This window comes from Pelecanus crispus, chromosome 9 (assembly GCF_030463565.1).
Source record: "Pelecanus crispus isolate bPelCri1 chromosome 9, bPelCri1.pri, whole genome shotgun sequence".
Classification (NCBI taxonomy): Eukaryota; Metazoa; Chordata; class Aves; order Pelecaniformes; family Pelecanidae; genus Pelecanus; species Pelecanus crispus.
In genome coordinates, this window is record NC_134651.1 from 43,316,242 (window position 1) to 43,443,675 (window position 127,434).

Here is a 127,434-nt window from a genome sequence, read left to right on the forward strand (position 1 = left end):
CGTGCTCCCGACGGGCCCAAGCACTGGCACGTCCCTCGCCGAAGCCCCGGCTTTCGGTCCAGCGACTGCGGCGCAGCTGGAGCCCGCAGAGCCGCACCACCCGCCGCGGGCCGCAGCCGTGCTTTGGCTCCTTGCTGGTGCATAGCCTTGATGCTCAGCAAAGCATATCTCCTCCTCGGATTTTATCTCCATCCACTCAGCTTATCGGCGGCGGGGCAGCCCTCCTGCCTGCGCCACGTTCCCGGAGCGTGCCTGCAGCAGGTGTGGTCAGCACTACTGTTTGCCAGATCTCGCTGCCTGCGCCGCCGGCTGCCCGCAGTCCCTGACTCCGGGGCCCGTGCCGATAATGCGCGTGCGGCGAGGACTTCGGCGATAGCGTTCCCGATGACATTACCTTGTCCCCCGCATTCTTCCGATGCCATGCACGCCTTCGCTCGGGGGCGCGGGCGGGCCCGGCGCATGGCGGCGTGTGCAGATGGTGTGCAGGCAGCGCCGGGAAGCGCTGGTGGTCTCCTCCCGGGGGGACTCATTGACATATCAGTCACATAGTTCTGCATAATTGGGACTTGGATGCAGCCTCTCTTCATGTTTCCTCTTGGCAGTTGCCAACAACATGAAGCACTCCTGGGTCAAAATGACAGCCTTTTGTTTACTATTCCTGCTTATGTGCCTCATTTTCTTCAAGGATAAAAGCTCTTTATAGGAATCTTTATTGTGATGAGGTTAGCAGAGAGAAAGATTTCTCTCCAGCTTTCTCTCTCTCTTTCACAGCTGATTAGCGGGGTCAGCCCATGGGGACAGCGATGCAGAGCTCGAATCCGGCGCCCGCCTCGGGGTCCACCCGGCCACGAGCTGCGGCTGCTCCGGCGCTGTCCTGCCCCGCCGGCCCCGCTGCCGCGCAGCCCCGTGCAGGGTGCCCAGGCCGCCCCGCGGCACCACGGCACCGCTCCCCTCCGGCTCACGGGGGCTGCCGGGAGGGGATGCCACCAGTCCGAGCAAAGGTACCAAGAAACCCAACCGGCCCTGGGAGCCTGGGCAGGAGCTTACCGGGAGCACACACCTCTCGAGCGCGCTGTTTCCATCCCAGCCGTGGTGGCCCATCCTTCATCTGACCTCCGCAGCGGTGATTAACCCCGTCAGAAATGCTGAGAGCAATTCTTGCCACCTGCACTTGGCAAACCGAGACGTGAGGCTCATGATGGTCCAGTGAAAGGAGACCCACCAGTCTGCTGCACGCAATGGACTGCTTTCCAGCTTTGAACTCCAGAGGGACAGACACTGGGCAAGAGATGAGGAGAGACGTGAGAGCAATTGATGACAAGGTGGGGAGTTCAGGGAAGAGACGTGGCCAGTGATGGACATCAATGGAAATCCTTCCCCAGCCCGTGCCCAGCCCTGGAGGACACCCCACCGGAGCGACCATCCCCGCAGATCCGTCACCCATTGCTGGGCTGACCCCACCACCGCAGGCAGGGTGACCCAGCCTCACCTCGCAGCCCCGTCCCGGCCGGTGGCCGTGGGGTGACGCTCCTGGGAACAGCAACTCTTTTCAAGAGGAAAGCAGCTTATCCTTGAAACTTACTTTGCGAAGGTCAAGAGTGGGACTGTGACAGAGCAGCCTGACAAACGCATCTCCCAAAGTCCTTGGGCCTGATAATGTATGTCCCATGCAATGTTGACACTAGTGATCCACCAAAGATCAGGTTAACAAGTTTGACGTTAGTGACAGCGTGATTTGTTCAGCGCTGGCTCTGAATTCATAGAGCGGCTGGCCTTCGGTGATAAACTATTGCACTGAGCGCATGAGGCTGTGGCAGTTGTCACCAGCCGGAGCACCGAGATGAAAAGGAAGCAGAGCGCTAATCAAAATACAGTGGTCAGTAGAGGTTGAGCTGAAAATTAAAATGTGCTGGTACTTTTCCCACTCCAGCCTTGCTTTCCAGGCAGCCCTTTCTTGCCAGCGCGGGGCGAGGGGAGAGGCCGCCCTGGCGCAGCTCCGGCGGCTCCTCTCGCCTGGTTTGAAGGTGAGGACAAACCCATTGCCCCACGTGCGCAAAGCATCTCCTGCCACCTCCCAGGGAGCCCCGCCACCGCTGACCTTCAGGGCCCCCTTACGGGGAATAAATCCAGGGCGGCGCAGCGTCAAAGCTGCTCGAGCTGCACCGCGGAGGAGGAGAGCCGCTGTAAATAAGAAAAATTAACACAATAGAGAGGGCAGGAGACGTGAGAGTGCTCGGCAGCGGAGCAGGGCAGCGCGGCTCATGCCAGGACTGAAGCAAGGATGCGATAAACCCTCTGGAAGGAGCGGGGAGCGGGGAGGCAGGGTGCCGCGGAGGGGAGCGGGGACCTCAGGGGCTCGGCCAGCCTGTGGCGAGCAGCCTGGCAGAGGCAGCGCAGTCGTGAGGTCTGTGGAGGCACTGGGGGAGATGAGCAGGCCTGGGGCCGGCATCAGCAGGGAGCTTTTCTGCGGAAGCACCTAGAGACGGGCTGCTGGAGCAGTTCCCCCTCCTGAACTAGGTCTTCTCCTCCCTCTCCCCTCTGCTCACCGCCTGCTCCCGCAATGCCCTCGGGAAGAGGACGTGCAGGGACTGCAGGACAGTGCGAGGCCGTGACGGACGGCTGGAAGAAGCACCCTCCCCAAAAGTGAGCTGTCCTTCTGCAAGCTCAGGACTAGACCTCAGGTGAGGTTGAACGTGCTCAGTGCCGATTTATGGTCCGACACGTTTACTGCCTCTGCTGTGAGGGATTATGGCAAGCGCAGTGCTCCAGCTCGGGGGAACGACCCCTTCGCCTGGCTGCAGATGACTGCCAGCGGCCCGGGTCGGGGCAGAGCACTGCTCCGGCAGCTCCCTGGCTTGGCCCGAGTTTTGAGACAGCTCCTCCGACCGTCCCCTGCTCCCCAGACCAAAGCTCCTTTTTAAGCCTGAACAAGCGGATTCCTGTTGTCTCCAGAAAACAGATACTGGGGAATTTGCTAAGCACGAAAGTCTGTTGCAGGAGGAGAGCCCTGCCCTCGCAGGGACCCCTCTGCTCCGTGCAGGACCCAGGGCCAGCGAGCCTCTCCCGTCAGCGCGGCCAGGGAGGGCTGAGCCATCCATCCGCCCGCCCTGCCCGAGGAACCAGCCTTCCCCCATGGGACATGCGCCCACCAAGGGGGCTGAGGGCAGAGTCCCGGCAGCGCCGCTCCTCAGCCTCCCGAAGGGGACGGCAGAGCTGCGGGTCGCAGCCGGGGGTCGCAGTGATGGGAAGAAAACACCCCAAAACTGGCCAGCAAAGGAAAGCAGACTCTCAGCCCGCACCCCTCTGCCCTGCGGCTGGGGACAGGCTCTGCCCCAGACAAAAACTGCTTATTACAATCCAGCAGCTCCGTGTTTAAACCCAGGAGCTCCGTCAGTGACCAAATCCTTCAGCTCAGAAATACTGGGAGGGCTGCATCTCTGCGTGCCAGAAGGCAAGACACTCAACTGCTATTTCTTTGCCATAGAACCTCCCATTATTAAAACAAGTGGGGGGAAAAAAAAAAAGTCTTGAGCATAAGAGCTCCTAAACATTAAAAAGGAAGGATTTCCATTTTTCTGAGTTTAGCAAAGCAGAAAGCGCCGGCAGCCCCGCGGGAGGGAGCAGCGGAGCGCGGGGGCCGGCTGCTCACTTGGAGCCACCTTTGTGGCAGCGCCGCGTCTCCCTGAGTGGGCCTTAACGCGCGCTCTCTAATAGGCGCGGAAATGTAAATATGAAAAGTGCTTCTTAGTCTTTTAACACGCACCCACCTCAGTGACATGAGAGATCGTTAAATGATTTCTGCAGTTCCTCTCCGGAGCACGCTGGTCAAGGATTTCTGGGGTGTTTGCTTGTTTGGATTATTCTTCCTGCCTGCAACAGCCATCACCGCACAGGTCTCCTCCTGCTGCTGGTGCAAACCCTCCTCCCGCTGCACCCACGGCCGCGGCTGCCCACCCGAACCACTGCACGTTCTGGCCACCCCACAGCCAGGAACCCTCCTGGTGACAGCGGTGGCGTGGCCGTGCCACACGTAACGTGGCGGGCACCCCGGCTACAACGGTGCAATGACCACATGGAGAAAAAACCCATCCTCCTGCTTTCTCCTCTCTCGGGCTGGGCCGGGGAAGGGGACCACTGCGCGACTGTCACACGGCAGGGTCCAGACGACCGTGCAAACCTTCACCCTCGCATCGCTCCCGCTTGTGTCCCCGCCGAGGGGCAGGGGACGGGGCAGCCCCCGGCATCAATCCAGGCTGGGGGATGAAGGGATGGAGAGCAGCCCTGCAGGACTTGGGGTACCGGAGGACGAAAAGCTGGACATGAGCTGACAATGTGCGCTCGCAGCCCAGAAAACCAACTGAATCCTGAGCCGCATCCAAAGCAGCGTGGGCAGCGGGGCGAGGGAGGGGATTCTGCCCCTCTGCCCCGCTCTGGGCAGACCCCCCCTGCAGCCCTGCGCCCAGCTCGGGGCCCTCGGCACAAGGACATGGAGCTGTTGGGAGCGGGGCCAGAGGAGGCCACAGAAATGATCCGAGGGCTGGAGCTGCTCTCCTACGGGGCCAGGCTGGGGGGGCTGGGGGTGCTCAGCCTGGAGAGGAGGGGGCTGCGGGGAGGCCTGAGTGCGGCCTGGCAGTGCTGAGAGGGGGCCGATAGGAAGGGTGGGGACAATCTTTTTAGCAAGGCCTGTTGTGACAGGACAAATAATAATGGATTTAAACTAAAGAAGAACAGGTTTAGACTGGATATAAGGAAGAAATGTTTTACAGTGAGGGTGGTGAAGCACTGGAAGGGGTTGCCCAGAGAGGCGGTGGAGGCCCCATCCCTGGAAACATCCCAGGCCAGGTTGGACGGGGCTCGGAGCACCCTGGGCTGGTTAAAGCTGTCCCTGGCACTGCAGGGGCTGGGCTGGGTGGGCTCTGAAGGGCCCTTCCCACCCAAACCATTCCATGATTCTGATGCAGCTCCTGCCACGCAGGCCCCCCAGCCGACCCTGCCCTCAGCAGAGGCTGCTGCCAGTCCACGCTGCCGGCTGCCCCAGCCACACCAACGGCACCGAGCCCTTCCCCAGACCCACAAACGATTCCAGCCCCGGCTGCTCCACCGCAGGATGGCGGCAGGCAGGGCAGCACCATGGCTGCCACCCAGACCAGTGCTGGGCTCCATTGCCTGGATGACCGAGGGAGAGCCGCTGCTGAAGGGGGAAGGTGCAAGCGAACAGCAGACGCCACCGGTGCAGAACAATTCACATTTATTAGTTCATACAGCTAACACTCGCTAAACATGCGTTCAACACTTATTGGTCACATTTCCACAGGTAGTCAAGTCACAGAGCACAGCAGCGGAGCAGGGGCAGGTCGGGCTGACACGGACCCGCGCCGGTCCCGCTGCGCGAGGGGGACCGGCTGTGCCACGGCGCGCCCAAGACGTGCCGGCAGAAACATTCATTTGGTCGTAGCGTAGTGACGGAAAGGCAGCTCCCGAGAGGCGCAGCGCGGTGCCCGCTGCTCCGTGGGCGCTGCAGGGCGAGGGCGGCAGCGGCCGGACACGCTCTCCTGCCCCAGCCCCGGCTCCGAGCGTGCCAACGTTCACCGTGTGTCATGCCGAGGCAACATCCTGCTTCCCTGATTTACGCAAGGGATCGTGGGAAAAATGAAGTGTTTTACTGGGAGAAACCATCACCTGAAAGATCGGCGGAAGGACCCGAAGAGCGGGACCAACCCATCTTGGAAACGTCCCACAAACCAGCGATGGGCTGACACAAGCGCACGGCAGCAGACCGGACCCGCTCCCTCCTCGAGCTGCCCAGCACGCTTCCACCCAGAACGTATGCGCGAGGGCTCTGCGAGGGCCCAGGCTACAAAACGCAGCCTCTGCATCGCACCTGCACCAGGATGGAGCTGGAACCGGGCCCGTGGCTTGATGGGCACCAACAAAAACCAAACCAGCAAGAGCCACGTCCCGCCCTGCGGCTGCGGGCAGGGGCTGCGCTCCACCGGGAGGGGATGCCGGAGCTCGGCCCTCCCCAGCGGATCGCAGACCTCTGCCGCTCACCGTGCGGGGACGCACGGCCGCCGCTGCAGGACGCTGCCAGCACTGCGAACAGCGGCTCGGTGCAGCGGCGGCCGTGCTCGTGCACCGCCACGGCACGAGGGTGCTGGGCGAGAGCACGGCATGCGCAGCCCGACGCCCTCCCGGGGGGCCGGGGGTCCAGGTGGGATGCAAAGGCAAAACCATCACCCGCAGGTTGAAATGCTGCGGCAGCAACAGGAACCAAGCCACGACCCACGGGAAGGGAAACAAAACTCCATCATCACAGCCCCTGTTCTTCGCTGGCAACAACACTGGCAGTATTTTGTTTTTCACACAATCCCTTTGAGATGATAAACAGGATGTCACACGAGGTAGTTTTGTTATGGAAATTGAGTCAATAATGTTATCAACTATTACAAGACATTTTATAAATTGAAAGAAAACAATGAATCACAAAAGGCTTTGTTAAGGTTGATCGTCATCTGGTTTCAATTTCTGTTTCTTTTTGCCCTTGGGGGCATTTCTTCCACTGAACCATGTTGCTTCTTTCATAGACTTGTTAGAGGTCAGCTGCACAGGAGCTCTTTTTAATTTTTTTTTTTTTTTCCAAGGGGAAGATACTGCCTGGACTGGCTCCCCAGCTTTTTGCACAGCTGGTTTAAACTCAGATTTGCAGATCCTGGCCAGTCAGACTGCCGGGAAGGGGGGTTTCAGCCCTGCAAACTTGTTGCTGACTCTTGCTCAGCGCTGGCACTGCCCGCAGCTGCATCGGGCTGGACGGGGCCTTTTGGATACCTCTAGCAGCCGTAACTGAACATCGTTTACACGTCAGTACCTTTCGCAAGCAGTCTGAATGAATCTACAACCTTATTCCCATTTTTCCCTTTTCCACGGGCGCTCAAACACATTTAATACCGAAGGCAGAAGGATGAGGCATTTGCAAACCAGTTTGAATGTGGACATACAAACTTCTCCCAGCCCTAGGAGCTGATGCGCCTTCAGCAAAAGCATAAAGTTACCAAAACCGATGGTATTCTACACTTCACCACTTCCCGGTCCAACAGTGCCGGTGAGGAGGGCTGGGTGCCACAGGGCAGAGGGGCTGCATCCCCAGGGCAGCTCTGGGGCTGGCGGGTCCTCCCCGCAGCCCTGACCAGACCCTCCCGCCTCTTCCAAAGCCCCTCGGCCGCCCGGGGCTCGGTCCCGCTCTCCCCACGAGCCCTTCAGGCAGAGCAGACCCCCAGCTGCCAGCTCCTGCGAGGGCAAAGCGAGCCGCAGCTCCCCTCCCCGCCGCCCTGCAAGGGCCCAAACGGCAACCTGCGTCTTCGGGATGCTTTTCCCATTAGACCGCGTCTAAGCCTTCAGTAGGCAAACTTCCCACAAGCCAAACCAAAAGGTTTTCCCCTGAAATCTCCATATGGGGGTTTTACTCAGCTTTCCATGGGTCCTCCAAACAAGTCATGAAAGAAGCAACTGTTGCAACATCAAAACTAGGGTTTCTCTGGGTCACATTTTAAATACTTATCCCTGAGCTTCTGTGTGTTGCAAACAACACACCGTGAACCCAGAGAAACGCCACAGCTTGATACTGACGTCCTATGTATTACCCTCCATTTACGCAGCATCTACAACTTAAAAATTAGCTTCATACTTAAACTAGTTCCCCAAGTTTCCCCCTTTCTCCTGCCCTTTATGTGGCAGGGATGATTGCCGCTTATTATCCTGAGAAATACAGAAATAACATTTTCACAGACACCAAGCTTCATAGCTTCAAATCAAAACCAAGAAAGAAGAAAGAATGAACGGTAAATAGCACATTCACAGGAGAATTTTTTTTTTCGTTTTTAAAAATGTAGTAAAGATAAAAGAAATTCAAGTTTTTTTTTTTTTTTTAAGAAAAGGTTGGTTTGAAGGACAAGACATAAAATCCTTAACCTGAGGTGGCTGCAGTTCTGTGCAGAAGCCTGAAGAGCAAAGGGCAGGCGGATCCTGCCGTGCGTGGCAGAGGGAGGGATGGGCAGCAAGTGGCACTCGACGTGAGCTCGAGCGACTGCATGGGCAACTGCGGGGCAGGGGCACGGCCACCCAGGCCTGCCCCCGCGAGCAAGAGCAGCCCTGCTGAAACGCCGGAGCGCCCGGAGCCCTGCTCGCTCTGCCGGCACTGCTCGCTCTCACAGGCTCGCTCGAAGCAACACCACAGCACTAAGAAAATGGGTGTTACTGGGGCAGCAGCTCAGCGGCACAGGTCGCCCGGCAGCTGGCAATCCGACTGCCCACTTTGCACCGATTACCCTGAAAACACCGTCTTCCCCCTTTGGTCTTTGCGTTACAGGACATGGTAAAAGCTCAGGATTGAAGAATTACAGAAAAATCCAGAGCTGCACCCCGATGACCCAAGGCAAGCAGTGCCCCTGCACAGCACTGCGGGCTGGCAGGCGCGAGATGAGAAAGACGAACGCCCCTGGCGTTATTAACAATCAGAAGGTAGCTAAAGCGCATGCAAAACGCCGGAGCGTTAGCTCCTGCTGCATCAGTTTTGCCATGCCCAGAGCCCATCGGTTTAGACTGGCACCTGGCATCTCTGAGCATCCTGGTCATCCCTCCGCCCCGCAGCCCTCTCGAGGGGCCGGGCATGTCCAGGACAAGGACTCGCTGCTTCGCTGCTAACACACACTGCGGGGTCAAGGCTCAGCTCACGGGACAGAAGCTTGACCCAAAGGCAGGCAGTGGAAGAAAACCCAGTTGCTTTCAAAAAGCTTTTGTTCAGGTCCTGGGGTCTTGCCACTCAAGCTGGGACTCGGCCCCATCAGCTGGCAGCAGCAATTTTGCTCGGTTCTCTGCACCGGGTGACGAGCTGCAAGCTGTAGAACAGCAAGGAGGGTACCTCGGCAGAGTCTCTCCGACTATGTGAGCCTAAGCACTTCAAATTTATGTCCCAAATCTCTGTTCGGATTAAAAGTAACTCTTCAGCTTTCCATCTGCACAAATGCTATGAAGGAGAGGAGGGGGTCAGTCAGCCAATTTATCTTTCAAATAGGGGATAAAAATTGACTTGTCATGGCAGAAAATTCTACCAAAGACTATTATTGTTGATTGATTTCTCTATGACAGAAGGTCAGATAAGCAAGAGCAGATAGATACCAAAGATAATGAACTTCCCCCTACTAGCATTAAGCACAAATAAAATATGAGTCCCTGTAAACTGAATGTTACGTGAAGAATGGAACAAGAATTCCAACCTTTCCAGGGTGTCCTTCAAACCAAATTCACAAATACATCTAGTGACTGACCTAACGTCTCTACATCCCTAGCTACATTCCTACCTTCTCATAATACCTGAGTTTGCAATGCAACACATTCACTTTACCCTGTATAAAAAATACAAGTCATTAGAGGACTTGGTGCAGAAGATATTAAGAACGACTGTCCAGTGAGCTAGATTCTGGTTCGGTACATTAGCGTCTTCCTTACTTGTCAGTTTAGTAAGGCTTTTCTACTCCCTACAAAAAATGGGTTATTTGTTAATGGATACTGCCGCCAATCGACCTTTGTAACATTTGCTTTGTACAACAGAAAGCAGAACATTCTTGTCCATTCATCATCATAAATGAATTTAGGTTTTTGCTGTTGTTGGTACAGCATTAGTCTCGGGAGTCTATTTTGGATAAACACAGAATACCTAATAGATTATTTTTGTTGGGTATTTGGCAATCAGATGACCACTTTTATGTACACTAATTAAAACAAACTCTTATTCATCAACAGATTATAATAATTCAGTAACCGTAGAATAAAATTACTCTTATGCAATTTTAAGAATTCCTTGAGTGTATAAAACAGCAAGCCAGAAGATAACCCGTAATAAAAAGATCATATCAAGCTATTTGGAAATTAAACTTAAAAGCTGAGAAATACTTTCTAACAGATATACTAAAATCTTGCCATTTACACTTGAGGTATAGGCTGTATGCAGAAGGCTTTCCTGAGAAATACGCGCTTGTCTCATTTTACAGTCAGAAAGTAAATGAGATTTACGGAACCACCTTTGGATTGTGAAGCTCTATCAAGCTGAACTGCTGCTGGGCCCAGCAGCTGTTACCCGTAACATCCTATTTAAATAATGAAAAATGAGCAGCTAGTGGACTTTTAGGAAAGGGAAACCACCAAGCTGGAAGATGCCCAAGCGGGACTGCAAAGGCGGCGATGCCGCCGTGGGTCCGCGGTCAGCCAGCGGCGCGTCTCCGAGGAGAGGCTGGACCGCAGCGGTCTGCACGCGGGCCACGGCACGGCTGCCGACCGACCGGGGATGTGCCAAGCCAGCGGGTCGCGGCGTCTCTTGGGCTGCAACTGAGGGAGCACCCGCTGGGTGAAGGGGAAGGAAAGACGACTTCGGTGAATGAGATTTTTCTCCCGTTCACCATCACCTTCATCTCACAGCAGCTTCAGTACCTCTGAGCAGTACTCACGTTGTGCCACACAGCTCTCATCAGGACAAGACAGAAAGGTAGCAACGGGTCCCTCCTACCCTGACAGAAGAGAAGTTGTTTCCCAAAATATTTTTAAAACAGCATTCAAACATTTGTTGATGAACCCTCTTGCTACACAAACATCCGATTCATATCTAAGGACACAGGGAAGGAAATCCAGCCAGGGTGATACGGCTGCCTAGGAGAGCGACTGAGTCTTCAAACGTTAATTCTTAATGAAGGAGATGAGAACAAGAGCATCTCATCCAACCTCCCCACCACCACCACGAGCAGGAAGCCATGAGGTTACCTGTGAGAATACCCAAGTTTAGATAAACACCAGCACTTAGCAAATACACAAACAGCTAACCGGTTGTCATTAAACCAGTTCTCCACGCAGTGGAGTGGTGTGGAGGTTGCGAGATGGACAATCCAAGCCTTGCAACACCTAGGACAGAACAGTTTACCAAGTACTGCATTAATACCATTTTTCCTGGTGAGAAGGGATCCCACAAGCAGCAGAACAGTCCTGGCAGAATATGACTATGGATCGTGCATTCCCCGAGTCCAGCAGAGAAAGCCATGCCAGGGGACACTGGAGTCCCTCACCCCGTTACACAGGCCACATTTAATCACAGGGTACGTTAACTGTTCCCAAAACGGGCTGCTTGGGATCGCTGCGATGCAGAAGCCTCCTCAGTAGTCAGATACCACCTTGGAGGAATACACTAAAAGGGGCAATCCTGCCTCTTCTCTAAGTAGGTTTTTCCTGCTTTTGTGAGCCTAAAATGGATGTTAAGGAAGCGATGAGAAATTACTCGCAGTTCTCTAGCAACAAGAGTACCTTTGTGTAAGGCCAGGAGCCTGCTACGAGCTGTAGCAACCCCAACGCCAGTCGAACGGAAAGGTGTGCGGCAATAGCGAGAGGCCAGCTGGCCGGGCTGGGGCTGGGGGCAGAGCCCACTCCTGCAGCTCCCAGGAGGGGACAGGGGCTGCGAGCCCCTTGCAGCTCGGGAGCACTACGATCCCGCTGGGGCAGGATTCAAGGAAACCGCAGGAGCTACCACCTGCATCTGAAAACTGCCAGGAGAAAAGAAACCAACTGGCTAGGCAGACTCTTCCTTCTTCTCCACTCCCTGCCTTCTTAAAATTATTATTGGATTTAAAGAAAAAAAGCTTGGCACTTCTCTAACGCCCACTTCTCCAAAATCGTCCATTTGGGATACTAACAGCTCTGTCGACGTGGTGAGGCCGTTTGCTCTCTACAACAAACGCTTTTGGGTACGAATCATGGAAAGAGCAGTGCGCGAACAGCATCTTCTCCTTGAGGTAGTCTTAGTCATCTCGGTCCCCAGCCCCCAAAATACAAAAGAACTAACCCTAACAAACACTGTAACATTAAACATCTTCACATTCTGTAAACCGCTGGAGAATGCATCTGCTGCATTCATACAGAACCATGTGCATCGTGTTGAAGATCATACATTCAACTCTGTCGTGAAATAAATATATAGGAAAAAGAGTAAAAAAACAAAAACAAACAAAAAAGATTCTTGCTACAATGGCAGGGACGCTCACCGCCCCGTCTCCTGCCTGGATGGCGTTTGCCCCTCTCCCAAGGTGAGCCAGCTCCCTGCCTGAGGCACAGCGTAAGGCACCGGCCGGGGCGAGCTGGGCTCACTCTTTGCTCACGCTCGTCTTGCAGGAATGTAGAACGGCCTTAAAAAGGAGAGGCAGCTGCTCCAGGGGGACATTCACCATTTTTCCTGGTAAGAAAAGAAACCAGAATTAGCAGCCACTCCTGAATCAGATTTCAGAGACACCTAAGCCAGCAACGCTGGAGATGGTTTTACCTTGAACCTCTCAGAGAAACAGTTAATCATCCTAGTGCTACATTAGACATTTGATATTCATTTGGACACAACAGGATTTATTATTTACTGCATCGAAAGCTAAATAAATGGGCAAAGTCAGATCAAAATGATTTCTCCACAATGGAGCAGTATTTATAGAAACTGGGAAAGACTAAATCCCGTCTCTCCTCAAACTCCCTTGTTGATCTCAGTGAGTAAATTACGAGAGCTACTCTGTGATTATTATCTAGTTCGTTACAGCAGAGTAGGATGAAGCATACGGAGCCTTGACATGGGGAGGCAAGTATCTCCCTTTGCCATAACATTCAGGAGCAAACAATGTTTTAGTAACACCAGACCTTGCAGACCTAATTAGTGACACAACTGCATTTGAAAGTTCACCTGCGGATTTCAGAGGTCCAGACGAGCTGAAAACATGGGGGTTACACTGCAGGTCTGCCCGCTGCCCTGCTTATCATCTGCTCCTTAATTAAGCGGCATTTCACAGATCTATTTCTTATGAGATAACTACTCAAACCAGGATTACACCCCTCTGAGACAAAATGCCTCTGAGATGGGATTTAAAGGAAGAAAATAAAACGAGAACCTGACCGAAGTACTTAAAGGGCGGCAGGTCAGAGCAAGGCACGTCTTCTTGGGAGCAGGGGACTCGGGAGAGGGACATAACGCCACGTCCACCAGCGTCACAGGGACAACTTGCAAAGAGCTAGTCTGGCTGGGTGAGCTAGGGGTGACGGGAGATCAGCTTAAAGGTGGGGGAGAAGCTTCCATAGAAAAAGGTCCCACACAAACATCTTCCACCGAAGTCGACAAGAATTTCGCCGTTATAAGTCAATTTTCTCTTAAAAGCAAATTTCGTAACTTGCACACGACCCCAGTGGGAGAAGAGCTCAAAAAGTTACCTGCAATATATCGTATCTCTGGCAAACACATCATTAAATCCGGAAAACGGTTTGGCTGGTGTGGGTATTTGTACTCTGTGAAGTCCTGGCAAACATACCAATACCGCTTATTCAGCTGCTCCAGTTGGGACGCGTTAGTCAGACCCCTGATGTCTGAAAGCGAATACGATTAGAGTAATGAAAACATGACGAAAACATCCTAGAACAGCAGCAGCCTCCCACTTATTGCCATTTCTTCAGCAAAGACAGACTGATTGATAAAATGCTTAAGCTGGGTCCCTGCTTCGGAGACTGGCTTCGAGCGCCCAGTTCGACAAATACTAAAATGCCCGTCTCCCCTCCTGGCCTGCCTGCATCGCAGATGCGTCTTTACACGCGTGTCTGGGTACAGGATTTCCTTCCACGGAAGACCAGCATGAGAACAGCTAATGTCCTAAGCTGCTCATCTACAGAGCTCAGCGAACGCTCTTGGAGATAACAGCTCCAGCAACCTTAAATCCCCACCTGCCTGGTGTAAAGCAGCTGTATGTCAAGGTTTAGTCCTCACAGCGGGTTCAGCATAATACTTCCTCAGACAGAAACATGTTGATTTTAGCTATATCATCTTGGCTGAGGAAAGCGCTCAACTCTATAATTCAAGGTATCATCATATTTCTCCCCATCTGCTTATGAATTATGTCATAGGAGCTTTATAAACTTGTCAACTTCTTATTTTTAAATTTAGCTTTGCCAACGTCAGGCAACGTACACAAAGGAAAAATGGACATTTCCAAGCTATCAAAGTGGCAGGAAGTCCCACCGCCACCGTTCAGCATGATCAACGGCATCAGCACGCTGCTGGGGGTCCTGGGAAGGATCCAGCGCGGTGGAGCAGGGAAGCTGCAGACCCTCGGTGCAGGCTCAGTATTGTAAGACCATCTGATGGAAGAAGCATTTATCTACTGCCCAAAAGCTGACTTTTAAAAATAATTCTCAGGTATTTCACATAAAAAATTGCAAACTTCAACTAAAAATAAAAGAAGACAGGAAGTTAATGAAAATACATTTTGGAAAACAATGGAGACAGCTCGAGAAGTGCATTATCCAGTGTCAGGAAACTGCCCAGGGAAGCAAACCGGAACCTCGGCCCGGCACAGATTGAAGCGTCAGCACTATCTCCCGCTGGAAATGAGTGGGGGAGGAGAGAGCCTGCAGCACAATTTTACAGACTGCAACTATCTTTCACAGTACAGAAGACTTCGGGGACATTTATTTCCAAAATTACAGCTGAACACCATCCATTAAGCATTTGCCTCTCAACAGTTGTCTTCATTTACAACGTGAAGAAATGTCCTGCAAGGCCCCAGAGACGCAGTGCCACAACAAATGACGGGGAAAGGGGATCCACAGCAGTGGCTTGAGGCAACGTGCAAGACTGGAGACGGGGACAAACACTGCTGAGGAACAAAACCGATCTATCCCAAACTATTCCAGCCCACTACAGTTGTTAGGAAACGACCAGGATCATCTCGTGTTGAAGAATTACTCGGCATGGATTTTGAAATGTCTAAGGTCTTGCAACAGACTGGACTGCCACCTTCACTGGGCTGGTTAATCAACTGGAAGATTTAGTCCCTTCTCAGGCAGAATTCATTGCCTGCGTATAAATACTTCATTCATGATTACTTTTCACGTTAAAGAGCTAGCATTAGGTATAGAATCTAAATAGTAGGAAGCTAACTAGGTGACCTAAGTATATATCCTGAAGGTAAATATTTTGAAGAGTCAGAAAAACTGTAAAAAAAGGGAGGATTGGTTTTACAAATTCACCCTTTAAAGCAGAAAAAGGAACAAATACCTTTTCTAGTTGGGAATCTTTGAAAGGTTGTTTTGCAAATAGTCAACACTTACTTCAGAAAACAAGAGTCATGCAAATTAACTGGTTTTAAAGTATCATTTAGTTAATTGCCTAAACAGTTATCTAAAGCAATATTACTTAGATGACACATCTTTACCTGATGAAAAGTTTGTTAGCAGATGGTAAGTCATCACTCACCCAAACCTTATCCAGAAAGGTTTCACTGGCCTCTCTGCTCTGTTCTAATTCTGGTATCAGTACCATTGGTACACATGTAAAATGACACGCTTACTGTCCTTGGTGTCTGTATTTAAAGGCAATAAAAATTGGCTAAGCAAATGAATTCGTTCTCTTCCAGGACATCTTCATGTGGGTACACAAGTCTCCCACTCTGCATGGTGTCTGGTCTGCACGATGGCAAACACGTACAGAGAGGTTTCAGAGCTTGAGTCTCTTTGTGGGTCTCGGACCCTGTCCTCCCATTTCTCAGAAGGGACACAAAGACTGCTCAGACCATTTCAGAGAATTTCTCCAGTGGGACCGATACCTTCTCTTCATCGACTCACCTTGATTTAGGAAGTTAATGGCTTTCATACACGCGTACTCCTCGTTGCTGACCTTCAACTGGTTAAATTTGCGAAAGAGGTAGATCAACCGCTCCATCACCTCCATCCCCTCTTCACTGAATCTGGAGGATAGAGATCACACATCAACATATACAGGACACAGTCCGTACAATAAAGGCAAGAAGCTTATTAAAATAACTTCAGAGATTTTAACATCTTGCAAGAGAATTAAAAAAAAAAAAATTGCCATCAAAACTGCTTGAAGTCTGCTGGAACCACTAAATTAAAGTAGAAGTAAGTAGGAAAATGACTCAGTTACAAACTTGACTTTAGCAAAAAAAAAAAATCTCTTGGTGATTCAGTTCATTGCCAGCCTGCTCTGACAGAGGAAAAGGTTTGATGGAGCCAGAAATACGCAAAAACTTCTTGCATGCTTGTAGGCTCACTGCTTTGCCTCTCTACACTTGTATTTCCCCAGATTTCAAGGAGGATTGTGCCTTCACACTTCACTGGGCTAATGGGAGGTTTAACTAAGCAGTTTGAGGAATGAGATAAGATTTCATAGACATGTGGAGTGATACTTGTCTTGCAGGACATGAAAACACCCTGCAGAACACCCACTGTCAAGATGCAAGGGTCAGCAGGTATTCCCCGTCTGCCTGGTGTTGCCCTGCATGTATCCACGATAGGAAGGAGCTCACAGCCACGTTATACAGCACTGCACCTTACTCCTGATGGATACTTTTGCAGGATAAAAGCACCTCTAGCAATCCTTGGAGTGCTTCCCCCTGTTTGGAAGACAAGCCACCCCCAGCAGCGTTTCACGTGTTCTCGCCCCTCACTGCCTCACACCCTTCTTCAATTTGTGCTTTCCAAAGCACAAATCCTGCACTGGCCACCAGCAGAAACGCCGACGCATCCTTGGGGGCCTGGAGGTGTCCCCAGCAGCTGCACAGCACCCTGCACCCTGCCCTGGGAGATCTGGCAGCGGTGCTGCCTTGCAGCACGCAACAGAGGAACACCGTCTCTCCGCAACAAACTCACCCCACCTGACATCCAAGCTGCCGGGTTTTGTAAACAAACCCCTCCATTCTACAAAGCTAATAAATTAATTTTATCTGTCACCTATAGAATCAGCGCAATCCCCAGGCTTTGGCTCTGCGCAGCACGTTTCAAGGTATCGGCCGAACAGAGCAGCAGCCAAGCAGGGCTGCACCGGTGGTACAGGACTGCAGGAACACGGACCCCAGACCCTGCTGCACAGAAACTCCCAGAAAAGGTCCGTTTCCAACAGCAGAAGTGCCTACAATTTCTCGTATCTGTAGAGTGCCATTGGAAATAGTCTTGTTTTAAACGCTGAGGAACTACACCAACCCACGTACAACAGTGGCACACACTTCATTTATCTGACAGACAGGTGAGGAAGCTCACCTCCCAAAAATTCCCAGGAGTGACTCACAGAGATCCTGCACTTCCACACAGCCGTATTTATTGCCTGTTTGTTATGGTTTGTTAATTTTCCTCGGCTGAGAGCTTCCGGGGTGAGACACACTGCAGGGCGGCTGGGATCCCTCTCACAAATACAAATACGCCTAAACCCACAAATAACCAACGTTAAAGGGAGTGAGACTGCAGGCTATGGTCTAAGGTTGAATCGTGCAGTTTAAGGGATGCATGCCGTTTCCTTCTAAACTTTCCACCTCAAATACGATGTGCAGGATTCCTTGCACTTAATAAATGCATATCGAGATCCAACCAGGAAAGCACTGCTGCTAGTGTGGACTGGCAGGGATCCTCCACTGGGATCTGGATCCACCACCTACACCCGCCCCGGAGTATCTCACCAGGTACAGCCACGCTCTCTTCTGGATTTGAACCATTTGCTGAAAACAAGCTGCGCATTTCTCCTGAGCGTCCACGCTTGCCAAGGGAAGCCAGTGACACAGACGGGCAGGAGAGGGCACGCTGATGCACAGGGAATGTACATCTCCCCCAAAATCTCCTGGGAAATTGCCTGATGGAGATTTTGCAGGTGCAGAACGAGGTCCTCCTGCGGGAGGGGGTGCCGGGCTTCTTCAGGAGCGACGCCTCGCGTGCGCACCACGGAAAAGCCGTGGCATTAAGCAACAGGCAGAAGCAGAGCCGGAGGGTGCGGAGGGCTGCCGGTGCCTGCAGACACGCTCCAGGACCATCCCACGCGTGCCAACAGCCAGAACGGCCTCTCGGGAACACATCTCACAGCAATAGCCCTGGTTTCAAAGAAACCACATATTGCAAAAATGCTCAGAAGTGGGACAGAAGTGTTTAGGAAAGCTTCAGCTGCGCTCTGGCATTGTACAGCACAAAGAATAAGAGCACAGCCAGAAAGCCATCTTTGAATAGAACAAAAATAGAACCTTTTTCACTGAATAATACCTTATTTTGGCATGTGTGTTTGTTTACTTCAAAGTTATTTGTAAAATGCATGGTAGAGTTTGACCTCAGAGAAGTGAAAACAAGCTATCTGAACTCCAGGTCACTTCTTCAAAAAAGTAATATTGTAAGCGATGAAAGCCTTGTCGGCTAATCTAAAGTTGTACAAGTTTTCTTGCTCTCAAGTTGACATTAAAAATCTTGCAGGTGCAAGATTGCAAAGCTCAAGAAGTTAATGAGCACAAAGACCACTCAGTCGTCTGTTGGGTTTAATTGTTTTTAGAGCATGCACATTTTTACGAGCCACTCATCACTTCATAAATCCAGGAGAGCTCTTCTCTCATTCCTGCAGTTGAACTGTCTTACTTTTCTGTGCATACTTTCCTCCCCCTTTCAAACAAAGCTGTTCTGTTTTTCACAGCCCTATTTCTTCTCGAGGACTGACTCCTCCACACACTTTTCCTCGCAGTTTACACCAGGCAAGTTTCTGGCTGGGAGTTATCGGGATCAGCTGGGGAGGAGGGGGAAGGGAAGCACTATCAGGAGTGCTGGGGGAGGTCAGGAATCTATCCATTTCATATTCATCTCCAGAAAAACAGCACAATAAAAGAAAACATTTGATCTAGCAGGCAGACAGAACATTTAGCCAGTTGTTAGAAGTGATTAAAACACAGGGGCTGGGGAGCTCATCCTATGCCTTGATTCGTCACCTACCTAAGCATTAGCATTGCTCCCATCATTTTGCTAAATAAGAACAGAAATTAACCCCAGAGCGCCAGACTATCACAGCTCAGCGAAATGTCTTCAACTGGCTTTGAGATCTAATGAACTTCGGTTTGCAATCGTTACTGATCAACACCAGAGGAAACAGGGGCTCTTCGAGGAAACCCACAAGTCGGACACCTCTCTGTAAGAGCCCCTCGCAAATCCAAAGGGACCAGCTTTTCCACGAGGGCATTGGACAGGGAGACACCAGGGGACACCACCCCACTGCTGCCTGCAGACAGCCAAGCTATGGCTGAGCTACCGTAAAGACAACTGGGAGGGAGCCATGCCGCTTGAGACCCCTCATCTGTGCAACTTCCTGCTAAATGGCTTTTTTGGGGTGCATTTTCACATGTTACTAATGACAATTAACGATACTTGAAAAGCTAAATCAGAAGAAGAGACTACAGAAACATTCTGCTCACAAGAACACCTATTTTCATCCATGTGCACAGATCTTCTCTGAAGGACTTTCGAGGCGACCAGCTCTGAATTGCCGGTTTCTGAAGGGCGAGGATTCCTCCTTTGTCTTGTTTTCTTACTTCTCGCTCGTATTTATCGCGAACCCAAAATGAAACAAACACTTCTCTTTTGAGGCTCTGACCAGGACAGCCGGAACAAAAGGATGGCTGAATGCAGGAACAAGTGTTATTGTGGTTTTCTATGACCCTTACTGTTCCTCGCAGGAGCAGCACCAGATGCACGATGAATGGCCGGGCAGAACAGCGCCGTGGAGGAACCTGCCCCAGGAAATGAGACACCTGGGTCCAGCTCTTGGCTCCTCCACTCCTCCGCTGCCAGCCAGCCCCTCCGGCTGTCAAAACAGACGCACAAAGGAACCTCAAAGAACCATTAGATACTGCGATGGCTGAGGACCACAGCAGTATTTTAAATCTCTGCTCATCAGACACTTAGGTCCCCTGATGACTCCTGCAAAATCGCCAAGCCGAGCAAGGGCAGAGCGCAAACGGGACAGATGTTAAAAGGGAGGGTGGGCAGCACTTTCCGTAAATCCTTCCTAGTCCGCCATAATATTGTGAGATTGTGAGTCTGCTACTAAAAGGAGGATCTGTCTGGCACCAAGACTACAAAACAAAACACCCAAACCAAAAAACAACACCCTGACCAAAATGATAAATGAAAGGCAGGTTCCTCAGAGCATCAGATAGCACGTACTATGGAAAAAACAAGAGCTAAGTTGCAACATCTTTAAATTTATGTAATCAAAACAATGAAATAGCAATTAATAATGAACCATTTGATAATACAGACAACCAGCTTTGTGAACAACCTTTCCGCTGGCCCAAAGGGTTTTTAAATAAGACCTTCCGTTCTGTATCTCAGGGTTACCCAAAGAGTTGGTTAGTTTTGCTCTCCCCATAAAAAAGGCAGTTAGTAGGGCTGTGCTGGAGGACGACAGCATTGCTATGGGAACTTCAAAAAGCACCATACAGCACTATGCACCTTCCCCTGCAGAAGGAATTTTTGATTCAACTCTGACTAAGCACGGCCTTCTTTCTAAGCCTGGAACAACCGTTCCCTAAAAAACAGAAATGGAAAAGAGCAGCAGGTGAGGTGACCTGTGGTTAGCCGGTCACAGGGTGCCTGACTGCCGTCCTCTCAATGGCTCCTCCGTCCCCAGATCTCGCTCCCTTACCCACGGGCTCAGCCCGACGTCTCACCTGTGCAGCTCGTCATCGGAGGGAGAGTACTTGGAGGTGACATCCGCAAGGTCACCAAAGATCTGCTTGCTGTAAACAGTCAGCGAGGAGAGCAGGATCAGCTCCTGCCACGTGGAGCTGAGCAGGCAGGTATAGTCCTTGATGGAGAGTTCGCAGAAGAACGGCAGCTTCTTGATCCAAGCAATCTGCCTGAAAAGCAATTCATCCGCCAGACGACACAACAACGCAAACAGCTCTGCCTGAGTCACTTTATACCTGCAGGCACAGTTAATAGGAAGGCATAAAAACAATTAACAACATTGAACGACATCACCCGACAAGGCACTTGAAAAGCAAGGCAAATGCCACAGGAATTCGTGTTCAAGTGCCCAACCTGCCGGTGCCCAGAGGGTCACCTGGCAGCAGGTGCCGTGATGGCCAGCACCCAGCCTGCCCGGGCGGGGGCTGCGAGGGGAGCCCCCCGACCCGCTGGGGTCACCCACCCGGCCAGCACCCAGCCTGCCCGTCCAGGGGCTGCGAGGGGAGCCCCCCGACCCGCTGGGGTCACCCACCCAGCCAGCACCCAGCCTGCCCGTCCAGGGGCTGCGAGGGGAGCCCCCCGACCCGCTGGGGTCACCCACCCGGCCAGCACCCAGCCTGCCCGTCCAGGGGCTGCGAGGGGAGCCCCCCGACCCGCTGGGGTCACCCACCCAGCCAGCACCCAGCCTGCTGGCCACGGGGCGGCTCAGCCTCAGAGACAGCCCTGCAGCTCCCACCAATGGACAGACTACCCAGCTTTTTCCACCCATATATATTTTTCCAGCTACTGTGCTTATTAACTTTTGTACAGTTAATGCAACCTCAGGGCTGAAAGCCATCGCTCCCGTGCAGGCTCAGCCTGGCCACGTAGCCTGAAACCCCACGCAAGGTCTGTGCACGCCAGCTCCAGCCGCAGGCAAGGGCACAGGCCACCCACGGGACACGGTCTGGTTTGCTGCCTGCACTACGGCTACATCTTCTCCCCGGGGATGCACCCTCCGTGCCGATCGGGCCGTGAATGCAGGCACCCAGCCGCCCCCGTTGCCGTCAGCAGCCTCTGCCGCGCAAGCTGCAGCCGCGTGCGCAGGCAGGGACAGCCGGACCCAAACAACAGCCAGGAACACGCGGCTCTGCGCGGCCTCTTGCACCGCGCCACGCACTCTCACCCGTCCTCAATGAGCATCGGTGTGCCGAGCGGCTCCAGGTCCTCCGCTGACACTAACTGATTGATAAGACTGTGCGACTGGGGGTCCAGGCTGCGCGTTTGGGGGGGCATCAGAGCCGAGTGAGCAGAATAGCTAAAAAGGTGCGGGAGGTACTGATAGTGCGTGGACACCGGCGTCCCGATATACTGATCCCTGAGTGCAGCGAATCCGTTCAGCTCCACGGACCTACTGGAAAAGGAAAAGCTTTTTAATATACCCCCAAAATTCCACCTGATTCATTGAAACATTGCATCCAGCTCCATCAGAAATGTTAATAAAAATAGGGAGGAAAAAACCAGAATGGAAAATGCCTACGTATTTAAACCCTACACTGGAAATAATGAGAGTTTGCAGACCAGACGTCTTACACTTGCCTCATGTTGAGCCTGGCTCGACACAAGTTCTGCTTAATGGAGATCTGGGAACTGCTGCTGAGCAGCCATTCGGATAGTAAAACAGAAACCCAGATGTACAAAGCATTTCCACTCCTTAAAGGGCCAGAATTTAGGATTTTAAATTAAGAATTTGCACAGCCAGCGAACACAAGTGTCTCCTAGCTTAAGATGCAACTGAAAGCCAGTGGAATGCAAGTCTGAGATTCTTGCCGTGCTTACAATCAAACGCTGCGCTAACGGTAACTGATGTTAATATAACACCATCAATTAGTAACCTGAATGGAGTAATTTATTTTCAAAATCTGAGCACAGTGAGGAAAAAAGAGCTTATACAGAATGAACAGTGAAAAGTAATCAAGTTCCCACGATCTGCAGAAAAAACTGTCAAAACAAATTGAGAGACCTATTTTAAATATAATTTTAACTCAGCGTTGCCGTCTTTTTCATTTGCTCGTGAGTGTTTCACCTCCCAGCTCAATTCTTTTCAATCCAGTGCTGTCTTTCTCAAAATTTAGAGATGCAAGAATCTGCAGCACGCTCAGTCTACGCGAAGATGCGCTCACGGTGTATTTTTCCTACGTTGACCCAAAGTGTCACCCAGGGAAAGACAGCCAAGATTACGGTAATATGAAATTCTTCCAGGGGTCATTCCCACCTTGAAGATGGAGTAGAAACGGGTGAAGGCTGGTTGCTCTCAGAAACTCCATTTCCAGGGGAACTATGGTCACTGTCTCCGTTGTTGCTCCATGACATGTTTGCCTCTCCCTCAAATTCTTGCCCAGACATAATTCTCTCAATCTCTTCCTCTGATATCTGTCAAATACAGGACCATTATGCTTACTTCAGCCGAGAACAGAAATAAGGCAGAGCCTCCGTACATGAACACTTTGACCATATGGCCACATCCGACAGAGCTGAAACCACCCTGCACCAGCAGAAACGCTTCGCCACGCCTGCAGATATCACATCTTTCCTTTACATTTAACAACGTACATGAAAAATTCTATTTACAGCTAATCGTGGTGACCTCCGGTGCCTGCAGTACAATTCAAGTGACGATTACACAGTAGACAGGAATGGACACATGAAAAGATGATGTCAAATACACACAGCAACGAGCCGTAAATCAGCTGCTGTCACACAGTGACAAACCTGGGAGTAATTGAAGCCAGTACATTGGGAACATCACTCAGTACCCGGCAGAGGTAAAGGCAAATGGAAGGTGGGGTAGGCTGCGGTTTGATAAAGCAAGTGCGAGAGGCAAGGTGACATGTATAAAATTAGTCAGGAAAACGTTTACAGGGAATCATCGTTCACCATTTTTCCCCAGGTAAGAACCAGTTGGCACCTAAAGAAGTAATCAAGCATCTAATGCTTAAAACAAGTATTAGAGAGTAATATATGTGAAGCTAAAATGAACTAAAAAAAATTAAAAATGGAGCTCAGTGAAGTATAAAGTTTCAAGAAAGAGCTGGGTATGTTCCTGCAGAAATGTTGCATCAGTAGTGGGGAAAATGCCACATGAAAGTTTCTGGGCTGGTTTTTTGTTTTTTTTTTTTTTTAAATTCTGCACATGCCCCTCAGCGAGGGTGGCACAAAATACGGAAAGCCCTCAAGTTAACACGCTGCAAGAAAGTGCAGTGAGCTCTGAACGCCATTTTCAAGAGCCAAATATTGCTTAGACAGTTTATTCCAGTCTTGCAAAACTGTCAGGAAAAAAATTGTCAGGCGTACCCAGGTACAGAATCTGACGAGTGCAATAGCTAAACAGTCTCACCCTGGAAAACGGAGTTGATGGCGCAACCTCTGGTCCAACACTGACCATGCAAGTCTCAGATGAGCAAGGGCCCGCTCTGGCTAGCAGAGGCTGATGTTTTACTACAGCTACATTGCTCAGAGAGGCAGTAAAAATTGTTACCTGGCCAGAAATTAAATGTTTGTTCTTCCTTGGTAGACCCACACAGGCTTTAAGAATCAGTAACTAATGCTGTTATAAATACGATGTTTGCAAATAGCAGAAAATGTTCTATCATTATTAAGAGAGATTTTTTAATTATTTGAGCTACACTCTCCCTGATGCTGACCACAGGCATGGCTGCACTGTCTAATTCTTGCCTTTTTCTCAGTTCGCTATGGAGCGCCTTACTGAGCAAGCAGGGCACCTGGCTGCTTGGCTTCTCATGGTTTGGTTTTGGACTGGGGCGAGCAGTCTCTTCGTAGGTACGGAGAGTCGCAGAAAATGCTTTCAGTGTTATTTCTGTTTTATTAAAATAAATAGTAAACTTTTAAAAGACCGCTTTTCTAGAAGCGAGCTGGAAATGGCCATCATTTCTCACGCGTGCAGTACAAGCTGTTGTGCTGAATTACCTCGCGCTTTACAAGACATCTCCAGGCAAGCTGCGCCATCAATCAGCGAGACATTTACTGGGTGCCCTGCTTGCAACAACGGAAGGAATTGCAGCAGGCAGCCCGTGAGATTTACTGGGAGCTGCGGAGGGACGGACGTCCTTGTGCGGCTCACAAAGGACAGAGCGGTGTGATGGCCGGAGACTGCCCGTGAATTCACACAGGCACCCTGGGACTGCGCCATGTCCCCTCCAGGGACAAGCAAGCACCGAGCTTTATTTACAAATCTCCTGTTCATGACAGGTATTTCTAACACTTGTGGAGAGTCAAAGCCCTGCTACGCCGGCAGAAGGGATGGGCAGGGCGGAGAAAGGCTTGATCACATCAACCCCGGCCCCGTCCCATGCCGAGCTGCTGCCGTGGTCCGAGGCAGCACACACACTGCGAGGTGTGTGCCAAGGCCAGGCGAGCAAAAAGCTCACAGGAACCATGGCGAAAGGGCCAGACATGCTCACCTGGACAGGTCCGATGCTTTTGTTTCTGCCTCCTGGCATGCCATCCTCTCTGATTGCTGAAAGAAAACAACCAAACCTTGGTGAGGAAGACTACTGTTTGGTATTCCACAAACACATAAGAAGGTATCTGCTGGTTTGAAAAAAAAATCTTTGCATCTTAAAAGATTCCTTTTGCTCGTCAAAGCAGTTTACACAGAAACCTCCAGTGCTTTCCAGGGCACTGGAGAGCTCGAGCAGTACACCCCATGATCCTCACCCCAAAGGGCATACGCACATCCATGGGGCTACAAGCATTACTCAGGGACTTTAGTTTCTTTATGTGATCCTTGAGTGACAGATAATGAAGGAATAGCAAGTCTTTTATCACAGTTAATTCCAGAATATTTTGAGAAGTAGCACACAGAAAGCAACCCTACTTCACCCCTGGATGTAACCCAATGAACGCCCGCAACTGCTAGAAAATGAAATGTGAACACTGGCACTTCCAGCTCTGCTGCCCACAGCCCCGTGAACCACCGCGGGCCAGACTCTGCCTGGAGAGACACCAACCAGCGCTGCCGACAACGCAGAGAGAAAGCACTTCAGCGGCAACGCCTCACACCGCTGTCACTTCAGAGGGTCACATCTCCTACAACCATCATGGAAAATGGAGGGGAGATGTTTTACCCAGCCACTTGCATGCAAAGCTGTTGTTTAAAATTCGAGTTACTAGACCCAGCTATGCAGTTTTATTTCGGAAGGGCAGCCTAGCTTCCCAATACAGCAGCTGCATTTTTAAGGCTCTTTAAACAACTTCCAGGGAGCTTCACCGAAGTCCAATTAAGGAGATTATCCTGAAGCTGTTTCTCTACCTTCCTCTTCCCCCTGCTTTTATTGGCAGAGCAGCTCTGCAGAAGCCAACAGCATTCAAAGACCAACTCTGCTCCTCGTGCGCCTCCTCTCCTGGGCTGGGTCCCCCCTGTTTATCAGGTCCCAATCTCTTTCCCACTGCGACCTGGCCAGACTTGGCAGGAGGCTCTCCCCAGCTGCGCGGTGACCTTGCTGCTGCCGGCTGGCCTCACCCTGCTCAGCACACGGGGCTGCAGGAGGCCCTCCCGAAGGAGAAAATGGCACAAAATTTAAGGAAAAATTTCTGTACCAGAAAAGCCACACTGCTGCTTGATTTTAGACATCCTCAGCTCAAATCACCCCCATCTGCCTCGATGCTGGACTTGCAATTCAGGGATCACACACGCGGGCTCAGCCAAGGCAACCGTAGCAAGGCAGAGCTATGCACGCGCTTGGACGTAAACTGCATTTTCCTGAATCGTACCCACCTAGTGAAGCAATGCAAATCACTACGCAGTGATGTCCTGATGATTGACAACTCCGCCAGCCCATGACCAGCAGCGCAGCGATCCCTGCGGCACCTTGCAACACGTTACGAGATCAGCAATACAGTTTTAATCCTTCTAACACAACCTCTATCACCTCCCTAGAACAGCAAGTAGTTTTATTTGAAATGCCAGACGGCATTCACTTACGCGCACTCGAGAAGCCACAAACACGGGACATAAAACAATTATGGTTATCTTTTACATCACACATCTTTTAAGCCATAGCAAGACAACAAGCTCATTTTAACAAACAAGGCTGTTGATTTTCTATGAAAGCTCTTTCAAAAAACCATTGGTTTCCCATTAAAAAAACGTGGCTGACGTAAAACTATGCCCTCATGGTTAGCTCTCAGTTACTCCCTTTAGTTATTTTTAACTTAATGGAACTACAGTAACCGTTTTCCAATTCTGGGGGAATTTCATTAGTTTTCCAAGATACTTTATTGCTAATTGTGATTCCGAAAGCTTCTCAGCTAATTCCATTAAGAGCCACGGACATAAATTGTCTTGGTCTTCTGAATTCAAAGTGTAATTGTAGCAGACATTAGCTTACACCTTCTTTTTTTCTAAGCCCACATCATCCTACAGAACACCTTGGAAAATCATGGTTTACATGATTTACAAAAAAATGGTTTACAGTTCTTAACCATGGAGACAAGGCTGGTCGTCACCAGGCTGCTCTTTGTCCTACCGTGGCCTTCTGCCTTGCGGCGAGCAGGGCTGCAGCTCCGTCCTCCAGCCCTAGCAGAGCTGCCCTCCCTGCTGAACTGGTTTGATGAGCTGCCTTTCAAATTGGCAAAGATAGCCAGCCGCTGCTGAGGGCGACGCTTTGCCCCAACTCCTGCACTCTGAACTCAAACGCACCCGGTAAAACCTTTAACCTCCGTGTGCTAAGATGAGTTTGCAGTTTGGCTGCGCGGGTCCTTGTAGCGGCAGGTGCTATTGAAACCAGAGCTCTGTCCAAGGCATTACCCAAGCTCATGCATATTCTCTTTAAGACTGGTGAGATTTTTCAACAACCGGAGGTTAAATGAATCCCATTACTCTTGAAACCACTACCGGCGCCCCAGCAGTTCTCTGCTGGTCAGCCGTTCGATGATCTCCAGACTGCCTCGCCGGACCCTGCAGGCACAGCATCCCCGCAGGCACGGCATCCGGCAGCAAGATTTACAGGACGCAAACTGACTTTGTTCATTTTTGTAAACTCTTAACAACTGTTCCTAGCCTACAGGGAAGGAAAACCCCACACCTGGGAGGTGCTCGGCAATACTTCACATCTGCTGCGATGCTTGACTTGCGTGTCAGCAAAGACAAACGCACGTTCTGCTGCAAAGCTCAGACTTTGTGGACCAGCGCTATTCCCTGTTGCTTACAGCTCGGATTCGGAACTCCCCTGTCTCCCAGTACATTCAAGACGCTTCACTTAAATGGGATTTTTGGAAGTCTTGCTAGCTGCGTAACCCAGCCAAGATCTGCAACAAAATGTAGTCGTGCTTTTGCTGGTGGTCCATCAAAAAAGGCTTCAAGAGACCCGGGTGGTTCTGACACGCACACGCTCTCCAGAAGAGCCGTCCTGGCACACGGCTGCACGGCAGTCAAAGTCTCCTCAAAGATTTTCCTTCACATGTTACGCTCCGTGCCTTAACAGAATTAAAAAATAACTGTATTTGGACCTAGTTACGAAGTAACTTTGCAACTCAGTTATGCAATAATTTGGGCACCACGGCTTGAAAATACTGAAGGAAACGCTCCTTAACCTAGTACCTGTCAGGGAAAAGAAGAAAAAGAAACGAAAAAGAACAAAGCAGTACCAAGCAGGCCCCGGCCGCGTCTAGGCAGCGGGCTGGCAAGGCGGGCACGCCTGCGCCGCTCAGAGAAGGGAAGGCAACGGAGCCGCGGGAGGGCTTGCGGTAGGAGCCCGCTTGCACACGACGGGCGAGGCCCTCCGGAGCCCCCTCCTCCCCCCACACAAGCTGTACTTTGCGTGGCGGGGGTCCCTTAGGCCTCCACACGCAGCTGACCCTCCCGACACCCGCCCCAGCCGCTGCCGAAGGCGCTGCCGGAGCCGCCGCAGGCAGCAGCGGGCACCGGACCCGCCGGGCGCTGCCCGCGGGCCTCCGCAGGGGCCGGGAGGGAAATTCGGGAGGGTGCTCGGCGGGGAAAGGAGAAAGAAGGGCGGGCAGCGCGCGCTCCGGTGGCGGGCAGCGGGCCGGCAGGGGGCGCTCCGCCCCCGCGGGTGACCCGCGCGCGCTGCCGGCACCGGCAACGGCAGCAGGGAGGGCCCGACGGCAGCGGGCAGGGGCAGGGCCCGACGGCAGCGGGCAGGCAGGGAGGGCCCGACGGCAGCGGGCAGGCAGGCAGGCAGGGCCCGACGGCAGCGGGCAGGCAGGGAGGGCCCGACGGCAGCGGGCAGGGGCAGGGCCCGACGGCAGCGGGCAGGCAGGGAGGGCCCGACGGCAGCGGGCAGGGGCAGGGCCCGACGGCAGCGGGCAGGGGCAGGGGCAGGGCCCGACGGCAGCGGGCAGGCAGGCAGGCAGGGCCCGACGGCAGCGGGCAGGCAGGGAGGGCCCGACGGCAGCGGGCAGGGGCAGGGGCAGGGCCCGACGGCAGCGGGCAGGGGCAGGGGCAGGGCCCGACGGCAGCGGGCAGGGGCAGGGCCCGACGGCAGCGGGCAGGGGCAGGGCCCGACGGCAGCGGGCAGGCAGGGAGGCAGGGCCCGACGGCAGCGGGCAGGGGCAGGGCCCGACGGCAGCGGGCAGGCAGGGCCCGACGGCAGCGGGCAGGGAGGGCCCGACGGCAGCGGGCAGGCAGGCAGGCAGGGCCCGACGGCAGCGGGCAGGCAGGGAGGGCCCGACGGCAGCGGGCAGGGGCAGGGGCAGGGCCCGACGGCAGCGGGCAGGGGCAGGGCCCGACGGCAGCGGGCAGGCAGGGAGGGCCCGACGGCAGCGGGCAGGGGCAGGGCCCGACGGCAGCGGGCAGGCAGGGAGGCAGGGCCCGACGGCAGCGGGCAGGGGCAGGGCCCGACGGCAGCGGGCAGGCAGGGCCCGACGGCAGCGGGCAGGGAGGGCCCGACGGCAGCGGGCAGGCAGGCAGGCAGGGCCCGACGGCAGCGGGCAGGCAGGGAGGGCCCGACGGCAGCGGGCAGGGGCAGGGGCAGGGCCCGACGGCAGCGGGCAGGGGCAGGGCCCGACGGCAGCGGGCAGGCAGGGAGGGCCCGACGGCAGCGGGCAGGGGCAGGGCCCGATGGCAGGCAGGTGGACAGGCAGGGCCCGACGGCGGCAGGCGGGCGGACAGGCGTCAAGAGATGCGTCAAGAGAAGCAGGCGGGCAGCCCGGCACCGGACAGGCAGCAGGTCGGAAGAGGGTCGGACACCTCCAAGGGCCTGGCTGCTACGCCGGGCTCGGACGAGCGCACAGAGCCAGATGAGAGAGTTTACAAAAATGTAAATCCCTTACCCTGATGTATAAAATCCTGGTGGCCAGCGCTGAGCGGTTCCCACTACAGACACTTAAAATAAACGAACCCAGCCGGCACTTCTGCTCACCCAGAACTACACTCTTCAGTTAAAAGATTACCGGGAACCAGCCTGCCTTCCCCATCAAATAAAATTCCCAAAGATAATTTGTAATCAAAGCAGTCAGGAGATAAGCTTTCCATCTCAGCCCCGAGATACATCTTCTAAGGAAGATCCTGGTGGATTTGCAGTAAATTTATGGAAGTTTTAGTACTTTTGACAGGCGGCTTTCATGTGAACGATGACACTAAAGGAATCAATAGCTACATTTAAAAAACATGAGACGACACTTCTGTTTGGTAGCTGGGAAGGGGTCCCTCCCACCGTCTCACCCGCACGGCCAGGAGGGAGCCCAAGCAGCCCCTGTGCCACAACAGCACCGCTTCTGCTCAGACCCCTGTCTGTTGACGTTAAACCAAGAAATCTCTGCTCATAATGGGCAACAACATTTCCAGAGATTAAAAAGTTAAAAGACTGAAGAGTAGAGATGTGACACCGAAATAAACCCCAGTCTATTTTTTATTACTAATTTCTGAGCTACTTAGGATTTTCCATCCTGCAGACAATACCCTAGCATTTCACTGCCTCTGCACGCGTGGGGACTAAGGGATGGCTGATCCCAGATCTCACTTGTCTCCTCAGTGACCTCGTACCTGGCAAAACCACCTTCGGCATTCCCCAGCTCCGCATGCCGCTGCTGGGAGCCGTGTGATGTCAGTCAGAGACGGGTGGTAAGTGAAGACCCTCACACCTTATCCCCAGGCAGCAACCGCAGGTCTAAGCTCCCACGACAACAAACAGGTAAAGTCTGACTCAGATCTCCTGGGATTTTAAAAGCCTATTTAAATTTTTGCCACATTTTAGTATACTGAAGCATAGAAATAATGACCGCTTTGCTCAGGGTGAATGCAAGGACAGATCCGTCAGGAAGGACAGTAACAAACTGTTACCTTCCCTGAAAAAAGGGATCACAACCATCAGTTCTCCAAATACTTATACATGCGTTCAATTCACACAGATTTTTCCTCCAATACAGTAACAAAATAGTTCAGGAAGAACTTTTTATCCATGCTTAATTTTGCTTTGTTTCACTTTTTCTTGTCAAGAATATGAGAGGCAGAGTTGCAATACAAAATGGCAGCTGAGGAAGGGTAGCATGCACTGCTAACAGTGGCCCCAGTCTGTACCTCCACCAGTAAAAAGCCCCGTTTTCTTTACCTTTTCGGTTCATCCCCATCTGGAGGCATTTGAGGAGCCGGCAGTACTGGCATCTGTTGCGCTGTTTGCGTGACATGACACAGTTCTTGTCTCGACTGCATCTGTAAACCCGCTTGTTGCAGATGCTCCTTTTGAAGAACCCCTTGCAGCCCTCGCAGGAGATGATCCCATAGTGCAGCCCCGTAGCTCTGTCCCCGCAGATCAGGCAGGTTCGCTGATCCACCCGCTCATCTGGAAGAGAAGACGAAAGGCTTTGTGGTCAACAAAACGGCTTCACCGAGAGATCAGAAACTCTCTTGAGGGGACTGGAAAAGTCTCAGCACCCCACGGCCTGTCTGGACAGACGTCTGCAAAGCAGAGCGCAGCACAGGCGCTCAGCCGGGAACGCTGGTCTCGACAGCCCGGCGCAGCCTGGCCGGAGGTGCCGCCGGCACGAGGCTCCTCACCACCTTTACTCTGTCAGCACAGCAAGGTGTGCAGAGGGGGTTGCCTCCAGCCCTGGAGCTTCGCAGGCCTCCCACAAATCCAGTTCCTCAACCGCCAATAAAGCAATTTCAACTCAACATATTCATAGGATATTAAGTCCAGAAATTCTCAACAGCGGCAAGAAGAATGAAGAAAAGTAAAACCCAAGTTTGTTTAAAAAACAGCCTCTCAGAAACGCCCTTAGTCACACAATTTATCAGAAATTAAAGTAGTTCGGGAAATGAAGCGCCATTTAGATCGCAAGGAGCACACGGTACAGCCGTAAGAGGCCACGTCGCTGCGTACCTACCTCTGCCACGAAACGGGGCCTCCTCCCTCCACGGGCAGGAGGTCAAACCCATCACCCGGGGCCCAAACGAGTCCCCGAGTGGCTCCCCTGGCACTACCGTATGTATTCCCTTAACGAAGAACAAAGATGAGAGCACAGAAATGGATGACGTTTTCTTATCAGCATGGCACAAGCATGCTGCACCGCCTCAGAAGTTTATTGTATTCCCAATTTTCAGGTTTTTCTCTGCATGCACCTCTCGGTGCCCAGCGGTGCCAGCACCTGCTGCAGGCACGCTGTAGGAAAACCCTTGAGTTTCTCTAAGGTCAGTCTGATGAAGAGGCAGCCGGCGCTGAGGCTCGTGCGGATCCATCGTACAGCGCTGGAGAACACCAGCGCATGGCTGCAAGGAAAGGCTCCATCTTTCACTTTCCCGGCACCGGGACAGGACCCTTGGAGAGGGGGCGAGAGCACGGCTCTCCCCAGCAGCCCCCATTGAACTTTGTGCTGTTGTTAGCAGAGAGGAACAGAAACCCTGAGGGGAAAGAGGGTCTAAAGTGCCCTGCATCAGCTGCACGGACCAGGGCGTGCAAATACAGAAATCGTGCTGGGCGGACACCAGTGAAGGTGAAATACTGTTGGACCTTGCGTGTTTCCAGGGGCAAGCAGAGGGACCCGGCCACCTCCTCGCTTCCTCCCGCAGCTCCAGCAGCACCAGCAAAAGCCTCACGGCACAAGTGGCTGCCCAGAACCCAAGTGAATTACATTGTTCGTTATTACAGAAATGATGGTACAGTTAAGCCACAATGATGTGATTTTACTGTTCCTTTTCCAAGGCCTTTGGATGGCTAAAAATGTAAATTTTCAGGAGCTGTCACATTAAATTCAGTATCTTAAGACTCTAACATTGCCTCAGAGACAGAGCAGGGGCGATGCACAGCTCAGCGAGAGCCTGTGAGCAGGCAGCGATCTCCGTAGACACCGATGTCAAAGGGAAAGGAAAAAGTAAATGGTGGCTGAAGAGCCCCAGGTAGTCAACCCAGGGGATCCTCACTACCTTGCATCTGCACAGGGAGGCCTAAACCTTGCTTCACGTTAACAGTCAGCTACACTTAAAATAATGCCAGCAAGTTGCACCAGAAGCTTCTCCTGTAGCAGATGTTTAGTGCAGCCAAACAGCTTAACCCCTCGCACGCCAGGCCAATCTGCCTTCCCCTGCCCCAGTGTTTTAACCCATTAATACCCTGATAGTTCCAAACAGAGCTGCACAAATCTGCAGTATACCTCATGGGGTTGCTTTCCCATATGTCAAATAATCATCACCCAGATGACTAGATCACCCTGCCCGAGCAAGGCAGAGGCACCGAGGAACAGAAAGGATGTCGCTTTGGTTTGGAGCAACGGGGACTCGAGGAACCACACTTGTGTCTTTCCCTCAGTCGTGCATTTCCTGCAGATGCTGGTTAAACCAGATTCTGGTATTTCTTGGCTTGAATGCACGACCGTGCAATCTCCAACGGGCAGAAACACCCACAGCTAGAGCAGGACCTGGGAGATGGCCATGGTTCTCCGTAGCTCCCTGGGGACAGATGCTGCACGTGGTTCTCCACGCGAGCCTAGGGCACCCAGAGTTTAACTTCAGTGTCTCGGTCCTTTCCCTCTGGAGTTTGTGCGATACATATATTTAATCACATTTAGTTAAAGGCAAGCTGCTTAGGAGACACAAGAAGTGCACACGCTTTCCCAGACCCGCCTTGCAGATGCAGGCTGTGCTGCGTAGGAAGTTATTCCTCTATGGCCCAACCGTTCAAAATGCAGGGAGAAACTTCCCTGCTGCAGGAACTCATGTGATAGTGGCAATCAAATTAATGGGGAAACCAGGAGTACGTGGCAGTGCTTGAGGGAGACACCACCAAGCAGTCAAGGTTGTCCCTTGGAAAGGGGAAGGTGGGACAGCCCAGAGCACGTGGCATTTTGGACCTCGCCGGCAGAGCCGCAGAGGAGAGCAGCCAGAGCTGCTTTTCTTTTCCTCCGAGACGGCCGCGAGCTGCAGAGCAAAGGCGCTCGAGGGCCAGTGCTCCTTTAGGTACGTCCAGGTGACGGGAGCAGAAGAAAGTGGCCCACATGGCACCCTTACCCCGCAGCAGGGACAAAGGCTCCTTCCAGACAGCACCCGATCGGCCGCAATGGCAACTTGTCCGGGCGACGAGGGAATTACAGCAACACTCTGGCATGGGCAGCAGAGGGTCATAACGTGTTGAAGATGACGGGTCTCGATGGGTAAAGGAAAGTGGTTGAGAAGATGAATAACAGGAGGTGGGGAGAGGGCAGTAAGAGAAGGGAGATAGACAGACCAGGTCAGAAAAACAAGGAGAAAGTATAAGGGACAGAAAGAATAAAAAAAAAAAACCTTGAAGAGCAAGAAGAAGTAAAAGAAGAGCACAAATTCAAAACAGAGAAACCATCTGACACAATTACTCTCAAAAAGATAGCAGAGCCAGAGCAGGAAGGGAGGAAGGAGCCGGGCACAGTGCTGGGAGCAGGCAGGGCTTTAGGCAGGAGATGGAGCGGGGCACGGCAGCTGCCTGCGCCCGCCGTCCCGTGCAGGGAGCTAACGAGAAAGCTCAGAGCAGGCAGACAAACAACTACACAAATCCGCACTGTGCCCGGTGTGCTACCTGCACCCCGTTGTTCCCAGTTTGTATCACTCAGCGAAACGATACAGACCTTGAAAAGCCCCAACCTTAGGACGGCACCGGCTTGTGAAGACGGGCTGGTTCAAACTCACTTCAGCACAACACCACCGAGCCTGGTTTTCCTCACTTAGATTTGACTGGGGAGTTTTCCGAGACAAAGGTGTTTTTATCTACAGGATTTTTGGAGCGGCAGGAGGTAGAAGTCACAGTGAGGTCCTCTCCAATCTCGATAAAGTCTAAGCAACCTGACAAACCAGTGTGTAGCTTCTTACTGCTGGAGAACACGTGAACGTGATAGAAATAAATGAGGCAAATGTATCAGGATCAGAAATGAAACCAGTTTTCAGTTACACAAGCCACGCGAAAATCTAAACCAGCTGCTCTTATTCACAGCAGCTTTCTCCACAGTTGAAACCCAGTAAAAACCACCACCAATCTGTATTAATCTTTAAAAGGTTTGCTAACGCACAGCATGCAAAAATTTGCGCTTTCCCACAAATCTCACTGCAATTGTTATAAAACCTTAAAACAGAGGGACGAATGAAGGAAACGCAATAACTACAGAAACGTTCACGGAGTTATCACCGCACTAAAACATTCCCAGTTTTACAGGACAGGCAACCTCAGGTATGTGCTTAATGAAGATGGCAGAGGAATGCTGGTAGGGACAGGGGCTATCTGAGCATCTCGCTGAAGGGAGGCAGCTAAACATGACTTTGTAGTCACCAATTGCATAATCTCTACCTTCAGCTATCTGATAAACGCTGGGAGGGGGCCGGGGGATTAGCCCGGGACAGAAGAGTCCTCTATCTGCAGGGCTTAGCTCAGCCTCAGCTTAACTCCTGGCCCTCCCCCTGCTCCCACCAGCAGTGCCATAAATCGCGGGCGCTGGGCGATCCCGGGGTCAGCGGCAACGGCCGCGCTCGCCGCCGGGCACGCCGTGCCACGGCTGGGCAGGCTGGGGCGGAATTAGGGAGCCATGAAACTACCGGCTGACACACATGGGGCAAGAGGCAGGCGAGGACGCTGCGGGTTGCTGCTGCAGCGTCCCGGGGCACATCCCTGGGCTCCCTCCTCACCGGAGCACGAGCACGGAGCACGCCGATGGCCGAGGACGTAAATGAGGGCTCATTTCCAGGCGCAGCTTTTTTTGTTGTGGGAAGAATAGGGCCATCGCCTGGCGAACATGGGGAGCCTGGATGATTAAAGCGAGGAGGAGTCAGAATCCTTCCCTCGCCGTCTCCATCTCCCCACTAGCAGGGTGACGGCGAGGTGGTGTGAATGGCCCCAGCGCCACAATAACCGCACATGCCTCCCTGCAGAAACTGTTAATTGGGCGCGTTTCCAGATTAAAATTCACTGTAGAACAGCGGCACACACCATGAACAAAGACAAAGACCTCCCCGGACAAGAGAGGTGCCCGTACACCCTGTAAACTGCCGCTCAAACAAAACTGGTAGATAAAAAATAATTGCCTACAGAAAGCCTTACAGTTTCAGAGGTTTTAAAAAAAAAATCCCGTAGGAACCGTGACCAGGCCCAAGACGCTCCCCCTGCGGCCCACGGGTTTGCCGGCTCCTGACCTTTGCTATTTTTCACCCTACTTAATGCAAGCGCCTTGTATAGGCGAACGGTGGGACAGCCGGGGCAGAATCGCAGCGGACTTCACAGAAGTAGTAAAGCATAGGCAAATTTAAAGCAGTTTTGCGCTGGGGGTGCTCTGAACTCCCTTAACCTTGAAATTTCACTACAATATCAAAACACATAGTAAGTATAATAATTTTAAAGCAAGTAGCCCTCCCTCCTCCCCGGCTCTGATACCTCTCATCTGACCGATTCCTCTGGTTTCCAAAGCCATACAAGACAACGCAGGTTAAGAAACAAAGCAATTGATAAGAAGTTTTTGCAAATACCTTGCACGTCTTATTTCAGAGAGACAGGGCTGAGGAAGCTTCCCCTCCTCCCCAGTTTTCCTTATGGGTCTTACATTTAACGAACTCATACACGGGATATTCTGGCTTTGTTCTCACAACCCATTGTAGCGGGGGCCACTAAATCAAACAGTTGCTGCTACGACAAAAGCACTCACAAAAATCTCAACCTCATCTTGAACCCTGAAGATTTTTATGGCTACTCCCTCGCTAACCCCTCCCCAAAGCCACATTAAAGGATGTATTGTTTTCAAAGGTCATGGTAGGTTTCATACCACATCTTAATACAATGTAAATTCTCCGAGAATATTATGATGTTACACAAGAGTCACAGAAGACGGTGTGAGAAGGAGAAAAAATCTCTACTTGTTTATGTTTTATAAGGCAAATGGTGGAAGCAATACACTTTTTTTTTAAGACTTGCTTTTCCCCTCAGCAAAATGAGTAGTCTTGATAATTTTTTAAATTCCTATGAATTTCCGAAAGGAAATACCTTTGAATCCTGCCGAAGCACATGGCAAAGACACGCACAGGAAACGCTAAAGCGCATGAATGAGCATATAAAATACACAGCAAATAAAGTATCGGGACACCGGTCCAGCCTTCACTAAGCCTCCATCAGCGCTCCCACCTGTATGACTCCTGGGGACAGCCAGCCCGAGCAGGTGACGGGGAAGCGCCTTCCGTGCTCCGAGAGCGGGCGGGCAGCCCGGCGGCATTCCTGGAGGGGACCAGATGCTGGCTTCACCTCGGCAGTTCCCCATGGCTGCGAGGAGGATCGCACCCACCCCGGCGGATGCAGTCTAAAACCATACAGCACCTACGGCTCCCTGGGAGAGATCTACCGTGGAAATAAGACCGAGTCTCCACGCAGCCAGCTTGTGTGACTTGTAACATCGGTGCTTTACAAGGAAGCAGAAACAAAGGCCTTATTTCCTAGAGCGGGGCCAAAAGTGAAGGCACAAACCCTCACCCAAACCCCCAGAGCAGACGGGGCTGGGATTTGGTCCTGCTGAAAAGAGGGAGGACGCAGAAAGCTGCAGTTTGCAAAACTTCCCATTTAAACAACAGACTGTCATTTACAGCTAAGAAAATCTTCTACGGCTGAAAAAAGATTACAGATGACACTCAGCACCGCAATTCATTAATATATTTAACATCTTTTCAACTGTGTATCATTTAGTTGCTTCGTGATTAACTCACCCTATCACACACACCCCGCAGCACCCTTTAGCTGGGTTTAAAGCTCAAGCTGCTAAATACCAGCTGTTTGGGGAGGGGGAGATCTCACACATGTGTTACTTAAATCCGAACAAAATCTCACTCGCCTCTGATGATGCCTCAAACACAAACAAACATCCTAAAGGTTTCTTTTTCCCCTTACCTTTCCTAAGGATTTTTTTCATAGTCAGTTTTTAGTGTCAAGAAAAACATCTTGTTAAATTCAGCACAGAGAACCGGGGTGATTGCCCCCTCGCTGCGGAGCGCTCCATTGTCCACGCAAGCCCACCCCCAAAACCAGGCGCGTTTGCTTCAGGGGCTTTTCTTTAACTTATAATCGATGAACACAGGGATTAAATTTTCTGTTCGGTGGCCCCTCCCCGGGACAGCAGCGACCTCGGCGGCCGAGCCCATGGCCGGGCGCACAATGGGCCGGGGCGTCCCCCCGCTCCCCCGTCGACCCCGCAGATGGGGGTCCCAGCCCCACGCTGGACACGGGCGAAGGCTCCAGCGTCCTTGCCTGGCCAGGCCGGGCTCAAAAAGCAGATTGTGCTGCCTTGGATCAGGCCGGCCATGGTGAGAGCCTGAATAGAATTAACCCTCTGTGAACTAAAACAAAAACATTTGTGTGCCCAGCTGGGATAAAGGTTAATTTAAATGGACAAGCCTCCTCAAGTCCTTTAAAAAAAAAAAAAAAAAAGGGGGGGGGGGGGTTGGAAGAAAGAGGCTGCCTGCAACCTTATTCTCTGTACTGTAAAAAGATATTCTACTTACGGAGACACAGAGAGCGTGGTCGCATTTTAAAAAGCACCGACTGAGTATTGAGAAGAAAAGAGGAGAAACGCTGCAACAGAGAAATGGCCAGCGCATCGCAGCTTTGCTCTCCCTTTCCAGTAATTAAATCCAAAACCCAAGTCTTATTCCACACCGATTTTGTTTCTGCCAAAGAAGAGGTCAGTCAAAAGAAAAGCCACATAAAAAAAACCCAGAAATCGTCGGTTGCTCTTTTTCACGTAGGTATAAATCAAGAGCGCGCAGCTGACGAAACCCATCACCCTTCCCTTCCGCGGGCTGGGACCGATCACCATTTGCATATCAAAAACTCATCTGCGAAATGCAACTTCTCCCGGAGAGGCTGGGAGCCCCTCTCCCCCCCCCGGCCCTGCCTCCCCTCCTCACCCCAACACCCAGCCCCGCGCCCCAGAGCACCCACGTCCCGTGGGACCCAGGAGCCCGGCCAAGGGACGAGGGATGCCGCGAGATGGTCGCCCCGCTCCATTGTGCGGCACGGGGAGGACGGGCGAGGGGGCCTGATCCTTCACTCCAGCCAGTTGTTGCACAAAGAGTTTGGAACAAAAGCCCACCGCACCAAAACGCGTCCCCGCCAGCGACGGGGCGGTCTGCGGCCGCTCTCGCAGGCGCAAGGTCTCCATCGCGCTGCCCACGTTCACGCAGTTGGCAGAGCGACTCCGAGTTTAACCGGTGCTTTCCCAAGTCATCAACTTTCTCTAATCCAACCTGAGAAAAACACAGCTTTTTGCATGGTCCCCTGCCCTTGCTCCAGCACGGCCGTACGCTCCCAATTAAAATCTGCTTTAGACTCTATTTTTTAAAATTGCTACCTTACGAAGCAGTAAGATGAAAAACTGACTGGCCTGCCTAAAAATAATTCTCTTGGACCACTTTAGGTTGTCTAGATGTGCAACGACCGAGAATGATGCAGAATGAAGAAAATCCGAGATTAAAACAACAACAAAACGCAGCAGCCCCTGCCTACGAGGAGGCAGGGCCTAGGCACAACCAAAAATAATGACTTCTCAAAATGCGTGTTACCCAAACATGCAATGTGCTTTCCTTAAATATTTAGTCCTTATGCTGAGGAAGAGCTTTGCCACTGTCTTCAATCATAGCGGGGGAAGAAAAAAAAAAAAGCTGTAAAATATCTGTGAACTAGTATTAGTCCCAGGAGAGACGGAGCTACGTTATCAAGTGCCTGTGTGACCCCGATACTATCAATAATTAACAATACTAAAAAAAAAGAGCTCTTCCAGCTGGTCAAAGGGATTAAGAAGTTTAAAATATAAACAAATTAAGCCACAAACCAAACAACAATCTTTTTAAATTGCATGCTGCGGCTCGGAGCTGAAGGCTGCGATGCACGGCCAGTGCAGCGCAGCTCGGAACCGCCTTAAAATAAAATAAAAAAGGGGAAAAAAAGGGAAAACCCGTCACGGCTGTTCCACTACGGCAGCTCCCGGGCCCGGGATGGCATGGGGAGGCCCCGGGATGGGATGGGATGGGATGGGGGGGCCCCGGCCCCGGGATGGGATGGGATGGGGGGGCCCCGGGATGGGATGGGATGGAATGGGATGGGATGGGGAGCCCCGGCCCCGGCCCCGGCATGGGATGGGATGGTATGGGGGGGGCCCCGGCCCCGGGATGGGATGGGATGGGGGGGCTCCGGGATGGGATGGGGGGGCCCCGGCCCCGGCCCCGGGATGGGATGGGGGGGCTCCGGGATGGGATGGGGGGGGGGGGGGCCCGGCCCCGGGATGGGATGGGGCGGCCCCGGGGGGGCGGAGGCGGCGTCCCCGGCTCCTCGCAGCCCCCCGGGGCCGCGGCCCGGAGGAAGGCCCCGCGGCCCGGCTCACCTTCCATGCAGGTCGAGTCCCGCTTCATCCCCCCGGCGCCGCGCTCCTAGGGCCGCCTCATGGCGGCGGCGCGGCGGGGAGCGGGGCCAGCGGCGCGGGCGGGCGGGCAGCCCGGCTCGGCCATCGCCGCCGACCGCGGGCCGGCCCTATGCTAACGAGCCGTGATGTCAGCGCCGGGCCGCCCCGCACCGCCCCGGGCCCCGCCGGGGAAGGGGCCGCCCGCCCCGGGGTCCCCGCCGCACGCCCGGCCCGGGGCCTGCAGCGCGGCCGCGGCTTCGCGCCGCTGCTCGCCCGCTCCCGGCGCGGCCCAGGGCCGGCTGCCGCCCCGCTGGGCCAGGACAGGGCCGCGTGTGCAGCACGGGGGTGTCGGCTCCGACGGGTACCGGCTGCTGGCCCAAGCCCCGGCTGCTGGCCCAAGCCCCGGCTGCTGGCCCAAGCCCCGGCTGCTGGCCAAAACCCCGGCTGCTGGCCCAAGCCCCGGCTGCTGGCCCAAGCCCCGGCTGCTGGCCAAAACCCCGGCTGCTGGCCCAAGCCCCGGCTGCTGGCCAAAACCCCGGCTGCTAGCCCAAGCCCCGGCTGCAGGCGCCGCCAAACGACGGGGTGTAAGGAAGAGATGTTTCACACTGAGGGTGGTGAGGCACTGGAAGGGGTTGCCCAGAGAGGTGGGAGATGCCCCATCCCTGGGAACATCCCAGGCCAGGCTGGACGGGGCTCGGAGCACCCTGGGCTGGTTAAAGCTGTCCCTGGCACTGCAGGGGCTGGGCTGGGTGGGCTCTGAAGGGCCCTGCCCACCCAAAGCATCCCATGATAAGCTGGGGAAGGGTCTGGAGCATTGGTCTTAAGAGGAGCAGCTGGGGGTGTTCAGCCTGGAGAAGAGGAGGCTGAGGGGGCACCTTATTGCTGTCTACAACTCCCTGAAAGGAGGGGGCAGGGAGGGGGGTGTTGGGCTCTTCTCCCATGTAGTTAGCGATAGGACACGAGGAAATGGGCTCAAGCTGCGCCAGGGGAGGTTTAGGCTGGATATTAGGGAAAAATGCCTTCACAGAAAGGGTGGTCAAGCATTGGAACAGGCTGCCCAGAGAGGTGGGGGAGTCCCCATCCCTGGAGGGGTTCAAAAAACGGGCAGAGGTGGCACTTCTGGACATGGTTAAGTGGGCATGGGGGTGTTGGGTTGATGTTGGACCCATGATCTTAGAGGGCCTTTCCAACCTTAATGATTCCTAGTTTTATTTTCATTAAAAACAATCCAGCCACCAAGCCAGGAAACACAGAACCATAGAATCATACAATCATTTAGGTTGGAAAAGACCTTTAAGATCATCGAGTCCAACCATTAACCTATCAAGTCCACCACTAAAACAATTAAGGGTAGAGTAGCAATTTCATGTTTCCTGGCTTGGTGGCTGGATTATTTTCTAATGAAAGTAAAAACTAGGAATGAAATTAACATGAAATTAATTATTACTCTACCCTTAAATGGTTTAGTGGTGGACTTGGTAGTGTTATTTTAACGGTTGGACTCGATGATCTTAGGGGTCTTTTCCAACCTAAACGATTCTATGATTCTACAGACAAGTCCCGCTTTACGCCTCAGTGAAGGCAGGCAGCACCATGCGACGGGCACAGCTGCCTGCACCGCGCACACCAGCGAAGGCACTGTGCTGCCGGCCAGCTTGCCCATGCTCGCGTGCGGCCCGGCGCTCCCGCGGCACAGCCGACAGCCGCAGCCCGCTGCGAACGTGGACCCGCGGGACTGGGAGCTCACGCACTGCTGTGGTGGTTGCTAGGGAGCAGGGGACCAAGAGTCCCCCTCGCCGGGGTCTGCACGAGCCAGCCTACGGGGACGGGACGCTGGTGACGGGATGCTCGCTTCACCAGCTTCCTCACCAGAGGAACTCACGCGCTTTCTCTGTGACGATACAGAGATTTCCAAAGGGTGAACAGTCAACGTGGCACAAGCTCACACGCTATTTCAGTCTTACAGAAACGCGGTAGTTGCCAGACAAGCAGAGCGCAACCTGTTCCAGCATCCCCCTCGGCCATGCCCAACACCAGCACGCTGGAGGAAAGCTGAAGAAGCTGCTGCATAATACATTTTCTATCCTCTGACGGTGCTCAGCACAGGCTTGCTTTAGAAAAGTGATTTCAGCATCAGTTTGTGTTTTTGTCATCAGCCTCACAAAAACTGACCTGAAGATTAGTACCCAGACTACCATGGAAAACAAACCTGGTTCCGGAAAAAAATATACCTGCTGAGCCACACTGGGAAATCAGGGTTACTGCCTTCTGCCTGCAGGTACATTCTGCAATCAGCTTTGGAAGTGCCACGGGAGCATTTTAAAATGGGGATGGAGCGGGGAAAAAAACAAACCACTGCCTGAAAAACAGCAACAGATCAGGAAATGAAAGTAGGTGTGCCGTCAGCAGGGACAAGGGCTCTCCGATTCCCCGGGGGAGCACGTCCCACGGGAGGAGTGGCGTGGTCGATGCTGAAGGGGCTGAGCGAGCTGTGCAGCCCGGTTCTGGTCGCCTGAACCAAGCGACGGCCTGAGGGCAGCGGCGTGTGCGGGGAGACAAGGGACAGGGTAGGGCTGGCGCACACGCAGCTGGCGATGGACAAGCGCAGAGGTCAGTCACACCATCAGAACTGAACGGCATGATCTACACCGGCTTGTCAGTGAGCTGGCATTTGCTTTCCTAATGGAAATTGTTTCAGCAGCACTATTGCTAGGATGGATTTAAAATCACACTGGCCATAGCTCCAACAAGAAAACCTGCGCTCTAATGAAAAACGCTACGTGATACATTAGGTGTTTCGTCTTTTCCCAATTTCTCTCTCACACAAGAAGAAAGTCCACACTGCTCATCCTCCTTGAGGCAGATCATCTCTGCCTCTAAACTCGGTGGCAGCGCAAACTTTCGTAACAATAAATCCGTAACTGATTTAGCTGCCTGCCTCAAAACAGGTACCACCGTGGCAGCCCTTGTAACGGTGAGCTCTCCAACACATACAGCCACGCGTTTCTCTGCAGCAGTGAATGTTTGCATGAAGCTCTTCTGCTCCTTCATCCTCCTCCTGGGATGAACTCGGGACTGGATGTTGCGCAGTTCACGCGTCCTTAGTGCTGCACACATGGGATGCCCGATAACCTGTCCCAGTCGTCAGCTGGGTTTGACCAAGCCCAAACCAACGCTCACCACACTGAGGCATTTAAGGGAATGGCCAGAGACGTTTCTGCCAATGCCCAATTCAACCTGTCCTCCAGATGTCTACGCTGACTCCGTTCAAAAGCCATACTCTGCTGCTGTTCCTCATCCTGAGGACCGCAGGGCTCAACCACGCTCTGAGAAATGGCTGACTTAAAATAAACAAGCCGCAGAGGCAACAAAAGAGGTCATATTTCACTTGATCCCAAGCCTGAAATTTTATTGCTTTCTGGTGACATCCAGCAATGCAAATAACCCCATGTGCACGCAAGAGCAGAGCTCAGCAGCGTCCTCCCGGCAGTCTGGGCACCCTGCTCCAGCTGACCCCGACCAGACCGCCTCAGAGGTCCCTGCCAAGCCCAACCCTTCTGTGCTTCTGTCTGTTCATAATCCTGCTTTTAACCCAGCGTTTCTGCAGGAGCAGGTGCATAACGCAGGAGCAAGCTGTCGCAAACCAGTCCTGCGCTGGGCCAGCTCTCCAGTTTGCTTATGCTGTAAGTCTGTAAAGTTGCTGCGTCGGTCCTTGACATGCTCTTCGGATTGACCTCTCTTTTTTTTTTTTTGACTTTGGAGGTTACCAAAGCAGGGCTGTGTGAGGAGCTGTTCCCCTGCCCTCGCAGCGCATGGCCAAGGTAAGCCATCCCCTGGCTCTGCTGTTTACACAGCTGTTTGCAATTGTGCCTGCTCCCAAATCTCCGCATTCTTCATCCCATGCGAGCGCTCCGCTCGCCCCCGGCACCCCTTGGAGAAGTGTGACCAGAATGCAGAGCGCTTATTTTGTAACACCGCGGTGTGATGTGGACACAGCGATCTGAAATAAAGCAACTTAATCTCAGGATGACGCGCCGACACGAAGTTGCTCACACAACTGCTGTTGGGACTCAAAACAGAGATGCACCAAAAAAAAGCACCTCCCTGCTAATTCAGAAACAACTGCAAGTATAGACAAAACCTGGCTGGGAAAAGGAAATTGGCCAAACAAGGCAAATCTTCCAAATCACTCAAAACTCACATTAAAGACATGTCACAGTTTGTCCATAATAAATCCTTAAGGGCAGAAAATAATTGCAGAGGTCTGGAATGGTTCTGTAAAATGAGAGGCCAAACTAGGAATGGACGGAGGGCGGGAAAAGAGACAAGAAAGATTAATTCCGTTGTCTGAACCAAACAGCCTTAAAGCAAGGCTGGTAAAAGGAAAAATAAAGTGCGTGGTTCTTATTTTAGCCTGAATCAGCCAATTCCCAGCCCAAACAGAAAAAGCTGGTGCCATTCTAACTGAGAACTAAAATTTTAGAATAACACCAGTTCATAACAGTAAAAGCCAAAACTGATGCCAAAAACTGGACCAAGTGACACCGCTGCCTGCAACAGATTATTGTCCTGGCGTTATGGGCATGGGCATGGGAAGCAGGAGGAGGACACAGGAAGATCTCCAGGGTGTGCTGAGCATTGGCTCATCCCGCTACCAATGTGGTCGCTTGTCTGCAAGCGAGGACGAGGAAAAACACTGAGTTTTGCTGCAAATTGTCCACAGTGGACTGTGGTGCCAGGCAAACCAGCCAGGAGACAGTGTGGAGAAGATGACAGGTTATAACTGCGGCACAAGAAAAGGAAAATACACATAAGCATTGTGCAACGCTTTAAAAGGCATCCTGTACAAACGCAGGAGTGCCTTGAGAGCTTTTTCTTAAGAGCACTTTCCCTATTTGCTTTTGGGAGCGTGGGTGTTTGGCCCCGGCTGCTCGCAGGAAGCGACTCTGCAGGCAGGAGCCGGGCGCTGCCCCTCTCCCCGGGCGCTTCCCAGGCACGCACCATGAGACTGTGATTCCAGAGAGAAGGAATTCCCAAAAGACGTGACTTTTTCAGAAATGTAGAGCCTAACTGGAGTCATGAGGCAGCACTGAAATGGTTCAGACGCTGCTAGAGCAGGACAGCGACGGTCTACCGGCACGCCGTCTGCAGACGCTGTCACTTGCCACAGCCGATCCCTAAAAACTTGCATGAAAAAACGAAATTTGGGCACAGCGGGGCTGGCAGAACCGCGTGGCCCCAGGGCCGGGGCAGCCCTTCCTCACGCTCTCGCCCTCCCACCCACAGCCACCGTTTCATAATTCTCCGGGCTCCACAAGGCTTTGCCCATTTTCATGACAATCGGGGCTCTGTTGTGTCCACGCAGTTTGAGACATCGGCCCCTTTGTGGCACGAACAAAGTCCGGGCTGCGGACGACAAAACCGAGCACATCTTGGCGCTGAAGGCAACTAAACCAAGAGCTGCCTCCACGTAACCGAGCTTGCCGCGGACCAAACTCAAATACTAAAGGGGAGCTGGTTTCAAGCAACAAATAGCGCGTAAGGAAATACCAGACTCCTGGCTTTGTTTTATTTTACCAACAGACAATGCCATCGGCAGCATCTCCGTTTTGCAGCGCCGACGCTCCTGAGCCCGCCCGGTTCGGCAGGGGCAGGAATGGCCCTGCGTGCGTGGGAGCCTCAGCCGGGGAGCAACACCCAGGGCCCACGCGCCAGAACCGCGCTAATTTGCAAATGGAGCTGAATACGTTTTGTAAACTCAGATTAACGCATCTTGGCAGCCTCAGCACTGCAGACGTTACCGTTTTCAGCCACTTGCAACGAGAGAACTGGTTCCAGGTAAACACAGCGCACCCTTGCCCCCAAAACTCCATTCCCCTCGCTCTATGTATACAGAAATTTCAGACACAATAAAAAAATTTCAAATAAATTTACCGAAGCTATGGAAGGAACTGCAAGAAATGCTAATAAACATCTGCCTGACTTCTGAGAAGTCTTGTGATAGCAGCTTAATAACAGATGTGGGTAATTCCTCTGCTCCCTACTGCTAAATGCACCAGGAACATGGAGTTGGTAATTCTGGTGAAGGCGCTCACCCGGTGTACATAAAATTAAGCAATTGCTTCCTTCTTACTAGTCTGGTACGTTGTTGTACAAAATGAATCCTTCTATCAAATTTCCAGGTTTATCTGTTATTTATACTTTTATCTGCTCGGCCACTGAGTTTGCCATCCCAGTCTATTGAAGGGCTTGCAAGGAGCGTTTCATTGCATCCTGCTTGATGGGTGACAAACAGTGGAGACCGGCTCTGTATGAGAGAGGAAAAAGCAGGGGGGAGGTTAAGGGCTCCTTAGAGAGGTCGCCTTCAGAGGAAAAAAAGGAAAACAAATGGGATTGTAGGCATGAGAAGTATATGGTTTTACTGCCTTAGTGGGCAAGTACAAGAAAGGAGAATTGCAAAGGGAGAAGCTTTACATTTCTATGAGCAGGCAATCGAGCTCCATTCTAAACCCTTCGCAGAAAGCGCTTCCTTTCCTACGGGATGACTCCATCCCATTCTGGGAGCGCATCTCCCGTAAATCCCAGGGTCACGCGGCATCAGATCATTCCGGAAAACGAGGGGAAGCCCTTGAGCTGGGTCCCCGTTACTAGCAATAGCCCCGCAGCGCCCTGAGCACCGGCTGCTGGCCGCAGCGCCTGCACGGCCAGGGCGACAGCGAGCCCGGGACCGGATCCGACCCTCGCACCCTCCTCCTGGTGTCCCTCTGCAGTCAGTTGTTTCTCCCACGGGGCCGATATTCCGGCACAGAATCCCCGGAGCGAACACCGGGTGCAGCGGTGGGGCTTCGTCCTGGCATATCCCACCTACAGAAGTCGTGCACCCCATCGACACCAGCGCGCGCACAAATGAACCGAAATCTCTTTGTCCGAGCCTGAAACGGGTCTGTGCCTGGGCTGAAAATGCAAATGTTTAGCAGGATGTAGGACCAGAGGAGAGGCGCGCGGGTCAGAAGGAAAAGATTTGTGCATTTAAGTGGTAAACTGAAAAGCCGAAAGATTATTTTAGGCCTGACTTACTAAATTGCAATTGTACCAACTACACCATCTGCTGCAGTTGCTGGTAGTTTTAATAGTAAGAACAACAACAGACCAACAGTTTGTTATTATAACTGTTGTTGTTATCGTTCTGAGCATTATTTCCAAACAGGCGGCAACAATTGCTGGTATCCCCAGGGAAAAAAAACCAAACAGTGAGAGTACATTTCCTCAAATTTCAGGTCAGATAGCAAAACAAAGAGGAAAAAAACTTCAGAACTAAAGCTGCAGATTCCGCACCTGCATGGGACACAGTGTTATGACTGCAATCGCTAATTAGCTGGTTTAGGTCATTAGGAGTACGGGACAAATCCTGTTTGTGAACGGATGGCTCTGCGCCTCTCGCGCCTCGGTGGGGCTGGGCGGGGGTCGGGGAGGCGGCACAGCGCAGACACCAGCGCAGGGAGGAGAATCGGGAGGCGCGCGCGACGGGAAAGCAACGCTGAGCAGAAAGGCACGAGCATCGCTCCTGAGCAGGGCAACCTCCAAGCGCAGGTAAACGCCACGTGTTCTACGGAAAGAGAGGAAACGCCGGCAGCTTCTAATCCTTGGGATGTCCAGCAAGTTTAACAAACGTGTGACCCCGAAGCGTTGCCGCGCGCTCGAGCAAGATGGGATCCCAACCCCGGCAGCCCCCCGGGGCACACGCACACCACGCTCCCCGCTGCCCGCCAGCCTTCGGCGTGCTATTTTACAGCACCCCATCATTTAAGGGCCAAGGTTTCCTGCCACTAACTCGCAGCAGATCCGTGGCCGGAGCCGGGCACGGGTTTCCAGGCTGATGGCTGGACAGGAGAGGGCAGCATCCGACAGACGGACGGGCCCCGCCGCGGTGCCGCCGTACCCCACCGAGCGCAGCGGGACCAGTTTCATGATACAGTGATAGAGCAGATGCATAATCTGCGCTGGGCTGTCTTCGTCGCACTTTAAAGCTGAGTACTGTATAGACAGAAACCAAGATTTTAAAATCAGCTTTTACTGTCCTCGGGAGCAGAAAGCTGTTAGCTTTGCTCTAAACTTTGGAGGCGAGAGCCCTCCTGGCCACCTGCGCTGCCACCGAACAGCGGCTCTGCAATGCTCCCACCTCCCCTGGATGCTCTGTAGGTGACCGAGACATAACTGAGTCCCGCTAGTGGGCTTTGGTTTTATTTTTACTGCAATTAGCTTTTCTGTCATTAGGAGTAGCTATTTAAAATGTCTGTTTTTTTGCTGATCTTCTTTGAATATTACATTTAACTTGTTGAAGTTTGTAATACCGTTTTCTTGTTTTACAAGAAAAGGAAAAGCTGAACAGAAATGTCCTTCCAGAATTTACAAGAATGGGAATACAAGTAGGGAGCCTGGTATACCCTGACAATACCCACAGGCTTCCCTTTTGTTCCCAGGTAACTGGCCGAGAATACATCCTTTCAGAAAACACCATATTCCACTGAAAAAAACAACATCACCAGAACTCCCAGCTTCTGTTCTTAGCTCTGCCAACACCTCCTCAGCTTGAAGACCAAATGATTTACCACCTTTAATGTATCTCACCTTATCCATCTATAAACCACAATTACTCCTTGAGATGAGCAGTCGGGTTAGCTCAGTTGGTTAGAGCATGGTGCTAACAATGCCAAGTTCACAGGTTCAATCCCTGCTCACTGCAGGGGGGTTGGGCTCGATGATCTCTCAAGGTCCCTTCCAACCCAAAGCATTCTATGATATCTATGATGTCAAGTTTAAATGAAATCGGCAAGTGTCAAAATTCATGGAAAATGTATTTATGAGAAATGCAAGGACAGTTAAGGAAGGAGGAGGTGACGCTGGACAACGGGGCAGGAAGAATTCCCATACTCAAAAGAACCCCTTGTGTAAATGCGCCTTGCTTTCTAGAGGGACTCCACGCAGCCCGGAGAGGCGAGCGGCACGGCAGAGGTGGCAGAGGCACGGCCGGCACTGCTTCGCAGCGTGCGGGGTCCGCGCCAAGCCCCGCTGCCTACCAGCACGACTTTTCGGGGGCTCTGAATCCCCTTTCCTTGCCTAGCCATAATGCGTTCAGCATCCAGCTCAAAGCTTCATCGGTGGCTCCTTAAGAGAGACGCGTTCATCGTTTTAAGTTTCTGCTATTGCAGATGTTAGGAAAATGCTCCCATAAACTGCACGGGTCGTTCTGCCTGCGCAGTCGAACCCTTAGGTGTACAGCAGGCAGCGTCATTTCACCACGACACCACAGAGGAGGACAGTGCTCGGGAAATGAAATCCTTTTATTCTGTCCAGTCCTTTGGAGCAGTCTGGAAATCCAGGGCACTTCTGCATCGCTACCCGCCTCCTACTAACGCTGCTCTCACTTTTGAGTAGGGCAAGACCTGGGTCCTGAAAAAATAACCGTTACCACCCCGTCCCCCGTCTGATCCCAGTCCTTTCCTCCTGATAAATTAGATGCTCAATTTTCATGTAATCTAAACCAGCGGCTCCTAGGCCCCAAATACCACCCACCCCAGATAGCACGAGGTCCCAAATTAAGATGTACGTGACTGCAAATAACAGCCAATTTTACTAGGCTAACACTAGGGAAAAAAACCTTCCCCCCTCCTCTCCGTTTGTGAAGCTACACGGGGCAAACTATTCATATGCTTATTACTGACAGATAGCCAGGCTGCCGCAGCGCCACAGCTTCTTGGGGTGTAAAGGCTGAATCGAACGTGCGGTATTTAAGACCATTAGATTTTCAAAGAAACTACACTAAACATTTCTTTCATGTGTAATCAAATTATGTTAAAGCAAACCTCATAATTTAAACCCTTCCATTGGTCAGCTCCTATTTGTTTTCCCTGCACCCTCATTTTTGCTCCAGATCTGTCACATTACATTAACACCTTTCCTACTCACTGCCTACAGAAATAACAGCCTTCGACATGCCTGCACAATCCATTTGTCCTGCTCTAATTACTTTTTGACATAGCCTCTTTTGCTGTTATCTTGCCTTTTCTGACCTCTGTCTGTATTAAAGCCATTTAAAACAATCTTTAAACTCGGTATGTATTGTGATGTGTCTTACATGATACTACTGGAGTATCAGGCAGTGACATTTGGTAAATCAAATATTTAAATCTGTGGTAATAAGATAATGTCCTCAAGGAGGAAAGCTGCTCCATACCGGTAACAGCTACAACTGGCTGTTCATAACATGAGTCCCCAGGACCACAACGCATTTTCAGGATGAAACTCCTGTAGTCATAAAACTGGTCTACATAACTTGGTAGCTCAAAGATAAAGGGGGTCTTCTGTGCACTAAGGAATTTCCCTTAATTTCACAAATGGGGAGGGAAGCAGGAGAAACTGGGAAGAGTGGTCCTCTTGCACAAAACCCACCCCAACGACCACCAAACAAATTGAGTAGACAGGAGGAGGACCAAGCAGGGTGCACCAACAATGGCAGTGCAGAAGGAACCATGGCGAATCACACTCTTCTCCAAAGCCAGAGAAGAAACCACGAATCTCTAATCCCAATATCCCTCTGTTTTCATCAAGCCCGGTCAAAAAAATGTGCCCTCATTTTCTTTTGTGGCTGATTCGCAGAAGATGAGCCTCTAATTACCAGCTACTTCCCTGGCTGAAGCAGCAGAGGATCTGCTCCGTGCCAAGCATCTGCTTTGGAGTCAGGAACTTATTCCACGTGGTGGAACTAATTTTTTGGATACCAAGCTGATCCCTGCGTACATATGTCTCACAATACAGTCTAACTACATCTTCACATGTGATTTTCCACGAGATCCAGCCTCATGCTAACTTAATTGGTAGCTAGTCAATATTTTACTCACATTAGGAGAGACTTCACAAACCTACATTTGCTCTGGTTCATTTACAGCGTAATTATCCAGTTCACACAAAGTCTGGTCTTCTAGATACAACCAGTACAGAGCCAAGCACAGCTCTGCTGGGAAGGCTTAGCTCTATACTTTGTCTTCCAGATGAGAGCACTATAAAACCAATGGGGGACAAACCCAGAGTCAATTAAAATACATTAAATGTAATGTAACAATGCTATAATTTGTCATAGCCAGCCAAGAGGTTTTATTTCTTTGAATTCCTCTAACTTTGTCCTCAGGACATTAAGAGCCCATGCATGCTGTGGAATGCTCTTCCCACAATACTTCCCTACACACATTTTTATTTTCCCCTTTTTCTTTCCTGTCAGCAGCCCTGACCACAAAAGCCTGCCTCATTAAGGACTGAAACATAGAAGGGACCCATGGATCCAGGACCAGACCAGCCTGCTCCTGGTCTGCTCCTGCTCCGCTCATAACATCCCTTTTTGTAGAGCTCTTGAATCCTTCCGTGCGGCTGCATGTCGCCGTCGGTGGAGGCGGCAGGACGGAGCGGGGACGGGCAGAACCCAACAGCCCTGCCTTCGCTGCTCGCGGGGAGGGAGGGCAGGGGGTGGGCGCACACCAGGCACCCCAGGCCTTATTTCTGCAAGACGCAGAAATGCACTTCTTGCTGGAATCATTTGTTGCTTTGTAAAGTGATTATTTTCTTCCTTCCTCATTTTTTCACATCTATTTCTCAACTTTTTTTTTTTTTTTTAATGCAGCTGTTTGAGCAGACCTGGGATGTCAATGACCCAAGCAATAATAACTACCAGTTATCGTGACCTCGCTCACATTTGTATTAATAGCGTATCCAAAATCGATGTGCTGTTCCCGTGGTGTTTCCATAAAGAAGGTAACATAAACACGAGCAGGGCTGTGCCGGGTCAGACTGCGCCAGCTCCCTGCACGCCCCGACCTGCTCTCAGACAGCGGCCAGAGCAGATGCAGAGGAAATAACAAATTGCAAATACTAAAATTAATACTTTTTTCTCTTTTTAACTTTTTTTTCCCATAAGTAAAACTTACATTTATTTTAGAGAAAGACATTTAAACATAATTCTCCATGTCCAAATCCTTTCGGACCACCGCCAGCGCTCTCCCAAGTCCCCTCTGAAACGCAGCGCTGGCAGTAGAGCCAGCCAAATGGCTCCTCTTTACGCAGTTTGTCACCACGAGGAAGGGTTCTTGGCCTTTACGTTTCTTCTCAAAACAACCACAGATGTTTTGGCGGCATTTGTGAATTCAGGGGGCGTAAAAGTGGTTTATATTTTTGATTTGCCCTTTTTAACTGGGCATCCTACACAGCACCCTGAATTCCCCAACAGGTTCTACTACCGACAGCATTCTTCCATTATCGTTCGCTTTTTGATTCTGTTTTTATATGTCTGTGATTCACTCCTGAAGATGGCTGTAACATCGTTACTGCACCGCAATAATTCAGTATTATGGCCTGGAAGCACCAGCCAGCTCCACCACGGTAGAAGCTGCACGAACAGAAGAACGTAGCGGCGGCTACAGCTTGAAGGCAACAAGTAGCAGAAAATGTGCTTGAACAAATTCACATACTTGCAATTTGTAAATACAAGTTAGCCAGCGAAGTGTGTCTAGAGCATCCATGGTCAACTGGCTGATTGCTGGCAGCCTAGGCAGAGGTTTATCTTGAGAGCTCAGTGCATTTTAAGCCTACCCAGGCACCAATTTATACACCCCTGGATCCTGGAAACTGATGGACGGATTGCCGGGGCAAGAGATTCCAGAGGTAAGGAACGAAACCATCCTAAATGAAGTACCCTCGAAGAGGTGGAGTGCTCACAGAGAGCTGTTTGCCATTGACTTCAAACAGAAAGAAACCAGCCCGAGACCGGCATTCACCGGCAGGTTCTGTAGGATTCGGGACAAGGTCCATAAAGGCTCAGCCGACTTTTCAAAGTCTTACATTTCCTTCCGCCAGAGCCCAAAATGATGTGGCAGCCATCCTGAACTGGCAAAGCAGGAGTCTGGGATGATGCTGTGCTGGAGCACAGCTGATGGAACGGCTTTTTCGTAATATTGAGCTTGCATGACATTTAACGGCAGGAGCAGGTTAATGCCCAAGTTAATTACTGAAACGGAGCGTACGTACGGGACCAAAAGCAACAGACCACCAGACCTGGGACCGAGACTGTAGAGATTTCCAACCTTTAACGCCTCGCAGGCGAAGAGGCTCCAAGTTCCTCCATACGGCTGGCAAAGAACAGCGTTGCTTCCAGCAGCCGGCTCAAAGGCAGCTGCCCGCGGAAGTCAGGGACCTTAATTCCTGGTGCAGCAACCTCGTACTCAGAGGACGCCCGAGTTAGGACAGCGATTGCTGCTTAACACATGCCTCTAAATGACCGACCAAAGGAATCCACCCTTCTCTGTGGCTGCCCGGGGACCCGGCCCCTGAATTAGGGGGGTTGATTTCCCCTCATTAAGCGTGTCCTGAGCTGCACTCCGCTGGAACGACTGTCCTCGTTTCGGCTACCGCTGCAAACTCAAGGGAAACACTAAAACTCCACGGAACCCACCGCCACTGCCCTGGCTTTACTAGCTTTGCTGTGCTGGGAACGAGAAAACGGCAAATTACCGAAAGCAAACAAACTCTCCCCGCTCCCCTCGTGGGGCCGAGGAGCGGGCGCACCCGAGGCACAGCTGCGGCAGCGCGTCCGCGTGCGCTGCGGCAGGACAGACAGACAGACAGAACTGCCCTTCCGCGGCTGCCTTCCGCTTCGCCCGCTGCAATCCAGCCGGCCTCGCCGGCTGCCGATGATTTCCATAAATACTCCCACAATGCAGCGCACCTGGGTCTAACCGGAGGGATCCTCTCCAACGCGAGGTGCTGTAAGAAATGTGAGATGATTTTGCAGGAAACATGTAAGATTTGGATTTGAAATTAATACGATCTGCCCCAGCAACAGTTCCTGGATTTCAGCGTTAAATTTCTGAAACTCCAATCGTTTTCTATTTTCACGTTGCTTATTTAAAGTAAGCCATTTCGGTTTTTAGAAGTTAAAAATGAAAATCTGCGTTACTGTTTTTATCATATATCTTGAAAACGAGGTAGATAAAAAACGCCCAGTGCTCACCACCGGGCATCTTATCAGCAGAGGAGAGGGGGCTATTTGTGTGGCATGGCGATGACTTTGCAGCACACGTACTACAGAGAACAGCCTTTGCTACGCACGCCAGACACTCTCTAAATGCTCAGATTCACGTATCTGAGCACAGCGAGGGTGGCGTGCCATGTGTTAGAATGGGCTAAATCACATCTAGCAAGTTCCTACCCCAAATTTAGCAAACCATGCTTGCGCTACATTTACATGAGCAAATGTTAAGATGTTAGATAAAGGCCGCACCGGAATTAAAACACGGTCGATATTTGGTTAAATCAAGAGTTAGGCTTATATAGAGTTCTATAGATACGAATGCCACTTAACAAAACAGAATATAAATATCCACAGGGCAGCGACCCTCTTATTTAAAGCAAAAGAGACATCCATCTTTTCCTGTGCGAATTGTCATCCCGGATATAAGTCTTGCCGAAACCTAATTACATTATTGCTTATTATTTGTAACAACATATAAACATTTGCCTTATGCCTTCAGACAGCAATCGCAGAGGAATCCCTACACCCACACCTTAACATATACTATCGCGTAGAATATAAAGCGCTCCGATCTAGTCTCATCCACCCACTAAATTGCTCCAAACTTTTCCTTGCACACATTATCTGACAGTCTAGGGAGAAGCTGCTTTATGCAATGGCAATACAGCGAGCGCAGGGTGACAGTCTAACATGGTGTCCTGCTGAGATCCAAGAATAGCAATGCCTTAAAAGGCAGCGATGTTGAGATCACAAGGAAAAGAGAATTAGGGCACAGCTGTGGAGTTCTGTAGGCTAAAACATAGACTCAATATGTCAGAGAAAATTAAATCACAGAGCTACATGTAATTTCTAGTCTCATTTATAACTTAGCTGTAGCTGTGCAGAATTTGTACTTAGGTCATGCATGTGAGTCGCTGTGTTTCTGCACACGGAAATAAAAAAATGAAATTAATTTAAAAAGAAAAAACAAAGGAGTTACACGCAAACAACAGTACGAACACCTATGTTTCGAACGATGTTTACGTGCCATTGCATCAGTTTTACAGGCAGTCTTCCGCCCAGCTCTTGAGGACAAACCGAAAAGGCACAGCACTGCTGTGAGACCAGCAGAGCTCGCAGCTTTACCTGCGGTACAAAACAAAGAAAAAAACTAACCCAACATGTCAGCAAGCTACACATATCTGAAAAATGCCTATGTTTTCCCATGGTTGTCAGGTAAGGGAAAGAGACCCTTCCTCAAAAATGAAGGTACCAAAACTGAAAACAAACTGTTGCATAGGCTTCCTCCCCCTTGAAGAAGTGATGTTCTTATATTTTTCGGAACAGTATCTACATATAAATATCCTAGCATTTCTTTATGCTCCAAGTCCAGTACTAGCTTCTCCTCTAAAAGCATTCAACACCCACAGAACGCAGCCCGTTATCCTCTGCCAATATCTACCGTTGCAATCTGTGTCCAACTAATTAATTTTGCGGGATGCCAGGGTCTGCAGCCGTCCGCGTGAGCGCCGTGCTTTGAGCCGGGAGGTCGCATGCCTTCTCCAGCGTCTTCTCCCCAGCTCCAGACAAGCCTCCGGAAGGCACCACCGCAGAGGTAACAGCTACACGGCGTTGTTACGGGGCGAGAACCGCGGGTTCGGTGGGACCATGGATGAACGGATGGCCTTGGGCAGGGCAGGACAGCCTCTCCCGGCTGAACCCCAGCCAGCCAGGGAGCAGCCGAGCAGTGCCTCACCCAGCGCAAGCGGCCAGGCTTTACCTGAGGAGGACACTTACATTCCTTCTTTAAAAGGCTCTGAAGGCCAGGGACAGATAAGAGAGAAGATGGAGAAGAAAAAGCAGCTGGCAACAAGGGAGCAAGAGCCTGACTGGGATGAGGCATATACGGCGAGCTTTCCTAAATAACTGGTACTCGAGCACTAACGTGATACAGAACAGCAAGAAAACAGAGGTAGGAAGCTGCACGTAATTATGACTTTGTTTAGCTAAGTGTATTTCCTGTGGAGCCTACGAAGGACGGCCGCATGCAAAGCATGCAGATTTGTTGATACCAGCTATCCTTTGTCCCTAAAGAGGTAAATTATACGTCTGATGTGTATATAAAGTTGAATAACTGTTAAAGGTTATGCTTGATCTGCAGAGCTGTGGACCAACAACCTACAGCAGCCAATTCCTGTGAAGGGATAATTCACGGAGAGATTTTACAAAGGGTAGGGAGCTCAGCAGCCCACAGACAGGGAGAAGCTAAACCAACCCAGCGAGGGACCGGCACGGGCAGCCCAGCCAGCGTCCGGCCAGGGGACGGTGCTCAGCGGGATGCGACCCGTCGACCCATCTCCTGCCGCTGGACTTTCATAGAGTCATAGAATCATAGAATCACGGAATCGTTTAGGTTGGAAAAGACCTTTACGATCATCCAGTCCAACCATTAACCTACACTACCAAGTCCACTCTAAACCAATCAAGGGTAGACTAGACTAAACCATGTCCCCAAGTGCCACATCTACCCGTTTTTTGAACGCTTCCAGGAATGGTGACTCCACCACCTCTCTGGGCAGCCTGTTCCAATGCTTGACCACCCTTTCCATGAAGAAATTTTTCCTAATTTCCAACCTAAACCTCCCATGGCGCAGCTTAAGCCCATTTCCTTTCGGAGCAGCGCGCATGTGGCGTTGCTTGGGAAAAGGAGGAACGTGCCGTTACAGCCATCACGCGGGGAAGGAGATAACCGAGAGCGTAGGGGATGAGCAGGAGTGGTGTGCGTGAATTCAGTTTGCGGCGATGACGGCGAGAAGGCTGTTCTGGAAACTGCTAATATCGGCAAGGGTTGATAAGGCAGTCCTTGAGCACCGGTACCGCACGCAGGGGTACACGCGCCCACCGCAATTTAATTAATAAACGCCAAGTGTTTGAGACAAATTGTTTTTCCTAAGCAGAACTATTACCTACTTTACAGCACAGCTTAGTTCATACATATGCAATGTTCTTCACAAATACCGCACGTGGTGCAGAAAACAATCCCGCAAATGAGGATGCAAAACGAGGTCGCTAATTCCCTCGGAATATCTTTTGAACGACGGCTCGCCGCAGCCACATGCCTGATCACCGTCCACGCGCGGGTGCCGACGGCCATCCGCTGCCCTCCGCGCGCGGTGGGAGCCATCGGCCCTCTGCGGTGGGTTTGCGGCGCGCGGCCGCTCCCGGCGCTGCTGGCCCTGACCCACTTTCCTGCAGTATTTCTGCATAGCGACAGAGGTCCTAGCAGGACAAGCGTCACCTCCCAGCCCACGGGATTCTCCATTTCCTACTGCTTCGACGGGAAGAATGTGCTCGGCATTTACATGCAGGCACACACGAGCATGGCGTTACATGTAAACGTATGTAAAACGCGTAAATCCCAGGAACAGAAGGAATTAGGGCAGCAAGAAAAAAAATCCTGTTCTCATTTGCAGAATATTCCACTGAAGTGGATACAGGGCTGCGAGAGCCGATGGATCCTCTGAACTGCTCCGAAGAAGCCTGGCTGTTCCCTCCTGGCTAAAGCTCTTTTAAAGGGACTTTGCTCATTTCTCTCCAGCTGGTCTTAGCATCCCTACTACCCTGAATCATCCCTGCCCTTCGCCTTTGACCAAAAGAAACACTAACACACTGAGCCAACCAGAAAATTATTATTCCTTCATTACACTTAGCCAGAGATCTGACGCTGTGCGGAAATGCGTTTTCCCACCCCAAGCCCTGCACACCTCACTTACTGTCCCATTTCCTATTCACTCAGTCCCTATGGAATTACAGTGTATTGACTGCAGATGCACTTGTAGTTCTGATGTCATCTCAAGGCTTTTGCCTCTTTTTTTTTTTCTTTTTTAGGTGAAGCATCTATATTTCCTCTGTTCTGAAATTTTGTGCTGAAACTATAGCAAGCCAAAAAATCTCTTCAATGGGAAATTTCACAAACAGAGGATTATGACTTCAGCTACAGAATAAGCAGCAGGAGCAGATGGAACTCTTCAGAAACAATGATTCCATTTTCATGCAAATTTCCTTAGTAGTTAAAAAAAGACGAAGAAGAAAAAAAACCACCAAGATATCAGAATGGTTTCTAAATGGAAGGGTTTTGAATGATGCTAAAAGCAAAGGGCTGGTAGCTCTCCACAGTCCCAAGCATTTTAGCAGCAGCCAGGAGAAAGAAAAAAAAAAGCATGACAAACTAAAACCAGACTCCGTACCTCCTCAGAGCCGTGATAAGAGAAACGGAAAACGGAGTGAAAGTATATTTTAGGTTTTATGATTTTCAACACCATCGTCGGCTTTGTGATAATGCATACTTCAGAGCTAATTCTTATGCTCTTTAAGAGCACAGACTTCATTCACGAAGCAGCATGACAAAAATTCTTTATCCACTTGATGACTACAGAAGGTGACAGCCACCGAGAAAAAGACAGCCACGGGGACACTGCCAGAGTGCTAACCTGCAGCGTGCCTCTCTTTGAGTACAAGTGCTCCCCTGATTACAAGAATACAGACATGCATTTTTCATAGCTGAAATGTGGAAACCGAGCCAATTCTTTTGTTATTAATACTGGCAGCACACCCTAAAAAACAAATACACGCACAGAGTTAGCAGACCCCATTTCTGGCTCTTCCGCTGACTTGCTACTTAGTTTTGGTCTTACGCCTTCATTTTTCCCTCTTGTTTACTCCGTGAGTGAGAGAACTCAAGCTACTCCCCAATTCTCGCTGCTGGGAGGAGAGCTGACTTCGCTCAACACGTAGCGTAACTGTCCCTGTGCCATGCTGTAGGATAAAACACGACGCTGCTTTGTATACAGAACACGTTTTAACGGTAATAAATGGGAATACTTTGGCAGGCCCACGTAATTCCACTTCTACAGGCTACTTCTTTTAACACGGGTTTTAAAGCAGAGGGGAAACTACACGCGCAGAAAAGCAAGGGTGAAATGCACTGCTGGTTGTCGCCACTTCCCCCCCACCCCGCGCGACGAACCGGGGGAAACGCTGCAGCCGAGCCCCTTCCCATCGTGCCGGCGATGAGGCCCCGGCGCCCGAGGAGCGGCCAGCTGCGGGCGAGGCCAGCGGGGACGACTCCTTCGGACGAGCCACTCCAAATGCAAGCGTCCTCCCTGACACCGCCTTCCCCCGACGCTGCTCCTGCAGCTTCATCGCGAGTCTTCATAAATTTCGACCTATTCTGTCAAACAATTTCCATCTCTCTCGGTTTCACGTCAATTTTTTTGAAGTGAATTTTCTCCTTCCTTTTTCATGCAAAAGAGATACGAAGTTAGCTTTAAATAAGACTGTAAAGAGTGTTGAAGTAGAGGCCTCTGAACCATGTGTTCAATACCAAGAATGCTTCTGTTTAATCCCATTCTGCCTACACTTATCCCTTTCATCATGTCACTGGCCGAATCTTTTCACTTTGAATTTGCTCTCAGACTGAATCTCCTTCCTTCCTCTTCGAGTTAGATGGATTTAAGTAATGAAAGCTACCGAAAGAACAGAGCACATACAAAATAACTCAAAAAAAATGGGCTCGACAAGGTTTATTTTCAAGCTTTTCCTCGCTTACGTCTCAGCAGAAGGATGTACGAGTAGAAACGATTTCCTCAGTTAATCCCTCTTTGACCCAAATTAACTTTTTCCAAACTATTTTCTTAGATAATTTGTTTTACAATCTTGCCTGAATGAACTCAACAATGGAGACATTTCAATTACCCAAGGAAAGGAAGAGGGACAGCAATGGGGAGGGCTAGGACGATAACCGCGCGGCTCTGACCAGCGCGGGCCGGTGGCAGAGGCAAAGGTGTGCGGCGCAGGACGCCGGGCTCCTGTCAGAGCCAGGAGCTGCTCACTCGGTCACAAGGGGGTTTGGTTTTGCACGACTTAATTCACACTCTTCAGCAATGAAGGCCAAGGAAAAATAAAGGCCAGGGACCCGTATCACGCTACCAAAAGGGAGGCACCTCCGCTCCACCCCGAGCAGCGGGAACTGGGGGTCAGCACAGCCCTCAACTGCAGGAACCATTTTAGAGTAAAAAGAAGCGCTGGCCTTCATACCGAAGGCTGCTGTAACGTTTTAATAACATGCAATCAGTCAACGAATGGACAGTAAAACACCGTATCATCATGAATTTGTCCGAAGACATCTCTATCAGTTAAGCCCCTTTGCTTTCTCTTCACCCCGCTGTCAAACTGCATCTCTGCCAAGAGCCGATTTTCTGGTTTCTAAACATTCCCGCTGCCGTGCTCCTCACGTACGCTTCACCCATTAGCAAAGTCAGCGCTGATGCGGACGATGGCGACAGTAAGCCAGCCTTGCCCTTTTCCTGATGCCGCTGCGGCGACGGGGCAGCCACCGGTTATCAGAAGCGCAGCCAGGAAAGCGATGATTTACGAACCTGCGGAGCGTCCCAGACAGTCACAAATCCCGCATTGGGATTAACACTGCGCATACGCCGCTGCTCTGGAGCCACAATGAAGATGACACAGGAAGAAAAAGACACGTTTCTGTCATTTGAGCCCTCACTTCTTAGCCTGCTGGGCTTTAAGGCATCAAAAGCAACGAGACGCGTTTGACCCAGGTGCTTGCCTGCCTGGGTCAAGCGTATTGGATCTGAGCAAACTTACTGGAAGGTTCTTCCTTCCGCCTTCCCCTGTCTTGTCACAGTTTTCTCCAGGATGGGAACTGCCAGAAAGACTCAAGAATAGTTGGGAGAAGCACAAGGGAGTACCGGCATCACCTCTCTTTTTAGATGCCTCAACAGATCTTTGTTGCTTTTTCCTTTTGACTCGGGTAAATTTTATGCGGCGAAACATAACACAAAGACAACTACAGCATTGTAAAACGGCTTAAGGGTCAAAACCCGGGTCCAACGCCTGCCTCCTCCTCCCAGCCCCATCACAAGCGACAGGGTCCTGCAGGGCCCAGCTCCCGCTTGCAGGAACAGCCACAGCGGAACGTCCTCGGCTGCGGTGCCCTTGCCTGGGGAACTTCTTCTCCACGACTGCTCCAGCAGTTCATTTCCCAATGGGAAATGATGTTTTCCATAGATTTCGCGAAACACGGTTCTAATTTAGTAATCGCGATGTACATCCAACTGAACAGGACCTCGTGTTTTGAGAATGAGAGCAATATAATTAGGACGAGCCTCAAAATATTCAAGCAACTTAAACGTTTGAACATCACCTCTGACATGGGAGACAGAAAGAAGTATCTGGAGATCGGGATGTGATTACGTTTATATACTATGCCACAACACCGTTCCTTTTTCTAGACCCTAACATTTCCTATTTGAGGACTTTTATATTATTTCTGCAAATCTTAAGATTGGTTTACCAAAGAACTTCTGACTCTTAGTTACTGAAGTTTTAAAATTATCACAGCCCTGTATTAGGCAGACAGCAGTAACTAACCGCTAATTCAGGATTTCTAATGTACCGAAAGCACGAGGCTGGAATCCAATCCTGGCTATAGGCCTAATGTTTTCAATAAAATCTGCCCCACTTGTTTTTTTTTTTTTTTTCTAAAGCAAGTCTTAAGAATAAAGCGCTAGCAGAAAACACCAGGATCTTACATTAAAAGATTTCATTACTTGGGCACCATATGGGGCCTGGGAAGTACCGCAGGTCTACGAAGCCATGCACGGGAGCCTGTGAAAGCTCCCAGAGTTTGGTAGCCATTCCGATGGCTCGTAAAGACCATACTACCCTCAAAGACACGCTTACAGTTTAATATGTTATTTTTCATAAATAGGATCAAAGATATTGCATGCTTTTCAGCCAGTGCGACCCATAACCAGCTGCTCAGCAGCACAGCCATACCCCGGTATGCACAAGAACACGTATTTTAACAATAGCATCAACTACGTTTTAGAAGAACCGTCAAGTGGCTCAAGAAGTGAAAGATAATTTTTGAAAGAGGAGACAGCAAGGAAGCTGTCGGGACCCTGCAGAAGTTACTGGAATGGTTATTGTGGGCAGAACAGGCAGCAGATATGAGCTATCTCCTCCACACTCATGACGAGGAGGTGGGAACCTCTTCATCCACATCAATAGCAGCTGCGTGACGCTGATAGGAGCCTGGGTCACCATTACAGCAGCGTATTAGCCTCTTTCTTTTTTCAAATTGCTTCGTTTTGGACGAGTTCCGTGTAACCGTCATTTGTTTTTCCATTTCATTTTCATTTTCCATTTATGCATTCATCCAGCCCTTGAGGGTGAATTCTATAGAAATCCACGTCAAGAATGCCCAGGAGGGACCCCTGACGCACCCCTCCCACTCCTCTGTGTCCCAGGAGGAGCTCCCAGTGCAAACACCGTGCCATGTCCGAAAATGCTCAGCAAACCCAAGTTCTACTAGACCAACAAAAGGGCATGAACCACGTTACTGCTGCAGCACCTTCCTTTCGATCAGTCACCTGCGGCTTCACCAGCATGTGCTCGATGCCTCGGGGAGCTGGGACTGTCGAACTACCAGAGCAGAGGAATCCAGGATCAGCGGTAGGTTACCGTAGTCGTCATTAAAAGCATTTTAACAGCAGCAAAACACAGCGAGAGAATGGCCATGTAGCGTTAGAGAAAGAGAACCTTTCCTGTGGTGCGTTTCACCTATAGGATGGTAGGCTGGAAGGGACCTCAGGAACCACCTCGTCCAACCACCACTCCAAGGAGCGCGTCCAGTACCTTGGTCTCCCCGTGTCAAAATGTCCGCAGAGAAGAAAGAAAGGTCAACTACTGAAAACAAGCGGAGAAAGGAGACTAAAAAGACCGGAAAAGGATGAGAATGATAGGAGAAAATGGAACAAGTAGATGAACTTCTCCCCACCGTCTTGCATTCCCACTGAAAACACTTTACAAAAATAAAGTTAGCGCATCCTCGTTACGCACTTCCATATTCCAGAGACATCTGAGTGTCTCGCTTTACTGTTCCAGCTCAGGGAGAGGTTACAGATAAGTCTGTGGGAGCAGCTTTGAGTTTTCTTAGTCTAAACCCACCGAAACTAGCAAGTTAGTGGAATTCTTTTATCATCAGGCGGTCTCATTTGAGAACACGCTTAGCGGCATTTTATTTCTGCCCTGCAATAAAAATGGCAGTAGCTGTTCTTGCAGCGTTGTTACTAACAGGGACGCTCGGGAAGCAGACGGAAAGTCTCCTCGATGTCACCCGTCGTTCGGAGGCAGCTTCACCAGCGCGTGGGCTGGGAGCCGTCCGACCGCTCGAGGGGAGGCAATCCCCAAGGTGTTTTCCAGCACTCTATAGCATGCTTTAGAAGCGCTGGAACCTATGGAATCTATGACGGATGATTGCCTTTAAGCGTAAATACAACGGTGGCTGACATTAAATAAATGAAAGCGACGTTGACGCGCCGCCCAGATGCCGCGGCGGGCCGCGCTGCACGGTGACCCGCTTTCCCGGCGGCCCAGCCAGCCCAGAAATCGATCCCCGGGTGCGGGGAGGCCGATGAGAGCAGAGCGCGACGGCCTGGCGCGACTGCGGGCCCCGCCACGGCTCCCGGGGGGCCAGCCCTGCGCCAGCGGGTGTCGGGCCGGATTTGGGGTGCCGGCCCCAGGAAGGGGGATGTGCGGGGAGGGGGGGGGTTGGCGATCTGAGCGCTCGCCGCATTGCTTGGGCGTCGTTCGCTCGCAGTGGGCGCGCTGGGGCGAGGGGGTGCGTTCCCGGGGCTGGAGCCGGGGGGGGTCGGTTTTTTTTTTTTGGGGGGGGGTGGAGGGGGGGGTGTTGACCCCATTGTGCGACAGAGGTGTGAAATAAATCTCGAATGGCTGCTTCGCGGCGTGAGGGAGCCGCGGGGGCTGCGGGCAGGTGTCGGGGCGGGGGCGGAGGCGGTGCCGGGCCCCTCAGCCGCCGCCCGGCACCCAAACAAGCCCGGCGCCGCGGCCTGCGCCCCGCCGGCGGCGGGAGGGGGGGGGGGGGCACGGCCACAGAACCCCTCCGGTGCTCGGGGCCTGGTCCAATCAGAAAGCGAGGCCGAGGCGGGAGGACCAATCGGCGTCGCCGAAACGCTCACATGACCGGCTGCGCCCCTGCCCGTCATCTGGGCCCTATATAGCGGGGCGGGGGGCGGCGGCCGGGGCTGCGCGGCCGGGCGGGGGGAGCGGCGGGGCCGACCGGGCCAACTCCGCCGCTTTCCCGGGGCCGAAGGCCGCGCTCTGAGGCTGAGCTGAGGAGCGGGGGTGGGGAGTCGCTGTCCGACCCGCGCCCGGCGGTAAACTTTTTTTGGGAGAGGGAATGAAAGCGCCGAGGCTTCCCCGGCAGCGCGCCGCCCCGCCAGGTAAGGCTTGAATTCCGCTGAACGGGGGCGGGGGGGGGGGGGCACACACCGAGGGCCACCCTGTGTCCCGACGTGCTGTCAGGGGCTTTTTATTCTTTTATTTATTCCTCCCCCCCCCCGCCCCCCCCGCAGTCTCATTTCCGCACGTGTTCCTTTGTTCTCCGAACAGAACCTTTTTTTTTTTTTTTTTAATATATATATTTACTAACGTAACCCAGCCAGAGCGAGCCGCTCCCTGCGGCTGCCTCAGGGGGTGCTGGGGGGGAGCAGGCAGCAATCTCCCCCCCCCCCCCCAAAAGACTTTTCCCCTCGAAGAAACTCCAGCAATTCCCCAGCGCTGGAAGTTGCTCCCGGGTCTGGCTCGGTAACCAGACACGCGTGTCGCCGGAGGGCTGGCGGGGAGGAACTGAGCCAGACGGGGACACAAAGGAGGGGGGCAGCCCCAGACGAGTCGTCCCCGCCCCACGGCAGCAGCGTCCGGTACCGCCGAGCCCCGCGGGGACGCGGGGCTCGGCGGTACCGGGCGCTGCTGCCGTGGGGCGGGGACGTGGAGGGTGGAGGGACCCCCCCCTTCCACCCATGTCCCCCGCTTTTGTCCCTCTCCGCCACCCCGAGGTGGCTCGGTCCTCCTCCTGCTGGCACCTGCTTGAGCTATCGCGACCGGGCGACTGGCTCCTCGCGACACGGTGGTCGCGCTGAGGGCCGGCGACAGCCCCAGGTTGAGTTCTTTAACCGGGCAGACGGGGCTTTGCGAAGAGGTCTGGCTTCCACGAAGCGCTACATCGTCTTTTTTGGGGTGGTTTTTTTTTTTCCTCCCTTCACGTTCATTACCAAAACCCTTCAGTTCAAAAAAAAAAAAAAAAACCAAAACCCTGCAGGAAAATGAACCCCCCCGCTCGCGGGATTCCTCCGATTCCCGCTCAAACTATCGTCCCACAAACCTCTCTTAATCGTAACTCACTCTAAAAGACATTTAATAGATTTGCACCCCAAACCATCCGCAGTCATTAACTGTGACGCTTGCGCTGGATGCTGTGGACGAGGAAAGGCTCGGTCAACACACGCTTATAAATCTGGTACGTTCCCAGAAAACGATTTCTCATAAACTTCTCCTCTCGGTTTCTTAGCAAAACCAACTCCTTTTTTTAAAGCTCCAAGCAGAATTCCTCAACAAGTTCAGAAAGTTGCGAAGGGGCTGAGCCACCCACCTTGTTTTGTCCGGAAACGCGAGACAGCGCATTTCTAAAGTCCATAAGTATTAAAAGCCACGAGGAGCGTTAAAAGTGTATTTCAAACTCTTGTGCTTTCCGCAGCTAAGGCGCCGGGGTACAGACCCGCCGGCCCGTTAAGCATTTGCAGCCTCCACGCAGAGCAGAGGTTATTCACATGGCTGTTCGAGAAACTCCATTCATATATCTGACTACCTGGATTTGAATAGAAACCAGACAGCAATTCTTTCGTCCCAGCCACTATTCGCCCCGCTGGACAATAGAGATTTGTTAGCACACAGGCACAAGCCCTGGGACACAAAGCTGGAGGCAGCAGAGATAGGGGGGCTTCAGTGCACAGGAAATTACAGCTTTTGATGCACTGTTGGCAGGTCTGCCGGTTCAGAAAAGCAACATGACTGTGCCATGTTTAAGAGCTCCCTACTGCCATTTTTAACCACCTAGAATGTCATAAAAGCTTTACTGTCGCAGTACATAAAATCATGAAGTCCATATGGTTACTTTTCAGCTGCGGTCGCTGCCCCGTGTCTGGAAGGCAGGAGCGTGATCTGGCTGGCGATTTTAATTCACGGCGGGGTGGGGGGGTGGGAATTAAAAGAATTTGGAGGACAGAGAACCTCAAAGTGTTTGTAAAAAGGCAGAGATTCGTTACTGAGGCAGCTGATGTCTAGCATGAGATGTGCTGGTGGTGTAATGGACTTCATTTTAAGGGTGGCTGTAAGGGGATGAGGCCAGACAGCCGAATCCATCGTAAAAGGTTCAGTAAATTTACTCCCTGCATCTCCCATATCAGTTGTGTAGGAGGACATTATTCAGTTGTGTCAACTTGGCAAATACCAAAATAAATAAGAAAAACCAAAAACGTTCAGTGTCTGGTACCTCCTATTTCCCCTACTTTCCCCCCAGTCTAGAGTTAAAACGAGAACCCCTCGGAGACTGGGCTTTAATCTGCTGATTGGAGCCAATGAGCAGAAATTATCAAGATTAGAAAACCAACCAGCGGGTTTTATTAGATGAAAAGCCTGCCCCTCACTGTGCACGGTGCCTCAGCTGAGGGGCGGAAGTCGGTTCAGTCTGCACCCGAATGGCAGGAAGGTTTGGGCTGTTTCTCCTCATTTTCCATCTTTTTCCATAAATCTTACCTACCCTGCCAACTTAGCACCAGATAAACTACCCCGTCCAGCTGGATACTAGGACTCTTAAAATTTGCACGGGCGTACGGCACTAGAGAGCAGCCAGCAGCGTCTCTGTGTCGCTGCGAGCGCGGCAGGAATGGCTTGGCTCTCCTCCTCACCCAGGAAAAACAATGAAATTGAGAGTTGCAATATATTGCCCTTGTGAAATGTCTGTTTTTATTATGAACTGTGGAGATACAAAGTATCATAAAATACAGAAAACAAAGGTTGGGCTGTTTGCTGCTCTTGAGCATGTTTTATCAATGCAATCCTTGTGACCTCAGAAAAAGGGGAAGAATTTTAAAGTGAGGAAAGCGGGTCCATCTTTCAAGGCACCTGGGAGATACCCGGGAAGAGCCGTGCCGATGCTCTGCACCAGCCTACGAGGCGGACGATGGACTTGTTTCCATTGCTCCTTTGAGCAGCGGGGGGGAAGACTGGATGGCTAAAACAAGACAATTTCTTAAAAAAGTGAAATCCTCTCTGAGGTGCTACTTGTAAGATTAACAAAACATCCGTATATGTGAGGGGCCAGCTCATGTCATTTTCAGAACATCAGAAGTACAAATGTGAGCATACATACTTTTCACAGGAGTCAGTTCTGTCTGAATAATTATATAATTTCCTTGAATTCTCTTCCTGATGTAGTACAATGGCTTGGGTGTATTGCTTCTCAGTAGAACTTAGGTGATAAGAATCAGGCTCGATTACAATCAAGCTATTTTGATTTCCAATTTTTTTCTTGCTGGTACTTACAAACCCAGAAAGCCCTATCTAAAGTAAGCCTTTGAACAAAAATATTACAGGTTATTTCTAATAAAGGTTAAGGATATTGATGGCTCCACCTACAAAGCACTTTTAGATGAAATACCATGGTATTATTAAACTACAGCAACCTCTTCTGTTACCTCGAGGACTGCTAATACTCGGTATTCATCTGGAGGCTGATTTTAAAATCTACCCCTTGAAAGCGCTGCCTAAGAAAAAATACGCCAGAAAGTTAAATTCTGCCCCCGCAATTAGGTCTTAGAGTTTGAATACCTGTTCAGCATATCGCTTTGAATAGAAAACAGACCAGTAGAGGTTGGCAAAAAGAGCTTCTGCCTAATCAAAATAGCCATAAAAGGAATGTCTGGACATAACCCGCCCCCATAAACATCTGCACGCTCAGCTTGGACATGGGAATAATCCCATCATGCACATAAGAAAAGGGTGCTGATGGCTGTTCTCGTGCGGTCTGTTTGGCTTTTTTTAACTGCACATAGAAATAACAGATAATTCAGAAGTCAGTTTTCCCAACTCCAGTCGTGGCTACTCCGATAGAAAGTTTATAAAGACTCACAAAAAAAGAAGAAACCTGTTAACCACTAACAGACCTGGAAGTGGCAGCTGATGCAAAAGACCAACACGTATATAATGTGACTATGCGTTAATATATAGTATTGCATTACAGGGTTAGTTGCCAATAAAAAGGCATCGGGTATGCTGAAATCTAGCAATATACTTGGCAATTTAACAAAAAATGTGGAATCCTAAGAATTTCATTTTATCTCAAGAATAGCCAGCGGATGCTGTAATCATTTCAAAACCCCAGTATTGATTAATATCACTCAAAAGTTTCAAACATTAAGAACTCAAAGACAACAATCGGGTATTTTTCTGCTAAGGATAAAATGAAAGCATGGGTTTTTTCCTAAGAAGCAACACTGACATACAGACCGATGACATCACCTTTTTAAATAGACTTCAGTCATTCTTGCTTTCCCTGCACTGCCTGAAAATGGTGTGAACCATCGGCAGCTGTCCTGAACCATAATGCAAAGAAATTAACACAATCACCATGAATGACCGTTGCATAAAACTGCAAATTTTGAGTGCGCTGAAGTGCTGCGTCTCAATACCAAAGCCCCTTCCGCATTAACGATTAATTGTGCCACCTAACTACGCGTGCGTGCGAATGAATATTGCTGTGAGTTGCGAACAGGAGTTCTGCCTGCGCGCTAGCAGGTCGCCTTCCATCTTAACTGCCTTACAGCTGTACACAAGTTGGTTTTGCAACACCGCGTTACTCAGACCTGTGGTTAGCCTGCTTTTGACACAAAAAAGCCCAGACTGTCTGAGATGAGACGCCAAAACGTGATTAAGGGCAGGAGAACGCTCGGGGCGGGCGTGCTGAAGCGGCCGGGCATGGAGCGGCACGCGGTGCGCTAACGTGTCTCCCCACGGGACGCTGCCGTCGGCTTACGAGAGCAACTCACAGACGCTTTTACCGCACCATAGGCATCGTCCGTGCGTTCTGATGGCGGCTCCAGCGCTAGGCACGGTGAACCTCGGAAGTGACGCGGTCGCTTCTTGCCAAATACAGGCAGACTCAGAGTTGGTGAGGTCCAGCAAACCGTAATTTATCAATCCAGAACCTTCCTGTGGTGCGTTTACTGATTTTTACTTCGGTAACCTAAAGCAGCTTATAGTTTCCTTGAAAATTATCTTGTGTGAGCGTTCAAGGCTTTACTACTTAGCGTCTTTTGGGCGTACTGGCAGGCCATACATTCACTTCAGCACAAAATTACGCATCTGTCTTTTCTCACCTCTAGAAAGTCCGTAGTGCCTTCCGTAAAGAACACTGCATCTAAAGTCTGATGGCATGAACAAAAAGGATCAGCCAGGTCTGTAACGGCGGTGGTCCGGGTTTAACCGTACATACTGTAATTTCCAGCCTCCCATGTTATACTTAGATTTACAGCTGCAGGCATGCCAGCGCCGGGAGCGTCAGCGGTTCCCGTTTACGTAATTACAGTGCCTTAAATCTGGGTACCACTAGGTCCTGTGCTTCGAGCTGAACCGAGTAGTCCAAGGGGACGAGGGAGCTCTCACCTAGCCAGAGACCATTACACCTTCGTGAGAAAGCCTGGGGAAGTCTGACAGGGCAGCTGCGTTACAAAATACGGCTGTACAAGGGACGTGGAAACTCTCCTCTGGTACTGGACGTTCTGAATGGCTGTTCGTGTTCAGATTTATTTCTTTAGGTGGAGTCTCAAATTCAGATTTTTAAGATGATCAACACGTTTGCAGACAAGGTTCACGTGACAAATGCAGATTCTAGTTACAAAACAATGTGTTCAGGTTCGCCATATATTTTTTTCTGCTAAAGATTTAAATATCATGTGGCTTTAGCTTTCTTTCTGTTCACTGAATATCAAGGTCAATTAGGAATGATGTCTGGCTAGTACTCTCAGAGCAGATTAGACAGTTGCATCAAAAACTAGGACCATGTATAGGTCATCTGTTACTGTGACCTAGATTTCTGAGAATCTGTTCAATTTGTTTTATTGCAAATGTGGTACTGTCTCAGTTCTGTTTCTCATAGTAAACCTCTCTGTAATAGCAGAAAATAGCTTTATTAGATACTTACAGACATTGCTTACTACTTCTGCTAAGACACAAAGAAAATCAAATCCATGCAGCAGACCTGTGCCTGTCATCCATTTAATTTTAAAATAACTTAAGGTTCTGAAAGGCTTATGCCTTATAATCTAAAGCATTTGGTCCACATGCCAAATACTAAGCAATCTGAAATACATAATAGCTTAGCTTCAGCTTTGTTTGCCCTATTTAATTCATTTTTTTCCTTCAGTAACCAGTGGGTAGATGCAGTATTTCCGCAGTCTGCTTTGGAAATGAAGAACATACTGAAATACTTGAGTGAAGCGAGGCTGTTGCGTTTGTATCGTTTGCGTGCGCTTTGTGGTGCCCTCGAAGGACAGTTCGTTTGGGTTGCTCCGCCTGAGAACGGAACCAGGCTTCCCCCCTCAGCCCCCGGCGTTTCCCTATCGAGTATAAAGATTGCGCGCTCTCAATCCTGACACTCTTGCAGCGTACCCACCTATGCTTTCTAGGCCGTCATTCTGAAACCGCATAAAAACAGATTTCCATTTGGAACATTTTATGACAAATTTCCTCCCCTCTCGCCGCTCTTAATTGTTCCGGTTAGAAAGCAATTACTGAAACGTAGATCATGCAAGCACGCCAGTGTGTTGGTGTAAGTATTCAGGAGAGGGAAGGGGAGAAGGTCTACCTTCAAATATTAGAAAATATTTTCTAAACACCAATGAGTTCAGTGTAAAAGGAAAACTATAAAAATAACGAAGCGATTGCGGAATCCGCAATTCAAAGAACAGTACGCCAACCAAATTTTAGAATTATCATCATCATCAGTCTCTGTGGCTTATCATGCTGTGAGAGCTGCGGTACAAAACACGGCTAGAACAGTCGTGCTCTCATCACACCCCAGGAGAAAAGGTAGGTAATACCATCACAGAGCGGCAGAAAAGGACACAAAAAAACCCCAACCCAAAAAAACCCAAAAAACCCGTTGCCAGTAGATTGAGATTCGCAGATTAAAATCTCCAGTACATTACTCCCTCAGAAATTGTACTTAGTAAATCTGTTCCATTTTTTTCAAAATTGTAAAGCCAGTTCTACCAAGTCATCTCAATTTTATACTACTTTAATATTCAAACTTTTATGTGCATCTCGCAGCACACTGGGACCAATTTATTTTATAGGCAAGATAAAAACCCAGCAATATTTGGGTGACGTTATCCAAAGATCATTCTTCTAAATGAACATAAGTACATTTCCCCCCTTTTTGTTTCACATGATGGCTGCATTTAAATAGGCTAAATGTATAATTCAGAAAAGAATGGCTGAGTCCTGCTCACCTGGGGGTCATATCCACATCCATTCAATATTTAAAAGCACACAAAAGCAAAGAAATTAAATATATAAGAGGGGGGGAGGAAGTCTTTCTTCCAACAAAATATTTGCCTGGTAACCAGATATAAGAGAGTGTCTTTTTTTTCCCCCAAAAAAATCATACTTGGTTGTTCTACAAGTATCTTTGAAGACACTTCTATTTTAAATTTTAACACCCGAAGAACAGTTATAAAGATGCCGCAGCTCTCTGCCTGAGCCGCAGCCATAAGCAGTGGAAAGAAAACTATCACAGAAATACGGCTGAAGCTCTCTAAAGCCAACGCCGCGTGTGCACGCGGCAGTTCAGATCATTTGTGAACCAGGCTAAAGGAATTTGGTGTGAAAACATGAACAAACAGCAATGAAACGTAGTGGACACTCCTCCGTCGTGCGGGTTAGACACGCGTAGGATGCAATAATGTTTTTCCCCCGAGAGCCAGGAGCTCTATACGTTGAGGCCTCGTGGTACCTGCTCTGACTGAACGGGAGTAACCAAACCCGGAAAACGGGAAGCCAGCATCTTGCAAAAGTTCAGGGAGATCAGGGCACTTGTTTTGCGTGTTCAGCTCACGAGGGAGACCTAGTTCTCATGAAAAGAATAATGCGCTTCCAGCTAAGCCAGACATTGGCAAGTGATGAGGAATCTCACAACAGCTGGGAGAATGGGGAAGATGATAGGATGGATCTTCACCTCTCTTTCCCGCTCAGTACCACGTCATTGTAATGCATTTGCTTTGCTTTGGTTATTTACAGTTATCGGAGGTAAAATCTTTATTGTACTGAGTGTATCGTGAAATGGAGTCTTACAAAATGGCAGCGTAAAATTGACCTGGAGGTGCCACGCTGCCAATACTGAACCAAAAAGTGAGATTTAAGAGGTGTTTCTCTTGAGAACTCCCAATCTTGAAGTCTAACAGATGAGAACTGTTAGATTATAAAGCTGAAAACCAGAAACTTATTACCTTCAAAGGGACAGTTGTCAATGAATCGGGAGGAAACATTATGATTATGAAAAGCAAATCCTTCATTTGATCCCTCTCCATCCATACTGCTTCCCAAGCAGATAACCTAGCTTTATCCAGCTAGAAGCGCTAATATGCCGAACAGCGAGTCAAATAGAAAAGTCCCAATTAGCATATGGGGGGGGGAAATCTGTATTTTTGTATTGTTACGTATGATCAAAGTGCGAACACGGGCACGCTGCAGCAGTTGAACGGGGGTCGCGTCACTGGTCTGGAGTCGCAGGAAGCCACCCGTGAAAAGTCGGGAACGGACCTTCCTTCCCTTCTGTCGCCGGGACCATGCTTTAGCGTAGTCTTTAAAGATCAAGCCATATAAACAAACCAAATACCTCATATTTCTCTTGTGATTACTTTGCAAGATATTTTCCCCTATTAGTCAATCGCACGTGCAGGTTCTGGGCATTTCTTCAGCATCTCGAATTGAAAAACTAAAATGATTCCTTGTAAAACACAGATACCAGGGCAGGCATCACATTCAGGATGAGCCCACACAACGCAGGCTTTCCAGCATGCACTGGCTCATGGAAAGCAAAGGAGACCTTAATTCCAAAGCACAGGATTCTCTTTAACATTATCGTCTCCGGCCGCATTATACATTTCAGAAACAATAACAAGGGAATCTCAGTTTGACTGGTGAGACTAGTATGAGAACAGAAGGCATTTTCTGCCCTCCCTAGCCTGGAAAAGCCTGGCCAAATCCACGTAGTTCCAATCTCAAAGCAAAAAGGCAATTCTCTGCAACAAAAGAACTAATTTTTGCAAAGACGACTGTCATACTGATGACCGTGCCAATAATTTCGAAAATGCTAAAAGGCAGAAAACAGTCTCAGTAACAGAATCATCTATAGTTAGGATCATCTCGCTCCTTCCGGAAACCCAGGCACAGGAACTATGCCTAAATTCACAGCTAATGGGAAATCTTTTTGATCTTCACAGAGACACCAGCCAAGAAGAGCAGTCAGCATAGGAGTATCTTCTGAAGAAGTACTTATCCTAAATTCACCACCGTAATAAATACAAAGCGTCCTAGGTCTAGAGCACTGCAGTATTTCAGTGATGAAGAATTATTAGCATGTTTGATATACCCAAAGAGACAATGTTATTTATATCTACAGAAGCTGCTTACCCAGCATTAGAGGTGTCGGGGCATAGTACAACTGCAGGAATTCATCAGGAGGACACCTGAGATTCCTCTCTATTAAAAAATGATGAATATAATACAGACAGTAGTCTTCATAGCAACAAATGTTATCTTAAAAGATGGGGGGTAAAAGTTCACAGGGAAGCTGTGCAAATTCATGAAAGGAAAAATGCGTTCATGGTTACTGAACGCACAGGAGCCTGTCTCCAGAAGTCTCTGTGTGTGTGTGTTGAAAAATGTCTGGAAGACAGGGGATGATTAGTCGGAAATATGCAAGTTTCTCCTCCTTGTATCCTTTTCTAAACATCCATTAGCCCCATCGTTTTGATTTTATTTGAGAGTCAGAACTGCTTTATTGATTGCAGCCAGCAGCCACAATTCAATAGCGGTCCCAAACATCAAGGTAATTTTTTTCCAACAAAGACAATTTCTGAAGTTATGTGCAATGAGATGAAGATACACTATTATTAAGACATCCTGGGCTGAGGTCATTTTTGGTCCATGTACGCTGCAGGTACAAATAGCTCATAAACGCAGCTTGCTCCGAAAGCCATCCCTGCTGGGTCTGCTCAGAAAAGCATCCCTTACGCCAGCCTCGGGGCGCTGGAAAGCTCTTCTGGTCCCGAAGAAGCTCCTTATCTCCTCCCCAGTTTGCCCGGGTGACGTTGTACTCAGGCCTTTGGAAAATCAGGTGAAGAGGCAGGCGGGTCTTGCGACATTGCGCGTCTGATCCCTTCACCTTACACAAAACCCACTTTGGAGACAGGATAGCGAGCTGGAGTCTAATCCAGCATGATCGGTGCTGTGGAAGTAGGTCAGCAAGGAAGCTTCTGACCATGGCAATGTCTTCCAGCCCCAGCCGCCCTTCTCACTGCAAGCAAATTGGACAAATATTCCTTTAGAGGGGAACGGGAGATGGAGGGTTTGGTTCTGAGAGCTTGTGTGTTTGTTCTGGAAAGGTAAAACAAGTTTTGTTTAAAAAAACACAACTATTTCACTGTTTCATTGGCTTGGAGAGAGGTCAGTAAAGTGCTTAAAAAAATTAAGAGGGCATCTGATTGCTCAACCTGGGATGTCAGACTGCAGGAAGATACAGACTAGCTCATTCGTAAATGCCTTATTTTAACATATTGCCACGTTTGGCAAAAAGAGTCAAAACCAAAATAATTTTATTTTTCTGCTAAAAACGCTTGCTGAGACTTAGTCCAATGTTTTCCAAGAACAAGGAATATATAATATAAAAGACTTTGTTTTGTTGCAAAATCACCTCCCTGTAGTTCAAAAAAAAGCTTTCCACTCTTGAAGCAGAAGTTCACACACCAAGTTTCTGAAGAGCAAGTCAAACCGCGTTTCCCTGCTAACAGCCAGCTTCCAGGTTCTGCTTTCCCCTGCGAAACCAGACCCATTACCCAGCCCAAGGCAGTGTTGCTGTGCTCCAAGTGGCTCGTTTGTGCAGGTAAAGATATTAACAGGCAGGACAAAACTCCCTAACCTTCGCTGCTTTACTTCAGAGAACTTTATTTTACTGGCGACAGTCTGTCTGATTATTTAATTGCTCTCTGCTCATCTTTTCAGAAGCCTGTTCGGCTCAGTGATCTCTTTAGGGCAGCCTGTACCAGAAGCGGACAAACGTATCATTTCAGCAGTTGCAGAACTAAACGCATATGCAACAGCCTCGATTCCTGTTCAATATTTCATTATTTGCACAGTAGTAAAAGTCAAATGGTGCACACACATGCAGTTAATTATCTACCATAGCAAGTACCGCTTCGTACAGTGGAGGCCTTTATGTTCACACATGGTCTATATTCCTTGTTCCCAAACTTGTAACTTCGCATTTGACTATACCGAAGCATTCATTCACGCTTGATTTATCTAGAGAGCCAGATTTGTGTTAAACTCCGTCGTTCGCTTTTCTGTCTAAAAAACCCCAGACCTGCTAACATCTGATACTACATTTTTCCCAGGCCAGTAACAGCAGTGTTGTAGGACATGGCAAACGGTCACTCCAGGGCTGCACCAACTTGATCAAGTTCCCACTCGGAATTGCATTGAGGCCTACCCGTTCATCATTTTTTAATCCTTTTAACATTTGCCACAGCAAATTTGTATCATACCAGTTTAAGTTGTCGTACGGTATTAAGTCAAGCACCTTACAAAAGTCTAGGGTACGCCGCATCCGCAAGCAAGCTTGTCAACTCAAAACGAGATCAAAATAACTTGATAAGTCCTCCGTAAATCACTGGAAACTGGTATTAACTGCATTTCTCTCAGGTCCCAGAAGAGCTCTGCATTTATTTTCTCTGGGATCACCGACACAGCACTATGTTCTAAAAGGGCAAATGGAACCGACTGGGAACTTTGTCCCCTGATTTCACATAGTCCCAAGGCTTGCCAAGTAGTAGTCCAAGGAGCTTTTGGACAGTTAAAAAAAGAAATCTCCAGTGCTAATTGTAGAAGACTGCTGAATCTGAAGCGTTTGGCCACGGCATTGCTACTTAGACCCTCACCGAAATTGCAACGAAAGAACAGCAATAACTAAAAATACTGCCAGCGATTACATCTTCTCGTCTCCCTGTTGTCTCATCAAGGTGTATTTGCATGCTTGCACTGCTGAGGTCATTTACATTTACAAAGAAAACACATTTCTGTAGTACAATTAAAGCTTGTTACGCGACAAAGTAAACGTGCGCGCACACAGCATTCCCATGGATGCTCCAAGGCAGGCACTAACGCGCTGCGTCGTGTGCGGAGCACGATCTCGGCCCCGATTTCCATACGCTGGGGTTGCACACCTCCCTCGTAAGGGTCACAGCTACAGCACGGGGGGTGGAAGGGAAAAGCATAGCTGGTTTACTACCAGATGCATATGTTAAATTTATTTACTGACACTTTAGGGCAGTGCCGTTAGGATTCCTGCCCTGCTATAAATAAAAGCCTTATTGTGAGGAACTAATAGAATGAATGAATTAGGGTGTAAGAATTGTTCAGGCACCATAAATACACAGAGAACGAGAAACATCCACAAAATTAACTAAATCCTGCCGCCATACTTCAGACAATTAACAGGTTAACCTCTCTGTTTCAGGGTTTGTATGCGTATTTTGAGGAAACCATTTTCCTCGTACAGAAACCCATTCTCTCCACCATAAGTTGAAAGAAAACCCCGTGTGCTCTGAATCCACAATATTTTCATTGTAAAGTTCTACTTCAGCAACGCGCTACCTCCCCGATTGACGTCATTACACTGATGAACCTCACAGGGATTCCAGTTTATAAGGCGCTCCGCGTACAGAGCTAACGGAGCCGGGCTTTCAGAGACCCCTGTCCCATGGCTGACGGCCTTTAGCATCTAGGGAAGGTGTCGGCTCCGCTTCATGCTTTTTCCACGACGGAAAATAATAATTAAGCAATAACAATGGAGGTGGCAACTGCCAACTATGGGCTGGTTTCAGTGCTTCCTAAGCAAAAGAGGTCCGAGAGGAAGGTATGTTAAGACTCAGTGCGGATTTTGGGGTGCGTCAGACCAAATTAAGCAGGCCACAGAACACAACCTCAACAGCATCTTAGCGGTTCCGCCATGCTAGTGCAAAAAAATGAACAAGAGTTCCCGTAGAGTAGGCGCAGGCAACAGTCACCGAGTACAGGCTTTCCTGACTGCCCTCTGCCCGCCCAGCTCAAAGCTGGGCTTTGCTCCCCACTGTCAAGGCTTCCATTAAGCATAAAGACACTTCAATGGGGAAGCAAAACGGGGAAGAAAATAGGTGAAAAATGACATGGCCTGTTTTGCGCTATGACACGGGCAATCACTTGAGCAACAATAAGAAGAGAAAGTGCTAGGACTGCGCGGAAGAGAACTCCTTTCTCCGTGCTGGTAGCACTCACTACTGTAGTTTTCAGGTGGCTCTTGCTGTAACGGGGTAATCCTCTCCAAGTTTCCTTACACTATATAGAGATACACATATGTATGTATGTGTATACACCCCCCCTCCCCCCCGGGAGAGAGAAAGGACTTGGAGAGTGAAAAGAGAACATGGATTTTTTTGTACGCAGTTCTGGGGGTAAAACTTCCAACAACAGAACGGTTGTAAAGATTTCATCTTTGTCTGTCCCAAGCCTTGCATGTATTGCCCAGTTACATTGCTTCCAGAGAATTATTTTATCATCTCGGAATCTGTCCAGAAATCTAGCTGACAGAGAGCTTTGAACTTTGCAAGAGGGAAGGAGTGTGCAGCCAGGATACAGAAATAACATGTACAGTTTGTTTTTAACATTCAGAAGAAATTCAAGCTCTCAAATTGTGAAATGAGAAGATGGAAGTCACCAGTAGGTCAGCAGAGGTACAAAAGAAGGAAGAAGTAGTGAACTGAAGGAAAAAGCCTCTCTCACAATGTAGTTTATATTTAAACACACTGTTTTGGTTTGTTAAAACCAAAATTCCATGCTTGACTTAAACTTCGTTTCCTTGATTTATGTTATACCTACCACATGTAGTCACCCTTCTCTCTGGGACGCTCATGAGGCTTAACGCTCGAGGCTGAGCATTGCTTGTTACTAATTCAGATTTTCTTTGTTCTTTCCACCAGCTCCTACTCCGAAAAGATGGCAAGAAAAAGGTGAGACTAATTTTCAGAGAATTCTTTTGATTTTCCCTATCAGTTAATGTTTAATGATGCCATTAAAATCAGTCCGTTTAAGTGCAGACTACAAACTGTATTCTGGGAGCAAGCTCATCTTTCAAACAGCTTACTCAATGTAGTAGATTGTTTCAGGTACTTTATTAGACAATACACTTATTGTTAAGTTGCACATATCAGCTCGGGATATTCAGAGAGACACTTAACAGTCCCTACGACAGGAGAAAATACTCTGAATTAAAAGCAAGTCTCCGGAATTTTAAAGCGATAGATTATTCCCACTAACTCTGTAGGCTCCACTTCACTCACAGCAAAGTTATTTCAGATACAGCAGCAGATTTCATTTTTAACAAACAAGCTGCACGTAATTCCTCTCTCAAACCATGCAAGGCAGGTGGAAAAAGTGAAGATAATTAGATGCAATGCAGAGATTTAAAGAGAATAAATCCCTTTTCCCACTTTTCAGGGGAAAGATAAAGCAATTCATTTATTCTAACCAGACATTCTTAGGCAGACATTTGCATATTCAGTTTAAAACTTGCAGTTAAACTGCTCCAGTAATGTTCTAGATCATATTAAGAAGGCTCTGAGGGTCAGAAGGACTTCTCGTGCAGCAATTCTCCTTGGGCAGGATTTCCCACGCCCCGAACGCCAGGCTGCTCGACCTCCACTACAGGGAACGGAGGAATCTGACTGCGCAGAGTCCCGCATTAAACGCCTCTGTAAACTTGCCCACGGCGTACGAACTCGCCGGTGGTTCAGTGATGCCCTTTCATGCTTTCAGCTGCCACACACAACTCCAGAAGGTTTACCTCCGCGTTTCTTGCGGCATGTAGGGACGCAACATCTCAGTAGCTCAGAGCATCAGACAAGTGAGGGAGCAGAGGGAAGAAACGAGCGGGCGAAGCATATTTTGTGCTGCCTGCCTACCCGACACATGGGTTGGGAGCATCATCCCAGCTACAGCCAATACAAAAAACATGCTAGGGTCAGGTTGATTCAGTTGCAATCAAGCGACTGAAGAAGCATCGTGACCAGTCCCCATCCCGCTCTCCAGCTGCTCTGCCCAGCCAGGTGTTCCTGCTATTGAATGGTCACCTTGATTCCAGCAAGCAGTCGCTGAGAATCTGCATGCCTTAAAGCAGTGGCACAGATAAAGCCGTTAAAAACCCGCGGTCAAGAAGAGAGGGGATAGGAGCTGTAGAAATACGAGCAGACATTGTGTACTCCAGTAAGAAATAGATTTTCCCCTGTTCTCTCTTTTGTTGGTTTACAGTTATGGGTGTCCTCCCGCTGCTTTATTTTTTTAAAGTGAACTTTATAAAGAAATCTGAAACATTACAAACACCCTTAGCGTAGCTATTTAGAATATGCATATCCACAGGAGGAAAGGCACTTTCACAACTGCAATTCAGATATAGCCAAAGCTCTTTCAAGAAACACTAAGTCAACTTAGCATCCGTAACTGTAGTGTTACACTTCTGCAATTCATTAGTCCTCATGGTTCCATTTCATAATTAAAATACTTGCAGTTTAAGACTTTACAATAAAGAATGTGCAGTCCTCAGCAGTGTTTCCACTGCTAGTCTATGGAAAACATATGCATGGAAAATATGTACAGTGCATGTATACAGCCATCTTTGGATAGCTTCAGTGAACATTCAACGCTGTCGGTGAGTTTGAGAACTAGAAAAAACCATCGACCGTTGACTGTACCTTGAGGTTTATCACAAACCCTCTGTTAAACGGAAAGCTTGAACTTTCATAGTTTTTCACATATGGTTGCCATTAACAGGTCATGATTTACAGATTATATTAAGAGCTACAGAGGTTGAGTTTTTCCAGTTCTTCTACTTTCTCCAAAAATGAATTGGTGTATAAGAAGTGTTTGTTTTCGCTTTAAAAAAAATAAATTAAAACTTTATACTAGAGCAGAATTTCTGCAAAACAAAGTATCTGAGAGTCATGGAAGGTTTCGTATGGGCAGCACAAAAGCAGTAACGTATCCACACCATATGGTATACTTGGAAACAAATCTGAGCACGGTATATGTTCAAAATAGCAGAATACAGGCCAGATCAGGAGGGAAACCTCCTTTCCATTTGGGCTGGCAACTTGAGCTTCGCTGGAAAAAGCTTCGGAATGTCAGTTCATTTGCTCGCAGGAACCTGCGCTCGATTTCAGCAGCTGCTCACTGGGAACGCTGGCCGAAGACCGGATCCCTCCCAGCAAGGTCCAGCTGCTCCTGCGACTCACGCTGTCGCTTTACAGCTAGGCAAGCAAGAAAACGTCCTTCACAGAATCACAGAATCGTTTAGGTTGGAAAAGACCTTTCAGATCATCCAGTCCAACCATTAACCTACACTACCAAGTCCACACTAAACCAGTTAAGGGGAGAGTAGTAATTTCCTTTCAGAGGAACAGAAAGGCAGATGCACAGGCGGCTCGGCAGCGTCTGCATGGTACCCTTTCTATCCCGTCCGGGTGATGAGATGTAGGACTGCGTGCAGCAGGCTTTAATAGCGCGTGCCTTCACAAGGGTGCAGGCAGTTTGTCCCCCACACGGACTGCAGAACCCATAAAAGAAGAAAAGACTCAAAGCACGTGCCAGGGAGTGTTGTCTTGGGCTGCTCCAGAAGAAGAGATCCTGTGACATGTATAATTTTACTCCTCTGTACAGTCACAGATGGGCAGCACTTAACAAAATAGACACCTGTCTCGGGACCAAGAGAAAGCACAGGCTCTTGAAAGTTAAGGCTGTTCCCTGCAAGTGCACTTCGTACCTTTGTATGCTCATTATCACATGACCTAGTGGAATTAAAATATCAAAACAGGCCTTTCTCAAAACACCTGCCAGCAGAAGGTGGTTCAGCTGACAGTTCATATACCATGAGAGCTTTCCTACCATAAAGAAGGTCTAAAAATCTTGAACCATGCCGAACTTCACTATTGGAAATGGTTGCCCGGAGCAATAAACCACTTGCCAAGAGCAGTGGATATCTCGGGAAAGATGATGGTGCCATAGAAGTTCTTTTGATAGCCAAGAAGTAGACTCAAAGAGGACACGACAAATGCTTTTAAGCAGGATGTCTCTCATACTGGTGTAATGCAAATACTTCTGGGACGAGGCCCAGCCCTCACTGAGGTAGAGGACAACATGCTTCTTGAGAATTTTTGGAAGATAATTCAAATGCAAGAATAGGGAAGGTTCAGTGAATGTGCAGTTTTCAAGCCCTTAGGGTACACAGAGTCAAGAAGCATATAAACTACGAAACAGATATTCCTGGCTGCAAGAATCTGTAGTGTAAGTGGAATAACCAAGCAAAACAAATCAGCTTTACCCAAAAAAGGCAATTTAGATCATATTTTTAATGTAGTTTCTAAATTGGAGAATGTTTTTCTACTACTCTCCCTGTGCAAGTCTACTTTCCTGAAGTCACCAAGATTTTAAGAAGCCCTGAAATAGTTGTACGTCCTGCGGTCAAGACGACTGCAATGCTGACTATTCCGCGTGCAAACGCAGTAACAGCGGAGCGGTCCGACGGAACAGCGCTGCACATCTTTAGCATCTAATGGCTGCAATCAACATTCATTGCTGTCGGTGGGTTTTCATTTCTATCAACTCACTGATCAATGAATGCAAACTGCGGACCAGCTAGCTCAGAGACTGCGCAGTCATACAGCTTGGGGCGTCTTTCCGGCAAGAAAAGTGACTTAGGATTTTTGCGGAAGCAGCTTTGTATTCAAGTTCTGCCTATCAATAACTGCGTAGGGCGGGACCATGACTCTTCACAGAAGAAGTTCAGCATGTGTCATCCAGCTTCTTCATGAGCATGGGTGCCCTTTACCACCCGACAGCCACCGTGAAGATTAACATCTCACAGAGCAGTAAATTCTAGATAAAATAAGTATTCCTTGTAGAAAAGCAGACATTATAACAGGGCACAAACACAGCTTTTTTTGAGGCATACTAATTGTACGAGGCATTCCAGGCACCTTGTTTTGTGAGGACAGGCTCCTCTTCAATTCGATACCCTTAAGAGCTTCTGCAGCAGTGCAAGAAAGATCCTGCCCCCTCACCCCCCCGAGACTTGTGCAGTGCCCTGGACCCTCGCGACTCTACAAAGTCCGTTTGTCTGCTGAGGCGGTGTTCTAAATCCAGGAAAATACCATCTCAGTCCATCCTTAGCACAGACTGAGTTAGTCCTCCCCGTCATTTATCAGCTTCAAGAGAAGGTGCTTGCATGCTGAATACTTTATAAAGAATACAAAAAGCTTTCTTTTTAAATATGGAAACCTGACCAACAGCTGTCAGGTGCATTTCTGTACAAGTCTGTACTGCTTGCTAAAGCACGTTAAAATAGTACCTTGTACCAGGTATATTTTTGCTGTATTTTTTTTTAAAAGAAAATCTTACTTGTGCAAAGCAAATTTATGGAAGAATATGAATAGGTTATTGGCTTTCATCAGTAACTTCAAATATTCTTTTCATGTATAGTACAAATTCGAACGTGATGTGTAACTTCATATGTTAAAAAAAAAAATTCTCCAAAAAAAGACCCAGATGCACACAAGACAACTAGCAGACTACAAGTGAGGAATGTTTTAACAATCATTAAGCAGGTTTTCCAGGGGATCAATTTGTATCAGTGCTCTAACTAAAATTCAAGTTAAACCGTCATTTGTGCTGTAAAGCTGTGGTGTTGGCTCTCAGTAACTTTTCTGACACCTTTCTTCTTCTTAACCCTGAAGACCAGCCTCTAGCCACACAGCAGAAGGGATCTGCAAAGGCGACACGCCGGAACAGTTCCTCCGTGCCTACAAACCAAACTCCTGTCAGAGGTTGTGCTCTACTGGCCCCTCCAGCCAGGTGATCTCCATCCCAGTATTTTCAGCCTTCACCTTCAGAAGCTGAAAGATGACAGTGAGCTGCTACTACAGCAGCTCTTCTTCCTGAAATTAAAGCCAAGACATGCCCATCTGTATCAGAAAAATACCAGAAGAAATGCAAAGAGAGGACGCACTTCTGTACTGACAGACGTTCATCAGGTGTTAGCCCTAGCCACATTTCACCGTTCATGTTTCAGCCACCCAAGTTCATTCTTTGTTTTACAGCATGATTCTATGTAAGCAATAGCAATAGAGCCACCTCCAAGGACAGCATCGTTATAATCCTTCCCAGCGCTCTCACCGTAACACAGCAAAGCTGTCCCATTCCTACTGAACAGGAACCTTCCCGGCCTGGGAAGGGAGGACGGTGGGTGAAAACAACAGCCTCTTCCTTCTGTCCCTCTCCGCCCAGATTCCCAAAGTCTCCATTCCCAAGCCACCTTGTTCTCATCACAGATGCTCCTAAGGGCTTTACACCATGCTGGACTCTGCAGCGTGATGTGGTCCTGGGTCCTTCTCCCTAGAAACCCTTCCCTGTCCCACCCTGCTTCCCTCCTCTCCTTCAGGGCTTGGGATCTCCCCGCGCTCTGGGCAACGGGCAGGTGACCGAGCTGCTTCACCAGTCCAGGAGAAGTTGCAGGGAGCCCCAGGGTAGTTATCAAGAAGCAGGATGCTTCACAGTGGAGTCGAGTCCAGGGAAGGCTGTTAGTTCCAGCCAGCTATGCGTACTGGAGGGCACTGAGCCCTACTGTGCTACTACTATTTTAAATATCGATTAAAACATATTTCAGTTAGAAGTTATTTAGATATCTTGCAGTGATCTTACCTAACCCAGGTTAAACAAGAGTTCCATCATGCTTTTAGCACTCATAAGAACTGGATGGGGATTTTGAGAGGGGCATAAGGGAGACAGAACAGCTGATTAACTAACTCAGTTTTAATAAAAGTGACACTTTACTCTTTATGGTCCTTTAGTAAATCTCTACCTTCACTATCAGTAAAGTGTAAACCTACATATGAGCTTCACCTGGTTATAGGAAATAAAACTTCATCCTGCACGAGACAGGCGATGGAGCAACACTGGGCCCTACGAAGCGATCCGTGAGAGGTGACAAAGGACTGAAGTTGCATGGTTTCGGAGTGACAGGGATAGGAATGGGAAGGGGGCAAAGCAGAAACTCTTGCATGATTTAAGATGCTGCTGCAGAGAGCACTCGTCCCTGCTGTGGTGGGCAGGGCAAGCTTCAATTACGGCGGAAAAGATTCAGAAAAGCTTTGTGCAGGAGGAGGTCTGGTGACGGCGCTGGAGCTGACTGCCCAGGGCAGGCGGGGACCCTCCCGCTCCGTGGGTGCCCAGGGAGGATCAGGCACATCTGCAACCAATACTGCCTTGCGCCGTCCTCCCAATTTTTTTTTTAATGATTTACAGGACACATACCTGTGCCCGGGAGTGCCACTGTCCCGGTGCAGCAGCCGCAGACCCCCGTGCAGTAAAGGCACAGGGAAAGCGGATGCTGTTCTGCTCAGCAGAGGTATCGCACTCAATTTGCTGTGCAAAAGGGTCCAAGCACTTCTCTTACGCCTTATTTCCTCATCCAGTTGCTTATGGAATTTTTTTAAAGCAGCCTGTTCAGACATGCTACGCTGATATCGCACAATAACTGTCTCCCTAAGCTTGCTGTACAGCTCAAGTCTGAACAACTGACTAACAACTTTTAAACTCCAATTAGGTGAATATTCAAAATAAATCCCTGTTTGCTCGTTTTGCTAAAAGACTTAAACTTGTTCAGTTTTACACAGGAACAGCTTCACTGAGTTCAACAGTTACAAACTACACAGACTGAACTCTTTGCAAAACTGGGGCTTTAGAAAAAAAAAATCTCCCCTCTCCCCCAGCCTGACAGTGAAGGGCTCTGTTCTGTCACCCATCGCGAGCATTTCCACCAAAACCCGTGGTAAGCGTGGTAGTTTGATACAGAGAATTCACTACAGCAATATAAAAGTCAACAGCCTGAAAGCGTGCCTGACAAGTCGCTTAAACATTATGAAAACTAGACAAATGACTCATTTTTGATGCAGTTTGCCATTTTTGCTTTTGAAATTTCAAATTTGTCAGCGTGTTTGGAAGACTCATTCAAAAGTGAGAGTGCGCAATTTGGATTTTTTCCAGTGGCACCTTACATGATGTACAAGAAAGCACTTGTGTATTATTTTAAACAGACATTTCAGCCTACTGGTTTTCCACACATACACCTGTATGAAAACACAAAAGAAAATACAGAAGTCCTGACAGAGGCGTTCATCTTTACTGCAAGGAAATGTGAAAATCATTCACTGCAATTACTCCGAATAAGATATTTCAGACGAACAGGGAAAACTACAGTAAAGGGGCCATCGCCCTGTTTGCTAATGCATGACAAGCAAAAGGCTTAAGCAGACACTCCACAGATCTCAAATGCTCTGGATGCACAAATAAGCCTAAGAATTCAGTTTTCTAGTCTGCTGTGAAAATCCTCAAGGTCTTTTTGCTTTAATCATGTTTGGTAATGAGACAGCAAGGGGGAAAAAAACTTCCTAGGGGAAGACAGGTCAGCAGACATGTTCATAATTTTTCAAAATCCATGCTTGGGAAGTTTGAGATGTTTCTGGCACCAACTGTTTGCTCCCTATCAGAGACGGCCAGCCCGCCGAACCGCCTGCCCCGGACGTGAGCCAGGCCGACCGCATCGGGATGACGCTGAGCACCGGCACACTCAGTGCTGCCGCTGCTACAGAAGTTGGAGAGCTGTGGCCGGAGAGTTCCGAGAACTGTCCCGGCAGGAGTTGCCAGGGCTCATCTATCAACACCCAGAGGCTGTGGCAGGCCAGCGACGGCTGAGCTCGCTGCAGCACTTTAGGGACATTGCTGCCCGTCTGTCCCCCCGGCAGCCCACCGGCGTGCCCGTGCCCTGGCTGCTGCGGCTCCGCCTGCCCACCAGCACCGAAGGGTTGATCAAAAGACAGGAAGACATCAAAAGAACTCCAGGAGCTCAGTTTATTTAGTTTATCAAAAGTTTATATAAATATCTTCATAGGGAACAGAAGTTTGACAAGCATTTTTCAGTTTAGCAAAAGATAACAGACATGAAAGCTGTGGCTAGACAAATTCAGACTAGCAATAATATACAATTATTTAAGGGAAAAAGAGAGGGTCATTCAGTGCACGTTAGACAGCCTTGCTTTTAGTACTTGGCAGATACATTATGATGTGAGAATACTGTGGAAAATTTAGTTTCTACTACCTTTTAATGCACGAGAGGCCTGAATGCAGTAAATCTGAGCTATGCCAGCATACGAAGTTTCAACAGAATACTATCCAATGTATCTTCATAAACTATACATGTGTTTAAATGGCAAATTATTCTGTATATGCATGTGAAATTATCTCTTTCTCTATAGAAGCGATCACCTACATGAACACCTAGCTAGATGCCTATGAAAGTGTGCTTTATTAATCAACACACAAATAACTACACACATTTGCAACTCTGTGCCTCTTACGCATTCATTCCACACGACTGTTCTCATTATAAAGAGGAACCATATATTCCCATTGTAGAGGAGCCACAGTTCTGCAAAGCTCCAAAGCTTCAGAGTTCTCCAACAAAAGCACATGCAAGTCCATCAGCACCACAACATATGTGGAAAGGACAGCGTCCTGACTCTGGAAGGCTTTTAGCAGTTCTGAGCATCTGAGCATTATTTTCAAAATAAGATGTCATTTCGTAGTCTGCCACATTGGAAAAAAATCCAGAGAGTTTCCAAAAAAATGACATGAGAAGTTGCTTAAAGTGAAAAATTTGTGCAGAGCTCATCCCTCTATTATGAGCACAATTGTTTTGAATTTATGCATGTAATTTCCGCCAGGCTGACGAGGGCTTGTTGCCATCTAGTGGGTTACAGCCGACAGAATGCGTCCGGCACGGACGCGGCAAATACCACTAGATGGAGTATGACGGAAGAATTCTGAATTCATGCTATTTGAGGTGCCCAGCAGCTCAGATTTTCAAAGTCTCAAAAAGTTAGAGGCCCAGAATTAGTGAAATTGAAGAGGGTTTCACCATCTGCTTTCCATTTCATGAGAAATTCCAGACTATAGATTTCCAAGTATAGTACCAAAACACTTTAAGATAGATATTTTTACGTCAGCGTAATTTACCAGCACCTCAGGCACTTATCACATAACATACCGGCACATACTTCACAGCTTTCACTGATACATCTCAGAAGGTGGCAAAGGACCTTACACAACCTGCATTCTGCTGGCGTAAATAGGGATGTACAGACCTGGTCTGTGCTACTCTTGTGAGAAAGATCTGATCGACTATCAGGCAGGGGAATCCCCACCTCCATGAGTAAGCATTAGCTCTAAAACTTCTCAAAGTCTCTACCGTGAAGTACGAATTCCTGTCTTTGGATTATCTCGGAATGAGAAATTCCACCTCGTCACACGTGGCAAGAAAAGGGGTACTTACTGCCCATGGAGTTCATAGGAAGGACAGGAGAGGAGGAACTCATCTGCTCCACATCTGTAGCTAATGGGAAAGTGAAAATGAGAAAGTTGTGATGTGCATGGTACCAAGAAGTCTTTAATTTTGAAAACTTTCATTTACATGTAAATTGAATATGCGTATCTTTGATCACCTGAGGAAGCTGCTTTGAGAAGCAGTTAATTTTTTAACAGTGTCATCCTTCCCTCTTTTAAGATATTTGTATCTCATACACATTATCTGCAGCTTTACTTTTCCGAGCAGTCATATTGGTAATCTGTAACTTGTGATGGTTTGAGATCAATTCAGAACAATTTCCAGCACAAAGAAATTCTTAATTATATCAGCTTTAAGCTGTATACAGTATCAACTTGTAAGCAGAGCATTACTGGGGGATGAAAGGGCAGGATGATCTCTCATCTGTGCCCAGTGCACCTTCAAAAGATTCCTGATCGGAAGAGATCCCCTTCCAAAGGCATGCAAAATGCTGGCATTTGATCTGGAGCAGCGTCAGAAACAAGCGTCTTTAAACACGAGCCACTCCAAAAGCTTTATTTTCTAACAGCTGAAAGAAGGACGAGAACTACCCTCCTGTGTTTTGCCAATGGCAAACCCCAAAGTCAGAGCATGATCCGAACCAAATGCCAGATGCCCTCTGCATTTTGGGAAGGGTCCACCCTTCTGGGACCCAAACCGGGAAAGAACCATCTTCCAGTTACAGGGTCAGTTTTAACCTAAGATTAGGTAAAACAAAGATGCATTCTTTGGGGCTGTCTCTCTCTCAGAGCCACATTCGCTCTTAGCACATCACCACAAATGCCAAAGTCAAACAAATCAGTCTCCATCTCCATCATTTTGATGCTAGTAGATACCACATAATTATATATTACATAATTCTCGTTTAGCTTTAAGACCCAATAAATGCATACTACGAGTTTACATTCCTAACCACAGAACACAGTCCCAGAAACACAACTGCAGCCCACAGCCAGGGTTTGCCGCTGCTCCAAATCCTGCGTTTCACATTCTTACAATTCCAATTTATTCGGCAGCAGGCAGTTCCCTCAAGACCACTGTTTACACTGGAAAGTGCAAAGTTCTGCTCTAATTAGGCAAACCACAAACAAATGTAAACACTTTAGCAGACCATTTTTGCAGAAGGCGCAGAGCAGACACAGCACCGCGCTTGTGTTAACTCAATCCTCCGGCCACGCTTTCCTGCCGCACCTAGCGAGCGCTTCGCTTAGGAGCCTGCTCTGTGTTGCTACCCAAAGTGAGCAGCTTTAGTTTAACACGCGAAATACCAGTGACAAACACAATGACAGTTTTATTCAGAAACGCCCTGGGTTATTCGTATCCTATTCTGCATTCAATTATCAAGACATTTACTGCCCAGAACATCTAAACATTTATAATCTCACTCGGCTCTTCCTTGCAGTTCTCGCAGCAACGCTCAGAAAGCTGCATGCGACGCGCTGGCCTGCAGCATTTCTGACACGCTCGGGAGGACCTTTTTCAGGTCTCTGATCTGCTTACAGAAAACAGTTAATTTGTACCTGCCAGTTTTCCACCTTGTGACTATAATCTCCCTAATGTGAAAACTGCTAACCCTTGGAAAGAGCTAGCAGGTCATACACTATGTACGTTTTTATAAGTAAAAAAGATTCTTCATATGCACTATAGCAATTTCAAGTACCTGGAAAGAGTATTGTATTTTTTTCCTATGTAAAGCCACATATGCTTTCACATATAGCCAAAATAACCTGAAAAGTTAAGTGCAGCATTAAAGTTACTTTTATTCTTCCGAGAGTGGTAAGCTTTTGCCTGCGTAAATACCAGTATCGAGCACAACTCGGCTTTCAGAAAGGTTGAAGTAACAGATTAGCAGATGGTCATTTAAAGGTTACCTGCTGCTCTCTGGCAAAGAGAGGTCAACTGCCCTACAAGCCAGCCAGATGGCAAGGAGCAGGCTCCGAGCGGCCAGCAGCAGTCTGGACCACTTGAGAAGCGATTGTGTGAGTAGCAGTCACTTAGGGGAGTAAGCTCCACCTGCAAACATCTGGAATAGTTTATCAAGTATCATTCGGAAAGCAACCAAATAACGCATGTGCCTTCTGAAGAGAAATTTCCGAGTGGTAAGCATTTAGGGAGATCCAGGGCAAGTTTTTCACATCCCGTAATTTTAGATTGTTCGCTGTAATGCCGTGTTAAAGGTTACAAACAGAAGTGTAACAATATTTACTAGCTATACTTGGAAAGGATAATTTCAGTTCACGCTTGAAATTACGTATTTTAATTTACTATTTCTAACACGTTCACCAAGGCTAACGCTGCGGTCACGGCTGTCTGGTTGTTCAAGTTTGAAGTTCCTGGGATTGCCTCAATGTCCCGTCACGTGCTGCTGTAAACCACGCGCCGCCGCACCCAGCAGCTGGCCCAGCGCCCGCAGACCACGTGAACGTGGAACACGGCAAGTCTACGATATCGGAAGAGTAGGAACACCTCAACACGGCTGTTCTTGTGCTACTGGCAGAGGGGTACTTATAACCTATTAATCTCAAAATCGTACTTCAAAAAAAATTTTTTAATGAAGTATAGAAAAGTGCAAGTACTTATCTTACAGCTTGCCTTGAATCAGTGGATTTTAAAAATTTCCCTCATCCATGTAAATTAATATTAAAAAAATTCAAACGGCTCTTTATGAAACATGGCAATGCTGGTTTTGTTCTCTTACCCATACCCCTCACCCTCCCCCTCCAGCCCTTTTCATTTTCGTAATTATATGCGACACATTAAACTCCTCAAAACAATTCAGCTGAGAGAGGAGATATGGATTAACAGCCAGCTAAGATTTTGGAAACTGGTTTGCTCTAAAAGATGAAAAGGACAAAAGTCTGCTCAGCTATGAAGAACAGCTGCTGCCAATACAACTATTTACCCTCTGACCTCTCCTCTGCCCAGTACGTGAACAGTGCCAATTGTTTTCTTGTATTATATACTGTTTACAAGCCCTGAGTGGCATGAAAGGAATTAATAATTTAGCTCATGGAGCTGATGACCTTTATTGGGGTACCCCTATTTGCTGAGCAGAAATCAGAGCAAAAAGCTCCCTTGAAGCCACAGGGTTTCTTTAAGAGTTTCTCACTTTACAGCCTAATTGGCCACCATAACATAAATCAATTATTTCTCCTGTTTTAAGCAACAATGCTACCTATTCTCACCCGCTCGATTTCTAACTTCCCTTGTATCAAGCCAGGCCTTGTTCCTTGACTTTTACAACTGTATAGTAAACACGATGGCAAGGACAGCTTGGAGAACTTTGCAGGATTAGGAACGTTTGGGAACTCTAGCAAAAAGAGGTTATGCTATTTTGAACTTCTCTTGACCTTTGACTGCCCTTGTCCCTGTTTATGCTAATTGAAGGGGTATATGGGCTACTCCTAGAAATGAACTTAGCCTGAACCTGTGACATAGCATTGGACTTTGAAGATATTGGTGCATGAGTTTTGGTACCCTCTCCCCAGAGGTTGTCATCTTACATGCAGGAAGAGAACAGCAGGTAAAACACGGTACCCTGAACAACCACAGGGATACCCAAGATCAGAGTAAGGAGAACATGCTGATTCAGCGAGTTGCATCATCTTCCACTGCTTCTGACCAGCTGCTGGCCTCCTGAAGATCAATCACACACATGGATCTCTCTGGTAAAAAGGCAGCACTGCTTGTGGGGTTGCAAACAGAAGGACATTTGTAGAGTAAAATCTCAGTAAGTTGGACAACATTTTAGTAAAGACTTTCTGAAACACGTGTGCTAAAACCAGGAATTCTGACCTTAGAAAAAATGCAGATAATGTAACATAGGATTATAGACTTCTCCCTCCCAAAGCTGAAACTGAAGCATCGAACTTCAGGTAAGACATGGTACACCATCCTTAAGACCTTTCAGCAGAATTACACTTCCATTATCATTGAATAATTCAGGTTGAAAGGCATCTCTGCAGCTCATCTAGTTGAACCTTGCACTGGAAGCAGACCTAGCTTCAAGGTTGCATCAGCTTGGTCAGTGGTCTGTTCGCTCAAGCTCCGAAAGTCTCCCAGGACGGAGACTCCATGGCCTCCCGGGATGCCTGCTCCAGTGCCGCATCGCTTCCACTAAGCTTTTATGCCCTTCCCCAAAATGTCTGGTAGGAATTTCCTTTTTTGCAACTCATGACCACTGCACTGGCCTTTTGCCTTTTACCTTTGAAGAGTCTGGCTCCATTTTTTTCCTATAGCCCTTTTAAAGAACTGGAAGACTGCCAGTTAATCCCCACTTAGCCTCCTCTTCTCCAAGCTAAACAAATGCAATTCCCTCAGCCTGTCCGCATTTGTCATGCCGTCCAGCCCCCAACGAGCTCGGCAGCCTTCCAGTGGGCTTACTTCAGTTCAACCCATCTTCTGCTGGGAGGCCCAAAACCACACAGGGTATTCCAGATGTGCCTCTGCCATGTCCCAGAGGGGAATGAGCACCTCCCTCAACGTGCTGGCTTGCGCCAGCCAGCATGCAATGAGCTGTCGTCACCGCAAGCACACCCTACCGACTCACACCCAGGAGGTTCACCAAGACCCCGGGTCCTTTCTGCAGAGCCTGTGCTGTTGCATGGGGTTATTACATTCTAGATGCAGGGCTTGACATTTGTCTCCGTTTAACTTTGACATTTCAATCAGCCCTTTCCTCCAGGTTACTGAGGTCCTTCTGAATAGCAGCTGTGCCCCCCGAAGTATCAATCTGGTGTCATCTGCAAGTCTGATGAGCGTACTCCATCCCATCATCCAGATGGTTGATGAAATTGCTAAATAGTATTGGCCCCAATATTGACTCCCAAGGACAACCGCTGAATAACTGGCTACCGGTTAGTCTTTGAACTCTTGACTGCTACCCTTTGAGCCAGACAGCACCGTTAGTTTTTCACCTACATTTGCCTTGTAGCCCAGTTTGGCTACAAGGATGATATGGGAGACTGCATCAATAGCCTTGCTTAAGGTTAAAGTTAATGACCAAATTGCTTTCTCCTCATTCAGGGATCCAGCCATTTCATCGCAGAAGGAATGAGGTTGGTCAGGCATGATCTCCCCTTGGTAAACTCATGGTGAATGTTCCAAATTCAGGTGACACCTCCCTGTCCCCTTTTAAGTGCCTGGAAACATCTTTCAGGAGGATTTGCTCCCAACTCTTCCCAGAGACTGAGATGAGACTGACCAGCCTGCAGTTCCCCAGATCGGCTGCTACTCAGCAGAGCCGAGTTAAAGGTGATTCATTATCCCTTATCAGCTAAATTCTACTATACAGAGACATTCCTCCCCTTTCCCCTACATCGGGTAGGGCTTCTTGTCTCACCTCAACACGGAAAACACATGCTGTTTGGAAAGAGGAGTGGGAAGTAAGGTAACCTTATGATAAATATTTTGAATTATTTTCATTAACATGGAAAGCAATCACAGCTCCTGCTTACCAACATAACTAAAAAGGAAACATTCACAGCAGTTTAATGTTCCACGTACTTGAAGAGCTATACCTGCACGGTATTACTCAATAAACACTATACAGACATTGTTATTTTAAATGCCTGTTTACATTCCAGTAAAATTCTGTTGGCATGGTGTCTGATTTATTCATGCCATCAAAAGTCACAGAATTCCTGAAATGCCTCCTGAGACACACACACACAAAAAAAAATCAAAGTAGAAAGGAGATGCATGTTGCTCCGATATCAGCTTTACCACATATGTTACGGACTAGAGTTCCAGCAGCCTTCTGCGTTTTCCGAAACGGAGCGCGGTGCCCCTCGAGAGCTGACCACTGCTGCTTCAGCAGGAGATGCAGCAGGCTCTTCTTCCACAGCACGGGGTGGTGCAGATGGAAGCGCTCTCAGAGCCACCGCGTGGGAACAGCAAGGTGCATTAGGGCTGCTCCCAGCCAACGCAGTCCTCTAAAGGGGGTTCATATAAATTTTGCATCTTATTTTAGACTTTAAGGCTACAGAAGGGGAAAACTTAGTACACAGGCAGGAAGCAAAGCTTTTTAGCAAAATAATTATGATGAAGAAAGCCTCCAGACATGTCCTAAATGAAAAGTGACATTCAGTCACTTAGCGCAAGCCATCGGAAGAGCTCCACAAGGCGCACCGGGTATTCATTCAAAGGGGACTGAAACGACAATAATCAAGCCTAGAAACACGTCTTACTAAAACATCTAGTTTCTCTGCCTGTAAATTGAGATTCGTGTTAATCTTTCTCCACAGATCAATACTGAAGTGTTTTACAATCTTTTGGTGACATTTCCTTTCACTTTCAAAGCGTTTCATTCAGAACCAAAATCCCATGTTCTGAAATACTAAACAATTCCTGAAGAAGCCAGGCTTTTTAAGCATTGAGGCAGATCATCAGTACAGCAGTGTGTGTTCACATTCAATTATCACAGCCAAATGAGGATTTCAGAATACAGCGCTTCCCTTAATCACAAGGCTCATCTGTTTTTAAAAGGCACTATATCCTGACTTGAGGACAAAAAAGCCTACAAAATGAAGTAATAACCAATAGTAAAAATGATATTCAGTTGAAATTGCATTCTTAATTTGAATCCATAGTTTCAGTTTGCAGTCTGAATATTTATTTTGGGTCTTCCCTTTAGGAACCTCTTACTATCCAAAATATTCTCTCTGCAGCTGGAATTCAACAGTGTAACTCTCAATCTTTTTGATAAGCTGAATAAGCCAAGGCCATCAGGCTGCCTCAATCTTTTTGGGCAATTCCCAATATTTTAAGATATCAGCATCGGGGCTTTATGCAGCATTACAGTATCAGCATTCCAGTGCAGCACTGTCAGCATTAGATAGGCAGTAAACATAAGAGACCTACGTTCAAGTTCCAAAGGACCACATTGGTGCTTTTTGCTACTCCATTGCAACAACAGGCACTTACTCCTAATTACCTCTACCTGTTTCACAGCCAATGCTTCTCAGCATGCAATGCCCCATCCCACAGGCACACTGGCTTTGTCCCTAGACATGACATTTTGCATCTTGTACACCTGGGGCATCTTTTGGTTAGATAGGATATTGCCTACCAGGACTACTCCAATATTGAAAGATCAACTGCATAATCATTCTGTAAATCTGTGGAAATTCTTTATTTACTTTTTGATCACTGATAAAGCGTTGGCCAACACAAGGCATACTACTATAGGAAAATCCACCTATTGAGTCCCCTAGAATCACCTACATTAATAAATAGAATTAGCTGTATTATACAAGAGTAGAGATGCCACTGATGTTTTTTTAAGAGTTACTATCAACCCACATTAATACTCATCTACTGATAAATAACAGCACATTATGACATAGAGAATATGCCAGAAATCACGTTGCAAATTACCCAGTGTTCCCAGAGGGGAGTGGCTCTAGACACCAACCAGTGCATCAGGCGGGAAACACTACTGGCCATGGACCTTTTCACAAGGCAGGTAACATGCCCCTTTAATTCAGCAGCTAGCGCATGAATGGCACTGGCAAACCGGGATCCTGGAGAAGCACCGACATGTGATGAGTCTGAAAACAGCTTTTGTCCCCCCCTCACCTCAAGGTTAATTAATTTAACAGCATTTATCTTCAAATTTTAATTAGCCGAGATAGTATTGCAGCTTCTAACTCTAAGGGACTTCAGCTGCACGCTGCCAATGCCTGCTAGGACTTGGCTCGCTGCGCTAGCCTGGAGATGGGAAGACTGACTAGTACTTACTCCTGGATGAATCCTGCTCTGTGAGAGGATCTCAACAGAATCCTAGAATGTGAAAGATAGGTGTAAGCACTACACATGGAAACAAGTCTCCTCATTGTTACCACACGTACACAGAAAGACTGAATCATCCAAATCCACCACTGAATCAACATGGGAACAGCGCTAGAGGGAAAGAGAATTACAACTGCCTAGGTACAGTGCACTCCTATAAGGCTCAATGATGGCATGAGATGGTCGGGTTGCAGCAAATATGCTCACTATCATACCAAAGCTACTGTGGGCATTCTGTATTTAAACCTACAAGTCTTGCGGTTCAGCACATGGAAGTGACATGGTTTAGAAATATGCTATATTCTGTATTGTATCAATCACCACAGCTGTAGCTCTCGCTGCACATCACATGAGGACCAAATCAATGAATGAGCTTAACATTTAATTTGTCAGTGTGGGCATAGCTGTGGTCGTTGCTCTTTGATTTTTGCGAGGTCTTCATTTCCTATGGGCAACCCGAAAGTATTTTGTGGCTGATGCTGACGACTGCAGTAAACAACCGGTCCTTCAGAGGTAGAGGGATCAACCCAGAGCTTCCCGCACCCGCGGGATGCTCAGTGACCGGGGCAGGCGCTCCCAGGCTGGGGCCGATGCTGCAGCACGAGCAGGCACTCTGCTTTGTGGCAGGTACGAGACAGCGCTGAGCACTGCAGCTCATCCGAGCTGCCGTCCGTCGGGCCATCGCGTGCCCTAAACCTCCCCCTGAAAACAGAGTGGCTGGTACGCTGCAACTTTACAGTTACCTGGACCCAGACAGCAGTCACAGCTTGCCATGACTATAATGCCTGCTATGGAATAGAAGAGTTTTATACCCTGTTAAAAATGCTTCCATTATTGATTCAAGCATCACCAACCCTGGAAGCACTCAAAAAACGGGCAGACGTGGCACTCTGGGACATGGTTTAGTCTCGTCTACCCTTAATTGGTTTAGTGTGGACTTGGTAATGTTGGGTTAATGGTTGGACTGGATGATCTGAAAGGTCTTTTCCAACCTAAACGACTCTGTGATTCTGATTCTATGATCTTGCTCTCATGAAATTCAGTGATCTACAGCCTCCCAGACTCATTGCGTACCTCCCTTTCAGCCCTACCACTACCAGTAGCTTGGGTTTTGTTGGAGTGAAAAGCTTACATTAAGCATTTGGCCTCCCAGGGACGGGGATTACATACAGGCAAGAATCAAGGGAAATTCGATTCTTTCTCCCCACCTACTTCTCTGCCTACTGTCTACTCTGTTTGCAAACCGTATTAGCTCCTGCTGCTTGCAATTCCAGAAACACGTCCCTTTCTCTTTGGGACTCATTCCAGCCACATCTGTCTACTGCTATAATCTCATTTTGCAGGATGCCACATCTCTTTAGCTTTTAATTGTGGTAACACACATCTAAGCATCTTAAACACACCAGAAACTGTTTGACAACTAGAAAAAATATTCTTCAGGATAGAAACATCATTCTTAACATTTGGATACTTGTGGATATTTGTCTCCACTTGTACTAGAAAATTACCTTAAATACAGGAAAAACACCTGCATTTTTAAAGAAGGAAGCTCCCATTCTTCTCAAGGGGAAAATCATTTTGGAGTGAATTTAGTATCCACTGTTGCTCTGAAGAGCAATCTGAAGTTTTAATTCTAGTTTAATCTAACTTTATAGAATAATACAAGAGCTCATGTTTTGCTGGTTTCCATGAAAAGGCAGTGTACAATTTTGCCTTTTTTAATCTCAGGTTTTAAGACATACGATTACAAGTTTTATAATTTAAAATAACCGTTACATCATTGCTAAGGGAAATCTATTTATATGCTTCCTTTTGAAGCTGAGTAATCTACTAGGTGAGCAAACAAAAACGTTTAAAGATCAGCATTTTATACTTTTTTTTTTCCAAAACCTGGGTAAATGTTCAGTAGCTGTGAGTTACCATTCTATTTTTTTTATGCAGCAGCAAAAATGCAGCTAAAAGGAATGAGCTTGTCAGTAAATCGCCTCCCACTGCACTGACAGCTGGGGATGCAAAGTGTATCAGCATCTCCCCTTCTGTACACGCGCACGAGTTGCTCGCCACCCACTTTGGGAAGGTAAGACCCCGCTCGTGAGCGGGCTGCCGAGCCCCGGGTGCAGCCTTTGCCCACCCTCCCTGGACAGCCTGCGCTACCCTCCAGCCACCCCCCCCACCCCAGCACCCAAAGCCCCGCTGGGCCCGCGCACCCACCCTTCAGCAAGCAGGAACACGCGCTCACGACAAGAGATCCCAGCCAGGCCCAAAGCTGGAGCGCACGCGCTTCATCAGCGAGCCACTTAAAAACAAATCATCACCGAAGCCGAGGAGCTACTGCTTGCGCTCTCTCCTGAAAGCCTCGACGTGCTAAAGCACAAGACAAGCACTACAGAAAAGCCAGCGATTTCAATGGGCAGCGAATCAAATTAAGTCAGGCAACATTTCATTTGAGGGGCAATTCAGGCTGATGCTAGTCTCATATGGGGTCAGGAGAGATCCGGTACTTCACCGTATCTGCTGGGGATCCACGGGAGATCTTCCAGCTGCCCGATCTGCAACGCTTCTCAGCGCAGGGAGAGTGCATTTCAGCTGATGAGAGTCACAACAAATATTAACGCGCTTTTGAAGTTGTAGCTTAATTCTTAATGCCTGCGATAAGAACCATCAAGGGCTTGTATTCCTGTTGCTCTGCAGGTGGACGTTGCAGCACCCGTACAGCGCAGCAGTGCTGGGGAAGGCATCACTGGGCACTGTCCCTGGGGATGCTCCCTCTTTACAGGGCCATGGCACCATGGGACAGGACCCACGGGCCAGCCTTGGAGGCTTCAGACCAGCCAAGGCAGGACAAGACACAGGCACGGCAATTAACTACTGGACATACACTCTCAAGAATATATGGTCATACTTCGTTTCTCGACGGTATGCTCAGCTTTAAACAAGGAACAGAACAAGTCACTGCAGACAACTGGCATAGTTTCGGTTCAGACATCTCCACTGAATTAATAAAAAAGTGAAAAAAGAGAAATCCATGGAGCAAAGCGGCAGGTAGGCGCGCAGCAGCTCTGCCAGCAGTGATTTAGCCTCCCCTCGCCCGCCCCCGCGGCGCCTGCCAAGCTCGCGCTGCGAGGTGCACGAGTCCCGCGCTCCCTTCGCCAGGCGCCGCAGCGCGGGTGTCTGCCACAGCCCACGTCTGCTCTGATATTATTTCTCTGGCAGCTGTCTCAACAACACTTGACATCTTCATACTTACGAACCAGAGGCTCTTCAGGTCGTGCCTCATATGTTAATTAGAAGTTAATCACTCTAAAAAAAATCAGAATAAGACCGCTCCCGCCTAGGCACTCCCTGCTGTTCATCACTGTCACGTTTCACAGATGGCCATGTTCTGCTTGGCCAGCGGTGTGGGCTAAGGCTTGTCATTTGAGCGCGAGCCTACTGCACCCCAACCCGTGTCCAGGCTTGAAAACATCTTACTCTACTAAAGAAAAAAAACAAGTCCCAGCGTGACCTGATCTTTAGTGGACTGAGTAAGATGAGGATGGCTCTAGCACTGCCCTGGTGCTCTGGACACTTAAGACAGCTCCACTCCAGATTTCACTTAAGCTTAGTTGATGCAAACCCATTTTTAAGCTATGGATACTTAAGGGGATACAAACCTCCTAGGTACAGGAGAAAGATAGGTATATACATTATGGCTTACCCCAGCAGTTGGTCTTTTTATGAGCTACGGGGTGTTACCCTCCTTTTACTGACAAATAGGGCAACTTTTACACAAAAAAGTTTCAAAATTCCTAATAACCAAGGCTCTACCCAAAAAGCAATAGCTCAAAGAGCCTAAGAAAGAGGCTTTCAACATCATTTTAGACCAGACTAGTGCTGAACTAAGGAAAAAAACCCTCAAAGATAGCACCAGCTCCCTAGGAAAGCTGCAGAGCTGGAAGAGCAGCCTTTCAGAGCAACAGCCCACAGGAATGATACTCTCTCCATAGTAGAGCTGAAGCTGTTCAACTTCATACACTTACAGCATGACAAATAACCCTGTACCTTCACCGACTATGAAAAAAAGGAGCTTGTTTTTAAAAACAGATATTAAATATCCAGCTGGGTTTCTCATCAAGTAGGATAAGCCATTACAGTAAGTCTCTAAAAGAAAAAGTTAAGTTTCCAAGCAGTTAGGTGTGAGCATGCAGTTTTATTCTCTGGTTATTTCTACATATAGCCCATTTCACTTTTTTTTGTTTTTAGATGTACTTGCAACCATTCCACATGGCCCTTTTGTGCCTCAGCTGCACTCTTGATCATTTCTGATCTTCAGCGTTCACCCAAGGCTGCCGTGAAACGTTTTGCCAAACAGCACAGTACACCGTTGTACCTAACCTCTTTTGCAACGGAGAAAAGTCATAAATTTACTTCTAGACAGCTTTAGATTCAAGGTCATTTCAAAGCTTTTAATTACTAACCAGGATTCGGGGATTTTGTCCTCAGCATTTAAGAGCAGCTGGCAATCTTATTCATTATTAACTGTTACACGCACGTGTTGCAGACAAACCATTTTTAATACTTGAGGCAACTTAATACTTTAATAGTAAATAATAAAGGCAACTTTAATACTGGAGGCAGGGCTCGCTGGCTCACCTCCGACACCTGCCAGCTACATCCACATGCTCCGAGACTTGCTATGCCCAATAAACCAGCCCAGCGTGTCATTTAAAGATGCGTATTAAACACCAGGATTTGAGAAACTTTAAAAAAAAAAAAGTCGAGAGTATTTCTGATGCAGCGTTTCTCAAGTTTTAAGGGTTAGAGACGCTCCTTCTCAGCAGATATAGGGTGCACCGGAACAGTAGCTGTTATTCCTAAGGTGTTTTGCAGAAGCCAGCTGTGTGCCAGGAAAATGCACCGAATATTTGACACAAGTCACCGAAGCCTTGACCCAGCTTTTCCACGAGGCCAGCGCAGCAGAGGCCCCACGGGCAGTGCCTCTGAGGGGGGCTGCCCGCGGTTACAGCCAGGCCGGGGCTCCCACTCTGCCGTCCCCGGGCAGTGGGGACCCCGAAAAGCCTCCGTCCCCCCGCCCACCCTCCGGCCGTGCCCGTGGAGCGGCAGCCGCCAGCCCGGCTCTCCCAGCCGGAGCCGAAGCCGGACCATGGAGGGGGCACACAAAAGGCTCCTGGCTTCCCACCACCGGGGACGAGCCCCCTCTTTCCCCAATATACCTGCGTACCCCGCGCCTGCACGCACGTTAAAGCCCCCATTTCCTACGAGGCATGCGAGAAGTGTTTTTCCTGGTGAAGAAATTCTAGCAATCTACTTGCCAATTATTTTACCAGAAGTATTATGGCATTTCTTACGCAGCAGCTATCACGGAGGTTTCCATAGAAAGAACAAAGTTATAAACAACTCTCTTGTTCCAATTTACAGCGTCTTACTAGAAAATAAGAGTTCAAATAACCCCTACCCACCTGCCACAATAAAATATCCTACAGATGTTGGCAACTACTGTTTACTTATTATTGGGCAACCTATATGTTAAAAAAATATTTATAGATATAAGTTAAAGATAGAAAAAGAGGACAAGCACCCAGAGGTGCATTTCTTCCCCAGTATCAGTTTGCAACACAAACTATTTCACACTTCAGTTGTTTCATGAAGTGCAAAATTTTAAAATTCTGATGCTCTAGAGAAGAATACCATGCTGCTGTACTTGCTGCTGACAGAACACAAAGGTTTGGGAACAGGAGATGAAACCTTTGCCTATCAGCTAGAGAAAGGTAAAGGAAAAAAAAAAAATCTCAAAGCAAGACATAGCTCAACTTCATCACTGGAAACAAAATCTTTAGTTCAAGCTTAGGTTGCCTATACAACATTAAACCCTTTTCTTCACCGATTGTCTTTTACAAAAGACAGAGTCCTTTATACCGAGGGTGTAAGTTACTACTTGTGAATAAGCACAAACACAACACTTTTACTCTGTCAACATGAAGGAACATTTTTGGTAGGGCCAGCGATCCCCGTTTCCCACATCGTGTGATTGATTACGCTCTACCCCTTAGAAGAGTTGATTGGTTTCCTGGTGCCAGGAAAATGATTGATGAATATTTCAAGACATGGGCCTCTCTTCCCGCTGGGTGTCCTTTTCACATGTCTCCAATGGGCCTGGGGATTTTTTTCAAGACTAGGAAGTGTCATTTTTATGGATATCATCCTGTGATAGGGACAGTTCACTGAGCACAGGCGCTATGTAAATCAAAGTGAAATACTAAAGGTCAGCTCAAGTGTTAAGGTGACAGGCCCATGCAGTACGTAGCAGGTAAGCAGGAAAATAAAAGTGGGCAAAGAAAAGCTTCACAAAGCCAGCAAGCAAAGCAGAAGGCACCGAGTAACTGCACTGTTAGCTTGCTACTGCGAATTGGTAGTAGCAAGCTATTACACAAAACCAGCACCAAACACACATTTCCTCCGTTTTCTTCCATTTTGTAAAAGACTGCAACGGGGCCGGCAGACCCGTTCTGGTGGGAGCCTGCTGTCTTGTCTTTTTAGACACACACTTTCAAGAAAAAAACAAATTTTAAAGCCCAGAAGAGCATTCCGGCTGGCAAGCACCAGCTAAGAATTTCTAACGAGGCAGGGATGATGAGGCTAAGCTGTGGTTTCCCAGTTTGCATGCTGAGTCAGCATCAGTTTTACAAATCTTCAAACCCATCTCCAAGCATCTTATAAGTTAGGACAGACTTTTCATTTAAAAAAATCAGATGATCAGGTAGTTTTTACGGGCGTTTGAGAAAGCTGATCAAGCTGACACCACAAAAAAGCGACCCAAATCAGTGTTTCATCGCAAGACTGCAAGCTGCAAGGAGCGGATCGCAAAACCACAGAGCTCTACCACGACAGCTGTAATTTCAGTTAGTTCATACAAATACTACCAGGAAAAGCTCTTCCTGGTACCCCTTCTAGCTTTGCCGCTGCGTACAGGAGACTCAGGCCTTCGTGACCATATACAGGTGCTTGAAGCAAACGTGTCAGCACGCTGACACAGTGGTATGGAGCTGCAGCGGCCACGTACAGCTCAGCTGCACCGGTCCGGGAGAAAGCACCCTTCCCAGCCCCTGCCGGACAACCCCACCCTGACAGAGCCGCCTTGGAAGATGCTGGATGCTAAAGTCTGCGTTTGGAATTCATCCAACACTTCTCTGTGCTCAACTCAACAAATCCGGGATACTCCCACAAATAAGCCGCATACAAAGATCATCAAAACCAAATTCTTTCAGTACCCGAACAGATCGGTCAACACGGGCTGAGCAAAGTGTCCCCAGCCCCTGCTGAACTGACACCGCGATCAAACTCTGGGAAAAGCCTGCCTTAAATCAAGCCCCGAGCTGACCTTCTACTGCAAAACAAGCCGGGCTCTCAGCTGGACTGCTACCCACCTTCAGCCAAAGCCCCAGTAACCGAGAATGCCATACTGCATTAAGTTATTTGCAGGTAAGAATGATCACTGCTTGTGATCTACAGAAAGGGCATTTCTTTACAGCTGTGGATAGAACAGGCACGGGATGTAGAGTCTCCTGGCAAAAGCATACGCAAGACACCTAAAGTTAACAATAAGACGTCTAAAGTAACAGCATACTTTGGAGTAATTCTTATTAAGTATTGCCAAACAACATAAAAAAAGTCAAGTTACAGCTGAGAGACTGAACAAAGAGATTTCTGGAGGACAAGGTGGTGTTTGGCAGAACTTTCAGAGACCAGAAGTTCTCTTCAAATTTTTTACTACAACCGTGACAGCCATCATTTAATCACTTTGCGATCCAAGGGCTCCGAAACAATTCCCACAGATAAACCCTGCGCTTCTCAGTAGTGCCGGAGTCAGCATCAATGAAATAGAATAAAGCCTAACATTGACAGGGGCACCGTGCTCATTTACAGTTTCGGAAGGAGTACACCCGCTGACCGGTTAGTTAACAGTACAGAGAATCCACCACGCTGACCCGAGGGCAACGTACACCGCTAGAAATATGTACCACCGCAGAAAGTCACATCTCCTGCCGCAATAGCTGATGTGCTTTTACATGACAAGAGAATTTTGAGATTTAGTGCCACGGGCTTCGCAATTCCGGATTATATTTCCATGAAAAATATTGAAGGTTTCCATCAAGTTTCAGCTGAGAGATATTTCCAAACAGGGACATCAGAGCAGTTTGTAGTCAGCCTGGCATTAGAGCCTTGGTGGATTTATCAGGGATTTTTCCCCGATACATCCGCAAAGGGAAAAAAGGCATAAAAAAAATAAATGAATCCTTCACACTGACCAGACATTTCTCCAAGTTTAAATTTCACCACCTACACAAGCCTATAACCGGGACGATTAGGCAACGGGAGGTAGACATGTAACTTAGACTCTCCGAAGGACGCGGGGTCCACCCTTTGTAAATGAAACCTCCTTATCGAAGAGCTGGAGTAGAATTAAGATACTCCAGACACATACTGCTTTCAAGATAAGTTATTGGTAATCATTTACCAATAAAGAACTTCACTGAAGCTAGCCTATTCACTGAAGCTAGCCTATTGGTGGTGTGTTTCCTCTTTCTAACAAACCCTGTACTGAATCGTTTTTATCAACATATAAAATCTGGAAGTCTTCTAATTAGGTAATTAGAACTGTAATAATTAAGACTAAAGCTAAACCTCGAAGGGTCCTCTTGTCCCCCAACTTCCCTTTCTCAATTAACTCTGCAAAGTGATAACCACTCTGGCTTAAAGGCTAAAAAAAGGAAAGGATCAAAAGGCTAGTTTAATACAGCTGGAGGGAAAGAATGCATTTCAGCTCACCAGCAACCATCTGATGAAACCCTGGGCCAATTCTTTATGTAAATGACTTAATTAGAATTGCCAGATTACACTGCTGAAGGCTTTACTTAAATAGGCAGTTTATCAACAGGATAAACTGTGCTCTCAGAGAATGCTAGTGTAAATGCATTTGTTCAAAGCTACCACCATGTGAGAGTTGAACAGTAATTTAATAAACCGCTTGCACATTCCCCCCACCCCCCAAAAAGAAAAAGATACCACTAATGACTTGCCAGAGACAGGACAGAAAGATGACTATTGCTTCCCAACAATCAAGAAGTAGTCTCCTAGATGGAAAAGTTCCTTCATTTTCTATAATACAGTACCTTTATACTGTTTTATAGCAAAGCAGGGAAAAAATCTTGTTGTTACAGTGTCACATCACACCCCGCATCTGCTGAACATACATTGCTAGTCCTGGTTTTAGTACAAAAAGGCATGCATAAACCCTTTTCCTGATTAATGATCTACAGAAGCCATCAATACCAAATTCCAACTTTACACCGAGAGGTATTTTTCTATCTTACCCTCAAATCATGACAAAGAATTAAGTTCTTCCTAAATTACAAGTCTTTTATTTCCCATCACAGAGCCAAGCTCAGAATTCTATTATTTATTATTGTCTATTATTATTTACAAAAGTGAGAGCCATCCACATTCAACAAGCCAATACCGAGTCAAAATAACACCGCAGCTTCTTGTTTATTCAGAGACATTTGACTTCAGCAGCACTGCCATTCGACAACTCAATTTGTTTTTCTTCCTAAATCTTCAAAGAAATGTTTATAGCAAGTAAACTAAGACCTAAGTGTATCAATGAAATAGTCTTTGTTAAGCAAAGGCTTATCTCATCAGATGCAAAGCAATCAAGCATAAAGAACCACTAAAAATGTCACTGTGTGCTGGTAAAGTTTGAGCACGCTGTAGAAAAGGGAAGGGATGCAAGCAAGGGGATTTTTCTTTGAAAACTTTACATTCTCTGTGCTCTTACAACTTTCTTCTCCTCTCTGGTATGAGGTTCATCCAGATTAGTAACCTACCCATCCAAAACTCTGATAATTTTAAGGGAACACAAAATTCAGGTCAATTCCCGCTACTTCAATCTGTCTTCCAAGACCATACCACACAACAAAGCGTCCAAAAAGTTACCTTACTTCCAGATAACCTGCTTTAGCACTATTTTAGTTAAAACACAAAATAATTAAAACTGTGTAAAAGCCATCGTGTTTCATTCACAGAGGAAAAAGATGCCAACTGAAGCTATAGGGAAACTGGTCTTAAGTGGGACCCTGTCGAGAAATAATTGCTAGTAGTGTGGGAAAAATGAATTATTTTAAAAAATAATTTCATTAGGGCATTCATTTTACTCATGGCCATTGATTTGCTCGATGACAAAATACGTTTCTCACATGGAAGGGGATGTACTCAAACTGGCAAGGGAAAACCATCATCTCAGAATACAAGAACATCAAATGCCCCCTCAAATAACGAGGCTGTAGTTTACCGTAACTACTGAAATGAAATCACGTAACTGCATTTCAAAGTTATTCTGAGGCTTCTTTCACCGGAGACACCAATAAACTTGTGGCAGTTTACTCGGGGTTAACACAGAAGCCACGTGCAGAGCTTAAGGTCATTAATGATTTTAACATAGCCACCAAGAATATAATCCTACTTTTAGATACATGTTTTTATATATCTCTCTCTTCTGTGCATCTATATATATGTCAGGCGATTTTAACTGTTTCCATAAAGAGTGAAGATGCTGTACTTCAAGATATCCAAAGTGCTACGAATCTTCCTTAAAAAGAGGAAACATTAAAGACGCTTCATCTTCCGTTAGTATTTGCAGATATTTTATAAGCCGACAAAGTACCAAGCCAATCTTTTCTGCTCCTCCCCCGGCCGCCGTAGGCTTTAGAAAGACTGAAGGTCGAGCAATGTCTCAACACCATGCCAGTATTTCACTTTTTTTTTTTTTAAGGCAAAGTAGTAAAAAGTTTTCACATCATCCATTCAAAAGGCTAACCGCAGCCACAGGTACAACGTCTACCGCACGAAGCGGCTACGCAAGACGCACAACTAATCCTTAAAGCTAAATCTGATGAACCGAAAGAGATTCGCCCCAAACGCCCCATTTCTGTGGGGAAAACCAGTTAACGCAGGCAAAACGCTAGTACCGCTGCATCATTAAGGACCCCAAAGGAACGGGCGCTTCCCAAAGTCAGAAAGTTGGAAAAGTATGAAGGATGAATAGTATCATCTAATTAAGAGAGGAATAAAGCGTTTCCAGCAGGCTCACAAATGCAATCCAAGCTTACATTTCAGGGTAAATTACAGAAACTCTGCGTGTTTTGGTCGCGCTCGCATCCAGCAAATGCCAGCGATGCCGCCCGGTACGAAGCCTCTTTTGTCTGAGCAAACCCTTTTGTAGGGAGAGGGTACCTTGAGATGGTAAAACGCAATTGTAAACCGTAAAACAAACAAAAAAAAAAAAAAAAAAATTGGCAGGGACATTGAAGTGCAGATGCGCTCTGCGCGCCCTGGCAGCGCAAACGCCCCCCAAACGCTGCCTGCGGGCACCGGCAGCACCCCCGGGGGGGGGGGGGGGGGGGTAAAGCGGCAGCCCCGGCTCCGCTCCACCGGCCGCCCCGGGCGGGCACCGCGTCCCGGGGGCAGGGGGGGGCCGGGCCGGGCCGCACCGCGGGCGGGGAGCGCCCAGGGGCACGGAGCCCCGGCCCAGAGCCCTCCCGGGGGCGGGCCGCGGGGAGGGCGACGGGGAAGGTTTGGGGAGGGCCCCCCCCGCCGTGCTGCGCCGGGGGAGGGGGGCAGCGGGCAGGGCACGCCGCGGTTCCCGACGGGAGCTCGGTGCGGGCGGCGGGCCCCGCCTGTCCCGCGGCCGGGCCCCGCCACGGCGGCAGAGCAGCGGCGCGTCCCGCCGAACCGCGGCCCGGGCGGGCAGGGCGGGCCGGCGCGGCCCTTTGTGTGCCCCACGGCGGCGGAAAGTTCCGACCCCCCCCACCCCCCACCCCGCGCCGCTCCCCCGCTCCCCGCCGGGGCGGCCGGCGGAGCCCCCCCCCCGCTACCGGCCGCTCCGCGCCCCGGCAGGGCCGCGCCACACGGCCCCGGCCCCCCCCGGCCCTGAGGGGCGGCCGGCCCGGCCCCCGCGCTCCACTCACCGCTGCGGGCCGGCCCCTTGGCGGCGGCGGCGCGGGGCTCCGGGAGCTCGGCGGGCGGCTCCAGCTCCATGGCGGCGGCGCCGGGGCGCGGCGGGTCTCAGGGGCCCCGGCGGCCGCGCTGCCCCATGGCCGCTGCTGACAGCCGGAGCCGCCGCTGCGGGCGCCGCGATCGGGCCGGGCCGGGCCGCCCTCCCGCGGGGCACGCCGGGAAGCGTAGTCCGGCCCCCGCCGCCCCGCCCCCGCCGCTCGCCCCGCCCGGCCGCGCCCTGGCTCCGGGCCCGGCCCGGCCCCGCGCCCCCCGCGGGCACCGCCCCGAGAGCGGGGGCCGAGCCCCGCCGCCCGCCGGCTCGCCCGGGGCCGCTGCAGGGGGGGGGGCGGGCGCTAGAGGGCACCCGCCGGCCGGGACCGCAGCGGCTCCGTGCGGCGGCGGCGCGGGCACCGGGCAGCCCCGGGGGCGGGGGGCGCACACAGGCGCCCCGGGGCAGCGGCCGCGGCGGAGGAGGGGACCGGCCGGGAAGGGGGGCACCGGGCGGAGAGGGCGGGGGGGCGGCGGGCAGCCCGCGGGACCGGCCGGCAGCCAGCGCCGGTGCGGGGCGAGCCCGGACGGCCGCGGGGCGGGCACCGGACAGCTCCGCCCGGGCGGGACCGCGCCGCCCCCGCCGCCTCGGCGCCGCTGCTGGGGCCGGTGCCGCCGCCGGGCCGAGGCGGGGCGGGACGGGCGAGGCGAGCGGCTCCTCCCCGCTGCCGGGCCGGGCCGGGCGGAGCGGGCGGCTCGGTGCGGGCGCTCGGCGCCGCTCTCGCCATGCGGGCGCTGCTGCTCCCGGCGCTGCTGCTCCCGGCGCTGCTGCTCCCGGTGCTGCTGATCCCGGCGCGGGCAGCGGCGCGCGGCGCCGCCACGGTAAGCACCGGCACCGGCACCGGCACCGGCAGCGGAGCGGGCGGGTGCAGCCTCCCCGCCCTGCGGGGCCGGCGCCGTCGGGGCGGGCGGCGCCGGTGCGGAGGCCCCGGCGGTGGCAGCGATCGCTGCTGTGCCCGGGCGGGCTCCCGGCGGGGTCCCCGTGTGCCCCCCCCGCCGCCTCCAGCCGCACCGACACGGGCAGGGCCGGCGGCGAGGGCAGCGGGCGGGGGTACCCCCGCACCCCGGCACCCCCGAGGGCGGCGGGAGCCCGGCCCAAGGCACCGGCACCGCAACCTGCGCCGGGGACCGGGGACCCGCGTCCCTGGGCCGGGGCTCCCCGCTCCCACGGGCAGAGACGGTGTTTTCCTGCGGGAACGGGTTTTGGGGCAGCGATGCCCCGGGGGAGCCCCGGGGGAGCGGGGAGCCCAGCCCAGGCCGCCCCGCGGGCCCGGAGCGTGGGATGTTCCCAGGGAAAGGCCGGTGCGGTTTTTGTGCTGGTGCTCCCTTCGCTGCGGGGGTTTCGGCGGAGGGAATGTTTCGGGCTGGGAGCGTGCTTGGTGGGTTGGAAGGTGCCCAAACCCCAGCGCTGCGGTGATGAGCTCTGCAGTTTGCGTCTCCGTGCCAGAAAGAACAGCCCGGACAAGACTTCCCCCGCGGAGTCGAGAGGAGCGCGGGAGCGGGACACGGCCAGCCTCTCGCGTGGATCCGAGAGCCCGCGGTCCCAGCCCTCCCCGCTGCTGCTCGCCCGCGGGGTCAGCGTCCGCAGCCGGGACGGGAGCCGGGACACCGGGAAGGGAAGGTGGTGGGAGCAGCCCCCGGGGAGGAAGGGCGCTGATGCCAGGGTCACCAAAGCATTGGAAAGCCAAGATTTTCCGAGTCATTTGGTGGAACAAGATGAAAACATAGCTGTTGTTGGCAACGGTTGGCTGGGAGTGGAGTCCGGGGGAGCCCCGCGCTGCGGGTCCCGGCAGGCTTTCGGGGGTGATGCCGTCTGAAGGAGTCCGGGGTCCGCAGCCCACGGACCCGCGCAGTGCCGTCACCTCCTCCGCCCTTCCCTCCGCGCGGGTGCTGCCTGCTGCGCTTGAAGGCGTTTTCTCGGTTCTTGCCGTTTGGATGAGATCCCGTCGGTGGGCATTCGGGTGCCACGCAAGCGCTTCGCGTGGTCGTGTCCCCGTGACCCACACGGGATGCCCGAGCAGCGCCAGCGCCCGGGGCCTGGCCGCCGTCAGCCACAGCCCAGCTCTGCCAGCCCCGCTCTGCCTCGGCTCCCCGCGGTGCAGAACGTGTTTAAAGCCTTGTGCCAAGCCGGGGAGGAGGAGGAAGAGGAGGGTGACAAGGAAGGTGACACGGTTTCCCTCCTGTGATGGGGACATGCCTTCCAGCAGCTGTGCAAGAGGCGCGCAGCGTGGCAGCGTGCTTATCAGCACAGCGTGCTTATCAACGCAGCGTGTTTTCCTCCGAGACAAGTCCCCTGGCAGCAATCAAAGGACGGCTTAAAAGCTGGCCGAGGTTCATTGTCAAAGGTCCCGCTTTCTCCAAATAACGGCACAAACTCTGCGCTCGCATGGACGCTCTTGCAAGAGGTCCCAGAAACGAGGCAGCGCTGGGAAAATTACCCGGCTCGTAAAACTGGGAGTGAGGAAACCCTCGGCAAAGTGCAGGGATGCTCGCCCACACCAGCCGCGGGCACGCAGACCCGCCGTGGGCCAGGGTCTGCCGTGAGCGGGGGGGTCAGGGAAAGAACCACCCGGAGACCCCGCGGGGCCGCAGCAGCCCCCACAAAGGTTTCTTGGGGAGCTGTTAGATTTTGTCCCCAAGCAGCCGGTGCGTCCCGACTCACCCACGTGCCGTCGGGGAGCATGTCCCACGTGCGCCAGGGGCACGGGCTGTCCCGTGAAGGGTCGGGGCACAGCCGGGTGCAGGCTGGCGGAGGACACCGGGGCAGGCGTCATGCTGCGGCCGAGGCACCGAGGCGGGGTGACCCTCGCAGAACGGACCGTGCGGGGGCCTTTTGTTTTTTAAGACTTCCTTGTTTATAGCCTTTTCTGTATAAATAGAACACACGGTTCCTGTTTAAGGAAGCCGTTTAAAAGGCAGAGCGAGGTTTAATGTCGCTACCCTGCGTGAAGGCAGGCGGCTGCCCCGGCTGCCGCGCAGCGAGGCGCGCGCAGCGCCCGGGAAGGGGCGACCCTTCTCCCCGCCAGCGCCCGCTCGCACCTCGACGCGAGGTGAGCGGATTTTCTCTGTTGCTGAGCGGCCGCAAGACAAAAGCGGCTGCCAGGCCGCTGGCTGCGTGCCCGGCCGGCTGCCTGCCTGCAAGGCTGAGCCCTGCCCTGGCCGGGGGCTGTTTGCTGGGGCGCAGGAGGGAAATGGCTTCGAGCAGGAGGTCCCTGGGGAAGAGGTTGTCCCTCTGCGCGGCGGGGGAGCCCCTGTTTGCTGGGCCCCCCGTGCGCTGCGCAGTGTAAACAGCTGCTGATAAAGCTGCTCCGGGCGCCTTTGCTGTGCATGGCTCCGGCTTGCTCGCGCCCCACCTCAGCGGGACATGCGGGGCCTCCGCGCCGGCTGTGCCTCCCGCCGCGGCGCTGCCAAGGGCGGTGGGAGGGAACGCGCAGCCCACGGCCGCCTGCTCCCACGGGAACGGGCTTCCAGCACAGGCAGCTGCAGCCCTTCCCTGCTGAAGGTGCCGATGGCGAGCGGGGTTGCAGCATGTCCCCGGGTGTCGGGCGGCGGTAGCTTCACCGGTGGTTGGTGCTTGGGGTATTGGAGGGAATGGGGGACCCCAGCTGGGAACTCAAGTGGGGCTCCCACGGGGCACACCGGGACCTCGCGCAGGGTTCCCGCAGGAATACGTGTGCACACCGGGACCTCACGCAGGGCTCCCACGAGGATGCACGTGCGCACCGGGACCTCGTGCAGGGTTCCCACAGGAATACGCGTGCACACTGGGACCTCACGCAGCGCTCCCACGAGGATGCACGTGCACACCAGGACCTCGTGCAGGGTTCCCACGAGGATGCACGTGCACACCAGGACCTCGTGCAGGGTTCCCACAGGGATGCACGTGCACACCGGGACCTTGTGCAGGGTTCCCGCGAGGATGCATGTGCACACCGGGACCTCGCGCAGGGCTCCCATGAGGATGCACGTGCACACCGGGACCTCGTGCAGGGTTCCCACAGGGATGCACGCGCACACCGGGACCTCACGCAGGGTTCCCATGAGGATGCACGTGCACACCGGGACCTCACGCAGGGCTCCCATGAGGATGCACGTGCACACCGGGACCTCGTGCAGGGTTCCCACAGGGATGCACGTGCACACCGGGACCTCGCGCAGCGCCATGCACATGGAGGGACAGAGCTGGTGGTGAGGACGGCGGCCCAGCTCGGGGGCTGAGGAGCTACCCGGGTGTGTGCGGAGGGGCCAGCAGCTCGCCGCCGGGCTGTGAATCCCTGCTTGTTTGCACAAGCGCCGGCATTGCCGTGGGGAGGTCAGGGGGCCCAGGGAGGTGCGAGAGCCTGGAGAGGTGGTGTGTGGGGAGGGGGTCCCGCTCCCTGCCCTGCTGCTCCCCGCTGAGAGCTTGATTAGATCCTGTTCCATTTACAGCCCTCTGGGCCGCCTGGTGTTTTCCTCCCAGCCAAGGGGACCTTCGTTTCCCTTTGAAAGAGAGAGGCTTTTTTGAAATGCAAAACGCAGGAGGTTTTGCTGCATCTTTAGGTAGGGGAAGCCCCTGGCCCCGGCTGTGGGGAGCTGGGGGGTCCCTGCTGAGTGGGCAGTGCCCAGGGAAAGCCGCTGCTCGGGTGCTGCCGGCATGTCAGCTTGGCCGGGCGCGGGAAGGACGATGCCAGTGCGGCCGTGGGTGCTGCCCGCAGGCAGGACACGGGCCCTGTGTGCCTCTGCCCTTTCCCACGCCGCACCGTGCTCCGGCGGAGGATGGGAGAGCCAGAGCTAAATTAATTTCCCAGCTCTGCCACCGTTCTGTTTCCCAGGGTGAGTCAGAGTCCCTGCGGGCAGACCCCTCTCCCTCCGGGGTCACCGCGCTGCCTCTCCCCTTTCTCCCACCCTCCTGGGTGCTTGGAGCAGGCGCGTCCCCGCACATGGGGCACCCAGCGCAGCCCAGCCGTGCTCCCCGCCCGCCCAGACGTCCCCCACGGGTGCACAGCCGGTGGCGGGGGGTGAGGGGGACACGGCTCCCCATCCCGCCGGGCAGGCTGAGCCGCAGCCTTGTTCCCGAGCACAACGGGGTGGGCAGAATGGTTCCTTATCTGCAGAAACCAGCCGAAAAGCACCCTGGGCTCCGTAGCGTGAGTCAGGGCCATGTGTGGAAACAAGGGAGTCCTTGAGTGTGTGCCTCGGGCCACTGCAGGAGTCTGGAGGGGCCGAGCTTGCCCTGAGGTGGCTGCGTGTCACCATGAACAAGGGACCCTGTGTGGGCTCGGGGCTGTGGGTGCGGGGGGGACAGAGGCGCTTCTGGGTCTCCTCGACGCTGTCCCTGCTCACTCGGGTCTTGCTGGAGGCTGGGAAACAGCTGCAGCAATGGGACCAAAGCACCTGGGGCACAAAATGCTCTGGTGGCCGTGGGGGCAAGCGGCCGCCTGGGTTTTGTCACTGTCGCCCAGGTGCGGGGCGGTGGGACAGGGTGCTCCGGGCCAGACGATGCCCCACGCTCTTCGGGGCACGGCCAGGAGCCCCAGGGGCGGTGGGAGACCTCTGGGTATGCAGCAGGGAGGGAGTCGGCCGTGATGGTTTGCTGGGGTCGGCAGGGCCCCCGGGGGACACCAGGCTCGCCGGCCGTCCCACTGCTGCGTGTCCCCGCAGGCGCTGGGCGAGGCGGAGCAGGTCCGCATGACCTCAGAGGGCTCCGACTGCCGCTGCAAGTGCATCCTGCGGCCGCTCAGCAAGGACGCCTGCAGCCGCATCAGGAATGGCAGCGTGCGGGTGGAGGACTTCTACACGGTGGAGACGGTGAGCTCGGGGACTGATTGCAAGTGCTCCTGCACCGCACCCCCCTCCTCGCTCAACCCCTGCGAGAACGAGTGGAAGATGGAGAAGCTGAAGAAGCAGGCGCCCGAGCTCTTCAAGGTACCCGCAGGCGTGGCAGGACTGGGGGCTGGGGGCCAGAGACCCCTTCCCCATGCGCAGGAGCCCACGCTCCCCGTCCCTGCCCCGGCAGGCCCGTAGGGCACGGAGCAGTGTGGTTCCTGCGCTCCGGCCGTGAGCGGGGACGGGGAAGCGTCGGGGGCATCCGCAGCGGGCGCGCAGCCCTGCTCCGTGCCCCGTGCCCCAGCCCTGTGCCCCGGCCTTGCTCTCCCTCTGCAGCTGCAGTCCATGGTGGAGCTGCTGGAGGGAACGCTCTACAGCATGGACCTGATGAAGGTGCACTCCTACATCAGCAAGGTGGTGGCCCAGATGAACACGCTGGAGGAGGTGAGTGAGCTCCGGCAGGCACCGTCCCCGCAGCGTGCCCCGTCTGGCTGCTCGGGACCGTCTGGGGGTGCCGCGGGCTCCCCGAGTGGGGCTCCATTTCCCTCCTGTCCTCCAGACCATCAAGACCAACCTGAGCAGGGAGAACGACTTCATGAAGGAGAGCGTCCTGCACCTCACCAACCAGATGAAACGCTACGAGAACTACTCCGACATCATGATCAGCATCAAGAAGGAGATCTCCAAGCTGGGCTACCAGCTGCTGCAGAAGGACGCTGCCGCCGTCCCCGAGAGCAAGGCACAGGTAACCCCCCGGGGCCCCAGCCCCTCGCAGGCACGGCCGGTGCCGCTGGGCTTCTCCTGCCGCGGGGCAGAGCCGCGCTCCCCGGGCTCGTGGCGGGTGCTGGCAGCTCCCATGGGTGCATCGGGGCGCACCGCGCCGGCAACCGAGGGCTGGTGCCTGCGCTCGCTGTCCAGAGCGGCGGCAGGAGGGGAGGAGAGGGGGTCTGACCGGGCTGTGCCCCCCAGGACACGGCGGGCGGCCGGGAGAAGGAGGTGCGACGGTACCCCAGCACCCGCAAGGCGCTGGGGGACAGGGCAGCCCCCCGAGTGCCCAAGGAGAAGCAGCTGAAGCCTGAGAAGCCTAAAAAGGATAACGTGAAGGCCAAGGCGGGGTCGCAGCCTACGCCCAAGCCCAAGCCCTTGGCGCACCAGCAAACCGTGGTCCGGGGCATCACTTACTACAAGGCTGGGCAGGCGGGGGCGGCGGAGGGGCCAGCCGGCAGCCGCGGTGAGTCCCCGGCACGGGGCAGGGGTGCGGGGGGCCGGCGGCACCCTCCTGCCGTGGTGCTGCCCGGCGGGGCAGAGGGCCAGGGGCTGCCCCCGCCAACGCACCGGCCCCCCGGCTTGTCCCCCTGCAGAGAACCCCGCGAGGGGGGCGGCTGCGGCGGAGCGGCAGGAGGAGAGGGGCCCCCCGCCCCCCCCAGCCGAGGGGGTCCTGGCCCAAGCTGTCATGCGGGCAGAGACCACCGTGCCCAGCACCACGGCCGCGCCCAGCACCGCCTTGGCCCCCCGCACCACTGCCCGCGGCCCCCCCATCACCGTCCTCGGGCAGGGGGCTGACAGCACCGGGGACCCCGAAACGCCAAACAGAGGTGGGTGAGCGGGGGGCTGGGAGGGGGCACCCGCCCCAGTGGTCCCGGCGCCTGTGGCCAGGCTGGGCCAGCAATAGCCCTACCATGGCAAAGGGCTTCCTGGCCCCGGTGGGGACAGGCTGCCTGGGGCAGGGGTAAGCCTTCCTCCTCCTCCTCCTCGGTACCCAGTGAAGGAGGTGGAGTGCGAAGGCACCATCGAGTCGGTGGAGCCGCCCACGGAGCACCACAGCTACGGGCGCAACGAGGGGGCCTGGATGAAGGACCCAGCGGCCAAGGATGACCGCATCTATGTCACCAACTACTACTACGGCAACAGCTTGGTGGAGTTCAGGAGCCTCGACAACTTCAAGCAGGGTGAGGGCTGGCGGCTGAGCGGGCGCAGGGGCCCCGGCTCCTCCTGGGTGGGTGCCCAGCGCCGTGCGACGCCGGCTGTGCCGGGCACCGGGGTGGTGGGCAGCTGATGGGGACCTGTGCTGGGGAGCACCCGTGGGGCAGCGAAGGGGGACGCGGGTCCCCTGCCGCTGCCGGCACGCTCGGGCCGTCGTGCACAGGAGCCCGGTGCTGCGAGGGGTCCCAACGCCTCTCCCTCCTGCCCGCTTGCAGGCCGCTGGAGCAACCTCTACAAGCTGCCCTACAACTGGATCGGCACCGGGCACGTGGTGTACCGGGGGGCCTTTTACTACAACCGCGCCTTCACCAAGAACATCATCAAGTACGACCTGAAGGAGCGGTACGTGGCGGGCTGGGCGCTGCTCCACGACGTGGTGTACGAGGACACGACGCCCTGGAAGTGGAGGGGCCACTCGGACATCGACTTCGCTGTGGACGAGAGTGGACTCTGGGTCATCTACCCCTCCGTGGACTACGACTACTCGCAGCAGGAGGTGATCGTCCTGAGCCGACTCGACCCCGGGGACCTCTCGGTGCGCAGGGAGACCACCTGGAAGACGGGGCTGAAGCGCAACACCTACGGGAACTGCTTCATCATCTGCGGCATCCTCTACGCTGTGGACACCTACAGCCAGAAGGAAGGGCAGATCTCCTACGCCTTCGACACGCACACGGACACGGAGGCAGAGCTCCGGCTGCCCTTCCTCAACCACTACTCCTTCACCACGCAGGTCGACTACAACCCCAAGGAGAAGGTGCTCTACGCCTGGGACAACGGCCATCAGATGACGTACGGGCTCCGCTTTGTGGTCTGAGCGCCCGGCCAGGTCCCAGCCGCGCCCCTGCGCCCACCCTCCGCCCTGCCCGGCCGGGGTGCCCCGACGCAGCCTGGCCCCGGCACCCCAGCTGGGCCAGGGCTGCGGCGGGAGCCCGGCTTCCACCCCAAACCCCTCCCCATGCGCTGTGCCCCAGTCCCCTGCACCGTGCCTGCTGCATTGCGGGGCTGGGGGTGCAGGCAAGCGCAGCCCCCAGCAGACACCCCCATGACAACGTGGCCTCTGGGGCCGTGGGGCTGCCCCACGGCCGGCAGCTCGGCCGGCGTTGCCTTCCTGGGGACGCGGGAGAGGAGCCCAACCCCGCGTCCCTGCGGCACCGGGAGGCAGCCGGGTCTGTGCCGCCAGCGACGTGGCAGCAGCCGCCCCGTGCCACCGCACTGAGCACCCGCTTGCACCGCACCCAGCCTGAGCGCCGCTCACCGCACACCCCGCTGGACCCCGCGTGACCGCACGCTTACCGTGACCGCACGCTTACCGTAACCGCCAGCGGTGCGAGCGCCTGAACAGCCCGGTGCCAGCTGCCTGGGCACCGTGCCCTCGCCTGCCGCCGAGCTGCCGCGGGGCGGGCAGGGCCCCCTCGCTGCCGGGGCAGGAGGAGCAGCTGATGATTGCTATTTTAGGAAACGTGATTAAGACGCTTTTGCTTTTGCCGCTCATTAGCTTATTATTTAAATGCATTCACCGGAGCCACGCGGAGTCCCCTCTCCTGGCAGCCTGTCCGCAGTGCCGGGGTGCCCTGCCTGCACGCCTGCCCGCACCCAGCACCGGGCAGGGAGGAGGCACGCGCGGCCGGGGAGCCTGTGGCCCTCCTGCTCTCCGCCTAAGGCAGGGTGAGGGGCCGGGAGCGCTTGGCTTGGTTTTGGTCATTTTAGACGTGAACAGTATTAAAAAAATAACAGATGTGAAACCGGGCTGCGTGCGCTGTCATTTCTCCCAAAGCTGGGCGGGGAGGAGCGGGCGCTCGCCGTCCCCATCCCGTGGCTGGGAGTGCCCAGGGGTTGCTGGCACACACGGCTGCTGTGCATTGCACATCTGGCTGGTGTGGCTACTTGCAGCGTGCCCCATGCCGAGCCCCGGTACCCCGCATCCCCCTGGCAGCCCCCGGCAGTGCCACGGCTGCGCCCGTGGGCCCCAGGCTGGGCAGCACAGAGGCAGGCGAGCCCCGAGCACAGACCGGGGGGACGAGGCCCTGCTGGGTCCTGGGAGAAAAGGGGGTTTGGGCATTTCCAGGTCTGAGCTGCAGCCTGAGCAGCAGCAGCCGGGAGCTGAGCCCCGCTTCCAGGGAGAGTGGGAAAGGGCGAGGAGAGCAGCTGAGCGTGGGCACGGCCGGAGCAGCTGCCCTGGCTCTGCTGCAAAATTTGGCAAGCGTGGAGCTGCTGGGGGGCCCGAGGGGTGAGAGCAGCCCCCGCGGCCCAGCTCATTCCCGCTCCTGTCCGTACGTGCCAGGGCAGCCGTCCCTCAGTGCCGGCGAGCCCTGCACACCGACCGGTGTCCTGTCAGGCTGGGGACGGGCTCCTCGTGCCGCGGAGCCATCACCGGGCAGCTGAGCCCCGTGTCCCAGGATGCCGGCACAGCCGAAATGTCTCTCACTGCAAAGACCCGAAGCCGGTGCTGGGCACGGGGCAGCCTGGCATCGCCTTCCCTGGCCCCACGCTGTGCCCAGGCCCAGGTCCTGCTCTGGCTCACAAAGGCACCGACTGTCCCTGCCCTCGCCCATGCCCCAGCCCCGAAACCCCCGGTGCCGGCGGTGTGGTGCATCCCTTGCTTGGCCGCAAGCCCCCGCCACGAGAAAGGAGCTGGCTGACTTTCCCCCCGCCCCCAGCTGGGTCCCTGCCAGGCTTTTATCTAGCGATCCCCAGCAAATCCCTGTCCAAACAATACGGATTTCTGACATTTTTTTGGGGTAAAGTAAACTCCCGGCACATCTCTAATTCCAGGGCTTTGTTGTTCTTCGGCGGGGGCTTGCCGTGGCTCTGCGCTGCCTCGCTGTGCCGGGCTGGGCTGTGGGACGCCCCTCCGCTCCCCTCGGGAAGAAAACACGGGGAAGGGAGTAATTAAACACGCGTGGCCGGAGGGCAGCGTCGCCTAATTGCAGCCATGGGGCCTCCTGCAAAGGCACCCCTCTGAGAGCACGCCCCTCGCTTGCCGCCGTGATAACGAGGAGCTTTAATTATGCCCACATGACAGACATTTCATGAAATACGTTTTCCCCCCTGATGGCTGCCTGGCCTTGCCCCCCGAAACCTGCAGCCGCGTGCACCGGCTCGGCCGGGGGTCCGCAGCCCTGTCCCATCGCAGCCTGGGGGCAGCTGGGGACGGGGTGGCCGGGGGTGATGCGAGGTGGCCCGGGGTGATGCAAGGTGGCCCGGGGTGATGCAGGGTGGCACAGGGCGATGTGGGGTGATGCGGGGCGATGTGGGGTGATGCGGAGCAATACAGGGCAATGCAGAATGATGCGGGACAGCGAGCCAGCAGCAGTCTGCAGCCTCAAGAGGATTCCTCGGCAGCGCAGGGCCATGCAGTGGCAGCACGGGCTGTAAAAGCTCCGGCACTGTAAAAGCCGGGGTGCGGGCGCTATGAAAGCAGCCCCTGATTCCCCACCGACAAAATACCAGCAGCGAGCAAAAACAAAGGAGCTTTTGTTTCCCAGTGGGATTATTGTGCTGGGTCCTTTGGGCTTCCCAGACCCCCCACCGCTCCACGCCTTTTTCTCAATCTAAAATCACCCTGATCCCCTTTCTCTGCTATTATATGTCAGGGAATCACACCTCAGGTCGGGCCCATGGAAATGCCCCTAAGCGCCTGCTCCGACGCTCCCTGCCTGCGGCCCGACCAGCACATCCCTGCTGCTGCACCGGCAGCTGGACTCGGCGGCTCTGGCACAAGTGGAAACCTCCCTTGCTGCTGCTGCTGCCCGAAGGGACGTGTGTTGGATGTGCGTGTGGCAGCGGAGCTCCAGCCCCAGCAGACCCTCGCCAGCTGGTCCTTGTCCCGGTCCTGCTCCTGCTCCTGGCCGAGGTCCTGGTCCATGGTCCTTGATGCCTGGTCCTGGTCCCGGTCTCTGCTCCCATGTTCTGCTCCCGGTCCCAGTCCTGGTCCCGGTCTCTGGTCCCCTGTTCTGCTCCTGCTCCTGGTCCCAGTCCTGGTCCCGGTCCTGGTCCTGGTCCTGGTCCTGGTCCCGGTCCCGGTCCCGGTCTCTGGTCCCATGTTCTGCTCCCAGTCCCAGTCCCGGTCCTGATCTCTGGTCCCCTGTTCTGCTCCCAGTCCCAGTCCCGGTCCTGGTCTCTGGTCTCCTGTTCTGCTCCCAGTCCTGGTCCCAGTCCTGGTCCCGGTCCCGGTCTCTGGTCTCCTGTTCTGCTCCCAGTCCTGGTCCCGGGCAGGACAAGGCAGGCTGGGGAGGACGGGGGTCCCCGAGCAGGACACGGTGGGGACATATGGGTGGGGGCAGGATGGGCTCCCGCCCCGCTGGGCGCTGCTGACTTCCAGACATTCCTCCTGTGCGTGGCTGACACCACCTCGGCTCATAACATGATTAAAAGATTAAAATCTCTCAGTTCAGCAGCAAGCATCAAATGAAGCTTGAGACAGGGATGCCGAGGGGCTGTGGTGCCTGAGGCCCCCGTGACAGCAACGCAGCGCCCAGGGAAGGGCGGCTGAGGCCATCCGGGCGGGCGGCTGCTGGCACCACAGCCCTCCCTCCAAAAACACCCTCCCGCAGGCACGGCCGGCCCCGCGGTGAAGCTGGGCACTGAAGCCCTAATTCCCCGCTGCCCCGGCTGCTTCCTTCTCAGTTACCGCCTGGGTTGGTTGCTTTGTGGTGGTTTTGCCTCATTCTTGGCCGTGCCGACCTGGCCGTCCCGCTCACCCCCGCCACTGAGCTGGCCCCACCAGCACTGTGCCATGGTGCCGGCACGGCGCAGAGCCGTCTCGGGAGCGCCGGCGGGCGGCCAGCCTTTGGGCAGGCAGGATGCACAGCGGGGAGAGCACAGCACCGGTCCTGCTCCGGGTGACGTCCCGGCCAGAGCCCATCCCTGGCTGCAGCCCCTTGGCACCCACTGAGGGGGATCGTCCCCCCTTGCACCAAAACCTCAGTCCTTGTTCCGCCTCGGGTGCTGGATGCCCCCAGCCCTGGGTGCCGGCAGCCTCAGCTGGTGCAGCTGAACCACCCCCGGCTGCAGTTTGCTCCCATGGGAGGGCCCTGTCCCCCCCCCATCGCTCACCCATGGCCATGCAGCCCTTCCCTGGCCGCCGAGAGCCACCCGCCCAGGGGCTGCAGGGCCAGCACCGGCTGCACGCAGAGCATCCGACGGGGGAATCGGCCCTTCCCTCCATTCTTATCTCCATCCGGGGGCTGCTGACCCAGGGAACAAGGTGATGTGTGTCTGGCAGCAGGTGGGAGCATGTCCTGGGGCCGTGCCCACATTGCAAGCACGCTTCAAAGCTGGAGCCAGCAGCGCTGAGCGTCACAGGGATCTATTTTTACTGCCCTCCCTGACCCTTCCCTCTGCCTGGTCCCTGCTGCCGGCAGGCCTGGGCACAGCCCTAGCAGTGCAGCAGCGCGGGGAGGGGAGGCATTTCCCACTGTGCCTCTCCCTCCTGCTCCCCGGGGACGTGCCCTGGCACAGCGGCAGCACAGCAGGATGGTGCTGGCACTGCTGTGCCCGCATCCTCTGCCGGGGCATCTCTGCCCTCTGCATCCCCGAGCCGCGGCTTGCAGCGCAGTGCCTTGCCGGACAGGCGTGTTCCTGCTGAGACTCACCGGCTCATCGCACCCAGGGCCAGCAGGGAGCTGGGGAGGGCCATGGATGGCAAGGATTCCCTGGAAAGCGTGTGGGTGCCCAGCATCGAACCTGCTTAAGCGCTTCCCCTTGGCCGGGGCTGTGCTGGCAGCGGGGAGCTGTTTCTCTTGTAACCACGATGAAGCTGTGTCTGGAAGAGCAGCGGGGGCTCAGGATGCGAGGGTCGACCAACACAAACAACGCTGGTCGGGCGAGCAGCAGGCGCTGCTGGTTCCGCACGCACCTTCCCAGTGCCCCGGGGCTGCCAGAAACAGTGCGGCAGGGAAGCTGAGGCATGGACCCACCCCTGGGACCAGGGGGGTCTCTGCACCCCTCCACGTCCCCCTCTCCGGGCTGGGGCAGGCACAGAGGGCATGGCCCAGCATGGAAACGCTGCTCCCAGCACGGACATGCTGCTCCCAGCATCGACTCACTGCTCCCAGCACGGACACTCTGCTGCCAGCATGGACACAGTGCTCCCAGCATGGACACGCTGCTCCCAGCGCAGACATGCTGCTCCCAGCATGGACACGCTGCTGCCAGCATTGACACGCTGCTCCCAGCATGGACACGCTGCTGCCAGCATGGACACGGTGCTCCCAGCTCGGACACAGTGCTCCCAGCATGGACACACTGCTGCCAGCATGGACACACTGCTCCCAGCACGAACACGCTGCTGCCAGCATGGACCTGCTGCAGGAGAGGAGGAAGGTGGAAGGGGCAGAGGCAGCACTCACCTGCCCCCCTCACCTCCCTCTCTCTGTGCCGTACAGGGCACCGTGCCCCTGCACCGAGAACAGAGCTGATCGTCCCCAGGGCTGGCAAAAGATTTGCCTGGGGCTGCAACTGGGTCACTGCCTGGGGAGGCAGCACAGCCTGGCAGGGATGTGGCCTGATGCCCGGCGGTCCTGCCTTGCCCCGGTGGGATCGGCCTCGTGGGGCTGGGTGCGACCCGGCTGCTGCTCCGCCTGGATCCCTCCTGGCACGGCTGCCCGTGCACGGCCAGGCTCCGGGACCAGGGGCTCAGCTTGGGACTGTGCCTGGGACACGGTGCCCAGCCATGCCGGCAGCCTCTCGGCGGAGCCTGGTGGTCCCCAGGCCCTCCCCGGGGAGCAGGATGCTCAGCGCCGGCACCACAGCCCTCGTGCCGGGCCCCCGTCCCATTGCCCGCCTGCGCTGGGACGCGTTCGGTGGGAGAACGTCGGTGCTGCCGGGAGCCCTGGTCGGTCTCCGGAGAGCCGCAGGGCGATGCGGGGCCGCAGGGCGATGCGGGGCCGCGGGTGCCAAGGCTGCCGACCTTGAGCGGCAGCGGGAAAGGGCTGGGCGGTGGAGGCGGCAGCGGCCGGAGGGAAGGGAGGGGAGCCGCGGGCCTTGGCGGTGCTGCCGCTGACTCACCAGTGGAAACAGAAATCTGTTCCCAGGCTTGCCGCTGCCACCTCCAAACCAGCCCAGCCGCCCTGGCACAGCATGGCACGGCAAGCCTTTGGGGCGGTGGGGTGCACCCTGCGGATGCCCCTTCCCCGGCAGCACCCCCCGGCATGGCGCGAGGGGGAAGGAGAGGGCTGCCCGTGGGCTCTGCTCTGCTCGCCCCAACGCAGGGGCTCCCTCCATCACCCTGCGGAAGCGCAGCCGGGCTGGCAGGGAGCCAGGAGCCCGCGGCACGCAGCGGCCCCCCGTCTCCTGGGAGCCCAAGGGCCACCTTTGTCCGGGAGCCCCCAGGATGGCGGGAGCAGGGCCCCCCCGGGGCAGCGCCTGCGTCCAGACACTGCCCGTATTCATGGGAGCAGCGGGACCGGGGCGGCGTGGGGACGAGTCCTCCCCCAGCCCGGCCAACAAAACGGGCATTCAGGGCAGGGAGCGGGTGGCTGCCCCGGGCAGACCTGGGCCACCCCTGCGGCCGGCGGGACATGGCATTTCCCCGCCGGGCCGGGCGCTGACAACGCGGGGCTTGTTGTCAGCCAGATGCGCCAGACACGCTGCTCGCACGCAGCCGTGCGGGGCTGCCTCTGCCCCGGCGTGGCCAAGGGCACCTGGGTGTGCCGAGGGTGCAACGTGCCCATGGGCTCAAGCTGCGCCAGGGGAGGTTTAGGCTGGATATTAGGAAAAATTTCTTCATGGAAAGGGCGGTCAAGCATTGGAACAGGCTGCCCAGAGAGGTGGGGGAGTCCCCATCCCTGGAAGTGTTCAAAAAATGGGCAGAGGTGGCACTTTGGGACATGGTTCAGTCTGGTCTACCCTTGATTGGCTTAGTGTGGACTTGGTAGTGTAGGTTAATGGTTGGACTGGATGATCTTAAAGGGCTTTTCCAACCTAAACGATTCTATGATTCTACCTGGACGTGCCGAGGGTACCTGGACGTGCCGAGGGTACCTGGATGCGCCGAGGGTGGCCGCTTCCAAGCTCCCTGCCTGTGCTGCACAGCACCTTGCGTGTCCCGCCACGTGCCACCGTCAGCCCTCGGCGTTAGCGCTCGGGAGAGCTGCTAAGGAGCCATCCCAGAGGAGGGAGGCGACAGGAGCAATGCCAGGAGCGTTAGAAGAGCTGGGGTTTGTGTCCATCGCAGCAAATGCTGGCCAAGGCAGGTGGAGCCTGAGCTTTCCCACCCAGACCTTGCACGACTCGCATCTGCCTCTGCCCTCTCTGCAGCTCCCCCCGCTCCCCCAGACCCCCTGCCCTCGCCCCAGCTGCGGAATCGGGCCCAGGAGCAGGTCCTGCCAGCTCCCAGAGACAGCATCCGCACTTGGCCGGTGCCCGCCATGCCGGGGAGAGAAACATCTGGTCCTGCTGAACGCTTTCCAGGGCACGCAGCCAGGGCTCCCTTCGCAGTGGCATCAGCCCTGGGCCGTGCCCCGCAGTCAGCCGGCAGCTGTTCCTCCTTCCTCATCCCCACCCTGGAAATTATTTATTTGCTGAAGAACAGCTTTCCCTGGGAAATCTGCTCTAACGCTGAGAGACATCCTCAGTTACAAGGAAAAAATAAACAGTTTGAGCCTTGGAGGCCCTGACGCTCTGCAAACACCAGTGCTAAGCCCAGGGCCGGCGTCGGCAGCTGCGCGGGGTCAGCGCAGGAGAGCGGCGGGGTCCCCCGGGCGAGGGGCTCCAAGCACCCCCCCCGGCACGCCCAGGCAGCGCCATGCTGCAGGGGGACAGAGCCCACGCTGCCCGCGCTGCTGCCCGATCCCCGCGAAGGCAGCGCAGCCCTGGGGCACGCCGGGGCGGGCGGTTGCCCTTTGCTGGGGGATCTCCCTCCCCGCCACGCTCAGGCCGGGGCAGCCCCGTGGGCACGCAGGTACCCCCTCCACGGGCCCCCCCGAGCACAGCCGGCTCCGCTGAGCCAGGGCGGCACCGTGGTTTCCCTTAGTTTTCTGCTCTTAGTTGTTTTTGCTCTCCACCCCGCAAGACATTTGCAGAGTTTGCGGCCAGCGGTTTTGCAGCAGCAGCTTCTGCCAGGGAGCTGGGACCACATGGCTGTCCCCTGGGGCTGGCAGGTAAAGAGGGAACGGGCACAGACCCCTGACCGCCCTGCGGAGCTGGCCACACGGGCCGGGACAGCATTGGCTTCGCTCTCTCACAGCAGTAACGAGGATCTTCTCCAGAAGCTCGCGCTAGAGCCCATCACCTCACCTCTGCACCCATTCAGACCATCAGTATGCTGTTCCCGGTAATTGAAAGGGCTGCTTGTGCGTTGGATGTCTTCTGTAACAGCACGGGGTAATTGTGATGAAAGGGCTGGGCTGGCTGGTTTTCCCACCCTGCTACGGGTGGATGGAGTAATTCAGCCCCAGGATTTAGCGCGGTGCCGGAAACCCATTTACCTCCTAAAATACCTGGTGGGGAGCGTGCACAAAGCGAAGCTTGAGCTGCTCTCCCCCATCAACTCCTGCTTCAGCCTGGGGATGGCTTCTGGGCGCCATCCGGGCGAACATCTGGCAGGTCACCTACTCCCCCTCCCGACAGCGGAGCGCTGCGCCGAGTCCCCTCTGCCGAGGGAGCAGTTCCGCACTTTGCACAACCACCCTCTGCGCGGGAGGCAGGAGCAAAGCGTGCCCTCGGCAGCAAACGCTGTGCCCTGGCCCAGCTCCGCAGGACAGGCTGAGGTGGCACCGAGCCGAGCGCCTTCTGTTCTGCCCTCCGTTCACAAGGGCATACAGGAAAGCTTTGAAAATACAGCAGAGTGTAACTGAAACCCTGTTAGACACTTGAGAACTTGTACAAACCGATTTACCTTCAAAGGCAGCCTTGCTCTGAGCAGGTGGTTGCACTAGAGACCTCCAGAGGAACCTTCCAACCTGAACTATTCCACCTTTGTAACTGCGCCTTGCGGAACCGTCGACACACAAATACCAGCAAAACCCTCCCGGCTGTGACTTCAGGATGTTCAGAGGTATCAGCTTCAAGCCGCTATTCATTTTGCCTCTGCAGGTTGGGCACGTTTAGAGTCTTCTCCAGGCACGATGATGCTATCCAAACCTGTGACTGCTCCTTGGATGTTCAGTGCCTGCTAATGGATTTTTTTTTCTTCCCCCCGCCCATTACTGACTAGTAAATGGCACGTTACTGATCTGTATCACAGTCAGATCTTTTAGAGAGATCCTCTCTAGGCAGTGCTGCCGCTCTCGTGGCTGGGGGTGGAAGGGGACAGCCATTTCGCCTGAAGCGCACTCTGACCTTGTCATCAGAAGCTCTGCACCGTGCCCACCTTCTTCCCGTCTCCCATTTTCAAGCCAACACACAGCTCGCACCCTCAGAAGCAGGCTCTGGAAGGCCATCAGGGCAACATTACCTGCGTTTGCTTTTCCGCGTCAGGAATGCTGTAGGAGCCATCAGGCTCCCCTCGGATGCGCTGCTGGAGGAGCACGGGGGTACACAATGCCTCTCCGAAAGAGGAGCCCAAAGGCAGCCGGGCATGATCCGACAAAGCAGCCTGCCCCATTCCCAGCACAGGGCACCAGCCTCTCCCTCGCCTCTTTCAGGCATCAGGCTCCTGGGACAGGAGCGTGCGGATCTGGGATCCTCGTAGCGGTGCGCTCCTTCTCCCGGAGGGCTGCGCGTGCTGGGTGAAAAGCACGCACTTCTCCGGGAGCAGCTTGCTGTTGGCCACTGCAGGGGATTCAGGAACGGTAACGCAAAGCATTTTGGAACCCTGCCTGCCTTTATGGCAATGCGAACGTGAGCCAAAGGACCCGTTCCCTCACGCAACACTCCATCTCAGGGCACGCTTCAGCAGCCTGGACCCACACGGAGCTGGGCCCAGAGCGGGGCCAGGCTGGGTCTCTTTTGCTGCCAAACGTATCGTGTGCGGCTCCACACTGAGCTCCTAACAAAGCCATCACACAGCCAGCGTTAGCATCATTGTAAAGCTATCCTTCCTAATAGCTCAATATATGGGAAATTCACTTTACCACGCATAATTAGACCTCTCCCTGGTTAAAACTTGAGACTTAAAAATCCTTCAGATCTATGCTAAGTTCAGCGAGCAGAATTAAGATCTTTTTCCTAAACAGAATCTGGATCCAATCTAAGGACTCCCTAATGGGTAGAGAATTTTTCATGTTAGAATATATTAGCTGCGCTAACACAAACCATGACTGCTGCATCGCTAATGCTTGAGCAGCACTGTATAACTCTTCCTTACAGCAGAACCAAAAAAGGCCTTTGGAATCGCAACTCCATCTCCGAGTTCCAAAGAACTCCGTGGGGGACGGAAAGTCAAACCATTTAACTAGTTCAGTGCTTCGCAGGTGAAAGCGTGGCACTGCGAGACCGGGAAGCGCCTTGAAACTTTAGAGGTAGCAATCTTCCAGTTCAGCTTTGCTCAAGTCTGGTTTCCCCGATTTCATTTGACCTCAACCAGTTTTCACATGCACACATAAAGAGCACTTGGGTCTGAACCTATCACATCCCCTACGTTCTCCTAACACTTAAATGGAACTGAGCTTCCTCTCCTCCCATC

General features: G+C 51.7%; 2 protein-coding genes across 2 annotated transcripts; one reads left to right on the forward strand and one right to left on the reverse strand.

The window, feature by feature from the left end:
* Positions 1-12,173: 12,173 nt before the first annotated feature.
* On the reverse strand, positions 12,174-108,071 carry NR6A1 (nuclear receptor subfamily 6 group A member 1). Its single transcript, XM_075715962.1, has 10 exons — positions 108,002-108,071; positions 88,137-88,196; positions 31,122-31,352; positions 25,014-25,069; positions 22,808-22,965; positions 21,719-21,946; positions 20,535-20,789; positions 15,676-15,797; positions 13,273-13,425; positions 12,174-12,262 (listed from the first exon to the last, which is right to left on the reverse strand). The coding sequence occupies exons 1-10, from the start codon at positions 108,069-108,071 to the stop codon at positions 12,174-12,176; spliced, it is 1,422 nt and encodes a 473-aa protein (XP_075572077.1).
* A 732-nt stretch (positions 108,072-108,803) lies between these two features.
* On the forward strand, positions 108,804-116,682 carry OLFML2A (olfactomedin like 2A). Its single transcript, XM_075716847.1, has 8 exons — positions 108,804-108,899; positions 113,718-113,981; positions 114,219-114,326; positions 114,442-114,627; positions 114,852-115,113; positions 115,244-115,477; positions 115,646-115,831; positions 116,081-116,682. Exons 1-8 carry the CDS (start codon positions 108,804-108,806, stop codon positions 116,680-116,682), a joined length of 1,938 nt encoding a protein of 645 aa, XP_075572962.1.
* The last annotated feature ends 10,752 nt before the right edge of the window (positions 116,683-127,434 follow it).

What these genes read in the sequence shown, in the direction of transcription:
- NR6A1 (XM_075715962.1), bottom strand. Translation starts at nt 108,071, where the DNA reads ATGGAGCTGGAGCCGCCCGCCGAGCTCCCGGAGCCCCGCGCCGCCGCC. An exon ending in GTTTCTACTCCATCTTCAAG is followed by an intron (nt 21,947 to 22,807) that starts GTGGGAATGACC and finishes TTCCTTTTCCAG; the next exon opens with TAGGTCCGTGGAGCTGAACG. An exon ending in CATTAACTTCCTAAATCAAG is followed by an intron (nt 13,426 to 15,675) that starts GTGAGTCGATGA and finishes ATTCGCTTTCAG; the next exon opens with ACATCAGGGGTCTGACTAAC.
- OLFML2A (XM_075716847.1), top strand. Translation starts at nt 108,804, where the DNA reads ATGCGGGCGCTGCTGCTCCCGGCGCTGCTGCTCCCGGCGCTGCTGCTC. An exon ending in AGGCGCCCGAGCTCTTCAAG is followed by an intron (nt 113,982 to 114,218) that starts GTACCCGCAGGC and finishes CTCCCTCTGCAG; the next exon opens with CTGCAGTCCATGGTGGAGCT. An exon ending in TCCCCGAGAGCAAGGCACAG is followed by an intron (nt 114,628 to 114,851) that starts GTAACCCCCCGG and finishes TGTGCCCCCCAG; the next exon opens with GACACGGCGGGCGGCCGGGA.